Source organism: Eupeodes corollae, chromosome 1, assembly GCF_945859685.1.
Source record: "Eupeodes corollae chromosome 1, idEupCoro1.1, whole genome shotgun sequence".
Lineage (NCBI taxonomy): Eukaryota > Metazoa > Arthropoda > Insecta > Diptera > Syrphidae > Eupeodes > Eupeodes corollae.
This window is the reverse complement of record NC_079147.1, coordinates 7880645-8011012: the sequence shown is the minus strand read 5'-3', so window position 1 is coordinate 8011012 and position 130368 is coordinate 7880645. Positions and strand designations below refer to the sequence as shown.

Below are 130368 nucleotides of genomic sequence, written 5' to 3'. Positions count from 1 at the left end.
CACAGCGCGTGTTAAGCGTCGCGTCACGAAAAGATGAAACAGAAATAAATCTATCTGAACACGCACGAGTACAAATTTCCTTGCGTGTTTTTGACGTTTCTCTTTCTACTCTTTCTCTCTTGTTTTTAATTTGCCTTATTTCATTTTGAATGTTGATGAATGAACACAAATAAAATTTGCTGAGGTATTCAAATGGAGCAAGGAATTAACGTGTGAGCTCATTTTGAATTACGAAATGTACCCCATTATCTATAATCCTTGCCATCAGAATATATAACAAACAGGGTCAAAAAGGCAGACGCATTTGAAAGTTTGTTAAATGTACTGAAGCCTTTTGATTCAAATATTACAATGGATGCAAAAAAAAAGAAAAATCTATACATTACGTTGTCAGTCAGTAGTGATAAAAGCATGTGAAATGTTTTTTCGCACTTTACTTTCAGATGTTAAAAAACTGAATGATCCCTGCACAGGTCTTTGTTGCCTCCATTGTTTAATCCAATTTCTTTTTTTCTTTTTTTTAATATATCCAAAGCATCTTCACAAATCCATACAATTAACAATAGTTACCGTCTAGTAAATTTGCTAAATCTTCGGCTTCCATTTTTACTATTCAAATTAATTTTATGTTAATCTAACAATGGGCGAAGAAAATAAAATGAAAAAAAAAAACTGTGAAATAAACGCGCAGTACTGAAATGAGAAAAGGCTTTGTGTAATAACACTTGCATCACGGAATGAATGTTCAAAAGAAAATAACCAATAGTTGCGCGTTAAACTCAAGCGACGTGTAATACATGACTTAAGGTCCAACTATAATAGACTTAACTGAGCTTAAGCCAGCTTAAAGGAACGATCCAATACAAAGTCTTATATGTCATTAACCATAATAGACGTTCTGCTCAGTTTCGTCAGATTTCGCTAACTTTCGCGCAATTACGCAAGAGCCATTTAAATGGCTCGAGCTTAAGCAAATTTCAAATTTGCTTAAGTTACTTGAATCCATTATGGTTACTTTTTGTTTTGACAATAACTTCTGATAACTTTTCGTTCGGTTTTGACATTAGCTTACTTTCGGTTAAGTCTATTACAGTTGGGCCATAAGTATTTAAACTGCAAAACAAAGATCAGAGAAAACTTATGGTTTATGACTTTTGTGCTCAATTTTTAAATAAGTGTTTCTTTTATTACTACAGCTACCTCATTGATATACATATTAGATTCATTTTAATAATAATTTTAAATAGTTTAGCAAAATCATAATAATTAATTTAAATAATTTATCATAAGTTATTTTTCAAAATAAAATTTGACAAACTAATACGCAACACTTAAATCAAATGTCAGAAGTTTCATTTTATTTCCGCTTAACCCAAAGAAGTAGCGTTAAGGAAAAAATGACACCAACGAGAAGTTGGCTACTAACAGTAAATATCTAGTATGTCAATATGCTACGTTCTGAAATGTAATTAATTACGAAACAATTTTTAAAAAAAAATATCAAATGAAGCAGTTTTTGTTGATTTTGAAAGAAGCCATTTTGTAGAAGAGGTACTAATGGAATATCATAATAGGGTCGTCTCAAAGCAATCCGATGTGATCACCATCCTAATTAAATAAAATCTGATTTGATAAAGTACCTGTTATATTATATTTTTCATATTCTCAAGCTTATTTATTTTGAAAATCTTTGTTTCTTTTTCTAATCTATCTATCTATAATTTTTAAATCACACAGGGAATGATAGTTTCTAAACTTTGGTTTAAAGGCAGTTTTTGTCTTATTAAATAGATTCACCAAAGAGATGAATAGTAATGTCATGCATATATATAAATGGTGGTAGGCTCTTTATAACTTTGCATGAAATATGCTTATATAGTGGATTCTGACATAAAAAGTACCTAAATGGGGATTATCAAATCAGCTGTTTGTCATATGCAGACATATTCTTCTAGTACAATAAACAAAAGAAAATAAAACAACTATTCTATAACCAACAATTATTCGTTTCATATTTGCGTTCCAAAATCTATGTATGTATGTACATACATATATATGTAAATATATTCTTTATTCATTTTTGCATTCCCCATTCATTATGATCATTGAAACCTTTTTTAAATACCAATTAATGAAATAAAGTAAGGGGAAGACATTTTTTTCTTTTTTAATTTCAATTCATTAAAAATTAAAATTGCATTTTACAACTATAATTTACTCTATACGCTCTATGCAACCTTTTGACTCGTTTAGCAATGTTGCATTACTTTAAAAATAGTATTCTTGGCTTAGAAACATTATAAGAAGTACATATCTTTATGTAGGCATCATTGACGTACTAGTCATGACGTATGTGTCATCTATTTCTTAGCCAGCGGACATATTGAACAACTATTGAACTTTTTTGTTTTATTGATATATGTCCTTAGTTTCTTTGGCAAAAGAAGTTTTTTTGAAGCAAATAAATAACAGCTTACTCTTGAAAAGTAGCTATATTTTTTGTCCGTCAAACCGACAAGAGGGAAAGCCATTGACGTACTATAGATGGGCTGCTAGTGGTGTGAATTTTCCATACAAAATTTGAATAAAAATGGTTCCACTTCAAATTAGCTACACTAACCGTTCCATTCACATTCAAAAAGTTATGAAATATTTAGCGACATCTGTTTGTATTTAGTTGAGATACGATTTTTCTGACATAGAAAGTATTGACATCTAGTATAATTTGTTGAAGACAAACAATGCAATGTTTGTTTTTGTTTGTATGTTATTGAAAAAATTTGACGTGCAAAATGAAGCAGAAGCAGGATGTTCGCTGTGCCTATGAGTATTATATGTAATCGTTACACAATTTTTCTCTTTGTGCTAGTGTTTTGTCCGTTAAAAGTGGAACCATCGTGAAGTTGGCTACTAGCAGTCCATGTATATTATGTCAATGGGGAAAGCATATAGTTAAAGGTATGGAATCACTCCTAAGGACGGTTTTGCATGAGGATAAATATTGACTAGCGGCCTATATCTAATATTTCAATTGCGGGCATAATATTACGTTCTTTTTTTTATATTCACAAGCACTAAAGGGGTTATTACATAGTACCCTTTATATGTTTATATCTAAACACAGTGCGAGCGTTAGGAAAATAGGGAAGGATTTAAAAGGAGATACCGGTGCACATTGGTCTTAAAGATCTGAACACCAAAATGGGAGGGAAAAACAGAGTTGGACAAAGCATTCCACATTCTCGATGTGCGATTTAAGAAAGAATCTCTGTACTTGACAGTACGCCCGAAATTGAGCTCAAGGGTAAACTGATGAGCATTCCTAGAAGTGCGAGTATTACGGCTGAATTGTTTGGAATACAACTGGCTAATTCGACAGAACATTGTTTGTAAAAATAACGATAAGACAACGAAAGGCATGAGGTATTGCGGCGGTGTTCTAGCGATGTAAATGTTTCGATTATAGTTCTTTCGCCTATCATTATAGTCAGATCAGAAGGGGTGAAAAATTTCTTGAATCTTCGGAGAAATTCTAAGCACCTGGCAGCATTTTTGGCGATATCGAATATGTGATCATTCCATAAGAGGTGATCTGTGATATTCATACCGAGTACTGAAAGTTGATTAGTTTCCTGGATGCAAGTGCCGCTCATGGATAGCGGCATCGGGGGTGGGTTACGCTTTAACGACAGGAGACAGCATTGAGTTTTCGAAACATTAAATTCTACACGGTTTTTGATACCCCATTGGACAATGCTGTCAAGATCAGAATTTAATGAGCTTATCATACGCTGCCATATAAATTCCACATCCGAAGGACAAGGATGTGAATCTAGAAACGAATATGAAAAGCTGAGGGTACTGTCGTCGGCGAAACAGTTTAATGGATTAGAAGTGACAGACAAAAGATCGTTTATGAATATAATGAAGAGAGTCGGAGACAAAACGGAGCCCTGGGGTACACCAGCATTTATTTTATTAGTTTCAGACTTGAAACCATCCAATACAACTTGTATTGAACGGTTAGAAAGGTAATTTCTAATCCAACGAAGAAGAGATTCATCAATACCAAAAGCACGCATTTTCGATAAGAGAGGTGCCAAACTCTATCAAATGCTTTTGAAATATCAAGTGCAATAATCTTACTTTCTCCAAAACGATCTAAAGATCACCAGTGGACCTATTGCTACGAAAGTCATACTGTCGGCCATTAAGAAGCTTCCGTTCTTCAAGATATTTCTTAAGCTGAAATTAATCAGCGTTTCCATGACCTTAGAAAGAAGGAACGTAAGTGCAATTGGACGATAGTTTGAGGAAGAGGAGGATTCACCTTTTTTAAGGACAGGCTGGTCAAATGCAGTTTTCCATCCACTCGGGAAGAGACATGTAGAATAGAACAGATGGAAAAGCCAACGCAGTGGTTTTGCCAGCGTTGAAGAACACCTCTTCAGAACAATTAAATAATGTTGCATAAGTCTTATCAATACAATTTTTGGGTTGGGTCCATATTGCGTTTTTAAATAAGTCTGTTACACTTTACGCTTCGAGCTTAGAAATATAATACCTTTTTTCGAAAAATTACAAAATATAAAAATTAAAAATGTTCCCGCCTAAAGGTTTATCAAGGAAATGTTTCTCTTGAATCGATGAACTTAACGACCATAAACACACATTTTGTATCAGTTTTATTAAATGCTAGTGTCTCTTTTTGAACTTTTTTTTCAATGTTTACAAAAAGTTATCTGCTTATTTAAACCTTATTGAAAACTAACTTAAAAACTCTGTTTTGAAATATTATTTTAACAAATAACGTGTTACTATAATTTTTTTTGCAACCAAATGTTGACAATATTTGCAAAAATTCTGTTGCATAAATTTATCAATTTCAAGAGCTTTCACATCTATTGTGAACTCTTTCTAAAATACAACTTATGGCTTATTCCACAAAATGAAAAATCCTATCTGCTTGATCTCGACGAAAATGACAGTTAACTCTAACTTATAGGGGTACAAAGAGCTTTATTATCTCGAGCTACACTGATGTCGAATTGATTTTGTGTCCTAATTTAGAAAAAAAAATAAAATGTTATATTCAAAATATATTTACTTACTTATTGTACTTATTTCAATCGTACAATCTGATGGAGATAAAAGTCAAAGGAAAGAATATGAAAAAAACAACTTTGCTCCACATAAAGTAAAACATCAAAATCTAAGAAGTCTGGAGCAACCATTTCGAATGGCAAAATTGAACATAGCTTGGGTGAGAGCCCAAAACGTAAGTCAAACTTTATGACCTTTAGATTAACCCATTTTAGTATAAAAATTATGAATCGTTTTACTTTAGATCTTAAGTGATTCTGTTCTCAAGTCATTTTATGCGGAGTTAAAAACTCAAGACAAAGAGTTATTCGAATGGAAGCATACAGGCAAAAGAAATGGCGGCGCGACGAAGGAAGAACTTCTACAAGCAAAAGTTATGAATAAACTTGCCATGGTCATGGAAAAATATGGCTTACTAGACGAAATTGATGAGACGAAAAAAGAAATTCCCGTTAGAAAACTTAAAGGAAAAGAGGTACAGTAAAATTAATGTTTTTTTTTTGTAAATTTTGTTGCCCCTCAGGTTCTTAGTAGGTAATAAAAAGTAACAGTAAGTTAATTGCATTAGAAAAAACGTATTATAAGAACAATTCATTTGGTCTTACATTTTTAGTTTGTTTAAAAATTTAATGTTTTTGATTTTTTTGTAGAACTTTAAAAATAGTTTCAAATAGTCATTACATCACAAAGAGATTCATATGTCAATTTTGACATTTCAACAAAATATTACTGTGAATCCATCAGTGACACATTTATGCTTACATTTATTTCATATGCATTTTTAATTTTGTTGAATTCAAATTGATAAAATCAGGGATGCATTGTCCCACCCTATGACAGTTAAGTTTGACGGCCTAAGTACATGGTCGTCGAAAGATTTGTATACCTATTATACATTTATTTATATTTCTAAGATTTATGAGAGAATTTTTTTCAGACCGACTAAAAGAACAGGAGAATGAAACATAAATACAGTTCACTATTTATTTGTATGATTCCTGACAAACCGAATCATAAAAATTCGTTCTTAAATTTCTGCCAGCAAATGCGAAAAATTTGTATAGGACATTTTGTTTCTATTTTGAGAAAACCAAGACCTCTTAGATTTTATCTCAAATTTAAGTCAACTAAACTAACAAAATGTGTGGGTGTCTGAAAAATCATACTTCAATTTTGAAATAAGAAATGTAAATCATATGTATAATATCCTTTTTACACCAAACCAAAAAATAAATTTTCTGCAAAAAGGTTTCAAAAACCTGAAAATCATTCACACTGAATATTTATCCGTTTTCGTTTGACATTTCCATTTTTGCAATATCCACTGTCAAATTTTGTATTGATGCAAAACTTTTAACCCGCCATTTGTGACGCAAATTTGACTTTGATCAATGGTGACACCACTGACGGACCGGGTTTTTCAACTGAATATTTTTTGAAATGTGTTACTAATATTTCGTGTTTCTTTAATATATGCTCGTTGACATTGAACAACTGATATTAAATTAATTGAAACTCTTTTATTACAATACACAAATTCAAATTCAACAAAAGAACAATAAAAGAGAAGAAAGTTATTCGCATTTTTTCGCACACCCGGTCTCACAGACCAGTAGGTCACCATTGACGGAGTCAAATTCTAATCCTTGAATCAATTGAAATTGATCCTTCTAAAAAGAGAGCTGAACTAAATATGAAGATTTTTTAAAAACTTTTTCTATTATTTCATCATCGCATCTTTCACTTTTGCAAATCCTGGAACTTTAAAAATAAAAGAATTAAGAATTTTTCTTCTCAGAATGTGCACTTTTGTTTTTATGTCTTCCAAAAGCAAACTAAAAGTTTAATGGCTAAATCACAAACACGCTTCAGCTTGAATGACATTTCAATTATTTCATCCCTCCAAAGAGCAAATATTTTGTTTGTTGACATTTTTTACCGCTGTTTACAAGCTGTTGAGCTGTCAGACAAAGCAAATGTTAAGATAACTGAACTAGAGCTTCCGTTTGGAGTCACATTACGTTCATTTCCTTACAATTGTCTAACGAAACGTTAGGTCGAAGCTCCATTGTGATAGCAATATAGGATGCATTGAATTCCTACGACTGAAACGTAAGGCGAAGCCGAAGCTGAAGCGTGTTTGTGATTCACCCATAATTCACAACATTTGAATTGAAACCTCTGCAGTTGTGGGCAAAAATTTAATAATTGTTTACATTTAATTGAGCTCTGAATATTTCAAAAGATTAGGTTGTTTAGTTTATCTTTGAACTGCTACTAATTTCGACTGTTTTTTATAAAACTTGTGGTTTACGAAAACAGGTATGGGAAAACCCTATAATTTAGTGAAAACCGGATTTTGGGTTTAGTGTGATAAGTCTAAAAATCAATCATTATTTATCGGATTCTGTAATCGTAGTGACACTTCAATTGTATAAATATATAGTTTTTAGACGACACCGCTGGTTTAATGTTTCAATATCAACCATTGGTTATCTGTCATTGTTAGTAATGACAGCCAGAAGCGTTCGTCGGATCGCCATCGCCAAGTGTTTTAATAAAAGTTTAATTAACAAAAGATAAAGATAGTTTCTAATATTTTACTCGAATTCATATCAATTTTATTAATATAACTTTTTTAAATTCCATTAATATCCACAAAATAAAATACTCTCCTAAGCAAATGAATTAAGTGCAAAGCATTTTTGTATGAACTATTTTTTACGAAACATCGGCAAGTCTTTCCGGTCGCTCATATCTCTTTAAGAGTTCATAAGTCACCAACTACTAGTTCTTGGTTCCATTAAAATGATAGGGACAATGTTATTTCCAAAAATAGTTTTCGTGTTTTTAACATTACTTCTGATAGTACAGACAAATGGAGATAGTAAAAAACAAAGCCGGAAGTATTCCAAAGAAGCAAATGCTCCATATTTTACAACGGAAAGCTATGATCCAGATTTTAGGAATCTTCAGCGACCTTTTCGAATGTCCAAATTGAATTTGGTTTGGACCAAGGCTCAACAAGTATTTTAAATTCGTTCTAAAAAAAAGCTTAAAATTAATAATTGTGATAAAATTGTTGGCTCATTTTGGTTTGTTTTCTAATTTCAGAGGTTAACTGAACCAAAACTAAAATCTTTATACATGGAATTAAAAATCCAGGATAAAGAAGAAATCGGATGGAAGCAGCTCAATTCACAGCACAAAGACAAAGAAGGTCTGAAAGCCGCAGAGCTGAGACAAAAACTTATCGGCATAATGAGTAGCTATGATTTGTTGGAACATTTTGAAGAAACACAAGATGCCACTAAGACTAAACCCTACAAGGTAAATTATGTTGTTTTTAGTGTGTAGAAGTTCTAAATTATATAGAATACTAGTAGCTCGGTACGTGCTTCGCTACGTATAAGGCATAATTCATTTATTCAAACAAAAAAATATTTTAAATTGCTAGCTTTTTAAATGTCAAAATGACCCAAATGATAAGATTGTTTATATTATATTTATCAGCAAAGAGTAAAACCTAAAAAATCAAAAACGATTGGGTACTCTTACTATGGTGGGTCTATAATTCTATATGGGTTAGCCTAAAACAGTTGGATAAACAATATTTTTAGTTTTTCCACTTTGAGCATGAATAAATAAAAAGTTGGGTGTACCGGTTCTTGAACAGGCAACATAAAGTTGGCCATGTGAAAAACATGATTCCTCCAAATTGACACCACAAACGTGAAGTGTTTGCCCTTGGGCCTTATTTATGAACATCGCAAATGATAAACGTACAGGATATTGTAATCTTTTGAATTAGCATATCACTTGGAATCATAGGGATACTCGGTATCAAACACACTTCGCCTTTTGATTTACCAGTTAAGATTGTAGCTTCAATCAAATTTGGCAATAACTTTTTCACTGCCAATAAAATGCCATTACAAAGTTCTGGTGGATTAGTGTTTCGCAATTATATAATAATCATTATTATTATCATCTTTATTTTTTCATTTAAAATTAACAAACTTAAAACTAAAGATTTAGGGCCATGGCTCATGGGTTGTCTGCCGGTATATTTTGCTAAACTAAATATTTTGTGAGAGAAAGTATAAAAATTTGGTTATATAAAGAAAACAGCAATTGAAAAAAGAAAAAGAAGAAGAAGGGAAGAAAAAAAATATTCGGTTTAATGGTGTAAATAATTGAATAGACAAATAAATTTACAGTGTCGAGCATAAGTCATGGTACTCAAAGTGCCATGTCATTAAAAGCTTTGAAAGAAAAGAAAACTTAAGGACTTAATTTTCATGCATCAAGTTATTTATTATGATAAAACCTTATTCTTTGTTTTACCAATAGAAAAACTTCACAAACAAATTTTATTTTCTAACAAAAAATAATAAAACCTTGAAATCTATGAAAAAAGTAGTGCAAAAGTCTAGGTACTTCTGCACTTTACCAGTTTTAACTGTTTAAATTTGTAACGGTCCTGTTGGCTTTGTTGCGACTCGAAGGGATAGACTGAAAAAATTTTCTGGAGTTTGCACAGTATTTTTGCTTGCTTTCTTTACTATTGACTCACTTCGATATTCCAATTCGCTAGCACTTGTTTTGTAAAGTAAATTAAAGAGATCATTTTGGTTAAATTTAAGAAATTTTACTTTAGTGAAAGGAATGACAGAGTAATTTAACTGGCTTGCTCTAGCCGAAAACGCTTTAAAGTCAATTGGCAGTATTTGAATTATTTTTAAAGTTACATTTCTAAAATGCATAGCTTTAAGATGTCGCGAAAGCTGACTAAATACTTCCAGATTTCGAAGGTACCTATCGATGGAGCTATGGACGCAGTCAACTTCCTGAATCAACGAATGTCCAGGCTCCGAAAATTTTTGTTCAATAACTTTTAAGGAAGAAGTGTTATTTAGTATGAAAAGCAAAGCAATTGACATCACCTTATTTTTATTTTGGGGGACACATGAGTCACTCCAAAGAGTCAGAGATGTGATGAACGGGTTATCAGATAATATTTATTTTAAAAATTGAGCTGGCAATATCATCACCAGAACGACCGCTGTGCAATTCATTCCATATTGCACAATAAGTTACTTTTGGGTTTCTTGGCAAACAAAGCGTTGCTGTCATATTATAGACATTTAATTTTCGTGTTGTATGTGTATATGATCATTCTTACTTTCATTGTGGATCTCATACACGTACGACAAAACAATTTTCAGATTTTATTTTAAATTTTTGGTCGTATGTTTTAAGCCTAAAACATTTATAAGAAAAAAATTGCTCAAAATACATGGAATTTTTGTCGTATATGCCAAAAACAGGCGTGTACGACAAACCAATATTAAGTGTATGCTATTTTTGTGGATATACGACAAAATGCACACTAATTATCTCAGCAACGGTAAATGATAGGTCAATTCCGATTGCAGAAATAGAAAAAGGACCTTCGAAAACATAGTACTGCATACCCACTTTAAAAAAGTGCATTTTGGCGTATACAACAAACCAATTCTCGGGCGACGATGTGTGTGTCAATCAGTACAAAGCGATCGGTCGTGCAGGTTAAGGTTAAAGAAATTTTGTTGTGTAAAACCAAAAAAGCGATGGTTAGAAAAGAACTAACGGTAAATAAGCGTCAAATTATTATTAATTGCCATGAGCAAGGTAAAAGTTATGCGGATATTAATAAAATTGTTGGACGACCCAAATCTACCATACAAAATGTGATTAACCGTTACAATAAAGAAAACCGAATCGAAAATAAAGTCAGGTCTGGTCGTCCGCGCAAGCTTACAGAAAGAGATGAACGAAAAATCGCGAGAATAATAAAAAAAGATCCATTCAAAAGTGCTCTAAAGATTGCTACCGATATACAGATTAAAACAGTTTCTCCGTGGACAGTTGCAAGATCGCTCCAGAGATCTGGGTTTAAGTCGTACACACCTCGTAAAAAGCCGTTTGTAAGTGAAATAAATAAAAAGAAAAGACTGGACTTTGCAAAGGATTATAAAAATAAATGAAATGAATTTTGGGATAACGTAATATTCTCCGATGAGTCGAAATTCATTGTAGTACCCGTAGCATGATGGTTAGTGCGTTGGACTGTCATGCAAAGGGTCTGGGTTCAATCCCTGCCTGTGCCACCTTAATTTAAAAAAATAATTTTCGCGGGTACTGCCTCTTGCGAGGAATTGACAAATCCTTCAAGAGTAATTCTTGTCATGAAAAAGTGCTTTCTCAAACTAGCCGTTCGGATTCGGCCCAAAATTGTAGGTCCCTTCCATTCCTGACAACAGTACTCGCACACAGGAATGGTTGAGAGTTGTAAGTCACTAGGCCCTGGTTCACAACGGACTGTTGCGCCACCCCATTTGATTTGAGTCGAAATTCAACATTTTTGGCTCAGATGGGAGGATTAGAGTGTGGAGAAAACAAGGCGAAGCCTTGAATCCTAAGAACATAATTAAAACTGTGAAACACAGTGGCGGTGGTGTAATGGTATAGGGGTGTATGTCATCCAATGGTGTCGGGAATTTGACAATAATTGATGGAATTATGAATAAGAAAGTTTATTTGAACATCTTAAAACAAAACTAACAACAAAGTGCAGAGAAACTTGGGATCGTAGACACATATCACTTCCAACAGGATAACGATCCCAAGCATACGACTACAAATGTAAAGTTGTGGATCGCCTTCAACACGCCTCACATGCTAGTTACACCCCCCCAAAATCTTAACCCAATCGAACATTTATGGGATGTCTTAGAGAAACGACTTCGAAAACACAATATAACGAGCAAAACCCACCTTAAAGAGCTCCCGGTATCAGAATGGGAATTAATAGGGTCAGATGTCACGCGAAAACTTGTGAACTCTATGCCAAATCGTTTTAAAGAGGTTATTAGGCTCAAAGGTTTTCCCACAAAATATTAGGTAATTATATTCTTAACATAAAACATTCGAAACCGAATTAAATTCGTTTGTCCTTCTAGGGTACCAAGACTTTTGCACTATTGTTGTTAGGGACTAATACTTTTTTTAAACTTTTTTAAGATCCTTTAAGGATATTTTTCTGTTTTTCTTGTGTTAATTTTTTAAATAAACTTAAACTTGAATAAATCAAAACATAAATTGAAAATTGTGTCTTAATATCATTTACACAACTCATTTATCAAGAATACCCACACGGCTACCAAGACTTTTGCTCGACACTGTATAAAAAAAAATATAAACAAAATCTGATTCGGGCTTTTAGTTTAGCTAAAACAAAATTATTAAGTTTATGAAAACAGCAATCATTTAACTATGGCAATATGTGTTAAACAATTGATTCAAATGTTCTAAGGGCTTTTAGTTTGGCGAAAACGAAAAAAAAAGAAAACATAAAGAAAGATATCTCAAGGAATTTAATGATTAGCAAATTTTCAAATGCGATTTAGGCCTTTAGTTTAGCTAAAACAAAGTTGTAATAGAATTATTATTCTAGTATATATTAATGTATATCTATATGAAACTGCATCTAATAAAAACTGAATGAATAGACGCCAACCGTTATCTCCATTCAGAACACCTAGACATTCTTCAAGTGACAGAAAACTCTTGTTAAAATAAAGCCGACGAATTTTCTGCATGATTGGGCACAATGCAACAAAGTGGAATATGTTTTCAACTTGATTAAGGTTGCACTTGCAACTTGATTAAAGTGCAGTTTGGGTTCTTACCAGTTCTGTGCGGTCTGTGAATAAAATCTAACATCTCCGTGCGAGCTTTAAATATGATGCTCATTTCCATTACAGTAAATTTATCTCTAAAGTAATTAGAAGACCCGAGTCTGAGGTTAAGTTTACTGTAAATTGATCTCGACACAGACTCCCTCGCCCTATCTAGATAGCTTTGGAATAAGTGATCATCAATAGTAGATATACAGTCGTATAAAGCGCTTCTCCACGCATCTAAACTATCAACAGATAGAGATAGAGGAAAGTTGTGTGCCGAGGCCAAATCATACCAGTCTTTAAATGGAGTATACCGGCATCTAAAACACACTGATAGGACACTCTTTTGCAAATTGTTGGCCGACCTTTGCATTACCCTCAATATATAATCAGCGTTTGCTGTTAAATTCATAATAAATATTGTAGTAAGTCTCGGTTCGATATGTATAGCATAATTGGGCATGTTAGTTGGGAGTCTAAAGATACGCTTGAAAAAAATATCTTTGAACAGCTTCGATATCTTCTATTTGCTTGTACCCATAGACTTGGTTGCCATTACACAAACAGCTTTTGATAGTTGCTTCAAACACTTTGAACTAAGGATCAACAAGTTTGTTATTAAAAAAGTTTGACCACATACAATTTATTGCAGTTTTTGCAACTCTCACCTTATGTTTTATGTGAACACCAAAATTCAGGTTATGTTTTAATGTGTATCCTAAATATTTAAATTCTTTCACCACTTCTAAGTTGTATAATCAAAGACCCAGTTTTCAGATTCAAGCAATGCGGTGGTATACTAGCCGGTTCCAATGAATTTAACAATTCAATTGGATAATTCATTGCCTCATCTTGATTCGTAACACTGTCAATTGATTTATATGTCGTGAGTTTCGCTTGAATTTAAAAATGAATGTCATTTATATACATTTTTTTCGGTGCTAAAATGGTATGTTCTCTCGACCAATCATGATTTCTGTAATTCTGAAGAATATTCAGAAAAACACACTCAATCAACTCATCTACAGATTGTGCAATTGCACAAAAATTGTTCGATAAAGTGATCAATTCGTTGGAACTTACTTACTTACTTATTTAAGGTGGCGCTACAGTCCTGTGTGAACTAGGGCCTCACCCAACAAACTTCTCCATCTAGCTCGGTCCCTATCTAGATGTCTCCAGTTTCGCCTGTGGGTGCGGATTCGAAGACTTTCCGGGCCGGAGCATTGGTTTCCATGCGCTCTTCGTGACCCAGCCATCTTAGTCGTTGGACTTTTACCCTTCTGAAATCCGATAGAACTGTCGATTGGTATTTTGGCATCACCAATTTCTAACAATTGTCTTGATAACTCATGGGCAGTTGCATCATTACGTAGGTGAATACGCATATTAATGTTCAGTGTCAATTTTCGTACATATCTCCAAAGAAATGATGACTTTAAACAGGCGTTTATTTCATCAGTAGGAGTTGATCGAGGAATAAGAGGCAATTTTTGACAAAAGTAACCTGACAGCAATATTAGAGCACCACCAAAACAGCTGTTGATTACGGCGTAAATCTTGCATTGTTCGATTAAATGCTTCTATTGTTTTTTATTTGCCATTGTGCACTCATCCCATAAAATAATTGACGTTAATCGCAGAACTTTTGCCATAGCAGAATTTCTGGAAATATTTCAAGTTGGAGTTTCAATCACCCATACATTCAAAGGCAATTTTAATGCAATTTCAATTTCCTGTTCCGATCGAATAGTCGCTAAAATCAATGATACAACGCAAGTTTTTCCTGTACCAACAGGTGCATCCAAGAAATCTAATCCACCTGTATTATTGGAAACGGCTTGCATGATTGTGTCATACACACACAAAAGTTGAATATTCAATTTGGTTATATTCGATTGTGCAAATAAACGTAAATCATTAGAATTTAACTCCTGCTTACTTGCAATTCACGATCAAAAAATCATGTGATTTCGAGCCACATAGATATTAGTACAATTTGTTTGTTTATGGGAGTATAGAAAAGTGTTGATTTAACACCTTTTCAAGATTTTTTTAAAATTTTCTCTACGTACGAATTTTCTCTGGACTTCCACGAATAATTCAATACCAAAATTAGCCAAATCGGTAAAGGCATTGTTGAGTTATAACATTACAAAGAAAAGTGGCATTGATTTTTATATATATAGATTTAGAAATGTAGACTAAGTAGTTTGTAGTACCTGTGGTGTGATTGTTAGTGTGTAGGACTGTCATGCCAGAGTTCTTGGATTCAAGCGCTGCTTGTGTCGCCTTTTTACAGCTTCTTGCGAGGAATTGACAAAGAGTAATTCTTGTCATGAAAAGTGCTTTCTCAAATCCGTCTTTTAGATTAGTCTTAAAACTTTAGATCTTCTCCATCACTAAAATGGTTGAGAGTTATAGTCACTAGGCCCAATTTCTCACCTTATTTATTTATTTAATTATAGATTAAGAAGATTAAGATGTAAAGTTTGATGTTAAAGATAAGGATATAGATTTATAGCATTATTAGAAACATTCAAGACATTAACCTGTGCAGGTTTACAAACACTTTAATTAACTCTGAGCGATAACTAGAGTAAACTCAAATTTTGTGAAAAGAATGGTAGTGTGTTTTGCAAACAAAGTTAAAATTCATAAGAGGTGGTTAAAAATCAACCTCTTGTAAGATGCTTCTACCTTTACATATAAAACCAATGCACACTTCTATAAATATAGTGTAACGAGCCGCTTTGCCTGTGTGGGGTCGTGACGGGCATAATTGAACCCGTAGTTCATTTGTTTCGAAGGTTCTTCGACCCATGACTCTTCATAAAAAAAATAAAACCAGCTAGCATCCCGGTGGTAGTGATGCACGAGATATTTACTAAACCCTCCCCACCTGGTTGTCTTCCTTGGTAAGAATCACCCCATTCCTCGGCTCATTCTTTACCCCTTCTTCCCCATTTCCCCCTCACTCTATCATCCCTTTAAGCAAAAAAAAACTTAAACCCTCATTGGTATGGTTTTAAGTTTCAAAAAATTACCATTCTGTTCTTTTAATAACTTACAAAATGTTTTATTAATGTATTTAAATTTTAATTAACAAGATGCATATCAGTATGTGTTGAAAATTCAATTTAAAATTAACAAAAATTTAATTTATCACGACAAAAAATTAATTTATATAACAAACAAAATTAATCATTTGTGGCAATCATACACCAATCAAGCGAAATCTAATTGATTCGTATGAATCGTCTACGATTTATTAAAAAAATGAATCTTCAAAATCTTATTCTTTTTAAATTTCAACTCCCCTTTTTGTAAGACCCCGCTTTCTTATTTGAAGCTGTGTATGTATATCTTTTTTCTTTTTTATGAACACTCGTTTACCCGCACTTTTATTATATTTTATATTTATTTTTCTGTTGAAGTGGCCACTGCTGCTGGAAGTCTAGGGTCGATGAATAGTTTAGTTGGTTATGAGATTGACGAAATTGTTCACTTAACTTCAAACTAAAATTTAACTACATTTTATTAAACGTTCCCGGAACGTATCTCATCAAAAGATTTTCGGCTTTAAGCAGCTATTATTTTCACCACAAAAATTTGATTTTTAAGTTAAGTTTAAAGCAAAATTATTTAAAATTTAGATACAAAATTAAAAGATATATATATAGATGACGGTGGTCAAACTGCAGCAGGCTTTACTCCGGTGGTTTTTGTCGGCGCCTAGTCACACTAAGCTACCGGGCTTCTACAGCTTGGAAGTATTGAATGTCCAGTATAAGTCCGGCCACGTGATCCTGTTGGTCTCTTTATCTATTAATCCTTTTTCAGAAAACTTTCTTAATCTGTCCTTAGGGATACCTTTGGGGAGCTTATTTGTTGGATAATTCCCTTTTTATTTAGGCACACCAAATGGAATTTAAAACAAATTTCCGATAAAAAAAAACTTAACACTTTATTCAACCGAACAAAGCAGGTATTTGGACTTGAAATTTTGAAATTAGATTTTAATCATATGACCGAATGTTGGTATTAGCTCCGGATGCATCTCTTACGCTTTCGGTTTTTAAAAAAAGTCTAGACTTTATAGCCAACCTTCGGACTACCCATTTTCATATTTTAGAGAAAAGCTCCTATCCCGTTGATGGTTCTCCAACTCACCAACACACGAATCCCAGTCTCTATCTCACGCTTCTGAATATAGCGTGGATTGATCTCTTCTTCTGAAGTAGAAATGTTGAAACTCTACTCAACCTAAAATTTTTAACCAACATTTCCACCTTTCTGTCTCCGTATCTGCAACGATTACTATCTGATAGTAAAGTTTGCATTCTTTTAGTTGCATATTTTAGAGATACCCGGTTTCGGTTCGTTTGAATTTCTATGGCTAGGTAACATTAGCAACTTTAATTTGCAATCAACAATAAACAAGCTAATATAGGAGTTTTTGTATTGACAATGGATAGAGGAATAGACTTTACAGCACTTAATTTCTCCCCGGAAATAGCCAAAACAATTCCTGTTTACCTGAAGATTGTCGGTGAGGTGTTCCCCGTAGATTATGAAATATTGGTTAAATTACTCATTTGCTCATATAAAACTTGAGGTATTCATTATTTTCACGTTCTTAGATGGCTCATGTTTCACACAAGTCCATAATTCAGTTATACAATATTTTTTGATTGCAAATTCTGAACAAGGTTTTATTCATACCAATATGGACCTATTTTATCTAAAACACTTAGAGCAGAACATAGAATCTTTTAATTTTGTAGTAGTCCCTTTTATTTCACATTGCTGAAATAGGGGACCGACGTATGCTTTTCATTTGTAAAGAGTAATAAGAAAATTAAAAAAAATATGTATATTCAAGTGAGATTTTTTGTGAGTTACACCATTCTTACTCAGCTTGTCAATGATCCTACTCGAATATCGAATCAGACGTTAACGGTCGAACAGAAAATACACTTCACTTTTTTTCACTTCTGATCCTGATAAATACATAATCAGTGTATTGACGCCTCTAGGTACATTGGGCAATAGTGGCATATCAGCTAATCTCTCGTAACAAACAAAACCAGTTACAAAAAAGTGCTCCAAAGAGAAACGTTTGGCAGTACGAGTAAGCCAACTGGGTCGGTTTCAATATTTCAGGATCTTTAACTTGTCACTATGCTTCCTTGGTAGTGGAGTAGACTCCAGTACGGATATGATTACTATTATGATTTATTTGGGAATGGAAAACTTTATCCCAAATAGGGTTAAAAGTATTAATGACTTACCGGTGTTTTAGAAAAAACCCAACTGAGGAAAACCGGAAAATGTTTAAGCAAGCCAGGAAGGCCTAAATTTTTGCATAACGAAAAATAACGGCAAAAAATACTGCAATATCCCAAAGGCAGTACAAATTTTTGGTCATTCGTAAAAAGCATGAAAAATTCTTCCTCTTCTTCGGTCCCTACGCTTGTTAATAATAACACTCCTTTAGTTAGCTCTATTGGGAAAGCTAAATTGTTTGAAAGGCATTTCGCCTAAAAACCATTGCTCCCCCTGTTCTTGAACGCAAAACCATTGCATAAGCTTTCCCATCTATCCTATTCCTCTGGGCTTGTTCCGAGTAGTTTGAAAAGAGCACTGACGTCTTTTATTTCTAAGATCATGGTAACGCTTAAAAAATATCATGAGGAACAAACTCTTCTTAATGACCGTCAGTACGGTTTTCGAAGCATTTGGTTTAATATTTCATTTCACTGAACAGTGGAACACATCTTTACATCGCTTTGAAAAAAGTGATATTATCGCACCTTTTATTTCAAAGGAATTTGATAAAGGTTAGCACTTTGCTCTTTTATCGAAAATGCATGCTTTTGGTATCGATAAACATCTTCTTTGTTGGATTAGAAATTTTCTTTCGAACTGTTTAATGCAAGTTGATTTGGACGGATTCAAGTATGAAACTTAGGTCCTCAGACCTGTTCAGTACGTTGGGGATCGCTTAAGGGCCATAGGGCCTCTACTACGCCTACGCGCCATCGTGTACGGTTTCCGGAGATGTGTTTCAGCTCCCTCCAACTCTTGTCTAGTGACGCTGATTCCACCTCGACTATCCTGCGCCATGTGCTTCTCGTCGTCTATCTCGTCTTCCTTCTTGTGTGAGCGGATTCCACTGTATTGTTTGGGCTGCAATGCAGTCGTTACCTTTTTGAAGCGTATGTCCAATCCATTGCCACATACGCCTTCGTATTATAGATTCTATAGGTTCCTGACCTGTCCTTCTATGAAGGACTTTATTTGAAATACGGTTTGGCCAAAAAATCCTCAGGATGTTACGAAGACATCTATTTACGAAGGTTTGCAGTTTTCCTGTTATGGCTGAAGTAACCTGCCAGGTGTTACACCCATAAAGAAGCACAGATTCGACATTTGTTCGAAACAGTCGTAGCTTTGTTCCAAATGATGCTTCAAATGTATTGAAAAATCTCCACTTTTCCACTGGCAGCGAGAAAATATTTTTTTGAGAGGATGGTCGGGCTGATCATTTTTGTTTTGCCGGAATTAATTTTCAGCCCCACAACTTCTGCTTCTCTCTCCACACTTGTTGTCATTTGATGGAGATCCATGATCCTATAAGAGAGTAAGCAAACATCGTCCGCGTAATCCAAATGCTTTAAATAGGATGTCAAAGTCCACTGGATCCCTCTGCTACCTGAAAGAGCTGAGCGCTTATCACCAACAAAAACAATATTGGCGACAGAATACAGACCTGTCTGACTCCGCTACGGATTTCAAAACCATCTGACAACCTACCATCGTGCAGAACGTGACACTTGGATCCATCATATGCTGCTTTAATAATAACAATTAGTTTTTCTGGGATGCCTCTTCTCCGCAGAGCTAACCAGATCTCGAAGTCGATGAACAGCAGGTGTAGTGGTGATCGATATTAAACGCACCATTCAATAATGATCCGGTTTTAATATAATCAATACAGAAGGATCCAGCGCGGAATCCTGGTTGCTCGGCATCGAATATGGCTTCAAGGTGTTCTCTGATGCGTTCCAGTATAACTTTTGCTACTATTTTGGCAACGGCTAAGATCTCCTTTTTTTGGGAACTTGACGATAATTCCCTTCTTCCACTCATAGGGGAAGCTTTCAGTGATCCAGGTATGAAACGCATAATATAAATGCTGTTGTGTCCAGGGCTCCGTTTTGTTTCCGACCATTTTCCTCATTTTTATAAATTATCTCCTGTCTTCAACTTCTAATCTAATTAATTATTTCGCTGATGACATCATCATTCCGACCTACACAGCATTCTACAATAGGGAATAAGAAACCGTGTGAAATTTGATGCTTCGAAAACCCAATGCTGTCTTATATCCTTAAAACGAGATATACCCTCCTTTCCACTATCGATGAAACTATGAAACTGAAAATCTCTATATCCTCGGAATGTGCATAAGCAACCACCTCTTGTGGGGCGATCACATATGCGATGTCACCAAAAACACCGCAAGATGGGCCGACTATAAAAGGAAGAACTGTTGAAAAAGTGTTTTCCCAAGAAGCCGATCATGAATATATTAAAATGTTGATAACATTTCTACATTTTATAAATAAAAACTCAAATACAAATAATAACAAATTACCTAAAAATACTATAATATAATACAATTTATTTTATCTAAATATTTTATTATTTACAAAACTGTTTGTATGCCGCTTAAAAATGTATATTCTTAAATCTATGTGTAACACTCCATTGTTTAATTTATTATGTAACAACCTAATTGAATTATAAAATTAAAAAATAAATAACAAACAAAAATGATTTAAAATTACAGAAATTCCACTATTCAGAAGATTACATAAACAAGAGTTTGTTCAAAGACAAGAAACTTAACAAGCTGTGGGAGAAAGCTGAACTGTCCGGATTCTCACCAGAAGAGCTAAAAACTCTCAAAGAAGAATTCTTGCATCATCAAGATAAAGTCGATATGTACTACAGTCTGCTGGAGAATGTTGGATCTATGCCTACAAAGGCTGATATACACGAAAGTATTTTAGATTGATATTTCCTGTAAAATAATGTGCTAAAAATATCTCGTTTATGTTTTTCCAGATGCAATCGATGAAGAAATGGACATTTTAAACACCATCCCCGGCGACAATGACAATGAAATCAGAACGCCAGCAATGGAGACAAACGTTTTCCACAACAATATTAATCAATTGCGTGACAGTCATCGTGGTATTAAAGATCATTATGATCGCTTGGAACGTATGGTATCAAGTGGACCACATAGTCAAGACTTTATCGAACCGAAAGTGCAAGGACTTTGGCGTGTTGCCATGTCTAGTAATTTTTCCGAGAAAGAATTGGATTCCATCAAAAGTGAGTTGCATCATTTTGAGAGCAGGCTTCTTAAATTGAGGCACTTACATGCTGAACATGCCTTACAAAAGCACAAATATAAGGTATAAATTCGAATTTATATTAAAAGTTTATTTACTCTTAACATTTTCTCTTTCACCTGAAAATCAGAATGAAAAACAGCAAGATAAATATGATCGTTTTGATGAAATGGAGGATCACATTAAAAAGCAAACCAGAAAAGTCGAAAAAATCCAAGAAAACATCGAGGGTCAGATATTTCGACACACAGAACTTTAAAGAAGCTCAAGTCTCAAAAAATAATGTTGTGAACAAAAATAACTATGTATAATCGAATATTAAATATTTCTGTAAGCCATTGTGTATGTAGTAGATTAGGGAAAAATAAAAATAACACAATTTGTGTATGTTTACTAATATAAGTTGACTTTACAAAAAAAACTGATAGCTGATACTCATGATATTTTTATTGGATAAGGTGGTCAAAATATGGGCTTTTATCTCAAGATTTACCACCCAAAGTAATCAAGATTAACAATGTTTATAATACATTTTCAGCAGCAGATACGAACTAAATATATTGTGCAGATTGTGACAATGTAAGGGACTTCATTTGCAGTCCATTAAATTTTTTGAACGCAAAATAAGACCAAGGTAGCTGTTAATTTTTTAGATGTCATAAATTCAAACTTGGAATTTTCTTGACTATATATTCGTATGTATGTTGATCTTGATGGTCTGATTTCGATTCGATCGTCAACTTTGTCGATGATGAGGATGCGCAGCGTTAATGTAGTTGTTGTTGCGCTCGTGCCCAAAAATCTACTGGACGAAGTATAATTTCTTGTCAGGGCCGTTGCTCTGCACATATGGTTGATGTGCAATAGAATTTTCACTTGGTAATGATGTTTTTGGGTGTCCCGTTGGAGGTTAGGATGGCTCATATGATTGTCGCTCGGTGACAACAGACTTGCTCAGTAGTGAACTAATTCGGACGCTTTTTTCATATTATTTTAAATTTATTCGTTTTTGTGACGAAATATTTCTAGGGGGGTCACAGAAAGCGTGACAATTGGGGGCAGGGGGTCAGAAAAAGTTGATTTTAGCGTGACGTATTTTATGAACGGCCCCAAAGGCAATGACAAATAGATAAACAATTTAGCAGAAAAATTGTATTGAATTTTTTAAATTAAGTTTGGTTGGAGGAAGGTCTCATACACTGCCAACCACTAGGATGAGGCCACACATTTTGGAATCGATTATCGCTTTTTATAGCTGGTGGAAGTTTTATTTCAACAAGTTGACTTGGTCAAAGTGTACGTTCAAGGAATGCAGTTGAATGCAAATGAAGTCCCTAGTGTGTCTGAACCTGTCCAGTAATGTTTTGTTTATTTTTTGTACTATGAACTTTAAGTAGGGGTTTGTGAAGTAAAGTTCACAATTTGAATTTCATGACACTTGAAAAGCTAACTATGTAGTTGCCTTGGTCAAAATTTACATTCAATGGACGAAGTTGACTGAAAATAAAGTCCTTTATGTTGTCTCGATGTCATAATTCGATGGGAGGTTTCTGACTGACAAAAATGTCAGTTAGACTTTAATAAGGAACCTTTGTTTAATGCCATACATTTTCAATGATCGCCATAAACGACAAGTCAGAAAAATTCCAATTAATGGTTTCAATTATGTATGAAAACCTGGACATACGCGAGCACAAGTAAAAATATGTTTATCTGGATAGTAATCAACAAATAAATTAAAAATTGCCATTCATTTTCCCAAAAAATATGTTAAAATAATGAAACTTGTAAGCAGAAAAACATGTCCAAAAATTGTAACCCGATATAAAATAAAGTTGATAACGGACTCAACACAAATAAAAAGAGGGAAAGAGACATTAAGGATGTGTTTCCTTAAATTATTGTATAAAATAGACTGCGATAGTTCGATAGCGAGTGAAGATTGTGCTAACAGACCGAACTACCTACGAGCCGAGCATTGATCGTTGGCTCGTCGGTTTTGACTTGCTGAAAATCAAAATAAACTGACAGATCCAAACCAAGCAACCTCAGTTTCCCAACATACGGACAATTTTTGGATCGGCTCAGGTCCATTTGTCGTTGTTGTATATTTCCACCTTTATAAAACCTGGTCTTTAATCCAAGGCTCTTCGTGTAACTAATAAAACTCAAAAATCATTAAATACGTCCACTTTTTCAAGAGTTATATTGACTCTTTAAATCATAATCCAAAAGCTTTAACATTTTCGCAGCTGTCAAACATCCGTTTGCAATGTGGGTATGTCACCCATCATGTCGATTAGTAGAATTCAAAAGCATATATGTAATAAATAGATTGCATCTCAAATCAGAGTAAGTTGGTGGAAAAATAATTCACTATGTACTTAACCATAGAGGAAATCTAATATAAAATTTAATATAATATAGTTCCTCCAGCATATACCGAATCCCAAAAATTCAACCACGCAGACTACAATAACACAGAATAAATTAGAAAAGACCAAAATGTAATCTACCCCTTAGTCAATAAAAAATTTCCCATTGCTCGAATCTGCAAGAAAAATGTTCCCCCACGCCAGCTGTTGCCAAAGAAGTGTCAAAATCAAAACATTGTGAAGATTTTCATTTTTGTGTGGAAACCTCTGCCAAGTTATTGCGACGAAAATTTTTGATTTTAATTTTTAATTTTGATATTAAACAATCCATACAAAATAATCAACTATTCATTATAAACAACTTAATATAAATAATGCTAAAATAGATTCCAAGCACCACAGAGCCCGACAAAGGTATTCCAACGAAGCAAACTTGCGATGGCATCCAGCATAAACAGCAATGATTCAGATGAGAGCAATAATAAGGCTCCAGAAAATTTCCATGTTTCATCATCGAATGATGCTTGCGACGAGGACTGCCATAGCAATAGTAATCACATGAGGTTCCGGTGTCCGCTGTGCACAACCTTACAGAAAAGTTTCCATTGTCGGTGTTGTATCCGCAAAGGTGACTTCTTACATTCCTCGCACCACTTTGATGAAAGGTTTCAAATAACTTCTGTAGATTCTATAGACGAAAATATCTAATTAATCCTTTTTATTGCAGTTTCGCTCAGAAACAAAAAAAGTACCTTAAAATACAGGCCAGTCTAAAGGTCTACAGCAATCGATATGAGCGCCTGATCAAGGAACAAAAAACTTCCGAGAACATGAACTTCGAAATCAAGCGCAAGAAGGAGAGAATAACATTGTTAAAACAACTCATATCGAACAAGCGAGTGCAAATCAACAAGAAGCTTGAAGAAAGGAACGAACTCAAAGCAGCCAATACCGAGAAGAACAAACATCTTCCCAAATATCCCATCAAGGTAAAAGAGTTGGAAGATTATGTACTCGATCGTACTGAGAAGATCAACAAATTACGTGACAAAAACAATGAGCTGCTTGAGAAGCTAAAGAAAGTTTCTTGTATTGACATTCAGAAGCTGGTCGAGTATATATTTCCCATATCTGAAGTTGTTCTTAAGGACGAACGGACGGTGGTGATGCACCATCAAGGTGGAGGAACACTGGCAACAGTTGCAGAGGACTCAGATACAGTTGCGGCATTGGCCGATGCCAAAAACACATCATACATACGTGGCAAATGGGTGTTCCATGGAAGTGGCATAAGCGAGATGCAATATCGGATTGTAGCGCCTTCATTGCCGGCCAATGGCGACTATTCAGCTTATCTGGATTGGCTGACGGAGAATAAAGACGATGTGCCGAAATCGGACACAAATGAAATTTCGCCCAGCAGAGTAGCTGCGTTCCGCATCGCTGGAGCACTCACTTACACAACCCAATTGACTAATCTATTAAGTTTCTATTTGAACGTGAGATTGCCATTTAAGCTGGCTTACGGGCAAGTATTTTTAAAATATGTTATCTTAAAAATTTCATTCTTTTTCTACTTGTTTCAAATTCTGTTGTTGAAAGTTAATATGGAGATGGTTTTTCTTTTGTTTTCTCTCTCGCTTGTTAATTGGGCCAGATACAAGAAAATTATATGCGGATTTCCCAAGCCCTTGATGCGACAATACAAATTTTTTCTTCTAGTCATACATAGTTTAAACAATATTCTGCTAAATTCAGGAACAAACAAAAATCTCTTATAGTTCTCATAAATTTAAAGTTAAGGAGTCAATTTTCTCACTTCTTGGAAGTTTGAAAACTTGATTTGACAACTTATTTCGACATACTTATTTTTAGTTTATTTACTTAACCCTCTTTTAGTCCAAATGTACCCCAGAGCATAATTGAACACTCATAACTTTTTTGATTTTAATTTTATTTCTATGGGATTACTAAAAATGTCAGCGAAATTCAATGTTCCATTAATTGTATGTATTTTTATGATCAATGACCTTTTATAAATTTGTTTGTGATTTTTTTCTGGAAATAATTCATAACCATGGCGTGGGGTCCATTTTTACCTCACTAGACGAAGATAGTAGAAGGCAACAATATCTTCCGCAACAGTCACAGGCGGTTCTGTTTATGCGTCTTTTGCTTTTGAACATCTAACCCCTTTGCAAGGAAGTCTCTCGGCAACTCTTCGCAAGACCTGTTGAATTCTCCTCATAAGGTGAAGGGCATCACTATTTTCTTTTGCGAGACGGTCTGGGAACGTTTATTTATTTCCGTGTCCGTCAGCTCCTCCGCAAGTGGGATGAGCTTATCGATTCTAAATAAACGTTTCTTTTTTCTTGATGGGTTGAAATTTCGAAGAATGATGACAGTCGCTAGAGCTGCTAGTTGTAAAATACAACCTTCGGCCATCGTTGTGTTCGACGTGTGCAGAAATAAAAAGAAACAATTTGTTCGACAAAATCTTCTCAACCTTTGGTTTTGTTGGAGTCCGGTGTCATCACAGAATTATTTTGAGAACCGAAACTGGTTTTCTCAGTTATGTTGAGTCGATATAAAAACTACTTGTTTGTGTGGCATTTGAACATAAGTAGCCCACGCCATTATATCCAATAATTTATTTTTTTTAAATTGTCAATTGTAATTGAATAACAAATTATTATTTATGGTGGGGGTTTGTATACGCTCAAATTAACATAATAAAGTTCTTGAGAGCGCAGTTCAAGAGTAGAGATGGTTGAACCTTGTTTACATGTTATTAATAAGGGCAAACCAGAAATCAATATCGAAGGAAGATCTGCGAGAAATTTCAAACTGGGCAGGTTCAGACAACATAAGGGATTTATTTGGCAGTCAACTTTGTTCTTTGAACGTAAATTTTGACCAAGACCACTAGTTAGTTTTTAAAATGTCAGGCATTTCACATTCTGAGTGGGCACTGCTTGACAGGAAGGCATGCTATTCGACTTGGAGCCCCTGCAAATGATTTTTGTAGGAGTTGCATGGACGAGGAGGAGGAGAAGACAATATCTCATCTTCTGTGCACATGTCCTGCCTTATCACAAAGACGTAGAATCTACTTTGGAGACTACTACTTCAACGATACCAGCGATCTAAAAAGTTCTGACGTTATTTGTCTCCCACGTTTCATTCGGAGCTCCAATTGGTTCGACGAGTTAAGCTGATCAACTGATCCATGTGGTATCACAACGGACCATACTTTGGTCTAAGGGTGTTGGACTTCCCAACCAACAGCCACTTTAACCTAACCTAACCTAACTAAAAGTTCATAGTACAAACAATACTAAAAACATTATTGTCTACGAAAACTCCTGAGGCAAGCTACAAGTCCATCACGATTGGTATATTGTAATGTAAACAAATATTACTTATTTCTTTTGCAAGTTGTGCAGCTTCAGTGGAATAAAAAAATAATATCAACTGTCATTTTGAGAGAAGTAGACTTGATTTGATAGGTAGGGAGATTTTTCTTGTCTTACTTTCCACTAAAGTTGGCTTAGTTGGAAGGTAATTTTTTGGCAGCTGGCCAATCAGAGACTAGAAACATTCCTAAAATTCAAGTCCCCTATGTTGTCTGAACGTGCACACTTATTGCATTTCATGCAAGTTTTGAAGTCAACTGAATTTGAGAATAAATTTTCTAATGGCCTGAAAGATTAACTGTCTATTAAAATTTTAACTTTATTTATCTGATCAGTTATAAATAAGTTAGAAAAATGAGAACTAAATAATATACAATAGATACAAGTATGAACAAAAATTATCAAAAACATTCTGTGCTACAAATGGTCGCATGACACGATTGTACCCATGTTTGTTGTGATTTAGAGGAGTCTTAAAGGCAAACACTAAATCAACTTGCATTTTAAGTTACTCTCTTCCTATTTTGTGCAAGTATTATTTAAATCAGCAAATATGATAAGCAAGTAAAGTGTGTTCTCTATTAGTTTTAATGCTAGCAATGTTGCCAAGGGTAGACCGCTATTGTTTTCAAATTTAAAACTTATGACTTGAAATTTATTTCCTAATTTAAAAACAACTTTTTGAAGGGAAACCAGGAAAACTTTAATAGTGTTTTCATGTTGGTAGTTCTCGTATACGAGAATGAGAAATAACGGGGCAAGGAAATGTCTTTGCAATAAACCATTCTCGCTGAAGTTGTGTAGCATGTAACACAGTCTTGTTGAAACCATATATTCACAAGTCATATTATTCAATAACAGGCAAAAAAGTCAGTTATCATTATCAATTGACGGTAACAGTCTTTCCATCTTCATTTTCGAAGAAGTAAGGTCCAATCACTTGACTTATTGTGGATGTTATAACCTCTCTTCAATTACGTCAGGATTCTCAGAACCCTAATTATAATTATACAATATTTCAATAGTACGATATTTTCAGAGAGTCCAGCAAAACGATGATTCACAGGACCTACAACATATGTAACTAATGCAGTGTCTTATCTGTAGACAATGTCTTACAAGTACTTTTATCTCTTGAAAAAAAGTTTTTCTATTTCACCAGACAATATTCCACCAATTCTCTTAAAAGCTTGTGCCAATATACTTGCCACACCACTTTGTATAATATTTAACCTTTTCTTTAAGTAATGGCGAGTTCTTAGATGAATGGAAATACCCTATAATAACTCACCTACATAAAACAGGTACAAAAAGTTCGATTGAAAATTACAGACCAATTGCAAAACTGCAGTTAATTCCTTAGGTTTTTAAAGCTGTAGCAAAAAAAAAAAAAAACAAATTATATAATCTTATTCACAATAACATTTCAGTTTACCAACATGGTTTCTTAGAAGGTAGATCCACTACTACAAATTTGTCAATATTTTCAAATTTTTGTATATCACAGATCTAAATGCGTTTTCAAGTCGACACTATTTACAATGATTTATCAAAGGCTTTCGACCGCGTTCAACATAAAAAACTAGAGATATATGGATTTCACTCTCAGCTCCTAATGTTGGATAAAGAGCTATTTAGTAGGTAGAAAACAGGTGGTAAAAATTGATAATGCCTTGTCTAAGGAAATTATAAATTTGTGGGGTGTTCCTCAAGGTAGTCACCTTGGACCACTTCTTTTTATCATTTTTATTAACGACTTACCATTAAATCTTACCTTTTCTAAATGTCTTCTTTTTGCTGACGATTTGAAAATATTCAGTTCCCTAAATTTACTTAACTATGCAACAAAAAGTCCAAATTGATCTAATTAATTTAATTAAATGGTGTAATACCAATGGGCTTTATTTTAACAATAAGAAATCTAGCGTTTTGACATTTTCTAAAAATCACCGTCCATTAAATTATAATTATAAACTTGAAAATGACATTTTACAAAGACTTGATAGCCATAAGGATCTAGGCGTAATCTTCGATTCTAAAATGAATTTCTCAAATCACGTAGACCATGCGATCTCAAAACCAAACTAAGGTTTTGTTTTTCTAAATCCAAAAGATTTTTCTAAATCCAAAAGATTTCGAAGATCCCTATACAACAAAAGCACTTTATTCTAGTCTCGTCAGACCACATTTAGAATATTGTACTGTTATATGGAGCCCCTTTACCGCGTCTAGCATTTTTCGTATAGAAAATGTTCAAAAAAGGTTCACAAAGTTTGCCTTACAAAAAATGTATGGTTATTCAAATGTTCCATCTTATGAGACGAAGTCTATTTTAATTGATCTAAAACCTCTTGCCCAGACAAGAAAATTAAACTCAATACTTTTTTTTTGATGTCTTGAATTTTAATATTGACTGTCAAGTTTTTTATCTACGTTTTTTATTTATGCGCGTTCTAGAAACTGCCTGACTGTGATTTTTTAAATGTTCCTTACCACATTACTATCTATGCTAAGTATAAACCTATCACAAAAACTTGTATGGATTTAAATGAATATGATTTTGCAATTGATTTTAATATTAATAGAAATGTTTTGAAACATAAATAAGTAAATTGGTTATGCATTAAAATTATGCATTTTATTTTTATGTTATGTATCATAATTATTTGTCTAAATGCAGTGTATAACTTTTAAGACGAATAAATAAATACATACAAATTTCTCCATAATTTTGCCAATTTCATGCATAGTTGGACGATTTTGTAAACTATAATCTCTTTAAAAAGCACGATATGTGGCTGTGGCAGAATCACCAGTTAAGCGAACCATTTTCGTAAATGTCAGGTTTTCAACTGAAAAAACCTATTATTATTCCAAAACCTATCAGTTATGTTCTATATTTCTCTTTCACTCGAAATGAAATTGAAATCCATTAATAATTAAAAATTTAGGTATGTATGTTGATTTTCGACACTAAAATTAATTGAATTGAAGCTGTACAAAGTGTAGCTAGCATGCCTAATGCGTAGTCCTAAAAAAAACTAATGCCCCTCCATTCCTCCACATCACTAGTACTCGATCTAATTTCACAACACAGTCTAAAGTAGTAATGCGTCTAAAAGTGGTCTAATTTTGATTTTGACAACAAATTTACATTTCAAATATTATTTTTATACTTATTTGATATTTACAGCAAATTAAATTTGTCATTACCAGTTTCAAAACAAGGATTTGAAGAATGCATTCTTTGGTTGCATATTTTTATTATTATGCAATTGTCATTTAGTCCTATTCCTATATACAAAGGTACATGCCATTAAATCCAACCAACGACATCATATATTATTTTTGCTATATTCGAGGTCCATACAGAATGTACCAGAAAATACCCAGTTCTAACTAGTACCTGGTACTTATTTGACAGAACTTTACCTTAGTACGTCAGTGAAGAAATCAATAAGTACCGATTCGAGTACTAACAGGATCCAAAAAAGAGCATTGAAAATGATAGGCGATAGAACTATAACCGAAACAATTACGTCACTTAACACCGCCGCAATGTTTCATGCCTTTCGTTGTTCTACCGATATTTTTATAAATAGTTATCTGTCGAATAAGCCAGTTGCATTCCCCCCCTCAAACAATTCAGCCGAAATACTCGTACTTCTGGGAATGCACATCATATTAACTTTGAGAAATTATTTTTTTTAACCGCACATCAAGAATGTGGAATGCTTTACCCAGCTCTGTTTTTCCCTATCATTTTGATTAAACTTTAAGACCAATGTGCATCGGTATCTCCTCTTTAAATTTTAAAAATGTTAAGGGTATTAATAAACCCTTGAGCGCCCGTTTATAATACAAAAAAAAACTGGTATAATGACCAGGACCTAGCTTGTTGCTTATGAACAAGTCCTAACAAATACTCGGTTTTAAATTGATAGGATTTGTTCCTAGTTCTTCTGTGAGTTGAGTTGAATTGAGTACCAATAATGGGACTAGAACTGGTCCTAATATTAGGACTCTGTGAAGAAATTTTCCGTAAGTGTTCTACACTTGGTTTTTGCTCGTATTTTCAATTGTTTAACATTAAACTATAATAAGTCGGTGTGATCTTTGAAGGAAATCAAAAATAAACAAGTAGTTGGAATCATTGAAAATTAAGCTTAACTAATTATTGAATAGATCTGATTCTTCTTCATATTTGAGAAAACGGACAATTTTTAAGCACGACAAACTTCTTCTCTATAACATTTGAAGTACAAAAATGTCGCCAAACAAATTCGAGATGCCTTTTTATACGATTTTTAATTTACATCTCGATTTTATTCTACTTGATTTCGTGTCATGTACAGTGATTAGAGGTAATAGATAATAGGAAATACCATTTATATTTATTTTTTCTTGTTTTTGACCTCGTTTATTAAGTTTATCCTTATTTCGTTATTTTAAAATTAAAAAAAAAAACTAATAGAACCTGCAATAAGTGTATTCTATTATGGAGGCAGTATTAATTGTGTAACATTAAGGAGTCGTTCGGATCATTATATGGCATTAATTCTAATTTAATTGGCACGTATTCTTCGGCAAAACGTAACATAAGCATAACTTTCTTTTTATGCAAAAATTGACCCAACTTCAGATGCTAAAAAAACTACACTGAAATCCTAGTTCTTCCACCAAATTCCAAACAAACTCTGTCCTGTCCTGCGTGTATTTGGCATCGAATTTGGAATTCCTTGATTGTTTAAAATGATTTTTGCATCATATCTTAACTAATTTATATTTTGTTTTATAATTTAAAATAGTTATTAAGATTACACGGTGGAAGTGAAAGATTGCAAAATATTAATATATTTTTAATTATATCATTTTTTAGGGATTTTTGTAAGAAACTTAACGAAGAACAATTCACACGCAAAGTATCACGTTTAAACACAAATATTATGTACCTGGCATACACCCAACGTGTGAAGCTAAGACTTCTAAAGGAAAAGCATACTCTTGAGAATATAATAGCCACATTGGATTCGGATAAAAGTGAACTTGGTCGATACGGTCCAAATGAAGTAACATACGCTCCATTAATGAAATCGGTGGACTCTCTGTTGGTTGGAATTGAAACAGGCACAGAATCAGAATCTGAAGGTAAATCTCAAATAAAATTATCAATTCATAATTTCTGTCTAATCACTTTTTTTTTTAATTTCTTTAAAGATGAAAATTCACTAAGACTAGATTGGGAAGCAGTATCTAGTTTACCAACTCAAGAAATAGCCCCATCAAATATGCTGCCACAAAATCAACAAACGACTAGCATAGCCGAGGGTCTTATGACAAGTGCAGCCAATCGTTTGGCTTCGATTCTTCGTTGGGTTAAATAAACACAAGTTTTCTCGAGATGATTTATACAATCTAAAAAAAGTATATAGAAATTATGTAAGTTTGAATTATATATTCGAGAAAAGTAATCTTATAGGATTGAAATACTTTAAAGTATATATGTAATATTAAATATAACATAGCTACTTTAAAATATGATTTATTTTTGTTCAATTGTATTTGGTCATGTAGTCGAAAAAATAGGTTATTCTTAAGTATTGTTTTTTAAAATTATAGTTGGATTTTATAGAAAAACCGACTTTTTGTAAATAAAATAAAGAAATTCTTGATTATTTTTAAATGAGTTGTTTAAATTTACGAGCAAGAGAATCCTATTGGTCCTTTGGGGTTTCCTAAGGAATTGGATCAGAATGCTTGTTCTACCGTATGACCTTTTAAATAAGTTAAACATTTGGAATATTTTAAGAGAGAATAGCTCATTTTCTTCTAATAGACATATCTTGAATACATTTTTAAATGATGGTGTGGTGCCTGCTCGTGATTATTACAAAATCTACAACTATTTTTTTTTTTTTTTTATAATTTGCAGGCACTCAAGGGGTTATTAGTACTCTTTATATGTTTATATTTAAACACAGTGCGAGCATTAGGAAAATAGGGAAGGATTACAAAGGAGATACCGGTGCACATTGGTCTTAAAGTTCTGAACATCAAAATGGGAGGGAAAAACAGAGTTGGCTAAAGCATTCCACATTCTCGATGTGCGATTTAAGAAAGAATCTCTATACTTGACAGTACGCCCGAAATTGAGCTCAAGGGTAAACTGATGAGCATTCCTGGAAGTGCGAGTATTACGGCTGAATTGTTTAAGGGGTGGAATGCAACTGGCTAGTTCAACAGAACATTGTTTGTAAAAATATCGATAAAACAACGAAAGGCATAAAACATTGCGGCGGTGTTCTAGCGATGTAAATGTTTCAATATCATTTTTAAAGCCCTTTTTTGTATTCTATCCAAGAGATTTAAACTTGTTTTGGGGGCACCTGCCCAGATATGCGAATTATATTCAAGCTTTGGACGGATGAAGGCTTTGTAAATTACAGCCAGATCAGAAGGGGTGAAAAATATCTTGCACCGTCGGAGAAATCCTAAGCACCTGGCAGCATTTTTGGCAATATCAAATATATGATCGTTCCATAAAAGGTGATCTGTGATACACATACCAAGTACTGACAGTTGATTAGTTTCTTGGATGCAAGTGCCACTCATAGATAGTGGCATCGGGGGTATGTTACGCTTTAACGACAGGAGACAGCATTGAGTTTTCGAAGCATTAAATTCTACACGGTTTTTGATTCCCCATTGTACAATGCTGTCAAGATCAGAATTTAATGAGCTTATCATACGCGGCCGTTGAAGTTCCACATCCGAAGAACAAGGATGTGAATCTATAAACGAGTATGAGAAGCTGAGGGTACTGGCGTCGGCGAAACAGGTTAATGGATTAGAAGTGGCAGACATAAGATCATTTATGAATATAAGAAAGAGTGTCGGAGACAAAACGGAGCCTTGGGTAACACCAGCATTTATTTTAAGAATTTCAGACTTGTAACCATCCAATACAACTTGTATTGAACGGTTAGAAAGGTAATTTCTAATCCAACAAAGAAGAGATTCATCAATACCAAAAGCACCCATTTTCGATAAGAGAGCTTGGTGCCAAACTCTATCAAATGCTTTTGAAATATCAAGTGCAATAATCTTACTTTCTCCAAAACGATGTAAAGATTTGTTCCACTGTTCGGTGAGATGGACCATGAGATCACCAGTGGACCTATTGCTACGAAAACCATACTGTCGGTCATTAAGAAGCTTCCGTTCTTCGAGATATTTCTTGAGCTGATAATTAATCAGCGTTTCCATGACCTTGGAAAGAAGGGACGTGAGTGCTATTGGACGATAGTTAGAGGGAGAGGAGGATTCGCCTTTTTTAGGGACAGGCTGGACAAATGCTATTTTCCATCCGCTCGGAAAAAGACCTGTAGAGTAGGAAAGATGGAAAAGTTTACGCAGTGGTTTTGCCAGCGATGAAGAACACCTCTTCAGAACAATTGGGGAGATACTATCCGGGCCAGCGGATTTGTGTATGTCAAGGTCTTTCAGTACCCTTGCAACTGCACGAGTGCGAAAGAAGATTCGTCCCATTGAATCATTTACGCTCTCAAGAACAGGAGGACTCATGACACTTTCCGGTAGCGTCGAATTAACAGCAAACTGTGCTGCAAGCAAATTGGCTTTATCAATCGAGCTTACATAGGGAGTGTCGTTGTGGACGAGCGTTGGAACCGAGGATGTCGTGGTGTTTCGTACGTTTTTTACAAATGACCAGAAATTTTTACTACCTTTGGGACATTTTAGTATTTTTTGCCTTAATTTCTGATCATGCAAAAATTTGGTTCGACGAATATGACCATTACATGCCTTTCTAGCTTGTATGAACTTATTCCGGTTTTCCTCAGTCGGGTTGGCTTTATAACAACGGAAACTTACATCTCTGATCCTAATAACCTCTTTACAGCTCGAATCAAACCATGAGTTCTCTTTGGGTTTGATAGATTTTACCCTGTTCGGGATAAAATTTCTCATTCCACAAAGAATTAAATTTGTGGTAAGGTGTCTTTTTCAATGTTAGATTACTCTACTATAGAATAGTACAAGTAGGGTTAATTCCCAAGGGTTTGATCTTTGGAATTTTGAGTGAGCATTTTATCCTTTTCGGCAATATCGACGTGGTCCTGTTAAGGCTGTCATTACTCGTTTTGCTACTATTGCCTGCACTAGAACGTGCCTCGGTACCCAATGAGGGAAGACTTTATTGTACTTGCCCAGCTCATTTAGTCTACCAACGCACCTGTTTGGATAAAAGCGGCTTGGTTATCTGACATAATAGTAATATTTTGATTTCCTGACCCAATGTCTTTCTTGGAACTTAACTCCGTTTTAACGTTTTTCTTGGACTTATAAGTAAGTAATTCATTTTATTAGAACAATTATTTGGCTACAAAGTTTAAGTATTATGGTTATAAATTTGAGAAAGCTTTGACTTAGCCGTTAGCTTGAATGGCAATGAAAAGTTATATAAACATAAAAAAAAAGAAAATTTAACTTCAAATATACTCAGTCATTAACAAATTTCTGTATTTAATAATAGATTTAAGAAAATTGCACAATTCTTTCCAGTTTCTTCCGTTTAAAATTTCGAATGTTTCCATCATTGTAAAACGTTCCTTTCCTTGATATGCAAGTCTTAGTTGTTTGAAGATTGAACAAATGCTTATAAAATGAAAGTTATCTTCTTTGGCTCTCATGTTGCACGGCGTGCAAAATTGGTCGGATGGCCCATTGTATGGACTGCCGTTAAGGTAGATGAGCTAACATCTAGATTTAAACAGCAGCGATATTTCTTCGTAGCTAAGGTTATCCTGAAAATAGTTGTTGCTGCAGAGGTGATAATTTAATTGTATAAATATATAATTTTGCTTTCAGATTGTTATGCTTCTTCAATCAATGCATTAAGGAGTAAAGTTGTTCTTTTAAGGAGTCTAGATTACTGAAGTTCCAGTCTAAATTAATGTTGTAATAAGAGGCTATGTTTTGCCATTTCATCATCCACCAGTCGATGTTTTTTGTTCATAGTGCAGCATTTTTTCGTTAAACGAGTATCAGAATGTAAAGCAATTTTTGAAATGTAGTCTGCTTGAAACTTAAGGGTATTAGTTAAAATCTTAGGCAACCCAGTTTCAAGATATAATGCATAATTTAGGGTGTTTCTTGGTAGATGAAACATTTTTTTCAGAAAATTTCGATGAAATTTTTCAACCACTTCAAATTCATCTATTCCCCAAATTTGAGCAGCATTTGGTTGTAAAATATTTTTCGCCACATCATGTTGACCAAGCTCTGGGAAGCAGCAGCTTTTCTTAGAACCTAGAACCGTATTCATTTTTACTCCCAGGTATTTATATTCTTGAGAAACTTCAATCTCGTTGCCTTTGTAGTACCATTTATTTCTATTTAAACTTCGGGAGCTATGTGTGAAGACCATAATTCTCGATTTTTCAGTGTTTATAGAGAGGTCCCAGGTTTCACAATAATTTGAAAGATGGTTAATCATCAATTTTCAGGTGATTCCGATAGTAAAACTAGGTCATCGGCATACAAAAGCACATTAACATTAGTGTCAGCAATATGAATTCCACCGAGTATACGTGAGACTATGTCATTTACATCCTTTTTCGACCTGAGTTTGTATCAAACCACTGAGAGTACACTGAACCGTGCCATACTGCTGCTTCCGTCCACGTATACATTTGAAAGACCTACTTCTATAAGAGTGCATTTCGGTTAACAAGGTCAAATGCTGCTTTTAAATCTACGAAAAATGAGTAAACTTTCTTTTTTCTAGCGTGAAATGCTTTTATAATTGAAGTGAGTTGACAGTTGTCAAGTCAGCAGTTGAGTAATTTTTTCTGAAACCGGCTTGAAGCTCCGTAAGAATTTCATGATGATAAACTTGATTTGTTGAAAAGTAACCATTTCAAGTGCAAAGCGAGATCATCTATTGTTGCGCCTATCACGAAGTTGGACAAGTTTATTTCCTTGTCTGTTTTCCAAAACTCTTTTGAGTTTTTAATGAGGCCTAGCAATCGTACTTGGTTGTTTTGAAATTCAACTTTTTTGAGGAAGCATAGCCTTTTATACACAGCATTTGATTCTAAATACAATCTTTTCAGTTCTTCTGTGTAGCATTTGCGTAGAGATTTCTGCCTTGCTTTAACACATTCATAATCAAACCATTTCTGTTTAAATTTAATTGAGGGAGTTATATATCTGGATCGTATTACCCGTGGCATGATGGTTAGTGCGTAGAACTGTCGTGCTATTTTTTTTTTTCAGCGGTACTTTTTTTGCGAATATTTGACAAATCCTCCAACAGCAATTCTTGTTTAGTGCTCTAAGATCTGCTGCGCCGCCTAATTTTATACGTCCATGTTTTTATAGGTCTTTTTTACAATTTCTAAGCATAGTTTTGAAGTTCTTGATGTGTTTAATATGATGCTTTAAGATGATGTGTTTGTCCCGCATCATAAAACAAATGCTTTTCGTCCTCATATAATGAGATTAGGGGCATTTAGTACCTGAGCCTACTAAGCAAAAATAGAAAACTAGAAAAAATAAAGAACTCTCGAAGCCATCTATTGACATATTTTAAAAAGTACTGTTGCCGGAAGATGACATTACTAGTTTCTATTTGAAAAATGATCCAAAGAAGTTAAAGCATTCCAATGGTTGCTTTCTACTTGTAACGAGTTTAATCTCTGTTGAGGTCATTGCTGGCACACAAAATATCCCTCGCTACCTCAGGAGTGGATTCTTTGACCTCCTCGTTATCAAAAAAAATATGCCAAGCTTTGCATCTAGCTGGTAATGATGCGCGAGATGATCTTTACCCACCCTACCTGGTTGTTTCCTCGCTAAACAACCCCTTTAAAAACAACGTTCCTCTTCCTCCGCCCTTCTACCTCGGTTTCCTCATCACCTCATCTTCCCCTTTCTAATTAAAAATCTAGAGATTCATATTTCTTCTCTTATGTTTAACAAATTTTATTACCAATTTCATTTTTATAAAAAAATCTCACATTTAAATTAACTTTTTAAAATAATTAAAATTTGAAAGTGAAAAAAATTAAGTAAAATTTGAAAGCTTAAGTAAAAAATATAGGGTATATTTGTAGACTGTACTATTATATACTACGGATGTAATGGGCAATATTTATATTTAAAATTGTCTCAATACGACTAGTTAACAAAAATATCACTCACCCCAAAATATCGATGTAGTGGCCACTCCCTCGATGAATCGTGGTTCGATGAGGCGATCTTTAGTACGCCTTATTTTTTGTATTTTTATTTGAAATAATATATAAATATTACCACTTCACCAAAAAGAAATATAGTTCGCACTATGGTAAATCTACACTTATATATATATATATATGTATATGAATATATATATATATGTATAAGGTAGGTATGTATATACACCACTTTCTTATTTCATCAAAATTACTTTTTCAATTTGAATGTTAACCTAAAAAAATTGTTAAGGTATCACTGTAAAAAAAAAAATTTAAATTGAACAATAAAAAGATTAAAGTTGTTTAAATTTTTGAATTTAAAAAAAGTAGAAAAAAACACTTTTATAATTGTATATACATATGTATTATGACTGTTTGGTGTTCCTTTGTTTGGCGGTTAATTGGCGAGACGATTTCAGGGTTTTTTTTTCGGATTTCCCGCACGTTAATTTCCTGTTTCTGTTTCCTTTAAAACACAGATTTGAGGCCGTCAAAAGAGAATTTTTTTAACGGCCTTAGTAAACAAATTGTAGACGTATATATATATATATATGTATATACATATAAGAAATAAAATTTGATCATGAACTATCTTTCTTTTAAGGTTTATATTATAGGTATGTACATCCTATCTCGATGTGACCAAAATCAGCGCTGGCGGATATATCTTAACAAAAACAAGAATTGAGATTATTCTCGAACTAGGTTCCTTGAGCGGTCAGTTGGCGGTACCTTCTTCAAATTCTTCTGGGCTTCCTTATTCAAGGGTGGATAATTTTGAAAAAAAGGTACTTGCCGACGGCATTTACTCAAGAACCCTAGCTCTACCTATCTCACTAACACTACCTAACCAGGATTTTCCAGCCTTTGTCTCGTTTCACACCCACTAGATTACGCATTATTACATTAATGTTATAACGCAATTAATCTTTTTATGTGGGTGTGATTTACGCACTTGTTGCGAAGTCTTTTGGATGCGAACCGGATTCATAAATTTCATGACACCGATCGCATCCTAATTGTTTCACGCAACAGAGGTGAGTTTCTCCACCTTCGCAACATTCCCTCTAAACATTCTCACATTATGGTTACTTGCTGACAATCACTCAATTTGTGATTCGTATGTCAGCCATACGCATACCCATAACTCTTTCTGACCAGAAGGAGAAGAATCGTTTGTCACTCAGCTTACCCCTGTAGAGGGGGAGCGAGGTAGCACTCCTATACTATTTCGTTATATGAACAACTGCAGTAGCAGTTGAGTCGTCGCGTCGTCGTCGGTCTTGTCCTAGTTGGTGGTGTTTTTTTTTTCGTTTGTTTGTTTACTTTTATTTTTTTTTGCATGTAATAAAAATAATAATTTTTAATTGTCTAAACACAGCCCATTCGGTTACATACTTCTGCAGTAATAGAACAAGTTTCTTTTTTTAACATTTTTATTTACGCACAAAAGTTGAAAACTAGGGTGAAATAATTGTACAGTTAACATTTAGCTTAAAATTGACTTTTTTTTAAATTATAGTTTCAGTTAGTTAAAGTTTTGTTCTTGTTTTATTAGTTTATTACATTTCAGTGCATTCTTTTACACAATAATTATGCGTATAAGATTTTAAATTTATTTATCTGGATTTATTTATTTTTATGAAATATATGTATTTATTATAATGCCTTTGAAAAAGTTGTGATTGATTTTATTAATTTGGTACGTAAACATAATTTTCTATTACGAAACACCCTCAAAATTTGTATATAAATTATTTTGAGATGTAAAACAAAAATAACGTTAGTAATATCACAAGTGAAAATTAGAATAATTACAAAATAAAATAGAGAACTGTTAAGAGAAAATCTTTTCTTTTTGTCTGTGAGATTAGATCTTAGAGATTCGCTGTTGCTAATTTGTTTGTCTTGTCAAGTCAAGCAAGATTTAGTTTTGTCATCTTTGAATGATAAATGCTTTGGTATCCATAGGGCAGAAATTGATTTCGTCTGTTGTTATTGGTTGCTTTTTGCCAATAAATGTCAAGACCGTTTTGTATATGCTCGCGTTTTCTTCATCGGAGAGGCTCAATAATCTTTTAATATTTATCTGAAATGATAAATAATTAAGACGTTAGAATGATATTCAATTCCATGCTTTCTTTAGTTTTTAATTCGTGTTCCAAAATGAAATAGTTTAAAAAAATATTAAAAAATTTAGCAATATGCCTGCTGTCGTAAATAAAACATAATTTAAAATGAAAATTTACATATTTTTAATAACAACCTGTTACTTATAGTTTAGTAAAAAAAATATAAATTAGTAAAAAAAGGCAATTGTCCAGCCTGTCCCTAAAAAATGCGAATCCTGCTCCGCCTCTAACTACCGTCCAATTGCACTTACGTCCCTTCTTTCCAACGTTATGGAAACGCAGATCAATTATCAGCTTAAGAAATATCTTGAGGAACGAAAGCTTTTTAATGACCGGCAGTATGGCTATCGTAGCAATAGGTCCACTGGTGATATCATGGTTTATCTCACCGAACAAAGGAACAAATCTTTACATCGTTTTGGAGAAAGTAAGATTATTGCACTTGAGATTTCAAAGGCATTTGATAGAGTTAAGTAGTATTCACATGAGCGCGACCAACGAACGACGAATGAATTACAAAATGTGAGTTTATATACGTTTGAAGACATATTTCCACACAAATTCTTAACAAAACGGTAGCAATATAGTTTCTATTTGATTTATGATATATACTTTTACTTTTCAATATAATATATTGAGAAATTTAAGAGAACAAATTTATTCGTCGCGAAAAAAATTATCGTTGATACGAACTTTCAAACTTTATTCGCGTTCCACATAATCCACACTCGCAACGAATAAAATAATCGCGCGTACTTAACCTAAAAAATCATTCTTATTTTGGTTTCGGTGGTGAATGGTGTTCGGCTGTGGCTTCATTCGCGACGAATTAAAAACTCTCATGTGAAAGAAACGTCAAAATCGACGAATATTCGTTCATTCGTTGGTCGTGCTCATGTGAATAGTACTTTAGATAGCCCTCTTATCGAAAATGCGTGCTTTTGGTATCGATGAATCTCTTTTTCGTTGGGTTAGAAATTACCTTTCGGACCGTTCAATTCAAGTAGTATTGGACGGGTTCAAATCTGATATTCACAAAATAAACGCTGGTGTGCCCTAGGGCTCCGTTTTGTCTCCGACGCTCTTCCTTATTTTTATAAATTATTTTTAGTCTGAAACTTCTAACCCACTAAATTGTTCGCGGATGATTTGTTTCGTTTTTAGATTCTCATCTTTGTTCTTCGGATGCGGACTACCAACGGCAGCGTATGATAAGCTTATAAATTCTGATCTTAACAGCATTGTTCAATGGGGAATCAAAAACCGTGTAGATTTTAATGCTTCGAAAACAGCATTGAGCTGTCTACTGTCGCAAAAGCGTAACCCTCCCCAAATGGCACTTTCCATGTGTGGTACTTGCATCGAGGAGACTGCACAACTATCAGTCCTAGGTATGTGCATCACGAACCACTTGTTGTGGAGTGATCATATATTTGACATCGCCGAAAATGCTGCTAAGTGTTTAGGTTTTCTCCGACGATGCAAGAAGTTTCTGATCGGGCTATAATTTACAAAGATTTTATTCGTCCAAAACTCGAGTATAATTCTCATATTGGGCTGGTGCCCCATTAACGTGCTTGAGTCTTTTGGATAGAATCGAAAAAAGAGCTCTTAAAATGATATGATAGGAGATCGTTCTCTCACCAAGGTATCATGCCTGTCATTGTTTTATCAATATTTTTATAATCAATGCTCTAGCGAAATAGCCAGTTGCATTCTTTCCCTTAAATAATTCAACCTTAAAATCCGTTCTGCTAGGAATGCCCATCAGTTTAACCTTGAGCCTAATTTTGGACGTACTGTTAAGTACAGATATTCTTTTTTTATCCGCACTACACGAATGTAGAATGCTTTTTACCAGGCTCAATATTTGAGACTCATTACAATGTGCAGACATTCAAAACTAATCCTGTCCTCCTTTCCTAATTATAATTTCCTCTTTAGTGCGCGCACTAAATATAGACGACGAAAGCCAACAATCCCGTCCTCCCGACTTAGACGAAGTAAAGACTGCCATATCTAAGTTGAAGTCTGGCTTGAATGCCGAGCTCTTTAAAGCAGCTGGATATAAGTTGGTTAGGAGCATGCATCAACTTATCTGTAAGATATGGTCGGAAGAAAGCATGCCCGATGAATGGAACCTCAGTATTGTTTGCCCGATCCTGAAAAAAGGAGACCCTCTAAAATGCACCAACTATAGAGGAATAAGTCTACTTAACATCGTCTATAAAATAATCTCTGCCGTAATATGTGAACGTCTAAAGCCCATCGTCAACAACCTGATAGGTCCTTATCAGTGTGGTTTTAGACCAGGAAAGTCCACAGTTGATCAAATATTCACATTACGGCAGATCCTGGAAAAAACTCAAGAACACCAAATCGACACCCACCATCTTTTCATCGATTTCAAGGCCGCATATGACAGCATCTACAGGGACGAGCTGTATAGAGCCATGTCTAGTTTTGGCATCCCTGCCAAACTCGTCCGTTTGTGCAGGATGACCATGGAGAATTCACGCTGCTCCATAAAGGTTGGAAACAACTTAACAGAACCTTTCGATGTCAAAAAAGGTTTTAGACAAGGTGATGCGCTGTCATGCGATTTTTTTAACATCGTGCCTGAAAGAATAGTGCAGAGCTCACACATCAACACTAGAGGCACTATCTTTCAAAAGTCTGTCCAATTACTGGCATATGCTGATGACATTGACATAATCGGAAGAACTCAGCGTGATGTCAATGGGGCTTTTGTGAGTATTGAGGCAGAGGCGGCAAAAATGGGTTTAACGGTTAATGAGGGCAAAACAAAGTACATGCTGTCGTCTAGAAAGGACATACAACACCGACGTTTTGGTCAAAACGTCACCATCGACAGATGTAACTTTGAGGTAGTCAAGGACTTCGTCTACCTAGGCTCCGCTGTAAACGCACAAAACAACACCAGCGCTGAGATCAAACGCAGAATAACTCTTGCTAACCGCTGTTTCTTTGGACTAAGAAAGCAATTGAGTGGTAATGTCCTCTCTCGAGGAACCAAAGTTTTATATAAGACTCTTATCATCGCCGTCCTGCTATACGGTGCAGAAGCATGGACCATGACAAAAGCGGATGAAAGCACCTTGGGTCGCTTCGAGAGAAAAGTTCTTCGTGTGATCTACGGTTCCGTATGCATCGAAGGGGAGTGGAGGAGAAGATGGAACGACGAACTGGAAACCAATGCTCCGGCCCGGAAAGTCTTCGAATCCGCACCCACAGGACAGCGCAGTAGAGGAAGACCGCGAATCAGGTGGCGCGCACAAGTGGAAGGTGACCTCACCCAACTTGGAGCGCGAAACTGGAGACATCTAGCTAGGGACCGAGCTAGATGGAGAAGTTTGTTGGGTGATGCCCTAGTTCACACAGGACTGTTGCGCCACCTTAAGTAAGTAAGTAAGTGCGCGCACAATATAAATATAATAAATATAAAATATAAATAATAAATATAAAACAATAAAACGATGTTCAAATAAATATCTCGGTATTTCTCTGGGTAAGAAACATATCCTATAAGAGGTTCCAAACACGGCTACGTTATACGTTCTACAATTCAACTCTATTATTTTATTATTTTTTGAAAATCAAGCTCATTTCTGAAATTCATAACTCATCTCTAAAATAATTGTTTTCTAAATTGTCGATAAACACTCCTTAGCGTTAAAATAGGAACTCTTTCTATACAATTCTTATATAACATCTGGGGCCTGATTATGTGGTTCGCGGAGGATCGTTTTCCATTCGACTTTTCAAATTCGACTCGCGTCATAAATCAGACTCCGTATGGATGGCATAATTAGGTAGCCTGAAAATTAGTAAAAAAAATTGGTAGAAAAATATATCTTTGGACTTTTTCTAGTGCTTTTAAATGGTCATAACCGTATATTTCATTATCAATACCATAGCAGAGGCAGCTATTCACTGTAACGTTAAAGACTTTAAATTTGGAAACTTTATTAAAAAAAGATTTTACTAAAAAAATTAGACCACAAGCAGCTTTGGCAACTTACATTTGAACATTTAGATTACATATATCTAAGTATATAACCAATATATTTAAATTCATTCACAACTTATATAATATCGTCACCAAGAGTTGAGTACCGACGATAACCTATACATCTGTTGCATGAACTGAAAACCATAATTTTAGACTTCAAGCTATTTATTTTGCGACCCCAACTATCGCAGTAACATACTGATTTGAAGCCGTAGAATAAACGGGTTATCTGACATGATAACGAGATCGTCTGCATAAGGGAGAACCTTAATATCATATCTCCTGGTATGTTATTTTCAACATAATTAATAAATAAGAAAAATAACAAAGACACAGACCCTTGAAGAACGCCTGTTTGACATTTTACACTTCAGAATGCAAATTAGAGAGCTGCGTAAATGCATTCATTTGCATTCATTCAACAAGTTACTAACAACTAACACATGCACTTATGATGGGCCTCTTGTCGTAGTTTGACGCTTGCTATAAGCTTATTACTTTCTGAAGTAGTTCACTATACTCTATTCATTGTTACTTTACTAATTACTGTCAACAACATTCGATGCTGTTATTTAAATGAATACACCGTTTGATTTCTCTCCTTTACCCTGGTTACAAGAGGAGATCGAAGAATCGAATCGAATTGAGATTTCGATCCAGGTATATGGTGGCACTGAATCGAGGAATCGAATTCAAATAGAATCGAAATGACATTTGGGTTTTTGTGCGTACTGCTACGTGAATAACTTTCAAATTTTATAACAATGCTCTCAACACAAAGACGAGCGCCAAATTAAATTCAGCTTAGAACCAGAAATACTACATTTAAATGGAATATTTTTGCTTAGAACAAACAAGATTGAAAAAACTTATTGCACGCACACAAGCAAGACCTCACACACCAATAACTCGATTCCCCGATTCAGGTTTACAAACAAATTTTCGATTCGATTCACCTCTTTCATTGGGATCGGATCGAGTAATCCTATTTCGATCCGATCCAGGTCTATACGGCGCTAATTCCTGATTCAATTCTCCTTGTAAACGCGGTAACTGTCAACAACATTCGATGCTGTTATTTAAATGAATACACCGTTTGATTTCTCTCCTTAACGTAAGTGCTTCATTCGAACAAAACAAGTGCAAATCAAACTGTCTTTAACACACTGAGTACACCGAGTACACCCAATGCTTTGACTTGAACTAGTGCAGTTTGTAGTTTATCTCTGGCTTGTATCGAGTGAAGGCGAAAACAATATTTCCCGACCCTGTTTTTGTTAGTCAAATAATGTTTTTAAATATTATAATGGTAAAAAATCTTAAATTTATACAGAACTACAAAACGAATACAAAAATTGATAAACAAAACATACATGTAAAAATCTAATTCATTGGTCCCTTCTTTAATATAAATCAATTGATCTTAACAAATTTTCTTCATTAGCACACTTCTTACACAGCCTCCGATCTCCTCCAATTTTTCTATTTTGAAAAGGATATGTAAGACTAGTAAGATAAATGAGTGTATTCTGTGTACTCGTTGTATTTTCGTATCAGTACACTTAATTTTTTTTTTATAATAAGCGCACACTCAAAGGGATATATTACCTTATTATGTAGACACAGTGCGGGCACTAGAAAAGGGAGAGAGGGTTTGAAAGGAGATGTCGGTGCACATTGGTTTTGAATTCCTGAATATTGCAATAGCTGGGAAAGACAGAGTGTGGCAAGGTATTCCACATTCGCATAGTACGGCTAAGGAACGAATCTCTGTACTTGGCAGTACGACCGAAGTTGGGCTCAAGTGTATATTGATGAGCATTCCTAGAAGCGCGAGTATTGCGGTTGAACTGTTTAAGGGGAGGAATGCAGCTGGCTATTTCTCTAGAGCATAAACCATTAAAATAACGGTAAAAGAGGGTGAGACAAGAAACATTTCGACGATGTTCAAGTGACGTAAATGATCTTATGATGGTAATATCAACAATCAGTTTAATGCACTACGTTCAATACTGTCCAAGAGGCTTAAGTAAGTTGCAGGAGCACCAGCCCAAATATGAGAGTTATACTCAAGCTTTGGACGTATATAAGTCTTGTAAATAACAGCCAGATCAGAGGGGGAGACAAACTTCTTGCATCGCCTTAGAAAACCCAAACATCTTGCGGCATTTTTGGCGACATCGCGTATGTGATCGTTCCACAAAAGGTGGTTGGTGATACACATACCGAGAATATCGAGATGTTCAATTTCCTCGATGCAAGTGCCATTTATGGATAATGGGGGGGGGGGGGTATATTTCGCTTTAACGATACAAGACAGCATTGCGTTTTCGAAGCATTAAATTCCACGCGGTTTCTTATTCCCCATTGTACAATGCTGTTTAGGTCGGAATTTAATGAGCTTATCATATTTTGTCGTTGCAGTTCCACATCCGAAGAAGAGGGGTGTGAATCTGAAAATGAATATGAAAAGCATGAGCGAGGGATTCATGCAAACCGAAAGCACGCATTTTCGATAAGAGAGCCTGATGCCAAACCCTATCAAATGCTTTTGAAATATCTAGTGCAATAATCTTACTTTCTCCAAAACTATGTAAAGATTTGTCCCACTGTTCGGTGAGATGAACCATGAGATCACCAGTGAACCTATTGCTACGAAAGCCATACTGTCGGTCATTAAGAAGCTTCCGTTCTTCAAGATATTTCTTAAGCTGATAATTAATCAGCGTTTCCATGTCCTTGGAAAGAAGGGACGTAAGTGCAATCGGTCGATAATTAGACGGTGAGGAAGATTCGCCTTTTTTGGGAATAGGCTGGACAAATGCGGTTTACCATCCGCTCGGAACGAGACCCTGAGGAGTAGGACAGATGAAAATGCTTACGCAGTGGTTTTGCCAGCGATGAAGAACACCTCTTCAGAACAATGTTTAATGTTTTGGTATCAATGAGTGCAACATTTATTCAGTAAACAAATATCAGGTGATTCATTTGTTTTGATTTTCAAGATACCTGAAAAAATATAAATGTCTTGGAACTGGTTTCAAGTCATTCATTGCAGATGTCTAATGCAAAATGCAAATGAATGCATTCACGCAGCTCTCTAGTTCATAGGGAGGCAGATCATAAGGATCATCCTAAAGAAGACCCTTTAGGGCAAAGCGAATGAAATTATGTTGAATTGATTCAATACGTTTTCTATAAATTTCGTAATAGGGAGCGAAGCATATTCAAGATGAGGACGAACATGGCAATTATACAAAGAAAGAGTAACATAGGGATCATTGTACTCCTTTGCCTAGCGTTTTATAAAACCAAGAATAGAACTTGCTTTATTAACAGTAAAGTTAATGTGATGTGTAAATTCTAAGTTGGAACAGAAATGAACACTTAAATCTTTAAATGTGGAGATGCGACAGAGTTTTTGCAATAGTCAAATACGCCTCTGATTAGTTTTTTAGTAAAAGTTATTGTCTGGCATTTTAAAGGGATGAGTGAAAGGCTATTTTTCCCACACCGAAATGTGAACCTATCAATATCGGCTTGTAAAAGAACACGATCATGGGTGGATATTATTATTTTAAAAATCTTCATGTCGTCAGCAAAAATGAGAAGTTCACTTGAGCGTAGACATGACGATACATCGTTAATAGACTAGATGAACAGAAAAGGACCAAGATGGCTTCCCTGGGGAAGACCATATTGAGCAACAAAAGGTTCAGAATGACAATTTCTAAATTTTGCCTCATAGGTTCTGTTTTCAAGGTATGATTTAATCCAAGCTAAGAAAAATGGTGGAAGACCAAGAGCTTCAAGTTTAAATAAAATAATTCCGTGGCTAAGTTGGTCAAAAGCTATAGAACAGTCAGTGTGTAAACTTCAAAACCTTGTTCTAAAGCGTTTGAACATATATTTGAGAATGAAAGGAGATTTGTAACGGTTGATCTTTGTTTCACAAAACCATGTTGTTGTTCGCATTGGAGGGTCTCTCGAGTTGTTTGAGACATCTTGGACCAATGCAATATTGCTTTCAAGCATCTTCTTATAGAATTGTATGAATTTGGTTGATAAACCTATAACTGAAAGTTCTAGATCAATTATTGCCCATTTACTGCAGGAACTGTCTGCTCACTAAATATTCTATGGATAAAAATGTTATATAACTTAACTGGGATACCATGGGACAATGATATATTTTGTTTGAATATTGACATCATAAGAATCTTTTGTCTAACAAAAAAATTCAAATAGCATTTCGTTCAATGATATAAACGCAAAATAAAACAAAGCGTTGTGGCCTTAAAAACCTATTTTGAGTTAGGAGGCCTCATCAAATCTTTCTATAAATAAATAAATAAACAAAGCGTTCCGTGCAAAACTGGGACGACAAAGAATCAAGATTGATTCTTAAGACTAAATGGATGTCTGTAGAATGTAGCCCTTCCATTTCCTTATATCATTTCGGATAATACCTAAAATATTCTCAAATTCCAATACTCACCACTCCAGATCTATGACTATCTGAATTACATTCCATTAGATTAGTTCTGTGTACCACCAATCCAGTGTCCAGAGATGCTTTATCTTTCTTTTTACTAAATGGTTTAGTGTTTGGAATATTTCGCATAACGGCCAATTGAACTCCCTCCTCGACTTGCTCGTGATTTTCTCCGAATGTGTTTTGAACACCTACCCAATCATTTTCAACCCAAATGAATTTATCAATTGGATGTAAGAGAGTCTGATATTCATTAAATGCATTTTTTGTAAGGAATCCTCCAGGGTATTCCTCTGTTAATTTTGAGCAAGACTCGATTTTTTCCAAAACCAAACGGAATATGTGTTGTACTGGGCGATTGTCTAGAACCCCTTGGCCCAGCCCGCGTTCGTCATCTTGAGCTAAGCGTCGATCTTGCATTATTTCCATCTCACCTCCTCTCAATGAAGTACCACCTAGAGGTTGGGCCGACACAATTGTTAACCGCAAACTATCGTCTTCAATAAAGATGCTAGATGGTATAGGATAGTAGTTAGCCTGTAGCGGTATCTTTTGGAACCTTTTTCGTTTTATAATCTAAAAGAAAAATCATTCTTGTTTGTCAAGAAATATTTTTAAAATAAAATACAAAAATATATACTTGTAAGCCATTAAGATCTGTATAGAAAGTTTCCCCACTTTGAATGCGAGTTGCTATACGCATAACAATTTCCGTGTTGTCCATCACTCCTATATCTATCATGTTTCTTATCTCAGGGTGGCCTCCGCGCAATATGGTTTGGTGCACGGCAAATGGCAAACCAGTAGTCACACTCGACTCTAATGGCCCTTCTTGGACCAGAACAACGGGATTGACTATGGGCAGAGGACTCGCTTCGCCGTAGGGCAGGAACAGGTATGCACCACTCATTGGGCCTGTCATTCGAGTTCCGTATCGAAGAAAGTTTAAACTTGTTGGAATGTGTGGCGAAGAGTCATCGATTTGTATTGATTTGAGAAGGCCATTCCCATGGAAAGCCACAGTCGGTCCATCGCCAACACGCAACGAGATGTCTCTGGGCTCTGCAAACTTAACTTGATCCGGGTAGTCACCTAAATTTACAGAGTACGGCGATACTGTGAGAATTCTATTTTTACCTAGAGTAGTGCTTCTGAAAATGAAGTTTTCTAATAACCCTCTAATATGTTTTTTAAAGGTTCCTTACTTTGGCATAGTTTCACCAGGTTCTGATTGAATGACATAGGTTATTAGTCCCAAAGGAGGCACATTCACCTTGAACAGCAATCTGTATTTCGTTGTAGAGGCTTGAGGGAATGCAGCGTTGCCATCGTGGTGCCCATGCCAAGACCATACAGGACTTATTTGTGCGGGAATGTCTTTGTTGTCGAGATCATGAACGCTTATAAAAGGTTTTGAAACGTATAATTCAACCAATTCTTCTCGCCACTTCGACAGAGAGTTATGAAACACAACATATTTGGTTGGTAATTCATCTCCCAGAATGATTGTTGTCCGGCCGTCATCAGGCCCTGGCCAATGAGATTCGTCAAAGAAGAAATATGTAAACTTATAATCTGGACTGTATATCTGAAAGAATATCATCGTTCAAATAAAAGACAAACACGAGTCATTGAATGTTTCATTTCTTACAGAATCCTTTGTCAAAAGTCGATACACAGCCTGTTGCATAACAAACCGACAATCTTTTATAGCGTTGAGTGTTCGATTGGCATAGTCGAATACAACGTGAGTTTTTGCAGTTCCGGTTATTCCATCATGATGCTGAAACAATGAAAGCTCTCTCCTGGCATTCTGAAGCATTTCATCAAACTTCGCAGATGGATCCCAGGAACTCCAAGCATGAAGCATTTCAGCACTGCGTATATGATGCAGAAGCACTCTGTCCATTCTCTTGTGATAAGGACGAGATGTGTAATAACCGCTCCAGTAGTGATCATCTCTATCTGCGTACGTAAAGAAATCTCCACTCAACGTGGGGAAGGAAGCTAAATCCTGCTCTTTACGAACTGAATCGAAATACTCTTGCAATGTCGCGAATTTAGCTTCTGTAAACATCTTGCGCTCGTTATTGATGTAATCGAACAGCATTTCATAGTTTCGCATTTGAGCTTCCCATTCGGTGCTTTGACTGTATCGGAAGTCATCACCCAAAGGAATCAATACGGAATTTGTTTTGTAGAGCTCGGCTTTCTTACGCCATTGGTCAACTAACATTTCAGCTCTTTTAATTCAAAAACAAAATTATGTTAAATAGTAATTAAATTATTGAAGATATTTAAGAAAATATAAGACAAAAACCTACTTTCTCGCTACATTTTGGTCATCAATAGCTTGGGGCTGGACATGCCAGGGACAGGCTATTCCGAAGCCTGGTATCCGCTTAAAGTCAAACTGACAGCAAATCTTTGGATCCGGACCACATGTGTGTGGTATGTCATATGAGTAGAATGGCATCATGTGAGTGAAAAGCTCTGTCCGACCTGAAACATCTGTTGATAAAAACGTTACATTTTTGTTTAGCATTTTTCTTATATTTTTTAAGCTATAATATGAGGAATATAAGAGTAATGTTAGAGATTATTTTTAAATCATTTGCAGTTGCAGTTATTAATTTGCTAAAAAGAGAGCTCTATATCGACCCAAAAAAGGCTTAAACAGTGGGGACACTTGGAACACAGTGATTTTTTTTCAAAAAGAGATTTTTTTGAATTATAATATTAATACAACCATTTAAAAAACTGCTTTAAATTATATTTTGTTTAGTATTTCAGAAGCTGCTAAATCGATAAAATCGATAGCCTCACGTTTTATAGTTAGTTAGTTCTATTGACTTCAAAAGATACAAGAACAAAACATTATATTCTTAATTGTAAGATTACACAAGTCTTTAAATGGTTTGGCTGAAGGCCGTCTACCAGAGTGAAATTTGTTTTTAAATTTATATATACGAAAAAAAGCTAATTAGATACAAGTCAATAAAATAATCTTTATAATTTTCAAACTTTAAAACCTTAAAAATTGTCCTCAACTATTCTGGTTCTATAGCGAAGAGCGTTCAATGAGTATTCATACAGAAGGTCCCAACCTAGTTCTCCATTCAAGATGTTGATCGTTTCTTCTAAACCGAATATATCTATCCCAAAATAGCGCTTTCGGAACTTCTTGAGTATGGGACAAATTCCTAGGAAAGGAAATACATCTTCGCGTTCTTTGCGATTGCATAAATCGCACAATATTGGCAATTCTTGACGGTGAGGAATGTAGTTCAAATTGATGAGTTCACCTCTAACTTTAAATAACAAGCTGATTTTTTGTGTATTGTTATTGGCCAAGAAGTTTACTGTAGTAAGATCTGTAAAAATCAGCTTCACTCATAAACTTATCGTACATTGCCTACTTTTTTCAGCAAGTCATCAAAACTCAACTTAAGCACCTCGATACTTTCGTGTGCTGATATTGAAAAAGTAGTTGAGCATTCAAATGCCAATTTCTTCCAATCTTTAACATACCAAACTTCAGAATTGATAGCTTGTGTGAGTACTATTCGCGGAATTTGTCACCCATCGCCAAAACACTTGACACGTAGTTGAAATGTAATTTAAGTGTGTCTAAAAAGAGGGGTCCTATTCCTGTTTCAAAGTGTAACATATAGTTGGGCGTCGTAATTGACAACTTGAAAGTACTCTTAATAAGAAAACGGAGAAACTTTTCCACAGCTTCAAACGATCGATACCCACATACTTGCGCTCCTTTAAACAGTATTGCAATTGCGGTAGCTCGAAATACTTTGTGTGTATCTTAGAATGCACCTTCTCCACACAGACCACATAGCACGGTTTGCTTCCGATAATTTGGATTGCAAATGTTTTTCTAGATTCAAGTTAGATGCAATCAAAACTCCCAGATACTTGTATTCCTTTACTATTTCTATCGTTTCCTCGACAAACGTCCACTTCTCCCTCCTGGAATATCTGCCACCACCGTTTCTAAATATCATCATATTTGATTTAGAAAGATTCACTTTCAGATTCCATGTTTTGCAATAAAGTTGAAGCCTATTTATCATTAGCTGCATCCTGTCTATAGTTTCAGCTAGGAAAACTATATCGACCGCGAACATCAGACCGGGAATATTCTTTCTTCTTATATTATGATTCACCGAATCAGTTATGTAATTTATGTATAATATAAAGAGAAGAGTAATTTAAATGCATCCATGCTTAACGCCCATTGACGTACTAAACTCATCTAAAAGAGAATTTCCATCCCAAAATCGTGCGACATGACAGATATAAGTTTAGTTGGGATTCCAAATTTATAAAGCTCATAAAAAAGTGTTTCCCGGCAAATTGAATAGAAGGCTGCTCGAAAATCCACAAAAAAGCGTAAAGCTTTTTTCCTTTACTTTTATAGATATCAGCAATATTTATTAATGACAAAATTTGGTCAATTGTCGAGTAGTTTTTCCTAAAGCTAGCTTGGAATTCGTTTAATATTTGCTCAGACTCGTTGAGTGGCTTGAGAAAATTATGGAGCATTGACTTTGCGGAATTTTTTTCTAATAATAATGAATGAAGAACACAAATATTGGGGGGAATTTTAGGAGCTATACAGGAAATATCCGGCAAAGAGGTAGTAGCATGGTGGAACCCCGAATTGTCAATATTGCGCAAAGAAAAAATGATTGCATAAAAAAAATTTAAAAAAACCTATCAACTCAAAACTTGATAGTCTACAAAAAGTCAAATGCAAAATTTAGACGGCTACTAAAAATAAGCAAAGCCAACAGCTTTGTTGAAATGACATCCAAAATCAACACAAACACCTCCACTGCAAAAATATGACAAAACATCCGTGTCCTCACCAGTGACTTTACCCCACTTTCTATAAATAATATTGACAGCAACAACAATATTATCATAGATCCAGTAAGCATTGCAAACCTATCGTCCAAAATTGGTCAAACGCTTCAGAAAATATAAACTTTTCTGACCAATTCTTAGAAGAAAAAACAAACGCCTTACAATTCTCTCAAACACTGCAACCAGCTTACACAACTGCCCAGAGAATTGAAGACCCAATAACTTTCTAATGTATGTAATGTAATAATAATTCTGTCTCAACAAAGTCAAGGGAAAGACTCCAAGTAGAGACAGGATCTTCTACCCAATGCTAAAAAACCTACCCATCGAAATCAAACACAGAATCATAGCCCTCTACAATAGAATCCTCAGCAACTATAAAATCCTTCAATCCTGGAAATCTGCAACAGTCATTCCTATTCCAAAACCCATAAAAGATAAATATAAAATTAAACGTTACCACCCCATCTCGCTTATCCCATGTCTGTCCAAAATAATGGAAAAGATAAAGCGCATAATCTTATTAGCCTCCATCAAGTTGCGTTTAATGCCCAAAGATGTTGCATTGACGCTTTGCTTCACATCGACCGTGCCATTTGAAATGCTCTTTTAAGCAAAAAACATATTTCCATACTCTCATTTGACTTTGAAAAAGCTTTCGATCGTATAGGTCCTCATATTATATTAAATAAGCTTATAAAATGGGGTGCTGGAGCTGGAAGCAGAATATACGGATACATAAAATCATTTTTAACAAACAGAAAACTTTTGGTAAAAACCAATAACGTCTACTCTTCCAGCTATACATAAATAAATGTAAATCTTCATTTCAAATAGCATTAAAAGATATAATTGAATGGTCAAAAAAATAAGGTGCAAAACTTTCAATTGAAAAATGTATGTCGCAAGCAAAATTGTCAACAACGTAACCTTAACATAAACAGCACTACGATAAATAATGTTAGTAACTTAAGTATTTTAGAATTGATATTTAACTGTAAATATTCTTGGAAAGAACATTGTTTCGAGATTAAGAAATCCCTAGCTGCACGAACTAACATAATAAGAAATTTAGCAACAAATAAAAGCAAAGTACATATTAACACCCTTTCATACATAACCAAAACTTTCGTTCTAAGTAAAATTGATTATGGGCTGTTTATATATGGTCACTGCCCAAAGTATGTTTTGAATATCATAAAACCCATCTACCACACATCAGCTAGAAGAAGCATAAACGCCTTTCCAACAACTCCAACAAAAAATATCCTAACTGAAGCAGGCTTCTCCAGCATCGAAGAACGAAGAGACACACTAACTTTAAGAATGAAGACTAGTATTCTCCAAGAACTCCATCATCGACAACGACATCAAAAAAAGCAATGAATCAAAAACTAACTAAACGTATTCTATCCGCCATCGGTACAATTCTTATCAACCGCCGCTGTACCCTACTAACTGTTCGAAACAAAAAATAACCAGCTTCGCTCGACTTCGACTTGGACACACTAATGCTTCCCCCCAACACCTCCTCAACAAAAACGACCCTCCAACCTGCTCCACTTGCAACACCCGCCTTGATCTAAAACATATTTTGGTACATTGTCTGTTGACGCAGCCCCTATAATTAAAAAAATTTCTAAAATATTCATATTCAATAATCCTTAAAAATCCTTCTTAACAAATATAAATAATATTACTGAGTTTCTCAAAAAAGCAAAAATTGTAACTTCAATTTTCAAGCAAATAAGCTAAAAGTGTATGCTGCTAGGCTTGTTAAATTTTATATTAGCTTGTAATTTTAATTGCTTGTTAATAAATATTAATAATAATAATAAATCCGGCTCTTTGAAAAGTAGAGTCCGGTTATAGCAACAAGATTATACAAAAATGAGGATACCATTGTTTAATTCAGAAATTAAAAGACTGCGTCGACCGTGAAAAAGATGAATAATTTGCGACAATTATTGGAAAGAGCTTAAGAAAGTCCAAAGCAAGATTTTATTTTCTTTGACATGTTATCTAAAACAAAACTTGTTTTTAAACTACATTTAACTTGTATCTTGTTTTGCAAAAACGGGCTTGTGTAAAATATCAATTTGCGCAGTTTGTTTTGTGTCGTGAATGGCTGGCATTACTCAGAAAACCTGTTCATAGCTAATTTTACTGGTATTTAATTTTTCTTTCGGAATCTCTTTTACTTAAAAATAGGTTTTTCTCCGTAAGCCTACAGATGCAGATTATTAGATTTGCACAGATGTGATTTCATAAAATATTCCTTCTTTCAAATGTAAGTTTTAAAGAACTTTTCTTTACATAGACGTTTTGACGAATTTTGTATCAATTATTTTCTAATGGCGCTTAAAAGAATACCAACTGATTTTTACTTAGCCTAGTCTACAATTTAATAGTATTAGGTTATTCGTAACCGGCCCGGAAAGTCTTCGAATCCACACCCACAGGACAGCGCAGTAGAGGAAGACCGCGAATCAGGTGGCACGCACAAGTGGAAAGTGACCTCACCCAACTTAGACCGCGAAACTAGATGGAGAAGTTTGTTGGTTGAGGCCATAGTTTACACAGGACTTTAGCGCCACCTTAAGTAAGGTTATTCGTAATGCGAGCACTTACCCCAAATTTGCCGCCATTTAAATTCAAGTTCCTTCATACGGGCAAGACGCTTCTTTACCGAATAATGTGTTCGTTGAATTAACAAATTATCAAATCCAGAGTTTTTCAATATATACGGCATTGTTGCGCTATGACCAAATGGATCAATAGACCACGACGAAGTAGGAGTTACATTCAAATTCTTCTTTAGCCAAGTGTGTCCTTCGGTCAATTGCATCAAAATACTAAGCCAATGCGAATTGGCTTCATCAGGCATTACCCATCCACCAGTCACAAAATCTAATTGATGATTTTGAACCAATCTAATTTAAGTGTTAAAATTTTAAAATTAAATTAAGTTTAATTTTTTAATTTTTGTTTTATTATTTATTTATTACTTTTTTGTTTCCATTTTTGAATTCTGGCCAAGTCCCTCAAAAAAGCGAGAAAAATAAGATATTTCTGCCCAAATAAACTTCATGTCAGGATTTTCTTTTAAATGACGTAACATATTCGATAAAATATGTTTTGTGTCGTGCTCGTAGTAAGCATCAAATGTTTTGATCCATCCTAAAGAACTTCAATAGTATAAGTTAACGTTAAAAAAGTATTAAATGTATACTGTACCTGGATCATTGTGCGAATGGGGCACGACGAAAACCTTCAGCTTATGATGGTCATTAAATTGTAGAGGATCGTATTTTATATTCCATCCTTGTTTCCAGACTCCACCGTCCACATTGTCGAATGAGATATTCTTATATACCTCCAGCATCTTTAAGAATTTTAAATTATTATTATTTAAGAGATGCTTATGGTGAATAGATTTGTATGTTTGGCGCACAGCAAGCCTTAGAAACACAGTGAAGGATTTAAAAGAACATACACTCCTTGCCACTTGAATAGACACCCTGTATAGTTCATTTCTAATTGCCCATCACAAGGAAACTGAATGATAAAATAATAATATTGTTCCCGATATATATTTCTAAAACTCGTATAGGCAACATTTTTGAACCACTTAAATAGAACATGAATATAGTTTAATGTTTATCTTTGACAAGGGGACTCATATTTTTTGTTGATTTAATTTATTAGTCAATTTCGTCTACTTAATTTGACAAACCCCTAAAATGGGTCGCGGAAAAGTGTTAACCAAGTCGAAAAGAGGACAAATCAAAGCCCTCAAGGACAAATCAAAGCCAGGTTTTTAAGTAATCAGTGTAAATATCAAACAAAAAAATTGAAAGGAAGAATTTTAATAAAGGCATCAAATACACACGACCCTTGACAAAAATCAGGGGTAAACGTGGTGTTAAGGCAAGTCTTACAAGTATGCATAGTGTTATTTCGAAAGCTTAACATGGAAAAAGGTTGAAAATTAAGAAAGAGCCACCTCTAAGCCCCGTTCGAAAAGAGCAACGTCGATTTCCACATGTGAATTGGATTTCGAAGTGGAACCGAGTGGCCTTCTCCGTTAAAAAATATGGCTATAGCTAATATTTCGATGACCTTCGCAAAGAAATTCTATATTTGGACCGGCTTTATAACCGTGTTGGAGGTGCATTATGTAACCTGCGAATACGAACTACAATTATTTATGTCAACGAAAATGAATGCGTTGTCTTAAATTGGTATATTGGAGGGTTCTTTCAATACTTTCGTACCTTTTTTGGACCCCTGCCGTGGATTTATCAACATGATAATGCTCCAATACACACAGCCCGGGTAGTAAAAACCTATATACTGAGCCAAAATGTTGATCTTTTAAGCTGGGCGTTCTCTTCTCTAGATTTAAATATCATGGAAAATGTTTGGGGGTGGTTGACACGTCAAGTTTATCGATCAGAACAACAATACTGGAGTGATTCCGAACTTACCGAAGCCATCAAAATAACTTGGAGCTCGATTTCACTTAATTATTTATCTAGTTTGTATACATCCCTTCCACTCCAGATAGTAAATATTTTATTTGTATATGAAATACTCCAGCTATCGACAATTGAACTTATTTTGCGTTTTTTATTAAAATGTCCTATTCAAGTGGCACATGTTTTTAACCCCTTATTAACACTTAAAACCTAAGGACCTCCACAGGTTCTATTTCCAACCCCATTGAAATCAGTAACCACTTTGCACTTACTTGGTCAAACTATGCCAAAGATGAAAATTTTCATACTGACTACATCTCACAAAAAGAACTCTGTCTTCTTTCCTCGATAGATAATAGCTCTATTTCTCCATCCGTAAAATTAATAGAAAATAGAAATTCACTCCTTGAACTCGAAACTTGTCTACACAAACTTAAAGGTAAAACACCCAGCAGAGACAGGATATCATATCCCATGTTGAAAAATCTTCCGGCAAATGCAAAACTATTAATGTGCTCTATTTGCACGAAACCATGTTCCTATTCTCTCTTTAGATTTTGAAAAGGCATTTGATAGAAGAGGTATTCACCTCATACTCAACAAACTTATTACTTGGGGCATCGGCAGAAAATGCTTAACTTTATTTAAGCATTTCTTACCAACAGAAAAATATGTGTTAAAACACATAACTGTTTTTCACCATTTTACGCCTTATCAAATGGTATTCCTCAAGGATCTCCACTATCTGTGGTGTTATTTATTATTGCCTTTGACGACTTAAGTTCTATTATTGCAAATCACAAACAACTTGAACACACTGCTTACGCTGATGAATTTTATATTTTATGTAAACATAATGACTCATCTACTGCTAACTTTCTACTAACAAACGTTTCAATGATATTCTTGCCTGGTCATCTCTCTCCGGAGCTAGACTATCATTGAATAAATGTAATACTTTACATATTTGCTGTAAAACGTCATGTTATAATATTCCTCTTTCTGTAAACAATGTAAATAATAATAATGTCAATAGTTTACGTGTCTTAGGCTTATCTTTCAATAATAGATATAATTGGAAAACTCACTGTTTGGAGTCGAAAAAAAGATTCAATAAAAGAACTAATATCATTTATTATTTAGAAAGCAAAAAATTTAATGTTCATGTAAGTAGATCTTTAATTTAAAGCAAGATTGACTACAAGCTCTTCATTTATGAAAACTCACCAAAATCAACATTGAACATTATTTAACCACCCTATCACCAAAGTGTAGGGAATAGCCCAAATGCATTCCCAACAAGCAACATAAAAAACATGCTGGTTGAAGCTGCTCTGCCCACCTTATTGGTAAGAATTACATCTACAAAAGCAAAACTCTTTATCAAACTCGCTTTGCAAATGGCTATATTATTGAAAAAGATTTCAATTCCACAATCAAACTAAGAACACCAAAACGGATAATGTCAGCAATATCCATTGCAATAACAACAGCAAAAGAACTAGGCATACCAATCACGCAAATTTATAAATATATGCCACATTTTCCCCATGGAATATGCAACCTAAATCTTTCATTGTGAATTTGTAAAATCTCAACAAAAATAACACATCTAAAGAAGTATTTTTAAAAGCCTTTTTGAGCGTGTCATCAGAATTTAAAAATAATGGATGGAACTTTCTTTTCTCAGATGGTTAAAATCTGCAACAAACACATCTTTTGCTTCTGTGTACGAAGATGGCTCTTTGATATGTGTTGGTATACTCAATCAAACAGTTTCCATCTTTACTGCCGAGGCTTTTGCCATTCTGAAAACAATAACAACATGCGTCTCTCACAACAAAAAGTTTATTATATCTTCAGACAGTCTATCAGTCATAAACGCTGTAAAAAAATCCTAATCACAATATTGTCATATCTAACAAGATCCAAAACTATCTTATCAGCAAACCAAACAAATTGAAACTTATGTGGGTACCTAGCCATATGGGTATAAAAGTTAATGAACTGGCAGATTTTTCCGAGGCGCGCCGGCCCATCATGATCCTATCTACTATTTTGAACCTACCACCAAAATCGATCTATTACGCTACATAAAAAAAAGCTTGAACTTAAACGTTTATCCGACTGGGGAGACTACAACCACCATTATTCAACAATCAACACGGAGAGACTTAAACCTATCTTTCCTGGCACCACATCAAATACCATGAACTTGGTCATACAGTCAGTACACACCAGCACCTCCTTCATAATGAAGCTCCACCTACTTGTCCGTTTTGTAATGCTCGCATCGACATCATTCATATTTTGAACAACTGCCCAGCTACAGCAACGAATATAAATGTTACACAAAATTTTTCCGTCTACGAAGCCCTACAACACCCTAGTCAAGAAAATTTTATGTTAATAAATAATAATAATAATAATAAATCTTTCTTTTGGTCAAATAACAAGTATTAAATTAATTTTAATTTACAAAAAAAAAAGTTTCTAGCATACTTGGTTTGGAAGCAATGGAGGGCGTCCTATTCAAATGGTGAGGAGTGTGTATACCAATTGGTGTTAAGAAGAGGGATACAAAAATGAAGGTTCATTTTTCCTAAACTAGAAAATTTGAATTTGATTTTTGTACATGAAAAAAATTGTTCGCACAGGTCAACAACGTTTTTTTGTGTTTGACAGTAGTTCGAAATTGGTAAACTGGTTTTTTACTCTTTAATGATATGAGACATCCTAGAGCCTTTAAAACAGTAAAGCTTACGTGGTCCTTGCTGAACAAGATCCCTTCATGAGTTCTTTCTTTTAGACACCTCTGTCGTCCTGTCTTGTATGAATGTCTTCTGTTGTATCGACTTATATAGTCTTAATCGTTCAAGTTATTGTGTATCTACTAAGAGAATTATGTAATTTAATGTATTTTAAATAAGTGTTGCATGTACTGTCAAGAGTAATTTTTGTTTCTGATTCTGTTCCTGATTTTACTCGCAGACAGGAATTGTAAGTCGCTAAGAACTCGTATCCACGAGCTGTAGAGACAACAAATATTATTTATCACTAAGGAGCGCTGCCAAACTATTTAAAGCAGCGGGCGATGACTTGGTAGGGAGCATGCACCAACTCATCTGCAAAATATGGTCGGAAGAAAGCCCGAAGAGTGGAATCTCAGCATAGTATGCCCGATACATAAGGAAGGGGACCCTCTAAACTATCAGTCTCCTTAACATTGCATACGAGATCCTCTCTGCGGTATTATGTGAACGTCTGAAGCCGTTCGTCAACAACTTAAATGGTCCTTATCATTGTGGCTTCAGACCAAGAAAGTCCACTATCGACCAAATATTCACATTACCGCAGATCTTGGAAAAAAACCCAATAACTTTAAATTGATACCCACCATCTCTTTATCGATTTTAAAGCCGGGTATGACAGCATCCATAGGGAAGAGCTCTACAGATCAATGTCTAGTTTTGGCATCCCTGTCAAACTTATCCGTTTGTGCAGAATGACGCTGGAGAATGCACGCTGAGCTATTAACGTCGCAAAAGATCTCACGGATGCATTTGATGGTAAAAAAGGTTTTATACAAGGCGATGCACTGTCATGCGACTTCTTCAATATCGTTCTGGAAAGAATTGTGCAAAACTCAAACGTCAACACTAGTGGCACAATCTTCCAAAGGTCCATCCAATTACTCGAATACGCAGATAATATTAACGTAATTGGAAGATCTCAGCGTGATGTCAGTGGAGCGTTTTTGAGCATTGCGACGGAAGCGAAGAAGATGGATTTAGTGGTCAATGAGGGCAAAACCAACTATATGCTGTTTACAAAAAAGGACATTAAACAACGACGTCTTAGACAAAACGTCACCATGGATAGCTATAACTTCTAGGTAGTTAAGGACTTTGTCTACCTAGGCACCGCTATAAACACAGACAACGACACCAGCCTTGAAATCAAACGAAGAATAACTCTTGCAAATCGCTGCTTCCATGGACTTAGAAGGCAATTGAGAAATAAAGTCCTCTCTCGAGCATCTAAAATCACCATTACCATGGCGCTGAGGCCTGGACCCTGTCAAAGAAAGATGAGAGCGTCTTAGGATGCTTCGAGAGAACAATTCTTCGGTTAATTTTGGTACCGTATGCATTGATGGAGAATGGAGGAGAAGATATAACGACGAACTGTACGGGCTGTACAGCGACACTGACCTAGTTAGCAGAATAAAAGTCCAACGGCTTAGATGGATGGGTCATGTAAGTACTTAAGAGCATTATCCTTCCAAATGTTTTGTTTTTAATATAATACAATATTTACCCACAAATGTGACTTAAATAAAACAAAATAAGCCCATAATGTTAAAAGCTATTTACCTGTATATTAACATGTGTCTCGGGGTCAACATTAATGTCACACTGTTGATTATCCTCGGCGCTTATTACCATTTCCTTGAACATTTCTTTTTTATTCAATTGCTGTGGTCCAAACTTAGGATGTTTAAGAAAACGCTGTTCCTTCGAATCCATCGCATCGGGCTCGATCTTATTTTGATTGCTTTGGAAGTTTTCCAGTTTCTTCTTGAGATGACCCATTTCCTGTTGATGCATTTGCAAACCATTTTCAAGTTGTTTTAGTTTACTTTCAATGTTAAAAACGTTTGTCTGAGTTCAAATTAAACAAAACACAAAAATAACAAATAAAAAGTGAAATTAAATAAAACGACTAACTAACAAAACAACAACAAATAAAATACCTGCTTGTCGGCCGGTACGGAAAAATTGATAAGCAAATATGTGCCAAGAAATGCTGCCACACATATAGCACATAAAATCAATTTACATTTTCGAGAAAATCGCATCATTTTTATGAGACGACTTTTTGGTGAGATTCTGTATTCTTAACTAAATGGAGTTTGCCTTAATATTTTGGCACAATCTCTTAGTGAAATTACATAGACATTAAGCTATTTAAATACATTTTATTTTTTAAAAATTACGAAAAAACAAAAAAGAAACTATTCAATTGATCTGCCGAGCCGATATGGGAATATGTTTTGGATACATCAAAAGCCAACCTAGGCAAATTTGGATATGTCAAAAAATAAGTGACAGCCAGAGATAATAGAATCGAGACTCGAACGGAAAATTAAAGGATGTTTTAAGCTGCTATTATACTTTTGTGAAGAACAAAACAATTTTTTGTTCTATATCTTTTTGATTGTCAAATATGTAAAACTAATTCGGATGTCAATTGATTTTCTTGTTATTTGTTCGCTAATCGTAAAAAAAAGTAATAACTGCTCTGCAAATCACTTCGGATTCATTTTTCCTTATTATAGATAATTTAGCTCTATATCTGTAATCCCGATTATTTTCGAATTATTTGTTTTGATAGTTAATAAACAAACAAACTATAAAATTTCAAAACTGGGATTAAATATCGCACGAAGGCAATAATCAATTGTCATCTATTAAAGATAATTATGCAAAGAGGAAGGTATAATTTTCCACTTGAAAACTCTCCAAAAATAATTACGTAAATTTCGGAATTTGATTTGAGTTTTTTTTCAATGGGGACATTTTTGGTTACCTTATTCTTCTATTTAAAAATGTCAAATTCAAGTCAAAAGGCGACTTATTTCGGTTTTTCAAGTTTACTATGTTACTTTTAGAATTAAATTCATGAGACAAATTTATATACTCTGCAGAAAAAAGTTGTTGTATTGTGAATTCCTAATTAGTGTTTAAGAACTTGTTGATTTTTGTTTAAAATTTGTGTCAAAACCAGCAAAACATTTTAAATACGTTTGTGTACCTAAATAAAAAAATGTAAATAAATTAGGTGGTGCAACAGCCCATGAAGAAACAGGGTCTATTGACTTAAAACTTTCAACCATTCCTATGTTCGAGGGATGGATTGGACCTACAGCTAAATCCAAACGGCATATGTTTAGAAAAAATTAATATGAGAAAGCACTTTTTCATGACAAGAATAACTCTTGGAGGATTTGTCAATTCCGCGTAAGGCTAGGCGCGCACACGCAACTTTTTTTAAATCAAACAGTTCGATCCTTCGTTGCCAAACATCGTTTTTTTTAACTGGGCATATTATGTCTTGCCATGATTAACCTCAAATGCCACAATTGACACTACGGTTAATCTGTTGTTTACTTTTTTGTTGATTTACCTTTTGTGTGGGTAGTTGTAGGTTTTTTTACAAAATAAAATGAAAACAAATTATATAAAATAAATGCCTTTGAGTAGTATAACAATATAAGAATTAAAATATTTTTCCATTTTCTTTAATTAATTTTACTTACTTAAGCCTAGTACGCTGCTGATGCGAAACGAAATTTTTCGGTGGTCTCCAAGTGTAGAGCGAAATTAAAACGAAAACCACAACGGAAAAATATTTGTGTAGAGTCTATATATCTATAGAGTCTATATCTATATTAAAATGAAAGACACCGAAAGTCACGAGTAAACAATTTTCAATTTTGATTTGTAAACAATTTTTTCCAATAAATAAATTAAACGTCAAAATTTCGCAAGCAATTAATATACCGGGCAATTAAATTGAGAACGAAAAGAGTGGAGAATTGTACTAAAAAATCTAGTACAGCTATCCACTAAAATGACACATTTCGTTGTTCAGCAGCGTACTGAAAAACGAAAAGCACAGCGAAATTTTTCGTTTATGATTTCGTCATGTCATTTTTGTATGGGAAATTTCGTTTCGCATCAGGAGCGTACTAGGCTTTAATGTAAAAAATATGTAGGTAAACGAAATTAAATTTAACACTGCGGAAAATGGACGCTCAATACTTCATACAACACAAACGTCAAATTTTATGACAGGATTTTGATCCGCTCGAAAAATCATGGACTGTATGTTGGATTGTTGGTCTCCATTGGATTATCTGATAACAGGCCGATAGTCCGGTCATCGGAAATGTTCAATGGAGACCCCAAGTTACAGAAAATTATTCAACGATTTAGTTGAATGCCAGCGCAGTGGCACAGGCAGGGATTGAACCCAAGACCCCTTGCATGACAGTCGAAAGCACTAAGCATCATGCTACGGGTACTACCTTTGTGTACCTATTAACTCTTTAGATGTGCGAACATATTTTATTATTTATTTTTTGAAGGGATGGTGATTTATGCATGTTAATAATCCCAGTTTTCATTTGGCTAATTTATAATTCTTAGGTCTTAGAGATTTTCGTGTTCTTAGGTATTTAAAACAAAATACCTTATATTCCCAATTTTGCTGTCAAAACTCCGAGAATAAGATTTATCAATTAATTTCTATAGAACATTTCAAAAAAGAAGAAAATCATTATAAACCGTATTCGAATTTTGAGTGGAGAAGTATGATTGTATTTTATTCACCTACTGCTAATAAGAAACATTTCAGAAATATAAGGAACATAAATGTTTATTCTTCTTAAAAATAAAGGCGCAAAATTTTAAATAACATATTATTACGGGTTTAACCGTTTACTAGCTAAGAATTTAAATTTACAATTTACTAAGGGTGTCAAACATTTTAAACCTTTCTTTTGGTTTTGTTAAGTATTAAAATGATATTAAAAAACGAACATCTAAAAGTGGATAACAAGAAACAATTCGATTAAATAAACAAAGCATATACACTTAAACGGACCTATTAATTGAAATTCCCAACTGTTGACTAAACCATTAAACCCGCTTCTCTTATAAGAATAGTTCTGAAGATGTCATATGGATTAGCAAATTGCTCAAAGTAGCGATTCCGTGATTTTAACTTTAGGAAATTGTTAAGAGATAGAGTTAGATGTTAAAATCGTTTGAAATTAAAAAAAAATAATCTTTTAAGCTTAGTAAATTGCTAAAAATTGCTTTAACATATTACTAAATCGTTTATAATTTAATTGCCGAGTTAAAAAAGTTATGAAATTAAAACCATACGCTGTTAAGTGTTGGATTTTTGTTATAATCAAAAATATTCTTAATATTTAAAACATAAGCGTTTAATATGCAAATATTTTTTATACTTTAAATTAAATTGTTTTAATTTGTACTATGTTTTTTTTTTTAAATAATTTAGTTCTTGACTTGTGCAAATAAAATTTCAAAACAAACACACCTATTCTCTGCTTTCGTTTGTTCCACCTCTAGCAATTTTTTTACTCCCGTTGGTTTGTGGTGTAAAAACGGCCATTGTTGATTTTTTGACAAGGAAAGAAAAGGAAAGGTTCCTGTGAAAAATCACCAAAAGTCTGGATTGCAAGAATAAAAGCAGAAAAATACATTTTAGAAAAATTCTAATTGCTCCATTAACTTGTACACAACCAATTGTAAACTCATTCTAACAAATTGTTTATATTTATAAAATCATAATCAACCAACTAAATGTAGTGTTAGCTGCAAAAGTTATTTATTTTTTTATTTGTAAATGGGAAAAGAAAAGAAAGAGTTTCGTTATATTAAAAATAATGTGCGACGTGTGTGCTGATTTTTTGCATCTCCTGGAGACATGTAAGTTCCATAGACCATACAATTCTTGTGAAAAATGTCTTCAAACTATTTGTTTCTTCGTGCAACTATTTTGTGGAAATAATTACGAAAATACTTTTTGCATCTTCATCTCAGAAAATCTAATGAACAAGTACAAGTATCTACAATAAGCGATAGCAAGACTCCCTGGAAAATTGCACCAACAGTCTCTTGTAGTATACTCATTCAAGTTATGAGGAGTTTCTATGCGAAAAATGGAATGTGTGCCAGTTTGCCGGAGTTTTTTATTTGTTTTATTTAAGTTCTTCTTTTTTTTTGGTTGCAACTCTAGTCTCTAGAAGTCTTTGATGACGTCAAAAATGTTTTTCTTCTCAAAAATAATTAAATAAATGAAGTAGGATGTTAAAAAATCTGATTGATTCGTGGTGTTTAAGGTAGGAACGAAGTTGCATGGTTAGCGCAGATACATATTACTAACCTACATCAATAATTATATTGATAAACTTTATTGATGCAAGACTTTTTGTTATCTTGTTATTTTTATTTCGATCTTATTTAACGATTCCTTTGTTTAGTGTTAATGCCAGGCGACGCGACGGACGGCGAGACGCCTGAACTCGGTTCAAGTTAAATTTATGTCAAAAAATCAATAAAATAAAACAACTTTCTGCACTGAGTGTCTTGTGGTGTGGAGTCTTCATTAAATAGGAATGAGAGCCAAAAGTTACTTGATCTTTTTTGGTGGTGGAGTGCGATAACATGGTTCAAAGTTAAGTTTGCAACAATTGTCATTAACCGTTGAATTGAAAAAAGGCGCACTCAATAAAAACGAAGAAAAGTTGAAGACATAATTTGTAATTTGTGTAATGTTGAAGTTTAAATAAATTTGTAATGAATAATACGAGCCAAAAAAACAAACTTTTGGACACAAATTTAAAGTCGAACCAAAAATAATTTTTTTATCATTGTTTTCAAATAAGGCGGTTTCGGATGTAAAAAAATATGAGAAATTTGTTAAAGAAATCAGCTTTCATTTGTTAAAGAAAGCAGATAGCAATTTTTCCGGTCTTTTCTTAATAGCAATTAATATGTACTTTTTATAATATTCATATTCAGAGTCGTTATTAAGAAAATATCGATGGTGATATTAGAATGTTTTGGAAAATTCATTTTTCTAAATCTATTTTCTTCCAAAAATCGAACTCAGCCCACGGATATGCAATGTTTTTTTTTACTTTACAAAATTTATAAAGGAAGATGACTGAGACCGTCAATTTACGACGAAAAAAGGTTACTTAATATTTAATATAGGCATAGGATCTTATGGGACAATTTATGCTGACGAAAATTTACGACATTCTTTTGTTGAACTATAACAAATTACTCTAGGGTTCTTAGATAATGATGACAACTTTTTGTACCCCAATAATAAGAACACACAAAATCACTTTCAACAAAACGAACCTTGAAAGCTGTACGTCCTCTATATAACTTGGACTGTGTGTCCTGGTGGACATACACTCTATCTAACTTTGGTTGTCCTGGTGAACACATACTTTATCTAAGTTTGGTTGTGTTTTCTTAGATTGTTAGGCTCAAAAGAGTGCCTACAAAATAATATATTCTGTACAGGCCTTTTGAGGTCTGCTAGGCGGATACTTTAAAACTTGATAAATAGATGAGTTCTTGCTGAATGCACATTGTTAATAATGTCAATAAATTATAAATTGGGTAGCGCAACAGTCCATTGAGAACTAGGGCGAAGTGATTTACAACTCTTAACCATTCATGTGTGCGAGAACTGTTGTAACGGATGGAGAGGACCTACAGTTTTAAGCCGAATCCAAACAGCTTATTTTTAGAAATTACTTTCCGTGACAAGAATTACTCTTGGAGAATTTGTCAACTCCTCGCAAGTGGCAGTACCCACGAAAGAAACTTTAGATGGCATAGTCAGGGATCTAACCCAAGACCTTTGGCATGACAGTCAAACGTACTACTACTACTACTTTTTTTTAATAATCTATTCTCATATATACTTGTTATTGCTTCTTAAATTTAAACACAAGTGAATTCAAGCGTTATAGTCATGGAGGAGTAAAAAATCTTACAGGTACCTCTTCACCATCAGCCATCAAAAAAGTCAGTTTTTCGAGCTTTCCCTGGATTCCTTGATATTGATTTGAATCCACCAAAATGAACCTTTGCAGTTTTCAATTTTCTGTCGGAGATTATTTTTCTCGCATCAGATTTTCTCTTTCTAAGCAGTGGTATTGAATATTATTTAAATTCTTTTCTTTTTTTAAATTATAGATGAGGCGAGAATCACCAGCAATGAAGCAAAGCATACCGCCCTACTTAAAAATGAGATTGAAATCGCTTTTGGTTACATACAAGCATGGCCCCAAAGGTATGAATTAATTTAACAATATAAACTCCATCAAGGCATGTATTTTAATATGAATTACATTTACAGGCAATGCATGTGTCTCTACAGAGATATTAAAAACTTTGAGAGATTCAATCTGATAGTCCAGTCAATGATATGTCTGGCCTTGCACTATTTGAAAAATTCCCACAAGCTTATCGAAGAATACAAGATAATGGCCGCTGCCAATATCTTCAGTACTTTGATAAAGCCAATGTCAAATGACGATGCAGATCAGAAAGGACCACGTGGCGATTCGAAAGATGATACATCGGGACCAGATAAGAAAATAGGTCCTTTATCGGTGGAGGAAGAGTTACAGCGCATAGTGTACACTGAGGAAAAATGGATTCTACCAGAAGTGGAGAAACTTTTGATTTTGGTATCGAAGGCATTTCTCCTGAACTTTCCTCTCTATATTGCCTACAAGCATGGCACCCATTCACGCCTTGATGAGATTTCGTCCGAAGAAGCTGCGCATTTGAGTATTGTGTGTGATTTGCATGACAATGAAATCCCAGTGTATTTGCTGCGCAATATCAGCTTGTTCTGCAATTCTGGCGGATTTTCGGCAATGATGTCGGCCTTCGACCATCCCGACTTGCCAGTTACAACAGCACATGCCATAACAGCAACTGTCTCGAATATTAAACTATGGCTCAACTATCGATGCATCATTCAATTGTTTGTTCCATTGCGAAGTAAGGTTTTGCAGTATATGTGTCACTTGTCCGACCAGAATCTACGATCGGCAGCTACTCGTTCGATGGCAGATTTTGTTTGGTCTGCAGTAAGAGATCCACTTGATTCGTCGGTTAACTTCGATATCGAAGGTTTGGCTCTGGCTTTTAAATATTTCAACTCCACTACTTTGACAATGCGGCTTGCTGGTAATAATTTGAGTTATTATAACATTTATTTATTATTTCTAATGATTTCTTCTTTTGTAGGTATGGCACAAATAAATGCACACATCAATCTCTTCAATGAAATCTGCACAACCGAGACAGTCGGCGAAGTTGAACTTGTTGGCCAAAAACTCGGCGACTGGCTGACGGAAAACCAAATCATAGAACACTTATTTGGTCCGAACTTGCATGTTGAAGTAATTAAGCAAGCCCACGTGGTGTTGAATTTTCTTGCAGTTGAAAACCAAATCACAGAAGAACACATAAATCTGATATGGCAAGCGGCACAGTTAAAGCATTGCTCAAAGCCCATTTATGACATACTTCCTTCGCTGGTAAAAAATCTTTCGCCACGACCGGCCTTGCATTTGTATTCGCTTCTTTGTCGTTTGGATCCAAAAGAGCATACTGAACAAAGTATTTACATTGCATCAGCTTTAACCAAATTGATTTGGTCGCGAGATGGTGGTCGTTCGCAAATTGAGTTGGTTCCGGAAAATATTCTTGCTGCTAATGTGACTGCATCGAGTTCGGATAGTGGTAGCATGGATGGAAGTAATACTGATGAAGATCAGCAAGATGATAGTAGTTCAACTAGCCGCAAAAGTCCTATTGATATTGAAAATGGTGGATCAGATTCTGGTGCACCTCCGCCATGTAAACAAGCTCGAAGAAAACGACATGTTTGTGACCCCACTGAAGGTAATTCTGTAAATAAAAAGTCTTATTTTTCATTAAATAACAGTAAATCTAATTGTGGTAATAATAATATATTTCATGAAAGCTCCATTAAGACAAGTTTTCAAGTTTTTTCTTCTTAAATCTTAAATTATCAATATCTCTGTGAGTATTTGTTTAGATCTTATAATCACTTTCTTCATAAGTTGAAAAAGATAATTCTTTCACAACAAGACAACCCAAATTAAGTTTAAAGTTTTTCTTATATTATTAAAAAGAAGTATCTCCGATGTAAAATAACCTTCATTTATCTTCTTCTTCTTCGTTTCCGGCTGCTAGTAGCAGCACTTTCACTCCTCCTGGAGCAACCAGTTCCTTCCATCTCTCTCTATTCCAAGCACGATACCTCAGCTGGGACCACAGCTCCAAGTTTTGGGACGGATCTTTTTTCATGACAGATGATCTCCAGGTTTCACTGGGTCGCCGCCTTCTACCTTGAGGATTCCATTGAAAGCACTGCTTTGCTATGTTGTCGTCCGGCTTCCTCAATGTATGGCCAATCCAGCGCCACTTTCTCTGTGCGATGTCAACATCCACCTTTGTTTGCCTATTCCTGAGCCACAGTTCATCGTTAGATGTGGTTTGTGGCCACCGGATGCAATATTCTCGAGATGCCAGCAGAGCACTTCCACGTTTCGCAGGCATATAGCAGCACGGATTTAACCTTGGACTCAAACAACTTTAACTTACGAAGCGTTATTTTCGTGGAGTTCCACACTTTGGAAAGCATTCCGAATGCTTTATTTATTCTATTGGTGACATCCAGGTCCGTTTCACCATCGAGTTCCAAATAGCTTCCCAGATAGTAGAACTGGATGACCTCTTCTACTGCCACTTGTCTCACAATAACTTGTTGTTGTTGGTTCTGGGTGGTGTGCATTAACTTAGTCTTACTATCATTAATCCTTAAGCCAGCCACCTCCCCATTTTGTTGAAGAGAGTGGCACATTTGGCTGAGGTCTCCATTTCTGTTTGCCATTAAGCATATATCGTCAGCATAGTCCAAATGGCTTAGTGTTTCCTTCAGACGCCATTGGCTACCCAGTCTCTTGTGTTCACCAACCGTAGCAGTCATGGCATCATCAATAGCAAACAAGAACAGAATCGGTGACAATACATCACCCTGTCTTACTCCCTGTCGCATTTCAAATGCATCGGAAAGCTGTCCATTGTGCAAAACGAAACACCTTGCATTGTTGTAAGACTCTTTTACTACAGCAACAATTTTATCAGGAATGCCTCTAGTAACAATCGTGATCTCCAGATAACATCACGATCACGACTAACGCGATCGAAGGCCATTTCAAATACGTCGAACATGAGGCAAAGCGGCCTCATATAACTAGTCCAGATATTTAAGTAGTATCCGAAGATGCATTAAAACCTTCTTGTGAAGGTTTAAGTGAAGCGACTACAACTTTAATGTGCAACGGCCATTAGGCAAAAAGCTTACCTTTCTTTTATATTGCCTCCAACTTAGTTTATGCTCTCTTAGCTTTTTCATATTTCCTTCTCTCCTGAAAACAGCATTAAATGCGTGGAGGAGGCTCACCTCTATTTCTTTACACTTACGTACCTTTTTTCCAAGTCGAACCCCTGATTAATTATAACCTCAAGAAACATCTCGATGACCGAAGGTTACCTAATTACCAGAACTAATAGATCCTCCCGTTTATTTTACCAACCAGTTTAACAAAGTGGAGGAAAGAAATTTATTGCGTTTGGACATTTTCTCTTTTTGATTAATAATATTCTGTCTACAACTTCTAAACCACTTACTTGATTCACTGAAGATATTACTCTCAGCTTTTCATACACGTTTCTAGATTCACTAGCCTACCCTTTGGTTGTGGGTCGAAAATTGCAATGAATGCTGATCTCAATAAGTTCTGTCTTTAAAAGTATTGTCAAATAGGGAATAAAAATCAACTATAAATTAAGGAGTCTACAACTGAATGCTACCTGGATTCGTTTAAGCGTAATTTAGCACCTTTACCAGTACCATGTGCATCACATCTGGCTTCCCGTCTCTGGGCTGTTGCTCCAGAAAATTACTTGAGTCATTTGTATAGTATTCAAATTAGAGCTTTTAAAATGATTGGTGACCAAAAACTTCACTAAATCAGTTAAGTCATTTGAACATCGCCGTTAAGCTTCTTGCCTCAGCATTTTTACCGTCATTTTAAAGGATTATGCTCTCCTAAAACCATTCAATCTCTAGGAATAACTATCAGTATACTCTCAAATGAAACTTCGGTCATATTGTCAAGTTCAGAAATTCTTTCATATCTTTTTACGCGAATAATGCTTTAAAACACTGTCGTTCAAGTCACAGCAATAATCAGGAATTTAAAACCAAACTTGTGGCAACTCCTTTCAAACCCTCTCTCCCATATCTCATACTCACACTGTGTTCTAGAAAAATAAGGTTAACAAAAATCCCTCTGTAGTTTGCTTATATAAAACCAATTGGAGCTACATGAAACTTTTATCGTTGTTGAAAGAATCGTTGATCTAGAATTAACGGTTACTTCTATTTCATAGAATCAACAATTAACTAGTATCATTTATTTACCCCTAAAAGATTTTACTGTAATTTTACTTTTTTATATCAATCGAAACAAAAACTAAATGCAAATTTCAATTTACTTTCATCTAGTTTTTACTTATTTCTATTCACTCCTAGAAACGGCCAAATCAAAGGGCGAGGATATAACTGCTCTTAAAGCCAAAACTGATCTTGTGTAAGGCATTGATATTATTTGTATGATACAAAATATTAATGCATTCTTAATTTGATTTTCTAGATTGCAAAATCATAGAATGGTTAACATTGTTGACAATTCTAGTAGCGAAGAAGAACTTCATCAGCCTTCGGTTATACCGATTCGCAAAAAGACACGAAAGCGAAGGAAAAACAACAATCTTCCATTGAGTCGTTTGGCCCATGAGCTAGTGGAAACTATCTGGGAAGGAGAATCACATAGCGAAGGAGAAGTAATAAACGACAGCGATTGCAGTGATAATCCAGTTCCGGCTGCTGTGCTTAAGCATTTGCAAGGAGAAGGTCCGTATATAAGAGCAATTGGTGAAGCACACATAAGCGAACTTCTTAGTGGTGTAGAAAACGACGGAAGCTATTCATCCCCGATGAGCAACAAGTCCGAGAAGAATCTGGCCGACTTTGACGATGATGAATCTCCATGCGAGGAAGAACTTGCCCAGCTTGTGAGCCGAACACACAGTTGCATGCCAGGCTTTGCTTTGCCTTCCATTGCAATGCGAGAGTCATCTGTGTCAGGAGAATCAATAAAGGCTGCCCAACCGGGTGGCTCGAGTGCTAAGAGTTTACATGCTAAACCAGAAGAGACAACTGTAGTCGAGCCAAAGGAGGTGCAACCAACCTTTACAATAAATGATGTTTGCCTCCCAGGAAACACTCTTCTGTGGGATTTATTACAAGATGATAAAATTGTAAGTTCTACAATATTTTTGTAAATGTTGATTTCAATTAATGCAAATATATTTTGTCTAAGGGCCAATTGGGAGAATCTCTTGCACTGGACGCTGAAAAGGCTCTGGCAACATTATTATGTTTCAGTACAGACAGATTGTTACGTACAAAATTTATCGAAGGCTGCCTACATAATTTAGCAAACAACAAAAGTGTCATTGTTAGTTTGAAACTACTGCCAAAGCTCTTTGCTTCATTTCAACAATTCCGAGCTGCTGACACACACCAAGTTACTATGTGGGCCGAGCGACAGCATAAAATGATGTATCACTTCTTCAATAACATTAAAGCATATGCAAGGGCATTTAATATGGGAAGTGATTGTATGCTTGTGCTTAATTCAAATGGATCTCCAATGTACTCGCACAAAACTCAAGTCTCGGTAAGGTTGCATTTTCTTTCCTCGGTTTTCAGTTCGTTAGGATCTCCGAAAAACTTTAGGTAAGCCCCAAGTGGCTAAGACTTCAGCAATAACAAACAAAACTGAATTATTTTTCATTTTTTATTTATGTGTTTCAAAACGTACATATAGATTGAGCCTCGAACAAGTTGATGCTCTCTGGGAGTGGTTAGCACATGACCCGGAATGCTGTGATTGTTATTTTTCGTGGCTTCAAAGTCAAGCCAAAGGTGGTGATCAGCATGCACTAGGAATTGAGGCTTTGCAGCACTTGTATTTGAAAAAACTACCCGAATTGAGGCCGGAGGAATTTTCAATGGTTGCATTAATGTTGTTTCAACAATTATGTAGTCTGGCGAGACTTGCCATCGCTCACTACGAAAAACAAATGGAATCGGTGTCGACAACGTCATCCAATATTGTTGGAATGTTTCATCTTTGGAAAATCGCCTTACGAGCCCACAACACTGAAGTGTCACTAGCAGCTATCCAGTATATAAACATGTACTACATGGGTCAACAGTTAAGACTAGAGAAGGAGTTTGTTTCCCAGTGCATGGACCATTTGGTTCAGGCTTCAAGTGGTCTAAGAGGGTAAGTTGAATTAAATCCAATCAAGTTTTAAAATATTAATTGGACTTTTTCTGTTTATGTTTAGTTGTGAAGAAGAGTACGCCTTAATGTGTGTTCAACGGGGTTTAATGCTTTTGAACACACATCTGGAGACCTTTCGTCGGAGATACGCGTTTCATTTGAGGCGTTGGGCCATCGAAGGCAAAGGAATCGGGTCACATAGTAATCTTAAGAATGAGGGAACAGGGCCATCTATACGAATAGTTCTTCAACCAGCCGGACTGTCCGAGAAATCACTGTTACATATGCATTCCTGTGACTTAATAGCAGAACTTAAGGCTGAGATTTCGAAATGGTATGTTTCCCAGCGCTCCAATTTGATTAGTTATAACCAATTTTGTTTGTTGTATTTGAAGGTGGGAAAATCTACAAGGTGGTGCACGTGCATCTGGGGTAACAGCTCCTGTGCTGGGGCTGCTATTGAGCGAAGGCCCACTTAGAATTATAACCCAGGGGCAAGAATTGACATCAGAGTATGACGAGCGGAGTTTGGGCGACGTTGGCTTTAAAGATAATCAGGTATGTATAGCGTAGAGCTAGTTGGTGATTGGCCTACAAAATTATATCTGTAATTTTTTCAAAGATTGTCTATGTGTCACTGGGTGGAAGAGGTGCTCGTCGCAAGGAACCATTAGATCATCCAACACTGCAACCACCTCCGCCCAAAGAATGCTTGCCCACAGTTCTTTTACTGCAACCAAAGTACTTTGAGAAACTGTTTCGGTTAATGCAAACACTTGGCGATATGGAAATCCAAGGGAATAACAACATTCAGACCCACACTAAGGCCCAGTTGTTGTCACGTCGGGTGTGGGATATCTTGGCAATCCTTCCGACGAATCCTAACATCCTAGAATCATTTCAAAATCTCAGTGTGGATCTGTTCGAGTGCGAAACAGCGGATAATTTAGAAGAACGGAAGTTCCGGAAGGACGCCATTAAGAGAAAATTGGCTGAACTGTTACACCCCGGAAATTTGCAAAAGTTTATGTACTCTCTGCATATAGTAGAGAGTTTAGCCCTGAGTAATTTTAGCTCAACTTCAAATAATTGCTGTAATGGAGACTTTCACGGCTCAAAACCAATAAGTATAAACCGTCTGTTTAGCACATCGTCATCATCTTCGTCCAAAAGCAACTCAAGTCAGTCACCGCGCAAAAGTAGTCGCCGTAGGAAAGTCAGCCCGGGAGAAAGTTCGGAAAGTGGTGGTGGTGGTGGAGACGCTAATATAAGTGATGAGAAGTCGGCACACCCCGAAAACAATGCAAATGCTCCTGAGCAGGAGGCGATTGCGAATCAAGAGAACTCAGAGATGGAAGCCGATGTGAAGAAAAAAACAGAAGAGAAAAATGAAACGGAGTTGCCACCTGAAGAAGAGGAGGACTATCCAACAACACCGAATCCTCCATCACCAGTCGCCTACGACCTTAAGTGGAATGAGGTGTTTATCAAGTGCGGAGGCTTACAGCATTTGTATGACATATTTGTAAGCGGAATGTTACAGAATGGTCATCATGACAACATAAACGAATGGCGCCATGACTGCCTCGCTAGCTTGCTAAGAATCATATGGCTCCTGGGCTTTGAGGAGCACCGATCGGAGGATATTCCAGTGGCGATTTCAAAGCCTCACACCTTCATGCTCGAAATGATGGAGGTGGATTCATGTCTAAAGCGACTGGCTTCGATATTGAACGATGAAGCTCACACGCACTTCACTAACCAGTTACACATACGGACTGGTTTTTGGGGCCGGGCACAGGTGGTACAGTACACAATGAATATAATGGTTAGTTTTGTGCATTCGTCGGAAAACGCACGCATTGCATTGTGGAATGCTCCCGAATACTGCGGCTGGGTTCGAAAGTTCATTCTAGAAGATCCAGAACCATCGGTGAGGCGTGAAATATGCGCTGGTTTGTATCGAATTTGCTTGGGAAATTCTCAAAGCTATCAGGAGTTATTGGCTCCTCTGCTACAAAAATTGATCTCATTTCTTCCTGTTGCCGAAAAAATGACTTGTTTCCAACAGTCCCACACTCATTTCGTATCAGACGATGGTAAAGAGCCCTATGGGCCAGCATGTCGTGACTACTTTTGGTTATTGGCAAGACTGGTTGATACACTAACTCCAGAAATGGTTAAGGTATCTCTGGATGAACCTAACTCTAGCGCAATAGACATCGAAGGGTTGTGCCACACAGTCTCGAAGAGTATTCTTAGCCGAGACTTTTATGAGACGAGACATGGATATCAGGACGATGGATTGGTTGGCCTAATAAACTTAATGACAAATCTTGTGAAATATGATCCTCCTTTCAAGTTTAGCTCGAATGCTCTTTGTTTTATTGAGAAGATTTTTGAATTTCTGTTTGATATGCCATCGCCCGCCAATCGTCAGAAACCAAAGTGCAAATCACCAACATCACGGGCTGCAGCTTACGATTTGCTTGTGGAGTTGAGCAAAAACTGTGCGAATAACTACTCTCTCTTACACGGTAAGCTCCTCGAGCAGCACACCCCAGGACCACACCCGCCTTATCCATGGGATTACTGGCCAAGAGATGATGGACGTTCAGAATGCGGTTACGTTGGCCTAACAAATTTGGGTGCAACGTGTTATATGGCATCGTGTATTCAACACTTGTACATGATGCCACAAGCACGAGAAGCTGTTCTTGTTGTTCCACCACAAGCAGCACAGAAACACGGTGCAACACTGCATGAACTTCAAAGGATGTTTGCGTATCTTCTTGAGTCGGAAAGAAAATCGTACAATCCACGATCGTTTTGTCGAGTGTATCAAATGGACCATCAGCCCCTAAATACGGGGGAGCAAAAAGACATGGCTGAGTTTTTCATTGATCTCGTATCCAAGCTGGAAGAGATGACACCCGAACTGAAAGATCTGGTCAAGAGGCTTTTCTGTGGAACGTTGAGTAACAATGTTGTTTCACTGGATTGTGGTCACGTCAGTCGTACAGCTGAAGAATTCTATACTGTTCGTTGTCAGGTTGCGGATATGAGGAATCTGGGCGAATCGTTGGATGAGGTAACAGTCAAGGATACCTTGGAGGGGGACAACATGTACACATGTTCACAATGTGGCAAAAAGGTGCGTGCTGAGAAGCGTGCTTGTTTTAAAAAACTGCCTCAGATTCTGTGCTTTAACACGATGCGCTATACATTCAATATGGTAACCATGCTCAAAGAGAAAGTGAATACGCATTTCTCGTTTCCAATGCGATTGGATATGTCGAATTATGTGGAAAAGACTCTTATGCCTCATCAGTATTTAGGTAAAATAATGTTAAATTTATTTATAAGTTAATTAGTATAAATATTCTTGTCTTACATTTATAGAAGATAGAAAGAATAAAGCTACAGCAAAAAGTCAAGAGCAAAATAAAAAGACAGACGGAGATTCTGACAAGAAAGTTTCTCTTGAAGACGGTACCGATGAAGAAGAGGAAACAAATGAGTAAGTGTTCAAACCCCAATTTCTTCTAAACTCAACGACAAGCCTTCTTTATTAGTTCTAGACTTGTTTTTTTTTTTTAATTGTGCGTTACCTCTGATTCTAATAAGTATGCAATCAGTGTATTATCGCCTGTAGGCAAATCAGATTATTGTACCCTATTTGCAGTTTTCATGCCAAAAGAAAAACTCCTTATTGAAGCGCTTTGAAAACCATTTCCGTCGTTACAACCTGAGCCACGCCGAGAAAAAAACTGAAATAATAGAAAACAAGCTAGAAAGACCTGTAGTTGTTATATTCGACAAACTACATTTTTGCATGACCAGAAGGCAAACGTTAAAAATACTACTTCATCCTTGGTTCAAACGCTTATTTACAATTAATTTCTAGTTGTAACGAAAGACATGGTCATTTTGCTTACGGCCTAGTTTCCTCTTAATTCGAGCAAGCCATGACTACGGTAATTGAGACCGTTAGCAAATTTATGGGACGAATCCTCACTGCTCCATGTAGAAAAGGAGTTCTTTTACTTTTTGATATTTCACTGGTCTCTTTCCGAGTGCATGTGTAACAGCATTTGTCCACTATTTCCTTAAAAAGGACGTATCTTCCCAATGTACAGGGTCCGGCAAAAAGATCTCCCATTTTTTAAAAGGCAATGACAAATAAATAAACAATTTAACTGAGAAATGTTATTGAATTTTTTGAATTAAATAGTATGCCATTACATTAAATAAAATAATTACCATTTTATCTATAAATAGCTTTAAATATAAACGTCTGAAAATAATATATATATAATCGATTAACAGAACATTCATATTTCAGAAAGCGTTCTTATCGAAAATGTGTGCTTTTGGTATCGTTAATATTTCTTTGTTGAATTAGATACTACCTTTCTAACTGTTCAATACAATTTTTATTGGATGTTTTTAATCTTCTTCTTGTGCGCATCTTTTAACGCATTGAACTGTTTCACTGATGACAGCATCATCAGCTTGTCACATTCAAATTCATTGCCTCCTTTTAATAGTCTCATTAAATTTCGATTTTTACAGCATTGTCCAATGGGGAATTATGAACCATGTAAAATTTAATGATACTCAACGCTAGCTCCTGTCGTTAAGGCATTACCCACGTAACCTAATGCCTCTATTCATGGCCGGTTCTTGCATTAAGGAATTTAGTCAACTTATAGTACTAGACAATGTGTATCACAGATCTACACTTAAAGAATGATCACACTAAACGACAATACCAAAAAAGCTGCGAGGTGCTTAGGATTTCTTCTTTCTTTCTTCCACTGTTCAATTGTTTAATTGTGCAAAATGTAGATATACTTTGAATATGTAAAGAGTTCCCCCTTAAATAATTTTAATTCGCTTAGACAACATCTAAAAAAAAGGTTGAAAATGATAGGCAATATAACATAACAATCGCTTTAACGACGCTTGAACACAGTCGAAATGTTTTATGTTCTTCCTTCTTTTACCTTTATTTTTACAAAATGTTCTCCATTTAGGCAGTTACAACCCCGTTTTTCACTTCCTAGAATTTCTGTTCTTCAGCCACACATCAAGATTGCGGAATGCTCTGTTTTTCTGTCGCATTTGTTGTGGCTGCTCCTGGAAGATAAACATGTGATTAAAAAACTAAAAGTATTTAGGTATTTCATTTCTATCGTCCTTTATACGATACGTTGTTTTTGTGTGGGTTTTCTAAGTCCTTTGTTAGCTCGTCCCAGTGTTGATAGATCCTTACCTGTAGAAGGTAGAGAAGAAGGAAAAAAATGATACTTAGCTTCGGTCTCGGGGATTCCTGCCACTCCCAGGTTGGAGTTATGGGCTTTTAAGTTTCCAATACCAGAAGGAAAACTCATCCCACCGTCTCAATTGGCCTATGTTGAAAGAAGCATTAAGGCGACAATTCCGAAATCCTAAAACTGACATACAAAGGGAATTGAAAGCTCGGCAGCAAGGTTTGAAGGAATCAAGTGATGACTTCTTTGCAGCATTAACCAATTACTATACCAACTTAGCACTCCGGTGAAGGAATCTGAACTTGTCAGGGTTGTTAAAGGCAATTTCAGTAAACGGAATCTAGTGTATCCTCAAGCCATTAAAACGTTAGACCAATTAAGATTAGCCTGTAAAGAGGTTGAATATGTAATCTTCAAAGAGGATAGAGAGGGAAAAAGGTTCCCGAGACCACAGGTTCGGTTCGCCAAAGAACTAAAGGGTGATTTTTTTGAGGTTAGGATTTTCATGCATTAGTATTTGACAGATCACGCGGGATTTCAGACATGGTGTCAAAGAGAAAGATGCTCAGTATGCTTTGACATTTCATCATGAATAGACTTACTAACGAGCAACGCTTGCAAATCATTGAATTTTATTACCAAAATCAGTGTTCGGTTCGAAATGTGTTTCGCGCTTTACGTCCGATTTATGGTCTACATAATCGACCAAGTGAGCAAACAATTAATGCGATTGTGACCAAGTTTCGCACTCAGTTTACTTTATTGGACATTAAACCAACCACACGAATGCGTACAGTGCGTACAGAAGAGAATATTGCGTCTGTTTCTGAGAGTGTTGCTGAAGACCGTGAAATGTCGATTCGTCGCCGTTCGCAGCAATTGGGTTTGTGTTATTCGACCACATGGAAGATTTTCCGCAAAGATCTTGGTGTAAAACCGTATAAAATACAGCTCGTGCAAGAACTGAAGCCGAACGATCTGCCACAACGTCGAATTTTCAGTGAATGGGCCCTAGAAAAGTTGGCAGAAAATCCGCTTTTTTATCGACAAATTTTGTTCAGCGATGAGGCTCATTTCTGGTTGAATGGCTACGTAAATAAGCAAAATTGCCGCATTTAGAGTGAAGAGCAACCAGAAGCCGTTCAAGAACTGCCCATGGATCCCGAAAAATGCACTGTTTGGTGTGGTTTGTACGCTGTTGGAATCATTGGACCGTATTTTTTCAAAGATGCTGTTGGACGCAACGTTACGGTGAATGGCGATCGCTATCGTTCAATGCTAACAAACTTTTTGTTGCCAAAAATGGAAAAACTGAACTTGGTTGACATGTGGTTTCAACAAGATGGCGCTACATGCCACACAGCTCGCGATTCTATGGCCATTTTGAGGGAAAACTTCGGAGAACAATTCATCTCAAGGAATGGACCGGTAAGTTGGCCACCAAGATCATGCGATTTGATGCCTTTAGACTATTTTTTGTGGGGCTACGTCAAGTCTAAAGTCTACACAAATAAGCCAGCAACTATTCCAGCTTTGGAAGACAACATTTCCGAAGAAATTCGGGCTATTCCGGCCGAAATGCTCGAAAAAGTTAAAGAAAGGTCAAAATTTAAATGAAATTATCTTCAAAAAGTAAATGTCATAGACCAATCTAACGTTTTAAATAAAGAATCGATGAGATTTTGCAAATTGTATGCGTTTTTTTTTTTTTTTTTAAGTTCTCAAGCTCTTAAAAAATCACCGTTTAAAAGCTGATCATGAAGATTATATAGAAGCAGTGCATTACCAGGGTTCTCGTTCCAATCCAAATCGAGGACACGATATGGTTAAGACGTGGGTATGCGGGAATTGTAAAGTCTGAGGCCATTCATATGTGGATTGTCCTTCTTCAACTTGGCGTGTATTTTGTTTTAAGTGTGGCCTGGAGAGAGTAATAACTCCGAAGTGTCCAAATTGTAAAACGGAAAACTTCAAGCAGATCCCGAGCAGTCCGGATGACAAGCGTTCGTCTGAGTTAACTTCGGCGAAGGGCAAAAACCAATAAAATTGAAGATTGAAAATGGATCTCAGATTTAAATATTAGCTCGGGATGAGTAAAATTCTCAGGAAAACAAAAATCTGAATACTAAAGAAGTCACGAAGAAAATAAAACCTTTTCACATCAGGATAAGAGAATATAGAGATAGGGATAGAATTTAAGTACGAGGACCATAAAAAAGGATAGTAAAAACTAGATAAAGATAAAAATATAGAAAACTACTAAGAAAAAAACATTGCGTCAACAGTAGTACATCCTCGGCATTATGCCAATGTGATCATGCTGGTAAGGAACTGTTAGGTCTGCTTGATAACGGAGCCAGCTTGAGCATACTGGGTAAGGGCTGGATGCGATTAGTAGAGGATTTGTGTTTGTTAGTTCAACCCTATAAAATCGGCGTCAGAACAACTGATGGTAATAAATTTTAATATTCAAAACCTCTCTATTTCCCGTACCCTTGCACTTTTTACTTTTTTTTTCAAATCTTATACTTACAAAATCATTCTAGGTATGAACTTGTTGGAGTGACGGTACATACGGGAACAGCCGATGGTGGCCATTATTATAGTTTTATCAAAGAAAGGAATGAAAATACTCAACAACACGATCGGTGGTTCCTTTTTAATGATGCCGAAGTGAAGCCATTTGACCCATCACAGATTGCTGCTGAATGTTTTGGAGGTGAAATGACTGTAAGTTTTAATTTATCTAATTTTTATAATTTTAAAAATTAAAACTAAAAATCATACCTCATAATCTTCCAGAGTAAAACGTACGATTCTGTGACAGAAAAATACTTAGATTTCAGTTTTGAAAAAACCAATTCAGCGTATATGTTATTTTATGAGCGACGTTCGCCAAACAATCAAACAATGTGGCAGCGTTCGAAAATATCCGAAAATCCATGTAGCTCACAAAATATTCTAATGCAAATGCAATTGAAAAACGCAGAAGAAACAGCCAAAGCATTAGAATCTGTTGCGGCATTACCATCAACATCTAACATCAGCGATCAGAATCAATCCGAAGTAAATGAGACTGAAGAAAATACCGCTAATTTAAGTAGAAGTAATATTGAAAATTCAACGAAAACCCATAACATAGGGGGGTTACCACAAGGAAAACCATCAACACAACAATGTGATATAGAAAATAAGAACTGTAATGGAGGTAAAGCAACAAACAAAAAAGTTTTAAATAACGTTTTATTTTAATTTAATCATTTGTTTTGTAATTGAATTGATTAGGAGCTGGAAATAGTGTGATATCAAGAGTTTCAGATGTGGGTCGAAAGTCTTTGCTTAGCAAAGAACTAGAAGACTGGATCTGGCAAGACAACAGACACTTTTTACAAGATAGAAATATATTCGAGCATACTTATTTTAAGTGAGTTACAAATTATTTATTTAAAAAGATTATTCAAATGGCAAATAAAAAATATATTTTATATTTCCATTAAAGTTTTATGTGGCAAATTTGCGGTCATATACCACAGACTCTTTTGATGCAAAACGACGTCACTTGCATGGCTGCCAAACTGTCGGTGTCATTCTTTATAGAAACTTTTATTCATGCTAAAGAAAAGGTTACCTAACTCCACTTCTTTTTCTTAATAAAACAAAAATAAATTAAGTTGATTTTAATTTTAATTTCAGCCAACAATGGTGCTTTGGGTTGAATTACTAACAAAACAATTTAATGCAAGCCAAGAGGCTTGCGAGTGGTTTCTTACGCATATGTCAATAGAGCCATGGTGGCCTGTGCAGGTGCTAATACAATGTCCAAACCAAATGGTGCGTCAAATGTTTCAACGTCTTGTGATTCATGTAATTCAGCGATTAAGGTGAGTTAGTATCTAATTAAAAGAATCTGATTTAAGGTATAACTAATATCTTCAAAATAAATAAGTCAAATAACTGATTGAAAACAGTTTAGATGATTAATGACAAGATTAGAGTTTCGGGTATCAATTCCGAAACACGATTTGTAATATTTTTGTAATTAAAGTTTAAATTTTCAAAATGGTTTATCTGTTGAACTATTTTATTTTTAGATGTTTTTTAATCTGAACTTTATAGCTTCCAATTTCCAACGAAAGTATTTGCAGATGTAGGCAAATCGGTAAATCAATTTATTTCATCTTTATTTTCAATTTCAAATACAAACCTTTAGTTAATATTTAAATAAGGAATAACAAACATGGATTGAAAGCACTAAGTGGAACCCCCGGTTCGTGAAAACACCGATCATATATAGTTTTACCTTCAGGCGTGTAGGTTAGTGCCATTAATATTTTCTCATCATGGTCTATCTTTTTATCTTGCTTATCTACTTCTACCACAGTATGTTCAGTTTTTTAAAACAAATTAAAATTATATCCGGTTTAAATTCACGGTCCAAAGGCGCACTATTCATACACATTTTTCGCAGCCCAAATCTGGACAATAATTCGCGACTTTGGTGTGCTGTTCGACTCTACCCAGAGAGTTGTATCCCATTTTCGGCACAGTGATGTCGAAATCAAACTGAGACGGTCTCAATGACTTCTTCAGAAACTTTGATGGCTCACTATGCTTCCTCGATAGTGACTTTGCGAAAAAAGAAATTTTATCTCAAATAAATTCGATTCCGAGCGTTTCGAGCTGTAAAGAGGTTATTAATACTATTATAGAAAAAAAAGAAAAATAATTAACAAAATATTTTAAAAATTTGAATATTAAGTATTCACATTTAAATATTCCTTTATTAAAATAAGGCAATTCATTTTCTTGAAAACATATTCAAATTGTGAATTTCTATAGTATTTTTCATAAGCAAAAGGCACGAGCACTACTTCTCTAAAATTTGTCTTCAGAGGATAAGAAACTTTTGCTGATATGGATCTTCGGATTGATGTGTGGCCTATGTCGTCTGTAGTTTACCTCAAGGATTTCGGTTGTTGGTATCAAAATCATTTATAAAGTTTTCACTGAAATAATGCTTGTTCCTTAGCTAAACTTTTCAACTCTAAGTGATTTAGGCCCGTTTGCTGATACGACTCATAACGATTTAAGTTCCACATGAGTTACTAAATTCTGCTTAATGGTTTCACAGAACTCAAAGTTTCACATAAATGAACGTAAGACTTATTTTAGAGCATAACACCTTAATTTCACTTAGGTGATTATGTTGTGTGATGACATTTCTGTAAATTGTTGTGCCAAAAAAACTAGTTCATTGTTGAAACTAAAATAAAATAATAAAAATTAATATTGAATTGGCCGATTTGCTGCAAAATGATGTGGAGGTTCTTGATTTTATTGAAGTTGTAGTCCCCCGTCAGGTTTGCGATAGGAATGAGTACTTTTTTAGTTTTGATGAATTGGCCTATTCATGTATTAGAACAAATCGAGAAGGATCTAGAATGGCCTTATAACGGGTTTGGTACATGACTTTTATAACAAATCGTTAAACAATACTTTCTACCTTGTTGAAATAATTCAATTGCACCAGCTATTGGTAGGTCTAGGATTCATTGCTTCATGCATCATCATCTTTCAAGTATTGCTGATTTTGGAACGATACATGTTTCAACTATTTCAAGAATAGTTTCAAGAGTTGCCACAGGAATTTCAAAGCTGTATAGGAAATACATATATTAAAATTCCATCTACATCATCATCGGCCACCTTCCTAATTCCTTTTTTTATATCACTGCTAAAATTTTTTGAGTGCTTCAGCATGCTGAATTCGAATGAGAATTAAAATTCGATGTGATTCTCTCCCAAGCTGTTTCTTTTTCCTTCCATGTAATTCCATCTGTTTTTTATTTTCAATTATTGTTTTTTCTTGATAAGCACATTCTAAAAGTGTTCGCTTTTCTTTTAAAGAAAAATTGGGATTTTTCGTCCTTTTCTTGTCACCCATTATTAATTAATTTGAACAAACGCAAAACAATCACAAAACAATCAATTCACAATCTTTTCTAAAAAGTATCGTTTATGAAGTATCACACATATTTAGTGCTCAGGAGTGTCATGTTGGAGATCTTTGGTGCAAAGCATGCCTGTACCTCCTAAAGATCTTTTTATCGGGTACTGCCTATTGTAAGAAATTAACTATTCCTGGATGAGTAATTTTTGTCAAATACATTCTCAAATTTGCTTTTGGATCCGATATACAAACTGTAGGTCCTTTCCTTCCCCGAAATGACTCGCACACAGGAGTGGTTGAGAGTTGTAAGTCACTAGGACCTAGCTCTACGGACTGTTGTGCAACTTATTTATTTATTTTGGAGATACTTTCAATACATTTGTCTTGCCTATTTTAGAGGTACAGTCGTAGACATAATCCATTCTTCCCAGTTTTAAGTGACACATTGTGTGTTATGACAAATTAATGCTTTTTAGTTTTTAGTTTAATTTAGTTTATTTTCATCAAACAGAGTTCAACTCTTACAGACTACTTTAAAAAGTTAATATAATAATTAATTAAAATATAAGTATATGTACAGAAATAATAATAAACAAAAATGGTAGCAACAGATACATCTTAATTACAAAACAGATTACGATAACAAAGCAGATTTAACATTTTTTTATAAAAAATCTCTTGAAATATTAGAAAAAATATCTATAACCTTAACAACAGAATTGGTTTCTCTTATGCAACGTGCAAACGGTTCGTTTCTAATATAATTTCTTCTATTAAAATTCTCTCGCAATTGAAAATTACAGCTGAGAGTTCTTGATGGAAAGTAAAAAAGTATTCGTTCTAACAAAAAATTACATTTGATACGATTAATTATCAAATCTTCAGAATCAGATGATATTTCTTCTGATAAACCCTAGCATCCCATTAGCTTTACTGAGTATGTAATCGATATGCTTATTAAACGAAAGCTTTCATCCAATATAACTCCCAAATCCTTTTTACCCTATCTAAACTCGTATTGTTGATAGTATAATCAAATATTATGATAGGTGTTTTTTTTTTTATGGCATGTAAGGCTCTGACATTTGGCAACGTTCATTAACAACTTGTTAGATTCACATCATTCAACCAGTTTTTGGATATCCTCTTGTAGATACAGACAGTCTGTAGAAGATTTTTTGAGCCCGAAAATCTTGACATCATAGGCATACATAAGATACTTCGAGTATTTAAAATTTACCGGAATGTCATTAAAAAAAAGGATAATCAACAAAGAGCCAATATGACTTCCTGCGGAACACCTGAAGTTACATCAATACTTTTGGATTTAAACTTTTCCAATTTTACAAATTGAATGTGATTTTATAAATAGATAGAAATTCATTTTATGAAATTAGAATGGAAGCCAAGTTTTGAACTCTATCAAAAGCTTTTGCAAAATCTGTAAAGAAAATATTAGTCTGTAAACCATTTTCGAACCCACAGATTCGCATAGCATTGTAAGGTTTGTAGCAGTAGATCTTCCAGAAACAAAACCATGCTGGTATTCGGATATTAAATCCTTAACAAAAAAATATTATTTTTTACAGACAAGCATTTCGTAAATTTTTGGGATCACTGATAATTTGCAGATAGGCCTATAATTGGTCACATTTTGCTTCGAGCCAGACTTAAATATTGGAGTTATATAAGAGATCTTCCAAAAGTCCAAAAACTGGCCACTTTTTAAAGACTGATTGAGAATTAAGCTGAGCTGTAATAAAGGAGAAATATCGGCACCCATCCGATATAAATAAATTTTAAATAGAATCCGGCTGAATTAAGTTAATAGACCAATAACTGAAAGCTTATACAAAAGATATCTTCTATTAATTGTATCAAATGCATTATGTTTTATAGGGCAATATTAAGTGATTTTGATTAGGATCTTATAGGCTTTTGAAATACGTAACAGGATCAGGTAGATTTTTTTTCTGTATCGATTATTTGTTCCTTCCAACTAAAATTCATGCATTGGACGAACCCGATCTAGAATCTTAATAATCTAATAGTTCAATTTTGACTAATATTTTATATATTTTGGAAGATATTGTTACACAGCACCCTGCAAATGTGTCATCTCTGTAAGAGGCGATCGACAGTTATGGATTGTTTAAGAGTTTGTGGAAAGAGAGTCCAGATGTTTAATAGAATGCTTAACTATCTGAGAAAATTTCGGATATCAGTTGTTGATATCACGTTTACTTCCCGCCAGGTAGGGACTTATCGACAACATTTCCGCCTGCAACAAGTTACAATGGTTAAGAAGACAAAACGAGAAACAAAGTTTCAGCGGTTTTGAGTACATGCGTTTACCAATGACATCATTAGTTTTTGATTCCTCAGTTTAGATACAAAAAATCACCAATTTATCTTAATTTTCTTTTCAGATCGTCACATGCCAACTTGTATCTTAAAACCGAGACCGATGAAAACGGCAAAGAGAGTTACGGTACATCATCGTGCATTACCCGATTCATATCATCACTAATATTATTAATGGAGCACGGGGCAAGAGCACATCTTCGACATCTCTCGGAGTTCTTCGGCTTGTTATTTGAATTTTCAAGAATGGGTGACGAAGAAACTGTTTTTCTTCTACGCATAAATGTTATACGCAGCGTAGCTGATTTTTATTTAGGAAATAAAAGTCAAGATTGCGTAAGTTTACAATTTTCAAAATAGAGAATTCAAACTTATCGTTTTATTTTTACCAGATTGACGTGGGTTCAGATAATGAAGATAACTCTTCAGATGAAGCACTTTCTGTAGATAAGTCTCGACCAGCTTCATTGGATAAAATGATAGCATTGGTTGCTAATTTAGTGGAGAGATCACGTGGGCAAGATTTTCGACTCCGTCTGTCTCAAAAGGACTACAATGCGATAGCTGGTGGAAAGGTAAGTAAATCATAATTATAAAACTTCTATTTCAAATTCTTTTATTGTCTTATTTAACGTTGTCATCTCGTATTTTTTTTAAGGGATTCCCATTTTTGTATCAACAAATCAAGGATAACATTAACCCCCATCAAACTAGACATCTCATTCATGCGCTCTGTCGATGGGATGATAGACTGGCAAATCAGATAATCACAATGCTCTTTGCATCGGTCACCAAACATACTGAACTATGTGGTCCATTTTTTAAGCTTTTAACCCTCTTAACGGAACCGCAGGGAGGACCGTCGGGTCTTCCTTGCTTCTCCCAACTCGTCTTACAGCGCGTTTGGGATGCTGCCGAATATTGCCCACAATCAGCTCTGGATTGGTTAGCGTTTCAAGCCCCAAAGAATAAAATAGCTCATGCATGGATACTCCAATCTGCCGAAAGCTGGGTAGAGCAATTTCTTTTGGCACATAATAACTCAAGAGTTCGAAACGGTGAGTTATTTTGGTACATAAATGTTTTTCAATGGACATGGTTTTGAAATTTAAATATAGCTGCATCATATTTGCTTGTGTCGCTGATACCATCACCACCGTTCCGTGCTCACTATAGAACATATTCATTACATAAATTAAACAACACAACAATATCTTCAAGGTAGGCTAATTTTTATCATCTGAAATATGAGTGATTTCGTGCTTAAACTAAGACTTGGTTGTATAACAGGGATTTAAGCAGCGATGCCCAAATTATTCTGCATAACATAATCAGTTTACTGTTGCGATTGTTGAGAGCTGCCCGTTCTTATGCGGATATTGGAATCCATGGAACAACTAAGTTGACGTCATATTTCAGCCTCCTAACATATTGCATGGTTTCGAAGACCGAGAAGCTTATGGTAATAATACAAAATATAACTAATAACAATTTATTGAAAAGGTAATTTTTTACAGCTTGGGCCATACATGCGATCCCTGTGGGATCTATTTCATCCGCGGCTTTCAGAGCCAAGTGTACCGGCTCATCATAATAAGCATTCTCTTTTGGCCTTCTGGCATCATACGATTCTAGATTGCCCAGAAAATGCGCAAATAGTTGCAAACTGTCCCGAAATCACTAGAAACATTGCATTTAATTATATTCTGTAAGTAAATTCAAGAAAATACATAAACGGACTATTTTTTAAGTTTATTTGTGTTTCAAGTGCGGATCATGACGATTCTGAAATAGTAGCCTACAACCGAGCCATGTTGCCTGCATACTACGGTCTCCTTCGTTTGTGCTGTCAACAAAGTAGATCTTTAACACGCCAACTAGCTGCTCATCAGAATCTTCAATGGGCTTTCAAGAACATCACACCCCATCCTACACAGTACCCTGGAGCGGTGGATGAATTGTTCAAATTGATGAATTTGTTCTCAACACGACATCCCGATGCCACTGAACAAGAACAACATGAAGTTTCTACATTTAGAAGAACAACTCTTTCTGCGTACTTAACGGGCTTAGATGCAAGAGTGTCCTGGGGAACTCTAATCAACGCGCTAAGAATATTAGGTGAGGTTGAAAATGTGATGGTATTTAAATTCCATTGATTATTTAACCCAAAAATGCAAACATTTCTAGTTGACAATGATGAAGATCGACTGCTTGTTATATACAATGGTGGCATTGAGATGTGTTTCGAGGCACTGCACACTCTACATTCCATGCATCATGAAGCCACTGCTTGTCATGTGTCTGGTGACTTGCAAGAGCTCCTTACCGAGCTTGTGTTGTTGGTAACTACCCTACGTATAAGCACACGTCTCGATAGTCCACCAAAAAAGCGCCAACAGCCATTGGGACAACATAATCTGGTAAAGGGTTTGCCAGAGGCAGTCAAACGTCTGGCTACTTTCTTAAACACATACAATCCACAAGAGATTTGCAACCTCTCAATAGACGTCCTAAGGGAGCTAGTACGCAATCCAAATCTGGATATAACCAGTATATTGGCGCCCATATTTACCAACTGTCATTTGTCAGCACAAAATGCACCAAATTCAGTTGGCCCATTGGGTCCGTACTTTCCACGACGTGGCACAAAAGCCCCATGGCCGTCGCTATCGAAAAATGCCCCTCGCCCACCACGACCAATGGTCCAAATGAGCATACCACAGAATGAGATAATTCAGCGTGGAGTTGATAAGGAGTATGATGCTCGATTGGACGCATTCTACCGACCGTATCATGATTTTCTCGATGTAATGATGCGTATGGCCGTGAATACGAATCAATTAAATGATTCTCTGGTTAAGTTGAGTTGCTTGGCGGCCATTGAGGCGGCACCATTACATTTTAACTTGTTTCCGAAATTTTGGGTTGGAATTTATAATAACAAAAGCACAAACAAGTAAGTTCTTTTTTTTTTCTAAACAACCTTCAAGTGTTCATCAATTATGATTTTCACGTCATCGTTCTTGCAGGTATGTTGAGCTGTTGATAGTCAATCCCAATTTAGTTGAATATATTCACATTATCCTGAGGGATGAACGGATATCGTTGAACGATCAATATGTTAGAAACTTTTTGGAAATTTATTATCCTAAGGTAAGTAGTTCGTATGCGTATTTGGCATCCGAACTTTTAACATTAAACATTTTGTTGTAACTCTTTTTTTCATTTTCAGATCAAAACAAGTCTTCCAATTTCCCGTCTATTGTACACGATTAGCTATTCCTTGCATGCAAAAGTTGATCTATATGAGCTGTGTGGAGATTTATTTGCAATTCGCGTCATAGCACAAACCGCAGGTGTACCAGCATCCGTCCGCAAACAACTAAGAGCGTCACTTAAGGCAGTGCTATCGAAAAACTCATGTGATATTTCAGAAAACGGTAAGGAAATAGTTGAAATTGATTATCCTATCGAAAGCTAAGTTTCTTCTTAAAATTAAAATTCATAGATGATGTGCGACCGAAGAAAAAACTTAAGCTCAATCAACAGAACTCAATGGAAGTTACTGAAGTTGATGAATCTGTAAATACTGATGTACAAGCTTCAGTTGTAGTTCTTCCAACGAAAATGGATGAGAAGACAGCACAAAATGAAGAGTCTCCAGCCACAACCACACCACCTACCACCAACACCAATACGAATACGAACACCACCAGCAGTAGCAACATTGCCGAAAACAGTACAACGCAAAAAATATCAGACTCAACGTCACTCGGTTCATCGAATACAACGGAAGAAGAGAAGCCTCTTGACGAGAGCAACGACGCTGACGACGAAGAAGAAGACGATGAGGTAAAAGAAGTTCGAAAGCAAAAAGAATTACTAAGGAATTCGGTTGAGGAGAAATTGGCAGAGGAGCGGCTGAAAGAGAAACAACTGTTGCACACCATTGAAAATTACATTAAATCCATTCTCGATCTTATTCAAGACGATCAAGATATGTCCGAGGATGATACATCCCCCGACAATACCCCACCGGCAACAACATCAGCAACACAAAATATTGCTTCTTGTAGTAGCGCCGTCGCTGCTAATAGCTCTGCGTCAAACCCCGAAGCGAAGCTAAACAGTGAATAGGTCCATAAGCTCTGCCCCTTCTCCTTCCTTCTACTCCCCTCTCCCCTCTTCCCACCAATTAATTTTTGTTATGTTATTATATCTGTTGAAACGTCTTGCATAATCTTATCACATGTCCCAGACAACAAAAAGAAACTTGTACTGTTACTATATTTTATCTATGTGTTTTATTATTATTACCTATTTTTTTTTATTATTATTATTTTAATTTTATGACTTTGATTCTTCTGAACATTTTATGCTCTCGGCTATCGGCTAATACATAACGTTAAGAGAAAAATGTATTATATTGGTTAAATTATTTATTCATTAAAAAATTCACATTTAAAAAAAAACTCCTTTGATAGAATGTTAGGAATTCGTTTAGTAATGACGTGTTTGTTAAAAAGATACATATATAGTTATTATAATAAATATTTTTATTTTTTATCATTTCTCTTTAAATCACCCCGTTCTATAGATTTATAAGCGAATATAAGCGAATGCCGGAAAAAGAGAGAAAGAAAACAAAAACAAAAAAATAGTGTGTACGATTTGTAATTATTTTATTCTTTACCATTTTTATATAAATACACCGTTTTTTTTTATAAGAGAAATAATAGAGAGTGAAATTTTTAACTCAAGTGCTTTGGCAAGTAAGAACTAAATAAAAATATAAAAATATTAATATTAAAGCAAAAAGAAAACAAAAATGTACTGAATTGGTCCATAATAATTCTACGGATCAGTTTGCACTTTTATGAAACTAAGCAAAACAAAAGTAATACAAATAAAACAACATACTTATAGATGTTTTTATTATGTATAAAATGTAAGGAATAATAAAATGATAAGTTTATGTTAAAAAAAGTATTTGCAATTCAATTTATTGCTTCAAGAAAGTAGTCTGTCAAAACAAGGTGATTCAGAAGCTAAGGGAAGGTAGAAATATTAATTAGCCGCACAATGTTCTCTGCTAACAAAAACAAACAATTCAAGTTTGCCCAAGTAAAGGAATTTCGTTCCTTGTAATCAAAAAAATAAACACTGGTCCCGAAATAAAACACGAATTTCATCTTTATAATGTTTATTCAGTGCGACTGCACAGTTTCGAGGTACAAATAACAATGCCTGTCTAAAATCTAAATTTAATATTGTTGGCTTTGGTTTTAAAGTGAATTTGCTGATATGCAGTTCCCATGCATATCCTCGCCTCATATTACCCGGTGGGAACGATCAAGCAGGATAATCACTTCTAGCATGAGAAGTTTTACTACCACCAGATCGGTGAATCGAGGCACCCCCCAAGGTGGGGTCCTTTTGCCTCTTTTATGGAACATGGTAGTAAACGACCTACTTACATCATTGGAAGCAGACGGTTTCAGGGTGATTGGCTATGCTGACGACATTGCAATATCCGTATCTGGGAAGTACCTCCAAGTTCTCTCGGAACTCCTACAAAATGCCTTAAATAGGCTAACAAAATGGGCTAAGCAATGTGGCTTGGACGTCAATCCACATAAAACAGAACTAATACTCTTTTCGAGAAGGTATAAAATTCCTCAGATTAGCCCACCCACCACCGATGTTCAAATGGTAGACATGTGCATTCAAGAGGACACAAGCGTCCATAGGTTTTTTCTTAAAACCAACCTCTGTCTATCAACTCCTACTCTCACCTCCACGTGGTGAACATCGGGTGCCTAGTACCTCAACTGGAGATTGGGTTCCAACCCCAGTGGAAAGTTGTTGGGGGCAGCAAACGAGAGAGGTGGGGAGAGGTGTTTCCACTAAGGCACCTCTCCTTATCCAGACGGCAGCGGAGGAATTCCCGAGATGGAATCAACGGTGGCGTCTACAGTTCCAGTAAGGTTGAACTACTTAGTGAACACCTTATAGGGCTTCTTCGACTTATTCGAAGCCCAGGCCTGTAAGGAGCGGTTTTATCCGGCTCCCCATCCTTGGAGTTATACTTAGGATCTGGCCCTCCAGGTTGGAGGTTGTGCGTCGGGGTGACTTCCTGGCCACGTAAAAGCTTTCAAAGTTGCGAAGCACCAACAAGCCTCGGATACGGACGGATTTACTGTTGACAACCAACGCAAACGAATAAAGGACAACGAACTTCGGATATGCACGTGGAATGTTAGGTCCCTTAACAGACCACGTGCGGCCGAAGAATTAGCGGAGGCCCTAGAACGATATAAAGCAGATATCACCGCCATCCAGGAAATACGATGGGATGGGCCGGGGAAAAAGAGGATGAAAAACTGCGATATTTACTATGGTGACTGCTACCACGAAAACCAACAGCGCTTATTTGGATGCGGATTCGTCATTGGAGCCAGACTTAGGCAAGAAGTCTTGAGCTATAGGTGCATCAATGAGCGCCTCATGACCATACGCATTAAGGCTAAATTCGGCAACATTAGCCTGATATGCGCGCACGCCCCCACAGAAGAGAAAGACGACAACACCAAAGATATGTTCTTCGAGCTCTTAGACAAAACATATGAGCAGTGCCCTACCTACGATATTAAAATAGTCCTGGGCGATTTTAATGCCAAGCTAGGAAGGGAAGACATCTTTGGTGGAATAATCGGGAAAAACAGCCTGCACGACGACACTTCCGATAATGGATTCAGGCTCATAGATTTTGCTGCGGGGCGAAACGTCATGGTAGCCAGTACGCGTTTTCCACACCTCAACATCCACAAAGGAACTTGGACTTCTCCAGATCAATCTACCGTCAACCAGATTGACCATATTGCGATCGACGCCAGACACGCTTCCAGCATTTTGGATGTACGAACTTTCCGAGGAGCTAACATCGACTCGGACCACTACCTCGTTGTAGCCAGGGTAGCACTTCGGATTTCCAGACCCAAGGCAAAACAGGGAGGTGCTGGAAGAAGATACAACGTCGAACGGCTACAATCGCCAGAGATCGCCAAATCCTTTTCCGACCGAGTGACAAATAACCTCTCTCGAAGTTCTCTGCCGCCAACACAATGTATCGAAAACCAGTGGCAACATTGCCAAGATGCAATCAGAGAAGCCGCCTCTGATGTGCTGGGTTTCAAACAGCCACCAACAAGGAACCCCTGGTTTGATGAGGAATGTCGGCAGGCAAATGCAGCCAAACAACAGGCACGCAAAGCGGCGCTGCATAAAAGGACGAGAGCTGCTCGTGAGCTCTATGAGCAGAAGAGGCGAGAGGAACGCCGACTTTTCAGAAGGAAAAAGAGAGGGCATGAGAAGCGTGCGGTCGAAGATGTTGAGAGGTATAAGAGCAGGAATGAGGTTCGAAAGTTTTATGAACAGGTGAAACGAAATTCACAGGTACATAAACCTAGAACCGAAGGCTGCAAAGACGAAAGTGGAAACATCATAGTGGAACCGCAGTCAATGCTGAGGATATGGAAGGACCACTTCTGCAGACTGTATAACGGCGACGAAGAACTGAATCCCGCTGTCAGGCAGGATGACCCATTCGATATAGACGACGAAAGCCAACAATCCCGTCCTCCCGACTTAGACGAAGTAAAGATTGCCATATCTAAGTTGAAGTCTAATAAAGCCGCTGGAGCAGATGGCTTGAATGCCGAGCTCTTTAAAGCAGCTGGAGATAATTTGGTTAGGAGCATGCACCAACTTATCTGTAAGATATGGTCGGAAGAAAACATGCCCGATGAATGGAACCTCAGTATTGTTTGCCCGATCCTGAAAAAAGAAGACCCTCTAAACTGCACCAACTATAGAGGAATAAGTCTACTTAACATCGCCTATAAAATCTTCTCTGCCATAATATGTGAACGTCTAAAGCCCATCGTCAACAACCTGATAGGTCCTTATCAGTGTGGTTTTAGACCAGGAAAGTCCACAGTTGATCAAATATTCACATTACGGCAGATCCTGGAAAAAACTCAAGAGCACCAAATCGACACCCACCATCTTTTCATCGATTTCAAGGCCGCATATGACAGCATCTACAGGGACGAGCTGTATAGAGCCATGTCTAGTTTTGGCATCCCTGCCAAACTCGTCCGTTTGTGCAGGATGACCATGGAGAATTCACGCTGCTCCATAAAGGTTGGAAACAACTTAACAGAACCTTTTGATGTCAAAAAAGGTTTTAGACAAGGTGATGCGCTGTCATGCGATTTTTTTAACATCGTGCTTGAAAGAATAGTGCAGAGCTCACACGTCAACACTAGAGGCACTATCTTTCAAAAGTCTGTCCAATTACTGGCATATGCTGATGACATTGACATAATCGGGAGAACTCAGCGTGATGTCAATAGGGCATTTGTGAGTATTGAGGCAGAAGCGGCAAAAATGGGTTTAACGGTTAATGAGGGCAAAACAAAGTACATGCTGTCGTCTAGAAAGGACATACAACACCGACGTTTTGGTCAAAACGTCACAATCGACAGACGTACCTTTGAGGTAGTCAAGGACTTCGTCTACCTAGGCTCCGCTGTAAACGCAGAAAACAACACCAGCGCTGAGATCAAACGCAGAATAACTCTTGCTAACCGCTGTTTCTTTGGACTAAGAAAGCAATTGAGTAGTAATGTCCTCTCTCGAGGGACCAAAGTGTTGCTATATAAGACCCTTATCATCCCCGTCCTGCTATACGGTGCAGAAGAATGGACCATGACAAAAGCGGATGAAAGCACCTTGGGTCGCTTCGAGAGAAAAGTTCTTCGTGTGATCTACGGTCCCGTATGCATCGAAGGGGAGTGGAGGAGAAGATCGAACGACGAACTGTACGGGCTGTACAGCGACGTAGACTTAGCAAGAAGAGTAAAAGTCCAACGACTAAGATGGCTGGGTCACGTAGAGCGCATGGAAACCAATGCTCCGGCCCGGAAAGTCTTCGAATCCGCACCCACAGGACAGCGCAGTAGAGGAAGACCGCGGATCAGGTGGCGCGCACAAGTGGAAGGTGACCTCACCCAACTTGGAGCGCGAAACTGGAGACATCTAGCTAGGGACCGAGCTAGATGGAGAAGCTTGTTGGGTGAGGCCCTAGTTCACACAGGACTGTAGCGCCACCTTAAGTAAGTAAGTAAGATTAGCCCACCCAAGATTAAAGGAATACCATTACGATTTTCCGACCAAGTTAAATATTTAGGCCTCATTTTAGACAAAAAAAACTAAATTGGTAGGCAAATATTGATGAAAGAGTAAAAAAGGCTACTGTAGCGCTTTTTACTTGTAAAAAGGCCATAGGATCAAAATGGGGCTTCTCCCCAAAAATAACCCACTGGCTATACACTTCGGTAATCAGACCGACACTCAATTATGGAGCTTTCGTATGGTAGACCGCATTGGACAAGATGGTAAATCTAAATAAGCTCATCAAAGTCCAGCGGTCAGCAGGTATGTGCATCACAGGAGCATTTCGCTCAACACCAACCGCAGCACTGGGAGTGATTTCAAAACCTAACACCTCTTGACATCTACTCCAAAATGGTGGCAGCCAACTCATGTGTGGGGCTTAGAGCCACCTCTCCTTGGAACAATAACAATACTGGACATACTATCATTCTAGGCAGTTTCAAATCTATCCCAGATCGCTTAGACTATACCACCCCAAAAATGGTATTCGGTAAAAGCTTCCATGTGTCCATCCCTTCAAGATCCTCCTGGGAAGAAGAGAGACCCCTGGAAGACGATGCGGTACACTTCTATACAGACGGTTCAAAGACCGATCACGGAGTTGGAAGTGGTATCTATTCGAAACAACCGAATCTCAGTCTATCCTATAGACTTCCCAATCAATGTAGGGTATTCCAGGCAGAAGTAATGGCGATTAAAGAAGCACTATCCTGGCTCAAAGAAAACGTTATATCTTGTAAGGATATACGAATCTTCTCAGACAGCCAAGCCGCTCTTAAATCTCTCGCGTCTGTCTCCACAAACTCTCAAATAGTCCACGATTGTCGATCATCTCTGAATGAGATGACGGAACAGTTTAATATTCACAAAGCCGATGAGCTCGCCAAAAACGGAACACTTTGCCTAAAGTAAAGTTAGACAAAAACATAACATAGGAACACCACTTGCTACATGCAAATATCTTCTCAAACAATATGCTCTAGATTTGGAGTACAAATGCTAGATGGTCACAGAGTACCACCTGCCTAGCAACCAAGCAAATATGGCCAAGTATAGACTTAAAACGGTCAACAGGCTTGATATCTCTGAGCAGACAAAGCATAAGCTCTACAATTGGAGTAATAACAGGACACTGCCTAATAGGAAGACATGCTGTGAGGCTAGGGGTCTACACAAATGACTTTTGTAGAAGCTGCATGGACGAGGAGAAAGAGGAAACAGTCCAACACCTTCTATGTACATGTCCAGCACTCTCTATTAGAAGGAATAACTTTCTCGGTAATCCCTTCTTCGATAACACCAGTGAACTTGCAACGATTGATACAAAACGTCTCCCTAACTTTATTAAAAGTACGAAATGGTTTGTTTAAGTTCATTACTCTCCCATGAGTAACCTCATTAGTGGTATCACAATGGACCCTTGAGGTCTACGTGCGTCAATGACATCTGGACAGCCACTCAAACCTAACCTAATCTAGGACATTTCATAATTTAAGTACCTAAGTACTGAACGGTAATGGTGTGGTTTTTCAAGGACCGTACCCACATAAGGGATCATCCAGAAGTTTGGTTTTCCTTTTTTTTGTTCTTCTAAAAAAGGAATACTTGTTGTAGCTTTTAGAATAATCTCTGCTTCTCTGATTTTTGTAATTAATTTTTTTATGAAAATAAATTTATATTCTTTATATTATTATAGTGTGTGTTGGGTGCAGTGAATTCGAAATGTCAAGTGGTGAAAGTGTTTAAATGAAAACTTCAAAAAGGTGCTCGCAGCTCTTGCAGTTACTTTGGGACATCGATACAAGAGCCATTCGAGGAATACAGATATGGGTTTTATGTTTAGGTAAATGTTCTTGATTAAATTTAAAGCACCAAGAAATTTCAAGTTGCGGGTTTTTCATTAAAAAAAACACTTACACTTGGGGTCAAAAATATAGTACCACCGAACGTAATCAATTTTATGAAGTGAAAGAACTGATTTCATTCTTCGAATACAGTTGCCTCCTGTTAAATCAAATGATTATGCAATAATTTGATTTAAAATTCAGTCCATTTGTTAAAATACATAATGTATGTACACACAGTGTCGAGCAAAAGTCTTGGTACCCGTGTGGGTATTCTTGATAAATGAGTTGTGTAAATGATATTAAGACACAATTTTCAATTTATGTTTTGATTTATTCAAGTTTAAGTTTATTTAACAAATTAACACAAGAAAAACAGACAAATATCCTTAAAGGATCTTAAAAAATTTAAAAAAAAAAAGTATTAGTCCCTAACAACAATAGTGCAAAAGTCTTGGTACCCTAGAAGGACAAACGAATTTAATTCGGTTTCGAATGTCACAAGTTTTCGCGTGACATCTGACCCTATTAATTCCCATTCTGATACCGGGAGCTCTTTAAGGTGGGTTTTGCTCGTTATATTGTGTTTTCGAAGTCGTTTCTCTAAGACATCCCATAAATGTTCGATTGGGTTAAAATTTTGGGGGGGTGTAACTAGCATGTGGGGCGTGTTGAAGGCGATCCACAACTTTACATTTGTAGCCGTATGCTTGGGATCGTTATCCTGTTGGAAGTGATATGTGTCTACGATCCCAAGTTTCTCTGCACTTTGTTGTTAGTTTTGTTTTAAGATGTTCAAATAAACTTTCTTATTCATAATTCCATCAATTATTGTCAAATTCCCGACACCATTGGATGACATACACTCCTATACCATTACACCACCGCCACTGTGTTTCACAGTTTTAATTGTGTTTTTAGGATTCAAGGCTTCGCCTTGTTTTCTCCACACTCTAATCCTCCCATCTGAGCCAAAAATGTTGAATTTCGACTCATCGGAGAATATTACGTTATTCCAAAATTCATTTGATTTATTTTTATAATCCTTTGCAAAGTCCAGTCTTTTTTTTTATTTATTTCACTTACAAACGGCTTTTTACGAGGTGTGCACGACTTAAACCCAGATCTCTGGAGCGATCTTGCAACTGTCCACGGAGAAACTGTTTTATTTAAACTAATCTGTATATCGGTAGCAATCTTTAGCACTTTTGAATGGATCTTTTTTTATTATACTCGCGATTTTTCGGTTATCTTTTTCTGTAAGCTTGCGCGGACGACCAGACCTGACTTTATTTTCGATTCGGTTTTCTTTATTGTAACGGTTACTCACATTTTGTATGGTAGATTTGGGTCGTCCAACAATTTTATTAATATCCGCATAACTTTTACCTTGCTCTTGTTAGTTCTTTTCTAACCATCGCTTTTTTGGTTTTACACAACAAAATTTCTTTAACCTTAACCTGCACGACCGATCGCTTTGTACAGTTTGACACACACATGTCATATTACAAGCTTCATGCAAAAAAAAACAAAGCCAACAGGACCGTTACAAATTTAAACAGTTAAAACTGGTAAAGTGCAGAAGTACCTAGACTTTTGCACTACTTTTTTCATAGATTTCAAGGTTTTATTATTTTTTGTTAGAAAATAGAATTTGTTTTTGAAGTTTTTCTATTGGTAAAACAAAGAATAAGGTTTTATCGTAATAAATAACTTGATGCATGAAAATTAGGTCCTTAAGTTTTCTTTTCTTTCAAAGCTTTTAATGACATGGCACTTCGAGTACCATGACATATGCTCGAAACTGTATGTAAAATTTTCAAACCATTTTAAAAATATTGATTGATGAAAAAGTAACACCGCATTAAAATGACATATTATAAAAGAAAAATTAAACTGTTTTAATGAATTTTGGGTATTTATTGTGTTACATTTTTGGTTCAAACCAATATTTGGAAGCATGTCCTTTATTTTCAATAACAGCTGTACAGCAGAGCCTTTGCATAGCTTTACAATAGGAATCAATTCTCAGCAACTCTTAACTACACTTATTTATCGTTACCTGGCTTGCACCGAGGCACTTTTGTTCTTACATCAGCCCAATGATTTTTAATTAAGTTAAAGTCTCTCTTATGTGCAAGCCATTGCTTGACATCAAGTAAGATATCCAAACATTTTTGTGTTTGCCTCAGGGCTTTGTCTGCAGATATCATTGTTCAGTATTTTAACATAAAGATATCTATCCAAAACACAATGAAAAACTGCACATCATAATACTATAGACCTCCCATGTTGTGGAGTTGCGTTCAAAATTTCGAGGCTTTCTAACGTATACTTAAATTCTTACCTCTTCCAACACAAAACATTTCTCCCACAAAAATTGTAATCGTTAAAAATATTTGGAGTTTCAACATCAGTTTTATTTTTTTGACCGCAATTGTATGTAAATCGTTATATTTACAATTCAAGACGATTATAAAAGCAATGAATTTTTGGCATGAGTAAGATCAAGTTTTGCAGAATTGCAAGTCTCCATAAAATGAATAGGTACTCAAAAAGTTTCCTTTTAAAAAGATTTATTATTCGAAACTTGTGATGTTACATAACACTACCTATATATAATAAATCCCGAAAATAGATACATACATAAATCTGTTTTAAAATTTAAATATTACAATATTTTGCTTACGAGGTATTTATTTAATTTGTTTTTATGTAAAGAGGACAGTCAGAATTAGGTGTGCTTAATGAAACGTTTCTTGTTAGGTTAATTTTTCCATGAGCGAAAAGCAGAGTTACATGAGAAAGTAATGGACAATGAGTAACTGACGTTTACAAAAGCTTCAATTCTTTAACTGTTAAACAGGTGAGTTATTTAACAAACACAATATGTTAAGCTCTATCCGCCAAATTATCCTTAGCGACAAAAATTGTACAGTAAGCGATAAATCAAAAAAGCACTGCTGATTGACTTATCGCTGTGGATTAGTCGCTCACGCAGCATCCAGTTTAAGTAGTTTTCAATTAAATAACGCACATTGATGCTTCATTTTGCTTATCCGATGGAACCAATACCTTATGAGTGGCTTTGAACCTAGAATTTCATTCGAATAAAGGACTTCAAACGTATAAAGCATGAAGCTCATTTCTATAGTGGTTTTTTATTCTGCAGTTTTCACAGTCTGGTGCTTTTCTGCTATGCCTTGGTCGGATTTCAACCCATTTCTGTAGTGATATAAAACTTGAACGCTTCAATTTACAAATTCAAGACTAGATTTTCATCATTAAAAACACCTAGAGAATGCACTGATCCAAGTGATGGATCTCTGTTTTGATTTCAAACATTATAAACTAATAATAATATACATAATAAATTTTAAGTGTACAAATTATTCTAAAGACCTTTGCACATTCAAGGTTAGCTTGCAGCCTTGATAACTGGGATGCGGGAATGAGTTTTGATGTGCTTATTCAGATGGTCTTTTCTGAGGAACCTCTTCTCACATTGATTGCATTCGAAGGGCTTCACGCCAGAATGAATACGGCTGTGTCGCTTGAGCTCATCTTGCCGCTTAAAAGCTTTGCCACATCCTTCTGAGGTGCAATTGTAGCGTCTCTCCCGGGGTTTAGGTTCGACTAAAATGATGCGTTCGTGAATAACTTTTTTTGATTTCAAAGTTGGCTCATGATGTGAGTTAGAAGCAGGTAAAGAAGTTTCGCAAATCATTTCGGGTTCTATTTTTATCTCTGATAACTGATCATTTTCATATTTAACACGAAAGTCCTCGGCATCGGTTTCTTCATTCACATGCAGCTCCGTCTTTACTGCGAGCAGCAAATCTAATGAATTGACATCGGGTTTAACATCGTTGGCGTCATTAGAACCGGTATCGGAACCCTCCCCTAAGGACACCTCCAGCAAAGGTGTTATGTCCATTTTGGTTTCTTTGAAATGGACCCGCAGGTGCTTGGTAAGGTGGTCGCTGCGGGTGAACCTCTTCTCGCATTGAGCACACTCGTACGGTCTCTCCCCGGTGTGGGTGCGGTAGTGACGCGCCAGTTCGTCGGATCGAGTGAAGGCTTTCATGCAAGTCGGTTGATCACATATAAAGGGCTTCTCTCCTGAATGCCATGTCATGTGGGCACGAATGTGGGAACTCTTGCCATAGGATTTCGAGCAACCCTCGATTGGACACACAAAACGTCGTTTCGGATCTGTGGCATTTGGCGATGGCAAGATTACCGGAGTGGAATTACTTTTGATGGGACGAGTGGGTGTGTTGCCATTGATGGGAGTGGCTGCTGATTGAGTTTCTGATTCTTCAGCCATGTTTCACACACTTTAAACAGGAACAGCAAACTTGTTTTGTTTGATGGATAAGAATTGACTTTTCGAAAGGGAATTTAAGTACTTTCTGCCAAGACTGAATAGATGAATAGGGTTTATTGATTTGAATTTATTGTAAATTTCAAAGAAATTGCAAGAAAGATATTTTATATTATTTTTTCTCTTTGTAGCTTAGCTATCAAAAACGCCTACTGTCATAACAAATTAAAGAACACTGCCTTACCTATCCAAGCGGTGCTAAGTGATGCCACTCTCTATGTTTGCAATACGAAAGAGGGTTGCTGAAGCAGCATTAACAAACTAAATGTGGACTGCTAGACGATTCATATTTTCATAGAAAATCGCAGAAACAGGTTGATATATGTATATACAATTAATTTGTGTGAGATAAAAACCAAAATGTAGAATGAACAAGTGAGATAAAGCCAAAAATGTTCATCTATATTATAAAATGTTCGTCTGCATCAGTGTTGAAACAGCAGCAGTGTAATATCAAAAAATCTATTGCATTTTATATGAATTACTTGGGGTCTTCATTGAACATTCCGATGACAGGACCATCGGCCTGTCATCAGATAATCCAATAGAGACCAACAATCCAACATCCAGCCATTGTTCCAGTTCGCAGTTTGGATTTTTCGAGCAAATCAAAATCCTGTCATCAAATTTGACGTTTGTGTTGTATGTAGTGGTGAGCGTCCTTTTTCACAGTCTTTTTGAATTTAAAATTTTATTTAGTTTTCCCATAGTAAGTCCTTGAGTAGGTGCGTCTCCAAATCATGAAGTTCCCTTACTTTACAGCTTCACCCAAAACCTGTGCTTTCTTTTATCCTCTTGAATAGTTAGCTGTTGTACTTCCTCCAGCTTCATTAATTATTTTTTTTTTAAAGGGCTAATTTTTGTTAACTCGAAAGGCATTTTTTTTATTGCATGATGTATTGCATGGTACTGCTCACACCAACCGCTACTGATCATCATTAAACACTAATTATACTTATAATGTTAGCCTCCCATATAATATTTAAAAAAATATACTTTAAAACTTAATTAAATACCTAAGCAGAGCCCCTTCTGTGCTCGCAAATTCTTATCAATGTCATAGCTCGTTTCTCCAAATTGTACAAAATATACATAATTATCTTTGAGCTTATAATAAATACCATTAGATTCTTTCTAACTTTAGGTGTTTAACATATATTTAGGTCTGGATCTCTCTACTTGTCTTACTTTTCTTCATAATGCAGAATGTTTGATTGCAAAAATAATAATTAATTTTTAAACGCCATCTCTAGGTTCTAGGAATTAACAATAAATAAATAAAGTATGCAAATCAAGCACCAAAACTTTCTCCATATTTTCGTTGAACAAAACAGAAGGGCTAGTAGCGTTGTCAAATAAAGATGTAGCTAACGTGAAGTTGGCTACTAGTAGTCCATGCGTAATATGTCAATGGCATGTAGACTTTGTGTATAAAACCATGGAACAGTTTTGTTTCTGTTCGCCGTAGACGCTCTAAACTCCACGAGCTAATCTCGACATAGGCAACAGATGCTGTTTTAGTAGTACTATAAATCTCTTAGTATTCTCATGAAGCATTTATTTTTTGCATTCGCCGTAGCCATACCAAAAAATGAAGAGATCTTTTTATTTGTAAGCTGGCCATACTCGACAGAGCCAAATATTCAAATGGGTACGAGACCGAGGCGATCCAAAATCCACCGTGTGTGATGGAATCTGAGGTGGCTCGGGGTGATTCCGTAGATCTATTTGGATTTTCGGCAAGTCAAAAATAAAAGAGCACGAGCCAAGGCTCGGCTTTGTTTATAGGGAATCAACGAGCCAAATAATTCTCTCTGCTTACACAATCTTTTGTTTTGAGGCAAGGAATTTCGAATTGTGTTAGTTATGATGGCATTAAACGCCTTAGCTATTGAAAGGCCTCTTTGGCTTACCATACAGTCATCGTCATCAGAGTCCTCATGCACTGTATTTTCTTCCACAGCCCTAAGATTTCTTCTTAAGCATTCTCCGCTCATGCTGTTTCTGATGCGATGATGTTTGTATTGTTTATCGGTGCAATATGAAAGGATCCAATCCTCTTTTTCAAGTTAGGAATTCTGCTGTTATGCCCATATGGCAACTGCCATGTCAAAAACGTCTGATAAGCTTAACAAACTCTTGATGCATTAAAATAAACCTAATTGTATCATTTCCTGACACGCAACACGGGGAAACAGAATAATCCTTGGGAAGGTCACTTGTATTTTGTTTTTGTTTGTTATATCCGAACGTCAGGACATACGACACTTGTAACAATGTTCATTATAATAACAATAAGTATTTTTCTCACAGTACTTCCTTGTTTTGGCTTGGATCGGGATACCTTGGCTACAACGAGGTAATGGTTCCAGTCAATGTTGGCCCCTCAGTATGTTCGAACATCCTGTATATAGTGTCGTGCGTCGATCGCAATGGGCGCATTCACAAAGATAGTGGCCACGTAGTAAAAATTCAACTAGCTTTGTGAATGCAAAACTACACTACAAAGCTAGTCAATCTGGAACTGTCATATTATTGACAAATGCAAATACATAAAATAAGAAACATTTTTTATTTGATAACTTTAACTTATCTTTTCTGTTTTTAACTTCAATAAAATCACATTTAAGACACAATTTGAATGATTTATATTTAAATTTAAATGTTAAACAATTTATTTCATTTTGAATTCGTGTTACTGAACCGAGCAGCTGATTGTGAAACGTCAAAATCATTCTCCACTAACTTTTTAGCCTAATATTTTACACTACGTCGGAGGGGAAATTTCAACTACTTTTGTAGTTAGATTTAGCCAATTAGAATCCCTTGACTACGTAGCCACTAGCTTTGTGAATGCGAGCAATGTTGTCAATCTGGTTGACAGTTTATTGATCAGGAGATTTCCATGTCCTCTTGTGGATATCAAGATGTGTGAATTGCGTACCTAATAGCTACCAGATCGTTTCAGCCTGAATCCGATGTCGGAGGTTTTGTCGTACAGGTTGTATATACCGGTTATGCCATTAAAGATTACTTCACTTCCTAGCTTGGCGTTTAAATCTCCTAAGACAATTTTAATGTCATAGCAAGTGCACTGCTCACATGTCTTGTCCAAGAGCTTTCTTCTCTGCTGGGTCATGCGCGCATATTAGGCTTATGTTGGCGAATTTAGCCTTGATACGGGTTGTCGCGATGCACTCGCTCACACTGTTGAAACTGAAGACTTTTTGCCTGAGTCTAGTTTCAACAACAAATCTACATCCGTAGTATACATCCCAGGCCCAGCCTTTTAGTTTGCGTTTGCCCAGTCCATCCCATCGCACTTCTTGGATGGCGGTAATATCAACCTTGCAGCAGTTTAGGGCTTTCGCTAATTTTTCGGCTGAACGTGATCTGTTAAGTGAACTAACATTCCACATAAAGATCCGAAGTTACCTTGTCCTTATTTCGTTTACTTACTTACTTAAGGTGGCGCTACAGTCCTGTGTGAAATAGGGACTCACCCAACAAACTTCTCCATCTAGCTCGGTCCCTAGCTAGATATCTCCAGTTTCGCGCTCCAAGTTGGGTGAGGTCACCTTCCACTTGTGCGCGCCACCTGATCCGCGGTCTTCCTCTACTGGGCTGCCCTGTGGGTGTGGATTTGAAGACTTTCCGGGCCGGAGCATTGGTTTCCATGCGCTCTACGTGACCCAGCTATCTTAGTCGTTGGACTTTTACCCTTCTGGATAAGTCTACGTCGCTGTACAGCCCGTACAGCACGTCGTTCCATCTTCTCCTCCACTCTCCTTCGATGCATACGGGACTATAGATCACACGAAGAACTTTTCTCCCGAAGCGACCCAAGGTGCTTTCATCCGCTTTTGTCATAGTCCACCTCTGCCTCAATACTCACAAAAGCCCCATTGACATCACGCTGAGTTCTTCCGATTATGTTAATGTCATCAGCATATGCCAGTAATTGGGCAGAATTTTGAAAGATCGTGCTTCTAGTGTTGACGTGTGAGCTCTGCACTATTCTTTCAAGCACGATGTTAAGAAAATCGCATGACAGCGCATCACCTTGTCTAAAACCTTTTTTGACATCGAAAGGTTCTGTTAAGTTGTTTCCAACCTTTATGGAGCAGCGTGAATTCTCCATGGTCATCCTTCACAAACGAAGGAGTTTGTCAGAGATGCCATAACTAGACATGGCTCTATACAGTTCGTCGCTGTAGATGCTGTCATATCCAGCCTTGAAATCGATGAAAAGATGGTGGGTGTCGATTTGGTGTTCTTGGGTTTTTTCCAGGATCTGCCGTAATGTGAATATTTGATCAACTGTAGACATTCTTGGTCTAAAACAACACTGATAAGGACCTATCAGGTTGTCGACGATGGGCTTTAGACGTTCACATATTACGGCAGAGAAGATTTTATAGGCGATGTTAAGTAGACTGATTCCTCTATAGTTGGTGCAGTTTAGAGGGTCTCTTTTATTCAGGATCGGGCAAACAATAATGAGATTCCAATCATCGGGCATGGTTTCTTCCGACTATATCTTACAGATAAATTGGTGCATGCTCCTAACCAACTTATCTCTAGCTGCTTTAAAGAGCTCGGCATTCAAGCTATCCGATCCAGCGGCTTTATTAAACTTCAGCTTGGATATGACAATCTTTACTTCGTCTAAGTCGGGAGGACGGAATTGTTGGCTTTCGTCGTTTATGTTGAATGGATCATCCTGCCTGACAGCGGAATTCAGTTCGTTGTCGCCGTCTGCAGAAGTGGTCCTTCCATATCCTCAGCATTGACTGCGGTTCCACTATGATGTTTCCACTTTTGTCTTTCAAGCCTTCGGTTCTAGGTTTATGTACCTGTGAATTTCGTTTCACCTGTTCATAAAACTTTCGAACCTCATTCCTGCTCTTATACCTCTCAACATCTTCGACCGCACGCTTCTCATGCCCTCTCTTTTTCCTTCTGAGAAGTCGGCGTTCCTCTCGCCTTTTCTGCTCATAGAGCTCATGAGCAGCTCTCGTCCTTTTATGCAGCGTATGTTGCTGCTTTGCAACTAAGGTATTTTTACGTGGTCAGGAAGTCACTCCGATGGCACAAGCCCCAACCTGGCTAGCCAGATCCTTAGTATAACTCCAAGAACGGGGAGCCGGATAAACCGCTGCTAATAGGCCTGGTCTCCGAGTAAGTAGTAGAATCCCTATAAAGTGTTCACTAAGTAGTTCAACCTTATTGGAACTGTAAACGCCACCGTTGATTCCATCTCGGGAATTCGTTCGATGCCGTCTGGATATGGAGAGGTGCCTAAGTGGAAACACTTCTTCCCCTCTCTCGTTTGCTGCCCCCAACAACTTTCCACTGATAGACAGAGGTGGGGTTTGAGAAAAACCTGCCATTAGAGCAACTGCCGTAATTTACGGTCATGCAAATATTTAATGCGTCGAATATGTCCCTTACAGTTCTTTCTAGCTTGTTTGGCGTTGGCTTAATATATTCGGAAGCATCGTACATCCTTGATCTTAGTAACCTCTTTTGATAGATTTAACTATTAGGGAGAGAAAATGTCTCATTAAACAAAGAATTCAATTTATTACCATATCTGCGCTGGAATCCACGTCACAATTGGTGCACTACACCGTGAGCGCACGAGTGGGATGTAGATCGGTACTTCGTACCTTTTAAGTTTGGTACCATAGAACAAAATTATAACATTTTAGCAACTTCTGTTTTATTAGTTTTACTCAAAATTTTCATCTCTCAGTGTTGAAAGAAGTTGGAGGAAAAAGTAACTAAGCTGTTCGGAAGAGTTTCTCGATTTTCTTGATCTTTCGGATGTAAGGAAATCTCTTAGAAACAAGGAAATGTTCCTCCCATCATCCGCTGCTGAAACTGATCTTTTTTAAGAGTCATTATAATCAAAGTTCCAACAAAAACTTTTCATGATAGAATAAATTTGTTTCAAATTTTATTAACAACAAAAATAAGCTTAATATTCGATCATATCTTAACGCTAACGATGCCTCAGATTCTTTGAGAATCAAGGCTAAAAGTGGAAATAATAATCTTTGATGATTAAACAGAGTAGCCGCCTAAAAAAATAGGCATATCTAACAATTTGTCCCCAACGCCAACGGCTAGCTCGATGAAGGCTTTTGGATTCGATAATGTGTTTTCATGTGCTTAGCCAGGTGGTCTTTCCTTAGGAATTTCTTCTTACATTGATCGCACTCGAAGGGTTTCACCTTAGTGTGAACCCAGCTGTGTCGTTTTAGCCCGTACGGCACCTTAAAAGCCCTATCACATCCCTCCACGGAACATTTGTACGGTTTCTCAACGCGTTTAGGTTTTTGGACACTGACCTTTTTGGGAACAGCATCTGGTTTTTTGTCGCTAGGGACTGGAGTTGGCATAGGATAGTCTAAATTGTGAATAGATTCAATGCTGGTTGGGGGCTGAAATTCCGGTTTGATGTCCTCAATGGCACTGGCAGTCGGTGTTTGATAAACTAATCGATGGATTGCCGCCGACATGGAAGTAGGCTCCTCTGACGAGTAGAAGTCCGGGTAATAAGGTTCGGTGGCAATTTGGGATTCGTGTTTTATGTTTTTCATATCAAACTGGTTGTGATCCTCGAATTGATGGTTGTAAATATCCGTCGCTTCGGTAATGATTTCTTGCTTCAGCGGAATGACCAGTTGCATAGGATCAAAATAACCATCCATCTCTGTATTGATTTCTTGCTTCACCGCCACCTCCGCGGCGTTAATTGGAACAAGTGAATTGGTTGAGATATTATTGAATTGAAAGTCTTTGCAGGCATCTGAGCCATTACCACTATTTGATTCAAGCACATGCAATTCTGACGGGGATGATGAGTAAAACGGAGGCAGAAGAGGTTCGCTAACCATTCCAGGTTCTACTTTTATCTCATCGAGTGCAGGCTGGTGAGCAATATCGTCATCTGATTCCAGCTCTGCATCTGTATCCGATTCCTCCATACCGTCTTCTTGCTTCATCGACTCTTCCAGATCCGATGGGATAAGTGAATCTAGTGAGGAACCATCGGAAGCTGAATCATTATCATCTGAATCATTACCAGCCATTTCCGTTCCTTTGCTGTGGATTCGCATGTGATTACGGAGATGGTGGCTGCGGCCGAACTTCTTGCCGCATTGTTCACATTCGTAGGGCTTTTCACCGGTGTGGATGCGAGTGTGAATGAGTAGTTCAGCGTGGTTGACAAAAGCTTTCGTGCATTCGGGATAATTGCATTTATATGGTTTTTGACTGTCAGGTAAGTGTCTTTTTAAATGCATTCGGAATATTGTACCATGCACCTTGGCAAAGGATTTATAGCAACCCTCGACTGGACAAACATAGTATCGCTTCGGATCAGGATCATGTTCCAAGGGCAACACAGGGGGTGTGTAAACTGCTGGATTGATTGGCTTCAACGTGGTTTTGCATAGCTTCTCATCCCAAACATAATTCCAAGCTGGACCGTTGTCGTCTGGAACTGATACTGATTCTGAATTGTTGATTGTGTCGCCATTGGAATTAATATTGCCATTGGTGGGAGTGGCTGCTGCTGCTGCTGCTGCCGCTACCGTAGCCGTTTGAGTTGCCGATTCCTCAGCCATAGCTCTGAGTGAATTTATATTTTTTGGGGGAATGATATTTTGTGGAAATCGTCTTTTCTTGTGCTATAGCTCAAAATTGACTCCAATTTGCACTGTAGGAATGGTTTTAGGTTTAATTGATCAAAATAAATTTATATTTTTATTTTTATCTTAAATTTGTATCTATCAAAAGCATCTAATGTCATAAAATAATAACACTGCATTGCCTACAGGTACGCCATACACACCAGTGATGCCACTCCTACTAATGAGTTTAGATTTGTTCTAGTTTATATATTATACAAATGAAAAAACTTTTTTAAAAGAACTTCAATTTGAAAATGTTCGTATTTTTCTAATTCGATTCATTTTTTTATTTAAAAATCATCTAATTTTTAGAATGCCATGCTTATGGAGATATTCAGAACCGTCCTTAGCTACGAGAGGCATTCATGTTTTGCAGTGTCAACTTTGTATGTAAAACAATTTGACATACTAGATATGGACTGCTAGTAGCCAACTTCATGTTGGTGTCATCTTTTCCTTTACGTTTTACGCTAGCTCTGTAGGTTCATTGTGATTATGGAGAAGTTTTTGAATCGTTGGTATTTTGTTTAATTTTTGCAAACCTTCTAATACTAGATTTCTTTAGTTTCTTTAACAAAAAGAGTGAAAGTAAAGTGAAGTAAAAAAACAATAAATGCCGTTTGAAAATAAATTATAATTTATTCCGCTAGAGAGATAGAATCACATTTATAGAATGTTTTGAATACAAATTAGTATCACCTAGCAATCATGATTATAATGTAAATGTACGTTCACTGAATCCGCAAAATTTAAGTCAAAAAGCTCTGTCAAAAGTAAAAGTAAAGGTCTTTTAAACATTTAGGAATAAAACAAAAAAAAAAAGACTATTTTCGTAAGTTAATCAGGACTTCTAGTGCATTTTCTACATTACTGTCATGAACTATTTACTGTACTGTTCTACTGTGTTAAATTAATTCAATTTAAAAATTTAAAATCTTCAAATGCTGGGTACTAGATAATACAATGAAAAACACAAAATGATAGTGGTTCTAAACAAAAAAGCAGTTATCTTTCTATATAAAATTAATTTCTATAATTTGATAAGTAAAATTTTGTCGTATAATCCACAAGTCGCAAGTAGATAACTTTTTTACCTCATGCTCATGCTAAGCCAATCATCACCGCCATGGTGTGTCACAGCCTTAGAATATTAAAAACTACTTTCATACCGACGTATATTAAATTTGACCCATGTAACTCTTTAATAAATATTATTTTTTGTATTATTTTTGACACCACATTAACATTAGGCAACTTGGCATCACTTTCATTGTGAAAATAAAATTTTGTAATGGCCGCGCCACGGGACAATAAACAATTTATAAATAAAAATCAATTTTACTCTTAAAAAATGTCTTTTCCCATCAAATCGAATTGTAAAACAACAATATCTACAACCTTCAAACATTTGCCATTAGTTAAGTGCTTTTAACTACGCTCCATTATCCCTAAAATTCTTTAAAAAAGAATTCCAACTCCATGGCATCGAACTAGACGACGAAGAAGAAGAAAGAAAAAAGAAAACTAAAGTTTTAAAACAAAATCAAAAATGGTGCATCGCACCCTATAAACCGAGTTTTTCAAAGTTATTTTTGTAATAAAATGTTTATTCTACTGTGATTGTTTTATTTTAATGTGAAAACATTTGAACTCGATTGAGCAAAGTGTTTTATTTTGTGTGTGTGTGGAAATAAAGAGAGAATAAAAAGAACGCCAGGAAAATGATAACATACAAAAATGCTGCTGGCATTGGTCAGGTTTCACCTGCAAACGCGACAACGAACAACGCAACCCCTGTGAAGGCGTTCGTCAACAATCCCCAGATGCAGCAACAAATCGTCAACATTCAGAATCTGCAGAACCTGCCGCATCAGTTTATTCAGGCGGGCAACCAGACAGTGATCCAGAATCCGGGTGCCAACAACATGTTCTCGATTGTGCAACCGATGCAGACGGTGACCATCGACGGGCAGGAGGCGTTCTTTATTCCGAACATCAACTCGCAGCTGGCTGGGGCGCAGCCGATCAACTTCAATGGCCAGCAGGCGTTCCTCGCTCCAAACGGCCAAATTATCCGCGCTCCAATGCCCACTGCGACCAACAATACCGTGCTTCCCGCTCAATTCATCCAGAATCTGGGGCAGACGATGCAACTGTCCGGCCAAGCAACAACGAACGGGGAAAACGGAGAGGCTATGCTCACCATTCCCGGCACCAACATCCAGATTCCGATCGCCCACCTGACCAACGCGAATGCGGGCAATAGTCAGAATGCAGCAGCGGTTCAGGCAGCACAGCAGCAATCCCAACAGCAACAGCAGCAGCAGGGACAGGCGCAATCGCCGCAGTCCTCCGCTCAGGCTCAGAATCAGGCTAACCAACAAGCGGCCCAAGCTACGACCCTTCCTGCCACCATAACCATACCCGGGACGAATATCCAGATTCCGACTTCTATGGCCGCGGCAAATGGATTGCTGGGCAACATTGGCAATCTGTTGGGTCAGAATTTGAACACCATCAAGGTTGAGGGTCAGAATATTCAGCTTCGTCCGGCGGGCACTACAATCCCGCATGTGGTACAGTTTCCATCGGCGCCCATCTCTCAAACGGTCGCTGTCCAAATTCCCATTCAAACGGCTAATGGACAGACAATTTACCAGACGGTTCACGTTCCCGTTCAGCAACTGGGAATGCCCGGCTTGGTGCAGCAGTCGCCGCAGATGCAAATTATTCCCCAGTTTACGCAGTTCGCAAATGTCATAACTCCCAACGGACAGATCCAGCAGGTGCAGTTGTCGCCCATAAACCCAATGGCCCTGCATGCTGCCCAGCAGCATCAGAATGTCATTATCAATCCAGCGAATTTGCAGAACGTTGCGGCTGCTGCGGCTGCCGCAGCTAACCAGAATAATAGCTCGCAAGGTGGGCAGCAGGGAAATAACTCTGCAGCAGGAGGATCAGGCAACGATCAACAGCAACAAGCCAATCATAGCCAACAACAGGTATATAGCAAATGTTTTAGTTTTATTTTTAAATTTTAAAAAACAAGTTAACTTGAAAAAGATTCAAGATCTGGAAGTAAGTTTGGTACATAAGTTACACTGCCTTCAAAATTAATATAATCTTTGTACCTGTAGCTTCTACTTGCTCATTTCCTTTTTGAGGCGTTAAGACCTTATCGAACAAATTGATCCTTGTCTTAAGAATGTAATTTTTAATTTGTCGTGGGAAGGAAATGAAATAAATAGAAACTAAATTTAAGTCTTAAATAACACTTGAGTTGTTGAGTCTTTCTCTGCTTTGAAGTAATCATAGGAAATCCCTTTGAATACAGGTCTAATTCTGACTAAACCGTCACACCTTTTAAATAATATCCCTTCTCTAATGTACAATAAAGCCAGCAGGCTTAAGAAAAATTAATATCGCTCGGTGCTAACAACAACAAAAGTATACGAGGTAAATCAAATGATAGTCTGCCATTTACCTGACTCTTTAAGCTGCGGTTTTGAGAGCTCCCAAGTCGAGGTTCAATCATCTTTAAAAATTGAAAAGTTTTTCAATAAATATGACTGGACCAAAGGATTAATACCCCTATTACCATTGGCGAGTCGAATGAATAAACGTTTTAGTGTGGTTAGGTTAGGTTAGGTTGGAGTGGCTGTCCAGATGTCATTGACACACGTAGACCTCAAGGGTCCATTGTGATACCACTAATGAGGTTACTCATGGGAGAGTAATGAATTCAAACAAACCATTTTGTACTTTTAATAAAGTTAGAGAGACGTTTTGTGTCAATCGTTGCAAGTTCACTGGTGTTATCGAAGAAGGGATTACCGAGAAAATTATTCCTTCTAATGGAGAGTGCTGGACATGTACACAGAAGGTGTTGGACTGTTTCCTCCACCTCCTCGTCCATGCAGCTTCTACAGAAGTCATTTGTGTAGACCCCTAGCCTCAGAGCATGTCTTCCTATGAGGCAGTGTCCCGTTATTACTCCAATTGTAGAGCTTATACTTTGTCTGCTCAGTGATATCAAGCTTTTTGACCGTTTTAAGTCAATACTTGGCCATATTTGCTTGGTTGCTAGGCAGGTGGTACTTTGTGACCATCTAGCATTTGTTGTTTCTAGAGCATATTGCTTGAGAAGATATTTGCATGTAGCAAGTGGTGTTCCTATGTTATGTTTTTGTCTAACATAAGGCAGAAGTGTTCAGATTCAGCTGTTCCGAAAAGATACCACTTCCAACTCCGTGATCGGTCTTTGAACCGTCTGTATAGAAGTGTACCGCATCGTCTTCCAGGGGTCTCTCTTCTTTCTAGGAGGTTCTTGAAGGGATTGACACATGGAAACTTTTACCGAATACAATTTTTGGGGTGGTATAGTCTAAGCGATCTGAGATAGATCTGAAACTGTCTAGAATAGTAGTATGTCCAGTATTGTTACTGGTCCATTGAGAGGTGGCTCTAAGCCTTACACATGAGTTGGCTGCCACCATTTTGGAGAAGATGTCAAGTGGTGTTAGGTTTAAAAGCACTTCCAGTGCTGCGGTTGGGGTTGAGCGAAGTGCTGCTGTGATGCATATACCTGCTGACCGCTGGACTTTGATGAGCTTATTTAGATTTACCACCTTGTCCAGTGCGGTCCACCATAAGACAGCTCCATAAATGAGTATCGGTCTGATTACCGAAGTGTATAGCCAGTGGGTTATTTTTGGGGAGAAGCCCCATTTTGATCCTATGGTCTTTTTACAAGTAAAAAGCGCTACAGTAGCCTTTTTTACTCTTTCATCAATATTTGCCTTCCAATTTAGTTTTTTGTCTAAAATGAGGCCTAAATATTTAGCTTGGTCGGAAAAGCTTAATTGTATTCTCCTTATCTTTTGTGGGCTAATCTGAGGAATTTTATATCTTCTCGAAAAGAGTATTAATTCTGTTTTGTGTGGGTTGACGTCCAATCCACATTGCTTAGCCCATTTAGTTAGCCTGTTTAGGGCATTTTGTAGGAGTTCCGAGAGAACTTGGGGGTGCTTTCCAGATACGGATATCGCAACGTCGTCAGCATAGGCAATCACCTTGAAACCCTCTGCTTCCAATGCTGTAAGTAAGTCGTTTACTATCATGTTCCATAAAAGAGGCGAAAGGACTCCACCTTGGGGAGTGCCTCGATTCACCGATCTGGCGGTAGTAAAACTTCTCATGTTAGAAATTATTGTCCTGCTTTGGAGCATGAGACTTATAAGATCTATGAGTGACTTCTCTAATTTCAGCTTATCCATTGCTGTTGTGATCGCCTGGTAACTGACGTTGTTGAAAGCTCCTTCAATATCTAGGAACGCTGCCAGGTTATATTCTTTGTATTCGAGGGAATGTTCAATAGTACGTACCAGTGAGTGAAGTGCTGATTCTACTGATTTTCCCTTAGAGTAAGCATGTTGAGCTGTGGAAATGAGACATGGTTTTAAATTATGTCTGATATAAATTTCAATCAATCTTTCCAAGGTTTTAAGAAGGAAGGATGATAGGCTGATTGGTCGTAGATCTTTAGGATTAAGGTGTGAGGGTTTCCCTGCTTTGGGAATGAAGACTACTTTTGCCATTCTCCAGGCTTTGGGAATATATCTCAACCTTACACAGCTTGTCAGAATGATTTCCAATGGTGGAATAATCATGTCTGAGCATTTTTGTAGTTCGGCCGGAATGATTCCATCTGGTCCTGGAGCTTTATATGGATCAAAGCTGTCTATGGCCCATTGCAGTTTTTCTCGCGTTATTAGATCAACTAAATCGCTTGTAGAAGCTTGAGACTCTGATGTTAAGTCGTTGAGTATGTTAGAACTACCTGGAAAGTGGGTGTCTAATAACAGATTAAGAGATTCTTCATCTATGATAGTCCACGTGCCTGCTTCTGTCTTTAAAGCACTGGGTATTGTTGGACTTTTTGAGAGAATTTTCCTGAGTCTTGAGGCTTCTGAAGTATTTTCTATTTTACCACAAAAATTTCTCCAAGAAGACCTCTTACGTTTTAGTGTGAGAAATTTGTATTACGGTTGGCGAATTGAGAACCGGTGATTCGACTTAAATGTCATACATTTTTCGATCGCTCTCACTCTACTGTCGTTATCGAGTGTTCGTTGAGAAAAGGTCGAAGTTTATGTAAAAGACATGTCGGAAAATAAAACAATGTAAGTTTATATGTAATATCTTTTCTTTTATAAAATAACATCAATGCATTTTTATTCAGCTGCAAGAGAACTTTTAACAATCAATACGAAAAGTTATTCGAACTGATGGAATAAAACCCGAACGTAGCGAGAGGTGTTGAGTTTGGTTCTTCAAAAAAAAAACCAAAAGAAATACTGGGACCGATTTGCTACAACCCTCAACTCTGTTGTTCCATCTACTCGCGATGGAAAAGAAAAATTATTGAAGGAGGAAATAAAAATATAAATCGTTTTGGTCTTTCATAAACTCCAAAAGAAAGTCATCTGGGATTCCTCAAAATGTTAGTTAATAAAGGAGTCAATTCGTCAAATGCTGATACTCCTCTCCAATTAACACTTTTGTTTCAAACTTGGAAGAAAAAGTTGACATTGGTTCAATGGAATTGACTTTCGATGAGGTTTCAGTAGCGCTTCACGCCCTTAAACTAAATAATAGTTGCGGTGCCGATGGAATACCATCAAGCATTTTGAAAAATTGTAGTGATTCTCTTTGTTTGCCTCTATTGAAATTGTTCAACAACTCATTGTCCATGGGGTTCTTTTTACCAGAATGGAAAGAAGCATTTCTTGTCCCTATATTTAAGGCAGGTTCTAAAAATCTAGTAGAAAATTATAGAGGAATCTGCAAGCTCTCAGCCATCCCCAAACTCTTCGAAAGTCTGGTTAAAGATAAAATAGAATTTATGATAAAGGAATGCTTATCTGTGTCACAACATGGCTTCGTATCAGTTCGGTATACTGTGACTACAGTTGTTTCTGGGATCTTTTCTGAGTCCCTAAATGTAGCCAAATCCTTTAGGCTTCCTGACTTTGCGGGCGTTTTTCAGGGTGAACTGCTCGCAATAAGGGAGGCATGTAAGATACCTAAACAAAGTCCAAACCAAAACCGAAATGCGGCTATCTTCAAAACAGTCAGGCAGCTGTCAAAGCTATTAACTCGGCCACATACTCATCTAAATTGGTCCAGCAATGTCGCGATGAGCTTGCGAGCCTGAATATTAACCTCGGTGTCACCCTGATCTGGGTTCCGGTCCATAGTGGTATCGTGGGAAATGAACGGGCTGAAGAGCTAGCCAGGCAAGAATCGGCCCCTCATAGCTCACTTGCGGAAATGGTTAACATTCCTCTTGGTGCTATTAAGGGTAAAATCTTTGCTATCTACCAAATTGAATCAAATTGAAGGTGGAGCAATTTACCCAACTGGATAAACGAGTTTTGGTATCAAAACGGCGCAATACAGCGCTAATTGCATCTCAGGCTAGGTTGCCTTGAGATCGCCATTTCTACCTACCTACCCTAGGACGCCATCAACGCATTTTCGTTCACTGTCTTTGAGTGATATGTAATAATGGTTTGAGATTTGTCGGGTTGCTTTTGTAATCTGGATGAATCTCTGCAAAATGACGTTCAAGTTTTGATGGAAACATAGCACTGCTCGCTAATACTTTGCCGTAAATTACGCAGTCAGGTTTGTTGTCTCATCAAATCCAAAATTCAAATATGATTCGTGGTACTTCCTTGTAACTAGTTCTAGGCAAATTGTCAAGCACAAAATCTTCAGAAAACAGCCACTGTCTCTATTGCGTCATTTTCCTTCGCCCTAAAATAAGTATATGGAAAACCGAAATTGGACAAATAAAATAAAATAATTGAAATTATTTTGTGCTGATAAATTACGTAATTACGTAAATTATCATTCTGTTTCGACATACCCGTTATTTGGTAATTCCTCGGCAGCTTCGGGTGCTTTTGCGGAGCATTAATTTGCTTTTTTCAAAGATCCAGACTTAAGCCAACACCAAGTGTTCCGCGTCGGGTCTAAGGAATTCTACGTCAGCCAAAAGATCCATTATTTTTTTCTTTCAAGGGATTCGTTCAGTTATTATTTGGTAATCGAACTTTAGCAATAAAAAATAATAATTGAAAAAAGAGAAAGTCATTTAAACAGATCTTAAATTTTTCAGCCAAATAAGATGGAAAGTGAAATTACAATTAAAAAAAACGATGATTTATATTTTGAGTGAAAGTCATACTCTTGAAATCCCAATTAGAATAACCTTGGTTATGGTTAGGCACTACATGCAGACCTGTAAAGTACTACCTCTATGAGGGTAGGTTTTCCTATTAAGAGATCTTCCACTGTGAGAATATCCGTGCGATGAGCGAAGAGTAAGGTCCTTTACATTGTTTAGATCACATATATACAATTTTTTTTTTGTGAGCAAGGTTAAAAAGAAAACCTTCTGTTGCGCAATAAGCAATCATAAATGAAAACCGGCAGTCGTAATTTTTATCACTTGTACTCTCTGCCTCAAATACCCATATACACACCGTCAGACCACTTTACAATTTATCGTGAGATAATAACCTTAACTGATGGAACACTGAGCAGCACTTCCTTGAAAGAACTCAAGGAACCGATTGATCCCTTGGAATAAGAGACTAAATAAATAAATAAATAAAATTTGGTGACTAGTGACTTACAACTCTCAAAGAATTTGTCGATTCCTCGCAAGAGGCAGTACCCGTAAAAAAAACCTTTAGATGACATAAATAACAATGAAATACAATGGGAAATAAAACTGCTAAAGTATGAGAAACGATATTTTGAGTAAGAAAAAAAACGAAAATTCCCAAAACAATTTTTGTTTTTGGTATAGCACAAAGCTACGCCGGACTTCTCGCACACGGTATGAGAGAATCCAAAACATTTTGTGAACTTGCATTGTATTTTTTTTCCGCCCATTGAGGCTAATGACCGACCTGATCTTGACGAACTGCTTGTAGTGTTACATGTTGGGTAGATCCTTTATGTTCGGCGTGTTGTCAAACCGGTTTTTGAACCCATCTTGCACATAGTTTCAGCAACTTCCAGGCGAAGATCTGCGGATGCCATGACAGCCTTGTGAGGAAGATTTTTATCTTTGCTCACCCTTTTGTAGAGCAGCCATGAGTTGGCCATCGTAAGGTCCAAGTAGTGGTAAAACAGTCGCACCTGCGTCATCGTTTGCTCATTAGTCGTATCTTGTAAATATCCATAATGCTATCGATAAGGTCACCGGCACCCATGTGTTTGTTATACTCAAATTCTTTTTATCATATCTGCGTACCTCAGATATGGGAATTTGCCCAGTAAAAGTGGAAGCCAATGTTACTAGCTTATTATCCTTCCATACAACCGTTGAAACATCGATTCCGTTGATGTTAGCTATGTATTCCTCTGAGTATCCTCGGTCTTCCTTCATAATTACTTTTTCGTTTGACAACTTGCAATCTGGAATTCTATTCCTTCTTACAGTACCTAGACCAAGAATACCATTTTTGACTAAATATTCCAAAAGATGCAAAGAAGGGAAGTAGTTATCAAAGTAGAACCTGTAATTTTGGTGTCGAGGAATCATGCACGATAATTTTACTACTACATTGGAAGATGCTCCCAAATCTGGCTCTTCAGCTCCCACAATTTTTTCATTTCCAGTTTCAACCTCTGTCCTATAACCGAAACCCGAAACACCACTCAAAAAAACTACAATTTATAGCCCCATTTATGAGGTGAGCACATTTGTTCATCCACACAAAGCCTTGATTCCAGCGGAACCTTTGCATAAGTTTCATTCAAAGCCTCAACAACTGGACAAATTTTAAATATTCTATAGGCATCAGGATTACTCCTGGGAAGACATTTAGTATTATCGTTAAAATGGAGATGCTGTCTGATCTTTTCGAATTTATTTGATGACATTGTTTGTTGGATGAGAGGTGTACCAAGAACAGAACTCCAATGGTTTGTTACTCTAGGCAAATGAATCAGTGACATTATATAAACCAGACCAATAAATTGCCTGATTTCGATCTCAGATTCACGAAAAGTGTTGTTTCGATCTTTCTGTACCACATAGAGGTTTGTTTCTTTGGACATTTTTTTTTATAAGTTCCGGAGGAAATAAGTACAGAAAGGACTGTATAGGAGTATCAAGATTCGATATATCAGAACCCAACTATTCCTTGCCAGTAAAAAAGCCAGAGCAATGTAAGTTTTTCAGGTTTTCTTCGTTTTGCGTTAGGTCCTGATAGAACTTGAATGCCTAAACTCGATGGGGTCGGTTCTTCCTCGGAATTCGAATTACTGATGTCTTTATCCAATTTGTCTATTAATTTCTCCATATCAAACTCTTCTTTAAAAGACTCCTCAAGAAGGTCTCCAAGATCTGGCTCGAAATCTGGATCCGCTAAACTATCTTCGTCAAAGTGGAGACCATCTTCACTATCGGAATCTTCAAGTGAAAAGGCCACATGGTCATGGCGTCGGTAAGCCATCCTAAAACAAAATAATAAAAATAAATAAATTAGGTGGCGCAACAGTCCGTTGAGGGCCTAGTGACTTACAACTCTCAACCATTCCTGCGTGCGAATAATGTTATCAGGAATGGAGGGGACCTACAGTTTATACGCCGAATCCGAACGGCTAATTTGAGAAAGGACTTTTTGATAACAAAAGTTACTCTTGGAGAATTTGTCAATTCCTCGCAAGAGGCAGTACCCGTAAAAAGATTTAAGATGGCATAGGCAGGGATTGAACCCAAGACCTCTGGCATGACAGTCCAACGCACTAAAATTCATGCTACGGGTACTACATTACAGAATAAAACAAACGAAAATATTAAGCGTTTGAATGAGAGCGATAAACATAATAAATGCCTTAAGATGAGGAAGCTTATCTCTTTGTTAGGCAGTTCGCAGTTCGTGTTAAGACTCCGCCTATACTCTAGCGAGTTAGTGGTTCTATGGGACCAATCTTTTTTTTTTGTCGTACAAGTGCTAGAGTACTCAAAGATCTTAACACACATAAATCCTCTGGTTCGAATGGTATCCATCCCCGCTATTGTTTTGAAGAGGTGTTCTTCAATGCTGGCAAAACCCCTGTGTAAGCTTTTTTATCTTTTTTATCCTACCACTCGTTTTAAGCGGATGAAAAAAGCACTTGTCCAGCCCATTCTCACTCGTTAATAACCGACCGATTGCATTACGTCCCTTATTTCCAACGTCATGTAAACGTTGATTAATAATCAGCTGAAGAAACATCTCGAAGATCGAAAGCTAATTAATGACCGAAAGTACGACTTTCGCAGCAAAAGGTCCGTTGGTGAACAGTGGAGCAAATCTTTATATTGTTTTGGAGAAAGTAAGATTATTGCACTTGATATTTAAATGATAGCGTTTAACATCAGGCTCTCTTATCGAAAATGAGTGCTTTCGGTTTTCATGAATCCCTCCTTCATTGGAATAGTAATCAATATCAAGTCTTAAAACCAAAAAATAAATGCTTGTGAGCCTCAGGGATCTGTTCTATCTCCAACGCTTTTACTCATTTTTATTAATGATCGCCTTTCTGCAATTTCTTATCCAATAAATTCTTTCGCTGACGATAATACTCTTAGCTTTCATTTTCGTTTTCAGACTCACATCCTTCTTCTGCGGATGTGATAAGCTCATTAAATTCCAACCTTAACAGCGTTGTACTGAAGAGAATAAAAACGCGCTTTGAAAGCCCATTACTGTCTTTTAAGGCAGATATACCCTCCTTGGCAAAGAGGACGTCTCCAAAAATGCCGCAAAACGTTTAGGTTTATGGTGGCAATGCGAAAAGTTTTTCTCCCCCTATGATCTGGCTGTTATCTAAGACTTATATTCGTCGAAGCACGAGTGTGTGCTCCTGCAACTTACTTAATGCTCTTGGACAGTATTGAACGAGCGTTCCTCCACTCAAGCAATTCCACCGTAATACTCGCGCGTCAAGCCCAATTTCGGTTATTCTGTTAAGAACAGAGATTCGTTCTTTAGTCGTACTACGCGAATGTGCCTTACCACACTCTGTATTTCCTAGAAAAGTATGTTATAAGCACGAAGCAATGTCCATGTAAAGATATGATACCTTTAAAATCATTTATTAAGTTTAGACAAAATTATCATTTTATTAAAATCATTTTTTCTTCTATTTCACTAAAATAATAGGCTCAACAAGAAGCAAATGCCGCCGCTGCTCAGCAACAACAACAACAGCAACAGCATCAACAACAACAACAGCAGCAGCAGCAACAACAACAGCAGCAGCAGCAACAACAACACCAGCAGCAACAACAACAGCAGCAGCAGCAACAACATAATCAGCCCATTACGATAACAAATGCACATGTCCAGCAGTTGACGGTGATTCCAGCTCAAGCATTACAGCAATTTCGACCAGCCGCGCAAGCTAATAACAGCAATATAATTCATCTGCCAAATATACCTGGCCTTCAGGCGTTGCCGATACAAAATATTCCCGGAATTGGAAACGTTCAAATAATCCAAGCACATCAGCTGCCACAAAATCTTCAGGGATTTCAGAACTTTCCTGGTGCGCAGGTAATTTCAGCAAATGTTGCTCAGCAGAGCAGTAATCAGCAGAATCAGCAGCAACAAGCACAACAGCAGCATCAGCAAGTCATTTTAACGGCTTCAAAAAACGAGGCTCAGTCCCCTCCTCAAATAACCCAGGCGCTTATCGCCAATATTAAGCAGGAACCGCCAGATATAAAATGGATAACAGCCACAGCAGCTACTCCTCAACAGCAACAGCAATTACAACAACAATTGCAGCAGTTACAAGCAGCCCAACAGCAGCAACAGCAGCAGCAGCATCAACAGCAACAACAACAGCAGCAGCAGCAACAACAACAGCAGCAGCAGCAACAACAGCAGCAGGCACAAGCGCAAGCGCATGCACAAGCGCAAGCGCAAGCTCAAGCACAAGCACATCAGCAGCAACAAGCACTTCAACAAAGTGCAAATGCGAATATAACGGTAACGGAGGTTTCTTCACCAAGTCCAGATGAAGTTGCTTCGCCACCTCAAAGCCAGCTGCAAAATACTCAGCCCACTTTCACCACAGTATCTGTGGGCAATACGAGCATAATGCAGATTCCGGCGTCTAGTTCAACGTCTGGACATCACCAGCAAGTGCAGCAACAGCAACAGCAACACACGCCAAACACTCAAGCGTCGAGTCATCACCAACCCCAACAAAGCCAGACTTCTGTGAACGTCAATATAAGCGTCAATGATGGATCGAGTGAGACAAAGCCACGACTTAAGCGCGTAGCTTGCACTTGCCCCAATTGCAAAGAAGGTGAAAAGCACTCCGACCGCAAGAAGCAACACATCTGCCATCACCCCGGCTGCAACAAGGTCTATGGTAAAACCTCCCATCTGAGAGCCCATTTGCGATGGCACACTGGCGAACGCCCCTTTGTCTGCTCGTGGCTGTTTTGTGGCAAACGCTTTACACGATCCGATGAATTGCAACGCCACCGCCGTACTCACACCGGCGAAAAGCGTTTTCAATGCAGAGAATGCAACAAAAAGTTCATGCGCAGTGACCATCTCTCCAAGCACATCAAGACCCATTACAAGTCGTCGCGCTCGCAGCTCGACATGGTGGAATCATCCATTAAAGAAGAAAAAGAACTCGAAGGCCTCGTGGCGGGTTTGGGCCATATGACAGGTGCAAAAACCATAACCAGCTCCAATGGCATTGTAACGATCGAACTACCATCGGTTGCAGGCTCAACCAGTGATATGGGCGGTACACTCAGCCAATCGCCGGAGCCATCCACGGACGGCAGCTGCCCAGAGGACGACAGCGGTGACGAGGAAAAGATGATGATCACCATTGGCGATATGCCCGATATGGTTGGCGAGAATTCCAACTAGCATACGGGCACCCTGTTCATGGAACAGTTTGGGAATTTCGACTCCAGTGGCAAATTTACCTTCGAAGAGTTTTAAAAAAACAAACGCGCTCAATCTCTGCGCCCGCTCCCTGTCAGTCCTCTGTGTACATATTTTTGCATAAATCAAATATTTTCTTCTTCTATTTTATTTTCAAATAGACTTTGACTGTACTTATCCTCCCCAACCCCCAACCTCCAACCCCCAACCAACCCCGTTTGCTTGTAATGTATCATAAAATAGATTAAGAATAAAACATGATCGTTTAATTGCGACTGTTCGTACCAAGTGAGTTATAAAAGAAACAACAGAAAATGCTGGCACTTTTGTGCTACATCCTACATTGTACATGTAATTTTATTAATAATTTATATATTATTTTTTACTTCAGACTTAAGTGTAAAAAATGATTAGATCAATGATTTTGTTTTTTAAAAAATTACATTTATAAATATGTAAATCAATACATAACAAAAATATATATAATTAAAATTACTTAAAAAAAGATTATAAGTTAAACTATAGTAGCTCGTTCGCAATTATTTCTTTATTTTACAACAATAACAACAACAACAAAAACCATACGAGCGATTTTAGAAAATTACGAACTGTATAAACAAAATAAACTTTTTCTTTTCTTTATAAATTCAAATTATTAAATAAAATAAGAGAAAGATAGAAAAAAATAATAATACATCAATTACGCAACGCAATTGATGGTTATTCTTTAAGTTTAACTGTTTTAATAAAAAAAAAAAGAAGAAAAGAAATAAAAAGAAAAACAAAACAAAACAAAAAAAGGTGGATATCGTTAGCTCATGTATGATTACATATATTTTTAGTTGGTGTAACGTATAAATAAAGTAATAATTACTAAACAACAATTTAGTGTGCTTTTCCTTGAACCAATGTCAATTATAAGCTTCCCATAGAAAGTTATTGTGATGGGTGTCGATTTGTCAAATTGAAAATTTTGATATTTCTCGACGTTTCAAGGTCCCTAGAGTCGAAATAAAAGATTTTTAGAAAGATTCGACGTTTTTTCGTCGTCCATAGCTCAAGAACCAGCAGAGATATCGATTTCAAATAAATTTTGTTATACAGATAATAAGGCAGAAAGGGCTCACAAGAAAATTGCGTGGATGGTTTTTTTACCATAGCAGTTTGAAAAAAGGTGAACATTTTGGTTAACCCCAAATATCTTACGAACAAAAAACGCTTGAGACTTGAATTAAATTTTATATAATATATTGTAACGTGATTTCAAAGAAGTATATTTTTCAAAAAAAAAAAATCCATTCAACGGTTTTTTTATAAATCAAAAAAACTGAAAAAAATATCACCTACAAAATTTTATGACTAAAATATGATTTCATCTCCAAAACAATTTTGTGCAACGAAGAATAATGTTTTTGACATCTGATCAAATTTTAAGAAAAATCGGATTGACAGTTTTTTTTATAAGAAATAAAAATCTAAAAAAAACATTACTCAAAGTTCGTAAAAATTGAATATCGATTCGAATATCTTTTCAAAAACTTGAAATTTAGGCTTCAAACTTATTTTATCTTATAAGAAATATTGTTTTCAACATTCTGAAAGAAATCGAATTGACAGTTTTTTTTATAAAAATAAAAACCTAAAAAAAAAATAATAAAAATTGGTTAAAATTGATTTTCGACTCAAATATCTTTTCAAAACTTTGAGATATTGGCTTTAGACAACTTTTATCTTTCAAAAAATATTGTTGTTAAAATGATTGTCGACTCAAATATCTTTTCAAAGATTTGAGATATTAGCTTCTAACTAATTTTTACTTATAAGAAATATTGTTTTCAACATTAGGACAAAGTTTGAGAAAAATCGAAGTGACACTTTTTTTACAAAAAATAAAAACCTAAAAAAAAAAATGTATAAAAGTTGGTAAAAATTGATTTTCGACTCAAATATCTTTTCAAAACTTTAAGATATTGGCTTTAATTTACTTTTATCTTTCAAAAAATATAGTTGTCAATATTCAGTAAAATTTTGAAAAAAAAACTAATTGACAGTTTTTTTTACAAAAAATAAAACTAAAAAAAACAATACTAAAACTTGGTTAAAATTTACTTTCGACTAAAATAGCTTTTCAAAAATTAAAAATATTGGCTTCAAACTTATTTTATTTCACAGAAAATATTGTTTTGGATTTTCAGTAATCATACTTCATATACTTATACTATATACTTATACTAATATTATAAATGCGAATGTAAGTTTGTTTGTTGCGCTTTCACGCAAAACCTACTTAACCGATCATCATGAAACTTTGCATATACACTCTTGAAGGTATTAGAAGTAGCATAGGATACTTTTTATTAAAAAAAATAAAATTGTTTGTCAAAATATCGTCAAATTTAGCTACTTCAACGCCATCTAGCATCATAGTAATGAAGTTTCAACCCTGAATACTGTAATACCAACCCACTGTATTACCGAAGGTGACGACAACATTCGCATTTATAATATTAGCAGTTGCTGTAGCTTCGTAAGGTATTGCCGCGACGCTATTAAAGGGCGGTCGTACGGCACATTCCGTTTTAAAATTACCATTGAATTTGGCACAGGAAGATTCGCCCATCTGTAATTTTAGTAAAGTAGTTCACGAGGTAGAATGCTGCGAGAATGCAAGCTTTTAGTGTGGGATGAAAGTACAATGTCTCACAAGAATGCTATAGAAGCTTTAAACCGGACCCTCCAGGACTTGCGAGAGATATGCACCGATATAATGGGAGGCATGGTAGTAGTCACATAAACTTCAATTGAAACTAAATGTTACAGTAATGCTTATGCGAAATCTAGATGCTCCTCGGCTATGTAATGGAACAAAGCTTCGGATAACAAAATTGGGACAGAACATACTTGGTGCTACTATTTTAACAGGTGTCGGTAAGGGAAATAGTGTTATAATTCCTCGGATACCAATTATTCCCACTGACCTTCCATTCCAATTTAAAAGGGTTCAGTTTCCCGTCAAGCTCGAAGGCTGTGTCGCAAGACGTAGTGAGTCCCATTGCTGCTATCACCTTCCCATCCTTGGATGTTGTTGATGATCTACCTGGGCCCTCTTCTGTCGCAGTACAGTCTTCTTCCGAAGCTGTGCAGCAAGACGTGGTGGGTCCCAGTGCTATCATCACCCTCCCATCCTTGGATGTGGATAAAAATGTGGCGGGCCCCTCTTCTGTCGCAGCACAGTCTTCTCCCAAAAACGTCAAAGGTTTATCCCTAATGGAGACCGATGACTCAATAGACAAAGCTCTTCCCAGTGAGGAAGAAGATGAACTATTAGGTTCCTCTTCGTCTGATCTGGATGAGCTGGATTTAACAGTGGTGGAGGTTGATCTGCCTATTTGTAGCCAAAATGCTGCAAATACTACAGATTAACCTCCAACACTCTAAAACGGCTTCGGCCTCCCTTCTTCTCCGCCTGACAAAAATTGGAGAAGATGTCGTTCTCATCCAAGAACCTTGGATTGTGAAATCCCTGATTCGAGGATTGAGAACTCCTGGCTACTACGTACTATATGTAACAGGAAAAGGTAACCCAAGGTCCTGCATACTAGTAAAACGTAATCTAAATGTATTTTTACTCCCTCATTTCAGTGATAAAGACGTCACCACAGCCAGTATGGTAATAAACAACCATACCTACTGGCTGGTATCAGCATACTTGGGCCACGACCAATAGGGTCCACTGCCTGGTACCATTCTTGAGAAGACGGTCGCTGAATCAACAAGACAGAAAACAAACCTAATTATCGGTTGTGATGCCAATGCGCACCGTACTACATGGGGTAGTACCGATATAAATAACAGAGGTGAGTCTCTTTTTGATTATATTCTAACAAGTAATCTGGTAGTAAGTAATGTAGGTAGTGAACCAACCTTCGTCACAAAAAATCGACAAGAAGTTTTAGATCTGACTCTTGTCTCGTTAAATCTCTCAAATAAAATATTAAATTGGAGAGTATCAAAGGAGAACTCGTTCTCCGATCATAGATACATCCAATTCTCACTTATTGAAGGGACCCCAAAACCGATCCAATTCCGGAATTATAGGAAAACAGATTGGCCAAAATATAGGGCGACTCTGAAAAATCTGATTAAACCAGAACTTTTGGATCCGCCCTTGTGCGCTCTTGAACTCGA

General features: G+C 36.3%; 8 protein-coding genes across 11 annotated transcripts; 5 read left to right on the top strand and 3 right to left on the bottom strand.

Moving 5' to 3' along the window:
- Positions 1-5017: 5017 nt before the first annotated feature.
- Positions 5018-5587, top strand: LOC129942644 (uncharacterized). Its single transcript, XM_056051668.1, has 2 exons — positions 5018-5278; positions 5348-5587. Exons 1-2 carry the CDS (start codon positions 5084-5086, stop codon positions 5585-5587), a joined length of 435 nt encoding a protein of 144 aa, XP_055907643.1. The 5' UTR covers positions 5018-5083.
- A 2046-nt stretch (positions 5588-7633) lies between these two features.
- On the top strand, positions 7634-21661 carry LOC129942103 (alpha-2-macroglobulin receptor-associated protein-like). The gene is made up of 5 exons (XM_056050902.1): positions 7634-8130; positions 8218-8433; positions 20689-20902; positions 20967-21322; positions 21390-21661. Exons 1-5 carry the CDS (start codon positions 7912-7914, stop codon positions 21516-21518), a joined length of 1134 nt encoding a protein of 377 aa, XP_055906877.1. The 5' UTR covers positions 7634-7911; the 3' UTR covers positions 21519-21661.
- Positions 21662-23861: 2200 nt separating this feature from the next.
- On the top strand, positions 23862-32695 carry LOC129941805 (beclin 1-associated autophagy-related key regulator). The gene is made up of 4 exons (XM_056050533.1): positions 23862-24299; positions 24362-25162; positions 31930-32198; positions 32268-32695. The coding sequence occupies exons 1-4, from the start codon at positions 24073-24075 to the stop codon at positions 32432-32434; spliced, it is 1464 nt and encodes a 487-aa protein (XP_055906508.1). The 5' UTR covers positions 23862-24072; the 3' UTR covers positions 32435-32695.
- A 7034-nt stretch (positions 32696-39729) lies between these two features.
- On the bottom strand, positions 39730-63403 carry LOC129939611 (alpha-mannosidase 2). 2 transcript variants are annotated; one of them, XM_056047684.1, is made up of 11 exons: positions 63093-63403; positions 62713-63000; positions 57093-57240; positions 56864-57035; positions 56487-56788; positions 51296-51482; positions 50623-51214; positions 50177-50559; positions 49612-50122; positions 48975-49547; positions 39730-40400 (listed from the first exon to the last, which is right to left on the bottom strand). In XM_056047684.1, the coding sequence occupies exons 1-11, from the start codon at positions 63198-63200 to the stop codon at positions 40248-40250; spliced, it is 3417 nt and encodes a 1138-aa protein (XP_055903659.1). In that variant the 5' UTR covers positions 63201-63403; the 3' UTR covers positions 39730-40247. The 2 variants fall into 2 exon arrangements, with proteins under 2 accessions (XP_055903659.1, XP_055903660.1); XM_056047685.1 differs by having other exon boundaries at positions 62713-62934.
- A 3111-nt stretch (positions 63404-66514) lies between these two features.
- LOC129938375 (ubiquitin carboxyl-terminal hydrolase puf) lies at positions 66515-93844 on the top strand. Of its 3 annotated transcripts, XM_056045888.1 has the most exons (29): positions 66516-66861; positions 69154-69250; positions 69317-70158; positions 70219-70878; positions 73574-73658; positions 73722-73981; positions 74039-74388; positions 74451-74869; positions 74961-75422; positions 75487-75756; positions 75818-75980; positions 76045-78760; positions 78825-78942; positions 83245-83428; positions 83501-83906; positions 83984-84122; positions 84198-84321; positions 84392-84579; positions 89078-89348; positions 89405-89587; positions 89671-90070; positions 90131-90233; positions 90303-90474; positions 90530-90720; positions 90781-91133; positions 91203-91971; positions 92045-92168; positions 92248-92455; positions 92524-93844. In XM_056045888.1, exons 1-29 carry the CDS (start codon positions 66819-66821, stop codon positions 93150-93152), a joined length of 10929 nt encoding a protein of 3642 aa, XP_055901863.1. In that variant the 5' UTR covers positions 66516-66818; the 3' UTR covers positions 93153-93844. The 3 variants fall into 3 exon arrangements, with proteins under 3 accessions (XP_055901862.1, XP_055901861.1, XP_055901863.1); XM_056045887.1 differs by having other exon boundaries at positions 66515-66861; positions 73601-73658; positions 73722-74388; XM_056045886.1 differs by having other exon boundaries at positions 66515-66861; positions 73722-74388.
- Positions 93845-102658: 8814 nt separating this feature from the next.
- On the bottom strand, positions 102659-104655 carry LOC129938380 (zinc finger protein 182-like). The gene has a single exon (XM_056045906.1). The coding sequence runs from the start codon at positions 104427-104429 to the stop codon at positions 103518-103520; it is 912 nt and encodes a 303-aa protein (XP_055901881.1). The 5' UTR covers positions 104430-104655; the 3' UTR covers positions 102659-103517.
- Positions 104656-110417: 5762 nt separating this feature from the next.
- Positions 110418-112309, bottom strand: LOC129938379 (zinc finger protein 271-like). The gene has a single exon (XM_056045905.1). It carries the CDS (start codon positions 112121-112123, stop codon positions 110618-110620), a length of 1506 nt encoding a protein of 501 aa, XP_055901880.1. The 5' UTR covers positions 112124-112309; the 3' UTR covers positions 110418-110617.
- Positions 112310-113452: 1143 nt separating this feature from the next.
- LOC129938378 (putative uncharacterized protein DDB_G0271606) lies at positions 113453-127064 on the top strand. The gene is made up of 2 exons (XM_056045903.1): positions 113453-115191; positions 124423-127064. The coding sequence occupies exons 1-2, from the start codon at positions 113911-113913 to the stop codon at positions 126160-126162; spliced, it is 3021 nt and encodes a 1006-aa protein (XP_055901878.1). The 5' UTR covers positions 113453-113910; the 3' UTR covers positions 126163-127064.
- The last annotated feature ends 3304 nt before the right edge of the window (positions 127065-130368 follow it).

What these genes read in the sequence shown, in the direction of transcription:
- LOC129942644 (XM_056051668.1), top strand. Translation starts at nt 5,084, where the DNA reads ATGTTATATTCAAAATATATTTACTTACTTATTGTACTTATTTCAATC. An exon ending in CTTGGGTGAGAGCCCAAAAC is followed by an intron (nt 5,279 to 5,347) that starts GTAAGTCAAACT and finishes GTTTTACTTTAG; the next exon opens with ATCTTAAGTGATTCTGTTCT.
- LOC129942103 (XM_056050902.1), top strand. Translation starts at nt 7,912, where the DNA reads ATGATAGGGACAATGTTATTTCCAAAAATAGTTTTCGTGTTTTTAACA. An exon ending in TTTGGACCAAGGCTCAACAA is followed by an intron (nt 8,131 to 8,217) that starts GTATTTTAAATT and finishes TTCTAATTTCAG; the next exon opens with AGGTTAACTGAACCAAAACT. An exon ending in AAAGGCTGATATACACGAAA is followed by an intron (nt 20,903 to 20,966) that starts GTATTTTAGATT and finishes ATGTTTTTCCAG; the next exon opens with ATGCAATCGATGAAGAAATG.
- LOC129941805 (XM_056050533.1), top strand. Translation starts at nt 24,073, where the DNA reads ATGGCATCCAGCATAAACAGCAATGATTCAGATGAGAGCAATAATAAG. An exon ending in CCATTTAAGCTGGCTTACGG is followed by an intron (nt 25,163 to 31,929) that starts GCAAGTATTTTT and finishes ATCATTTTTTAG; the next exon opens with GGATTTTTGTAAGAAACTTA. An exon ending in CACAGAATCAGAATCTGAAG is followed by an intron (nt 32,199 to 32,267) that starts GTAAATCTCAAA and finishes ATTTCTTTAAAG; the next exon opens with ATGAAAATTCACTAAGACTA.
- LOC129939611 (XM_056047684.1), bottom strand. Translation starts at nt 63,200, where the DNA reads ATGATGCGATTTTCTCGAAAATGTAAATTGATTTTATGTGCTATATGT. An exon ending in CCATTCGCACAATGATCCAG is followed by an intron (nt 57,036 to 57,092) that starts GTACAGTATACA and finishes GAAGTTCTTTAG; the next exon opens with GATGGATCAAAACATTTGAT. An exon ending in GACTTTTGACAAAGGATTCT is followed by an intron (nt 50,560 to 50,622) that starts GTAAGAAATGAA and finishes ATATTCTTTCAG; the next exon opens with ATATACAGTCCAGATTATAA.
- LOC129938375 (XM_056045886.1), top strand. Translation starts at nt 66,819, where the DNA reads ATGTGCGACGTGTGTGCTGATTTTTTGCATCTCCTGGAGACAT. An exon ending in TTGGCTTTAAAGATAATCAG is followed by an intron (nt 75,981 to 76,044) that starts GTATGTATAGCG and finishes ATTTTTTCAAAG; the next exon opens with ATTGTCTATGTGTCACTGGG. An exon ending in AACACAACAATATCTTCAAG is followed by an intron (nt 90,234 to 90,302) that starts GTAGGCTAATTT and finishes GTTGTATAACAG; the next exon opens with GGATTTAAGCAGCGATGCCC.
- LOC129938380 (XM_056045906.1), bottom strand. Translation starts at nt 104,429, where the DNA reads ATGGCTGAAGAATCAGAAACTCAATCAGCAGCCACTCCCATCAATGGC.
- LOC129938379 (XM_056045905.1), bottom strand. Translation starts at nt 112,123, where the DNA reads ATGGCTGAGGAATCGGCAACTCAAACGGCTACGGTAGCGGCAGCAGCA.
- LOC129938378 (XM_056045903.1), top strand. Translation starts at nt 113,911, where the DNA reads ATGATAACATACAAAAATGCTGCTGGCATTGGTCAGGTTTCACCTGCA. An exon ending in CCAATCATAGCCAACAACAG is followed by an intron (nt 115,192 to 124,422) that starts GTATATAGCAAA and finishes CTAAAATAATAG; the next exon opens with GCTCAACAAGAAGCAAATGC.